The sequence below is a fragment of the Tetrao urogallus genome, assembly GCF_951394365.1.
Source record: "Tetrao urogallus genome assembly, chromosome: 10".
NCBI classification, from domain to species: domain Eukaryota; kingdom Metazoa; phylum Chordata; class Aves; order Galliformes; family Phasianidae; genus Tetrao; species Tetrao urogallus.
Window position 1 is genome coordinate 3153366 of NC_136823.1, and position 116946 is coordinate 3270311.

The following is a 116946-nucleotide window of genomic DNA, read 5'->3' on the forward strand; positions in this document are numbered from 1 at the left end:
CTGACTGCTGAGGATAAGGAAAAGGTTGAGGTTCTCAGTGTCTTCTTTACACCTGTCTTTAAAAGTCAGAGCGATTCTCCACCCCCTGACTTGGAAGTCTGGGACGGAGAGCAGAATAAGGCCCCACGATTCAGGTGGAAACACATGGAGGCCAACTTCTTCATCTAGATGGTCACAAGCCCATGGGGACAGGTGGGATCCACCCGAGGCCCCACAAACCATTGGCACCCCCCCCCTCTTTCTTTTCGGGCTGGTGGGCCTGCTGCTCCCCTGTCACGGACAGATCTAGAGATATTCTGTGACAGCAGTAGAAACTTCTAATACCAGGGTATAGGCCTTTACTGAACTTATAACCTTCTTACAAAGCAGCTGCTGCAAGAAGGATGCTGAGCAGCAGGTCAGAGCAGAGGCTAGGGCATGGACCGGGGTAAGAAATCAACACAGAGGGCTTGAGCAACACCAACCATGTTCAAACACAAGCAATGTGAGCATTTGCAAAGGAATATGCGAGGGAAAAACTGCTAAGTAAGTGTAGATACAGAATTAAATTTATGCTTGCTAGCACAACATAATAGGGCTCATAAATCAGGAATTGGGGTTAGTAACCTTTAGATATTTTATTGTAGGTTTGCTCTTATATATGCCCTTTCTAAGTAGTAAGGGAAGGAAAAATACAGAGCAGAGTGAGGAAAGCTTGGCATAGGATGAAGCAGGCATAACAGCTTCAAGAAATATTGCTCTCCTGTGTGCATGGAGATGTACAAAATGATCCTGAAAACGTGAGGTTGGTGGTACCTCCCATATGGAAAGACGAGTTATTAACTGTGTTGCATGGATTGTACGCCTGGAGTACTTGGCCAGTAGGAAACAGGAAAGCGAAAACCTGCGCTGGGAGAAAGAGGTTTATAATGAGAAGTGTTCAACTGACCGTGCGCCCAATGTCTCCCTGCCATAACGGGGACGCCTGCCCACTGTTGCCATAATGAATAAAAACTTTGCTGCTTCACTGAGATCTTTGCCTGATCAGAAATCATTGGAGTCGAGCGTCTCTCACATTCCCCAGGGGTCGGGATTGGGGCCCATCGTGTTTAATATCTATATTGATGATCTAGCTGAGGTGCTTAAAGCCTTATTTGCCTCGTTGCTCCCTGGGCACACAGCCCCTTGCCCTGGTAGATAGGGATGAGGAACAGAATAGGCCCTGCATAATCCATGATGAGATGGTTCTGGACCTGCTCTGAAAGCTGCGCACTCACAAGTCCATGGGGGGGTGGTCTGCACCCTAGAGCGCTGAGGGAGTTGGCGGATGTGGCTGCCATCGTCCTTTGACAGTCTCTGTGTACTGGAGACTGGCAGATGTGACACCCGTCTTCAAAAAGGGCCAGAAAGATGATCCTGTAGCTACAGACCTATCAGTCTTGCATCAGTGCCAGGGAAGAACATGGAACGGACAATCCTGGGAGCCATCATGGATCAATTAAAGGTAAACTGGGGGATCAGGCCCAGTCAGCATGGGTTTGTGTACCGTAGATCCTGTGTGACAAACCTGATTTCACTCTATGACAAGGTGACCCGCTGAGTGGGTGAAGGTGAGGCTGTTGATGTGGTCTGCCCGGACTTCAGTAAAGCCTTTGCCACTCCCCCACAGCATCCTCATGGAGAAGCTGGCTGCCCACGGTTTGGATGGGCGTACGCTCTGCTGGGTGAAACGCTGGCTAGGCAGCCAGGCCCAAAGAGTTGCGGTCAATGGAGTTAAATCCAATTGGCGGCCTGTCGTGAGTGGTGTCCCCCAGGGCTCAGTACTGGGGCCGCTTCTATTTAACACCTTTACTAACGATCTTGCGGAGGGGATTGAGTGCACCCTCCATAAGTTTGCAGACGACACCAAGTTGGTGTCGTCCCTCCCAAGGAGGGAGTGTTGATCTGCCTGAGGTGCTACAGAGAGACCTGGATAGACTGGATCGATGGGCCAAAGTTAACTGTACGAGTTTCCGTAGGGCCAAGTCCTGCATTTTGCCCACAGCAACCCCAGCCAACCCTACAGGCTTGGGGAAGAATGGCTGGAGAGCTGCCTGACGGAAAGGGACCTTGGTGTGCAGATGGACGGTGGGCTGAATATGAGCCAGCAGTGTGCCCAGGTGGCCAGGAAGGCCAATGGCAACCTGGCTGGGAGCAGGAATGCTGTGGTGAGCAGGACTGGGGAAGTCATCGTGCCCCTGGACTCAGCGCTGGTGAGGCCTCAGCTCAAGTACTGTGTTCAGTTTTGGGCAGCTCAGTACAGGAAGGACATGGAGGTGCTGGAGCAGGTCCAAAGAAGGGCAGCAAGGCTGGGGAAGGGCTTGGAGAATATGGCCTGTGAGGAGAGACTGGAGGAACTGGGGCTGCTTAGTCAGGGGAAAAGGACTCGGGGGGGGGCCCTTATTGCTCTCTTCCAATGCCTGACAGGTGCTTACAGCGAGAGTGGGTTGGTCTCTTCTCACTGGTGACAGGACAAGGGGAAATAATCTTAAGTTGCACCAGGGTAAGTTTAGGTTGGATATTTTGGATCAGGAAAACTTCTTTGCAGAAAGGGCGGTTAAGCACTGGAATGAGCTGCACAGGAAGGTGGTTGAGTCACCATCACCACCACGTGTTTAAAAACCATTTGGATGTGGTGCTCCCCAGCACCCAACCCATTCCTTCCTCCCCCCAGCCCGGTTCAGGCTGAGCTGGGTTCTGGCCCCGACTCCAGCAGGCGCAACGTTTCCAACGCACAACGTGGCGGAGGCCAGGCTGGCAGCTGCAGCCCCGTTCTGGGGGTGTTTCTGTCATCGTGGGGATGCCGCTGTGTTTGGGACACGCGGGCAGCCCCATGGCTGCTGCCGGCTGTGGGTGGGCCGGGGCCCAGGCTTTCCTCCTGCATTCCAGCAGTGCCTCAGGTCTGCTGCCACTGCTCGTAAACTGTTTGGCATTTTGGGTTCCAGTCCAAAATTTCTCCTCCTCCTTTCACAGCTTCCTATTCCTCGATCCTCCATCAGTCCACAGTTTGGTATCCATAATCTACAGCATCCTGCCGTCCCTAAGGAAGCTTGCATTTCCCATTTTGACTTTGGCTCTGCTATTTGACATACGGCCTCCTTGCCCTCAACCCCAGGTTTTCGGAGGAGGCTCAGGGGAGGCCTCACCACTCCCTATAACTCCCTGAAGTGAGGCTGTAGTGAGGTGGGGATCAGCCTCTGCTCCCAGGTAAAAACGATGGGACGAGAGGGAACGGCCTCCAGTTGCGCCAGGGGAGGTCCCCGTTTTATCTTAGGAAGAACGTCTTTGCTGAAAGAGCGGTCTGGCACTGGCACAGCTGCCCGGGGAGCTGGGGGAGTCAGCGTCCATGAAGGTGTCCCAGAACCTTCCAACCAGCTCTAAGAGAAACCCCTGCTCTTGCAGACCAGCCTGTTCAGCAGGCAGCTCTGCAGAGTGCCAGCCAGCCCTGCCCCCATCCCGTGCCCTGCACAGAGCTGCGGGGCCCGCTGCGTAGGCCCTGAGCCTGCAGCTGATGGGAAATGCTCTGCTCTTTACAGCTCAGCTGGCAGAGCTGCCCGCGGAGCGCGGCGCTTCCGCTTCCCCCAGCAGGCGGAAAGCACCGCCCATCCCCTCTGAAGCCCCGCCCCCTGCCGGAAGCCCCGCCCGTGCCGGAAGCCCCGCCTGATCGCGCGCTCCCGAGCCGGTCCGTGCAGGCGATGGGCGGGGGCAGAGGCGCGTGGGGCGGGCCGGGGCGGGGCCGGGGTGCGGAGCGGCGGCGGCGGGGTCTTCGCCCGGCCCAGGTGGGTGCCTGGAGCCCGCCGGGGCTGTCCGTGGTGTAGCGGGGCTCCTAGCTGTCTGTTGTCGCTGCGGCGTTCTCCGGTGCGGGGCGGGGCGGGGCTGTCCCTTGGGACGCCGGGCCCGGCTTGGACGCGCCGGGCCGAGCTGACAGCGCGAGGGTGGCCCCGCTCCGGCCCCTCCGAGACGGCGGGCGGCGGCTCGGGGCTGCCCACGGGCGGCGGAGACCCGGCGGGGAGGACGGTGTCGCCGCCCGGGTCCCGCTACGGCCCGGAGCCTCTCCGGGCCCACAGGGGTCAGAGCCCGGCAGGGCACGGCCGGGGAGACGCGGCAAAACCCACGCGTGCGCGGAGCAGGGCGGCCCCGGGCCGCGGAAGTCACGCGTGGATTCGGTGCTCCGCGCTCCCCCGATGTGGCCGCTGGGGAGCCGCACCCACAGCCCCTCCGCGTCCGTGCCTGCTGCGCGGCCTCGCTGTCGTGCGTGGATCCCCGCGCGGGACCGCAGGAAGAGGGGCTCGGAGGGCGCTCCTCCCGCTCGCACATGGGGCAACGCTGCGCCTCGGGCGCGGTTGGATGCGGTTCTGCGTCTCTATGAGTTTTGCATTTGCTCCGTTGCGCTGGGGAGGAAGCAGTGACATGTATTTTTTCCTGTTGCAGAGGTGTGGGGCCTGCGGCTGTGTGGGAGAAAGATCATGTGCAGCTCCTAGCCAAACGTGGCTGGCTTGCAGGTGAGTGGGGCTGGTGAGTGCCGTGCTGAGCCCCTCTACCAGGATGTGGTTCCTCCTCAGCTGAGCAAACAGTGGCGGAGGTGGAAAGCGCCTCTTGGACAAAGTGTGTTTGTCACACCAAGCTTGAGGCAGATTGTTTATTTGCAGTGTGGGTTTCAAGCACTGCTGCAGCAAAGAATCCCGAAGGGCTGTGGCAAACAACACTTGTCATCAGTGCTGTCCTTTGAGGGAGGGCATGGCACAAACAGCTCTGTTGTGCTGGGTTTAACTGTTCTCCCCAGGGCATGCTGGGGAGAGGTTGAGCCGTGGCCCACTGGGAGGAGCACTGTGGGGCAGAACAGGAAGGCTTGGGTTGTAGAAACTTGGAGATGAAAAAAAGCCATTTGTACTGAAAAGTAGCAATGTATTGCAGCGTGGTGTGGTGGGGATGCTCTTCCACCTGGGCCTCTTGCTCTGATCCTGATGCATGGGGCTCAGCCCCAAACCAGCTCCATCCTTTCTTAGTTCTTCAAATCCTCTGTTGCAGCCCAAGGCCTTTAGGCAAAGTGTCATGGCCCAAATGCAGAGTCTGCACTGTGGAAACAAGAAATTATTTGGTTATGGAGCCATAATCTCCAGCCCAGCACTGTGCAGATGATCTCTGTGCAGTGATGCAGCCTCACTGCATGTCAATCCCCCTCAGGCACAGGCTGTAGGCAGGCTGTTTTGTATGTTCCTGGTACTGGAGATGGTTCCTGGTGCTGGGGATGATTCCTGGTAGTGAGGACAGTGTCTTTCTGTCCCCACCCCCACAGCCACTTAATTGCTGGGAAGCACCACAGCAACATAATTGGTGTCTGGTGACCCAGCTGGAACAGGGGAGCTTGGCAGAGGGTTTATATACTGAGCACTTTGTACAAGCACTGCCTTAACTCCCTTTCTCTTTTCTTTCTGCTCTCGCTGTCAGCACACAGGACGGATGAGGCACCACCCATCCATCATGTCCGACTGGATGCTCCTCGGGCTGATCGCAGTGCTGGTCGTGCTGCTGCTGCTCACCATCTTTGCCTTCGCCGTCTACTCAGGGCTCTTCACAGAGGTGGTGGTGAGCGCCGGCTCGCCGCCCGTCGGCAGCATCACACTGGCCTACAAGTTCCGGGTGGGCCCCTATGGAGAGTCGGGGCAGCTCTTCACTGATGGCTGCAGCATCTCCTCGAAGCTGTGCTCCATTGGTGTTTACTACGACAACCCGCACACGGTAAGGCTGGGGCAAGGCAGCCCCTTGATGGTGCCAGAGGCACCCGTGGCTTGTCCTGCTTTGGAGAGCACTGGGGGCTCGTCAGGTCTCCAGAGCTGCAAAGGGTGATCTGTGTGCCAAGGCACCTGAAAGCTGAGGGTTTCTTGGGTAATCCTCGTCAGGTGACGAAAGTTGCTGTCACTGACATCTTCTGCTGGCCAAGCCTTACCTCTGCTCTGGATATAGAGCAGAACCTGGTGCCTCATGTCATCTCACGGCAAGGCATTCCCCAGCTCTGTGCCTCATAGAGTCATAGATTCATAGAGTCATTATGGTTGGAAAAGACCTCTAAAGATCACGAAGTCCAACCATGAACTCATTACCACCATACCCAATAAACCATGTCCCTACATGTGGCACACCGCTGCATTTCTTGAACATCTGCACAGATGATCTCAAAGCAGGTGGTCTCTTTGGCTTGCTGGATCCATACCCACATTCCTCCTCTTGTTTCTGCTGCTGTCCCTGAGCTTCCTTGTAGTCATTTCATCCCCTGAGTGTTCTCACTGAAGCCTCAACAGGTGCATGCTGAAGTCTCTTGGCTGATGAAACAGCACTGTAACTGCAAAGCAAAGCACACTGGAACCTGCTGAAGGATGAAAGGCCTCTGGGTGGGCTTGTGCTGGAAGGGTGTGGGGCAGTGCTGGGTGCCACCCTGCAGGCTGTGCCTGCCTGTGCATCAGAAGTGTCAGCAGCGACTTCAGAAGAATGAGTGTTAGAAAAGAATCAGGCAGGGATGGCAGGAGGTGCAGGAGGTGCCAGGGCTCTGCATGGTGGCAGGAATTCCCTTTCTATGTTGTATGGACCTGAGCTTTGATGGTTCTGCATGCATCTGCCAGTGCAGCTCAGGGGGTGCACTGCAGGCTCAGGGAGAGCCTCCTATATTCCAGGCTGTGCCCACTGCCTCCCACTGCCCCTGGGCACCACTGACAGAGCCTGGCACTGTGCTCTCTGCCCCTTCCTTGCAGGACTTTTGGACACAGACAAGAGCCCCTGGGCCTCCCCTTCTCCATGCTGAGCAGTCCCAGCTCTCTCAGCCTCTCCTCCCAGGAGAGATGCTCCAATGCCATCATCCGCTTGGCGGCCCTTCCCTGGGCTCCTCCGCTCTGTCCATGCCTCCCCAACATTGGGGAGCACAGAACTGGGTCCAGGGCTCACGCTGTGGCTGTCTGCTGGTCCTGGTGCTGTGGCAGGAAGAGTAAGGTGACTGCTGGGCTGCTGCTGGGTGTCTGCAGCTCTGGCCACCCTGCTCATGGGCTGGCTTGTGACCCTGGAGGAGGGAAGGCAGGACCGCCAGAGCAGGGGAACAGCAGGAAAAGCACAGCTGGTGGCTTTGAGTGCTGCAGAACCCCTGCCAGCAGTGCTTTAAGCGTCTTAATGGACAAGATTAATATTAATACTCTCTTTTTCTTTTTTTTTTTCTTTTTTATTCAATATTTAGCAACCTAAAAGGCTTCTCCCACCTCTGGCAGGGACAAAAATAGCTGCTCAGCAGGGGCTGGATGTGGCAGGCAGGCTGCTGCTCAGCTCCAGCCCAGCACTTCTGCCCAAGTTCAGCCTGGGGCATGCACTGGGGCCCCTTGCCTGCTGGTGCTCTGCACTCAGCCCTGCCCCACTGCTTGGTGGATGAGGCCAAAATGCTCCCCAGTGCACTCCCACACTTGAGAGTGCCTGTAAGGCTGGGGGACATGGTCATAAAGTGCAAAGGAGTTCCTTCCACTTCTTCCTGGGTGTGCCTCTAACAAGGTGCCCTGTTGTCTTGACTCTGCATTGGATGGGGATGTGGCCCAGGAGGAGATTCACTTCCTGACTTTGTGTGCACTGAAGATGCTGTACGTGGCACTTGGCTAGCTATAGCACTTCCAGTGAGCAGAGACAGTCACCTTCCTGGTTCCTTGGGTCTTTGCTCAGTGTCTGGTCTGTTTTTCATTGCTCTGATCCCATAGCTGGGGCAGGTGGGTGTCTGCTGAACCTTTCTTCTTGCCATTTATCTGTTCTTGTGTGAGGATTTGGGGATGCTGGGGCTTTCCTGCACCCACAACGGGGACCTTGTGATGCACTGGAGACCAAGAGCAGCTTCACTTTCTATTATGGATGCCATTCATCCCTTGTTTGATGCAGCAAAACAGGAGTTGTTGCTCTGTGGAGGAGAATCTCCTTGTTCCAGCCTTTCCCCGGGTGCTGCACAGAGCCCATCTGCAGCTCCTTCTTGCAGCACACGAGGGCAAGAGTGAGCCATCTTGCCTGCGGATGGATGCTGCTGCTCCTGATGCTCTGCTCTTGTTTTTTCTCTTATCCTCTGTGCTCATTTCCTCTCTGGAATGTCCCATCTTTCATGCAGCGCTGGAGGATGCTTGAGGGGCAGGGGAGACATGAGAGTCCTGTGATGCTGGTTGCTGGAGAGTGTCCGTCTGTCCATTTCACTGCTGCTATCAGACATCCTGGCGGTGTCTGGGGAGTTGTGCAGCCTTGTTCAGGGTGAGTTTGGAGGCTGTGGCCCTCCAGCTCTGAAGGCAGCAGAAGGCAGCTCTCCTGGTTTCTGACCTTCTGTCTTCTGTCTGTCCAGCAGCCTGGAGAGCTTCAGGGGCAGCTGGCAGGCCCCCCTGTGCCCAGTGTGTCCCTGCAGTGTGTCACGCGGTGAGCTGAGAGCTGGGACTTTGAAGAAACATAAAAGGACACCTCCACCTGGGTGTGCTTCGCCATGTGGAGGTGACAGCAGCTCTCTGCCTCAGTTTCCCCACCCCTAAAGCGGGGCGCTGTGGTGGAGGCCACGCGATGTGCTTTCTGCATGGCTGCCAAGTGTCAAGCAGCCAGCGTGTGCCTGTGCTGCACTCTTGTCCTGGAGAGCATGGCTGGTTTGAGGCTGGGTCAGGCTCTGTGGGGAGCAGGTACCAGCTTGATGTGTATTGATCTCCTGGGTCTTGGATGGTGTTCAGCTGCTCTCCTGATGCTGCTCCTCTGTCCCTTCCACCAGGTGTCTCCTGAGAAGTGCCGCTTTGCCATCGGCCGAATTCTGAGCGAGGGGGATGCGAAGCCATCAGAAGAGCAGATCAGACGGTTCCAGAAGTACGGCTTCAAAATCTTCACCTTCCCCACGCCCAGCCACGTGGTCATGGCAAGCTTCCCGTTCACCACACCTCTGTCCATCCATCTCGCAGTCAACCGTGTGCACCCAGCCCTGGACACCTACATCAAGGTAAGCATTGGTGGCGCAAGGAGTGTCATGCAGTGAGCAGTGACTGCACTCCCTGCTCCCTGTCCTTTGGGAGCCATCTGCTAGCTTGCTCCTGCTGCCAGTGCAGCCGTGGCAAGCGTGTTTTTGAGCAGCTCATGGGACGTGATACCTGCAGATTGGGGCTTTGCAGAGGATTCTGGTTGCTGGGTAGAGGAAGGAAGGGGAACATCTTTCCTCCACAGGGAGGATGCCGGGGCGGGGACGGTGCTCAGCCTGCAGCTTATCTGGCTGTCGAGTTCCGTCGCTTTCGTTTGTTCGTGTTGAAGCTCACTATTTATAAACTTGCTTTTCCTGGCGAAACTCCCAGCCCTGCGGGAGAACCATGCGGATCTTCCAGCCCGCGCCGCACTACGGGATCGCTGCCTGGGTGCCAGCCCTTGGCCGTGCTCCTGGGGATGGTGTCTGCCCAGGGATGCCCAAACCCCGGCTGCCACCACTGCTGCTGTGCCCTGTGATGCGTGTCCCCCTCCTCGTGCCCTGTCCTCTCTGTCCCCTCCCAGGAACACGCTGGCTGCTTCAGTGTGGAGGCGTAGAGAGTGCTGCCAGCCCTGTGAAGGACACATGGCTGTGGTGGAGACACACGGGGAGGGGGCAGCAGGCTTGTGACGTGGGGAGGGCACCCCGTTGCTTGGGGACAGGTGCTGGTGAGCACATCTGTGCCTGAAATTGAGGCTGGAAAGGGACCCATAGGTTGTGCTGGGAGCATCCTGTGGCTTCTAAGGAGAGCAGCCATTTATGAAACAAAATAATCATCTGAAATCCCACACAGCATGCTGAGCAGTGTTCGGAAAGGATGGGACACATCTCGATCCCTGCCATCTAGACCAGACCAAGTGCTCTGGCCTCAGGCACACCTCTGACACGAGCACCGCCACCCCTGCACTGGGTTCACAGGGAAGAAAGCATCTCTCAGCCCCAGCGAGTCTCAGGGTGCAATGGGAGGAGCCCCAAGCCTGACTTGGGATACTGGCACCGGTCTGTGCTGCCTGGCCAGGACCTGTGAGTAGTGCTGCTCCCAGCTCAAGTGGTGTTGACTCTGGCTGGGGAAGGGGAAGGAGAGAGGGGGAAACTTTCATGGAAACAGGCGACCTGTGCCTGGTTTGTGGTGGGAATGGGGGTTGCCATGGAGACAGCTTCTCCAAATAGCATCCTTCATCCCACCCCCAGTGCCCAGCTCCCTTGAGCAACCCCAGACGGCAGCGAGACAGCTCTGCTTTATTTATTTATTTCACGCTGCACCCGCTTTAAGCAGCGTGGTTGCTGTTAATGTAATCTGGGGTCAGGTGTGAGGTGCAGGATCTCTGCTCCTGGCAGCATTTGGGGAGTGCAGATGGGCAGTGACAGAGCAGAGTGGGCAAGGGAACTGGTTCAAGTGTAGTCATGAGAATTGGGAGTGGAGAGAGAGAAGAGGTGTGGGAGGGAGGGTGGGGAAAGGGCATTGGGGTTGTTGAGAAATAGAGAAGGCATTTGGGGAGGTGCACTGGGGGAAGGTGCCAGGGCTGGGGGCTGGCTGAGAGCGGGATGGTGGGAGCAGCCCTTGAGCATCAGGTCGGAGTGCCCTTCCCAGACTGGGGGACAGGAAGCTGTGCTGCAGTGCACAGCCTGCCTTGGCTTCAGCCCTGACCCCTCTGCCTAAGAAACAGTAAAATCTGAAGGAGATATTTCCCTTCATGAGAGACTGAAGGCAGATGGGCTGGCACAGTGCAGGACACGGCGTGGCCAAGATGTCCCAGGGCCAGGGTTTGTGCATAGGCAGGTGACAGCTGGGGTCTGTCCAGCTGGAGTCTGAGCCCACTCCTGGCTCTGTGCTTGGCCCTGAGCATGGCAGCGGCTGCTCCTTGGTGCCCCCAGCCACTCTGGGATGGTGATGGAGAGCTCCCACAAAGCCCATCCCTGGAGTGACCATCCCTAGCAGCTCAGGGAGCCAGTTATTAAACGGCGACCTCCTGCCATTTCAAGCAGTGTTTATTCTGGCTCAGGTTTAATTAGCTCTCTGCAGAGGGCTGCATGCACTGCTTTGGCGAGCCCTGCGCAGTGGGCAGCCTGGCATTGCCTGTCCCTGGGGCTCCGTGGGCAGCCAGAGAGGCACTAATTGCAGCCCCAGGTGACTGCTGAAGCCAGCACCTCTCTTTCCCTGGTATTTTGGGTAGGAGGCTTGGGCTGGTGGAGGTGTGTGCTCTAACCAAGGCTGGTATGCAGGTGGAGCAGGGAAGGAGAGGTGCTCTGCAGTACTACAGAGCTCCTGCTCCATCTGCAGGGCACCCCAGTGTGCTCCCAAGTCCCTGTGCCAGGTGTTGCTCTTGCTGCTGGGAAGGCTGCACTCATGCCTTGTTTCTGCTGCTAGCCAGGGAATCTCATTATTCCTTTACCCACTGGCTTGAAGCGCCTGTTGGCTGAGCTCTGTTCCTCCTGTCGGCTGAGGTAGTTTAGGATGCAGTCATCTCTTTTACTCTTCTCTTTTCTCATCAAATGTACAGGGCTTGTAAAGCCTCACTGACATATTTTCCAATCTCTTCTGGGTTCCTGTTTTTATCCCATTTTGAGCTCAGGAGCCTCTCTGAAGTGCCACCTGCAGGAGAGGACACTTGATTTCAGCCATGGCCTTGTGGGGTGCTGATGGCTCTCAGGGCACATCCTCCCTTGCTCTGTCCACAAAGGACTGGGAACCCACAGCAGGGTCTCAGTGCCAGGAGCTTACATGGCACTGTAGCATCTCCTACTTCTCCTTTTGTTTCCCTTACCCCTGTTCCTACAGCTTCTGGCTTTATTCAGCTTTGCCAAGGTCACACTTCTCCTGCTTGTTATTATAAATGATTGTCTTCAGAGCTGTGTTCCCATCCCAGCCCGTCTGCATTCTAAAGGCAGAACTGCACAGCATCCTTTCTGCAGGACTGTGCGAGAGGAGCTGGGGTCAGAGGGCTGGCAGCTGCACAGAGCGCTCAATTATTGTGACATTTTCCTGCTTAAATTCCTTCTCCCAGCTGATTTTGTTTGTTTATTTCAGGTTCTGCAAATGAAGCCCTGTAAAATACCAGCTTGTTTTGTGCAAGCGCCGGGGGCTGCAGGCTGTTGCTGGGTTGGTTGCTGCTGGTCATACTGCAGCTGGGAACCAGTACGTGTCCCATTGTCCCCTCCTGCTTGTCCTGAGGGGATGAGCAATGCCTGGGGTGGCAGAAGTGACCCTGGCCCTGAGCTTTGGCAGTTTTCTTCCCAGTGCTTCCCAACACGTGTGCTGGGAGGCAGCCCCAGGGAGGCAGGGGATGGTTGGACGCTTCTGGTAAAGTGGTCCCTGTGCATCAAATCGGAATGGGAAGAAAGTCTTGGAGAGTCACAGAGGGTTCAGCATGTCCTGTACATCTTGATGGTAGAGACGAGACCAGTGCTGACATTGTGACAGGCTGTGGGCTTGGGGCTTGGCAGGGACACAGGGCAGGGGTCTGTATTCTGGGGGAGGTGTTTTGGAGGTGTGCTTGGCCCTATGAGAGTGTAGGATGGCAGTTTTTCCCTTTGTCTTTTGTTGGTTTTTTTTTTCTTTTCCTTGACCTCAGCACCACGATCTGGCCCAGGGCAGGGAGTCAGAAAAAAGCCACATCCCTATGTTCCAGGCCATGTCTCCACATCCCAGCTTTGCCCCACTAGTGGCAGCCAGCAGCAGAGCTAGGAAAGGCAAGGGAGAGCCAGGACCCCCTTCTCACACTTTGTCACTATATTCCCCTTTTGGAAAACCAGCTCGTATGCTTCCATTTTATGTTTCCTCTCATTTTAGGGGAAGATGATTTCAGGATCAGGACAAGCTGCAAGGTTTTCCCACCCATCTTCACCATCTCCCCTCCAGCACTGACACTGTGACTGCATGCCGGTGCTGTGTGCCCAGCACTGCTGGATCCTAGCTGAGTGCAGGTGGCACAGCACAGTCCCAGCCCCTCTGTGCCCCCTGTCCTGCCCGGGGGTCTCGATGTCTGTGTGGGTGTATTCATCCCCTGCTGATGGCTGGTTGTTGGCGGCCGCTCTGCAGTAAGGCTCGGCGATAGCTGGCACCCCCCAGCTGCGTGTCAGATCGCATCACTTCATGCATTCACAGCAATTTCTATTTAATGTATGTTTTCAGCAATTGTCCTGTGAGTACGAGTGCCCCAAGCCTTCAGAAGGAGGCTCAAGATGCAGCATGTGTGAGGGCAGGGCAAAAGGGCTTTTTTGGGGGGCTTGTTCACCGTGCCACATCCCTAAGCCTCTGTATCCTCCCCAAGGGCTCTGTGCTGCCATGTGAGCAGCCCCCCCACACTGCACTGCCCACTCCATGGGAGCTAGGGGCCCTGCTCCTCCTGCAGGTGGAGAGCTTGGAGGGCTTGTGTGGTACCGGCACCTCCTGACCCGTGTTGGGGTCAGCACTGTGCAGCCAGGTTCTGCCTCTAACCTGATTCTGCAGAGCAGCGCGCTCCTCCTGTGCGGCTAATGGAACATATGGGGAGCTGGGGCTCTGCGTCACGTCTCCTGCCATTCACAGCAGGCTTCCCAACTTTCCCACTTCTCTGGGGGAAATTTGGCAGCCCCGGGCTGCTGCTCATCTGCTGTCACTTTGCTGAGTGTCCTGGCGGGCGGATAGCTGACCTGTGGCCGAGCGCTGAGCGCCCTTCACGTCGGAGGTTTGTTCAGGCACCTCCACCTCACTCACCCTTCCCCTGCTTTGCTTCTGCTGCATGGGGGCAGGTGTAAAACTGCAGCTCTGAGGCATCGCTGCTTTGAGCAGGAAAGAGGTTTTCTGGCCAGCTTTGCGCTCCAGTAATCGCAGAGGCTCCCTGCCTCCACGCTTTGTCTGTCTCATGTGTGAAATCACCGTTTTATCCCCACTTCTTGTTGACTCAGTGTGAACATCGGCCATGGAGCTCCCAAGATGCAGCTGCAGCCACATCTCAGCTGGGGCAGCGGCTTGTGTGGGATGTGGGCTGCCATACCCTTGTCCTGTGCTCTGGCACTGCCATCGCCTCTTCTTGAGGCTGGGGGCAGCTGGACCCTTGCTGGGGTGAGGATGGGTGCTCTCATGAGGCCTTTGTGGTCTGAGATGCCCTGTCCCAGGCTGGGAGGTGTCTGGCTGCTCCTTGCTGTGACTGTGGGACATCCTGGCAGTGTGAGGGACGTGGGATGTACGCAGTTGGTCTGCTGGGGCTGGCTGCGCAAGCTGTGGGGTTGGGGCAGCACCCAGGAGCATCTGAGCCAGCTCATCCCCAGCTCCAGCCCTGGAGAGACCGCAACCTGGAAGACAGAGCTTTGTGGCTGCTCTGTCCTGTGCTGTTGCACAATGCTCCTCAGGTGGGCATTGTTACACCCCCAGAAGGGAGCAGAGCAGAAGCTGCCATGCTTTCCTAGATGCAGCTTTGCAAACTTCAACTTTGCAGCCTTGTGAAGACTTAGCCATGCAAAACTGTCACAGAGACAGATCCACTCAGGCACAAAGATCCGTTCCTCCATCGCCTTTGCAGTGAGGATTAATGATCATGAACAAAGGCAGGGATATTTCACGTGGCTGTCCAAGAGAGAGAGAGCACTGAAATGCTTGCTTTGGGCAAGGAGGGAGAGTAAAATACTACAGCGCTTTTCTGTCAGATCTCTTCATGGACTCAATCTGTACGTGTGCTTTCCCCCGAATGTATTTATAGAGCATCCCGGAGGATGCAGTCAGCTCCTCATCAGGCATTTGAGGTGGCTTCAGCTCTCTCGGGCAGTGACACCGTCCCGAGCCTTTGGGCCTTCCCTCCTCGCCAGCTTGTCAATTAATCCTTGAGTCTGTCTCTCCACAATTATTTTAGCAGAGGCCTAATGAGTTTCTCCTGGGCTGCTCTTCCCCATACCCCTCTGAGCCTTTGCCAGCTGTGCCGGCCTCGTGAAACAGCAAAACAAGCCCGAACAAATGGGAAACTGCAGCTTAGATATCCTCCTTCTTCCCAGCCGACGCTGGCTGCCCCACTTTCCATCGCTGTGAAGCTCCTGCTTTGAAACCCGCAGAGCAGCGAGATAATAGACTTGAAAGTAATGGCATTTTTATGTCCAGAAAAAGTACAGTTGTGCTGTGACTAACTTACGATTTTTCAGTCCTGGTTAGATATAAAATGTTGGGGGAGAGAAGACATAGCATCGTGCTTTCCTGTTGGGTCAAGATGCGGGTCTGGTGGCTGCTGGGATGGCCAGGGGTGTCTGCATGGGGCCAAATCCAGTCCTGCTGTCACGACTGCTGCAGGCTTTGGGGCACACCGGGCAGCCCCGGTACCAAGACTCCTTTGGTTCTGTTGCTGTCCAAGCACACGGCAGCTCATTGCAGCCTCTGCTCCAGCCAGACCAGGGCAGCTTAGAACACAACAGAAACAGGCAGCTGGCACCTCTCCTCTTTGCCCCGCTGCATGGAGCAAGATGTTCTGTCCTGCTGCCATACCACAGTGGGCTGAAGAGATGGCTGCACCGTGGGCTTCAGCTCAAAGATGAGCCACATTCAATTGCCCCGAGCTGGCTTCTCTCATCACCTCTTCTGCCACATTTGGCTTGATCAGAGGAGCCTGTTAGCCCCAGTGGGCAAGCCATCATAGTGACGAGCCAGAAACAGACAAACAGTTCTGCAGTTACATGGAGCAGACTGTAGGTACAGCTTTTGGGATAGGAAAAACATGGCCAGTTTCTCCATATCTCATCTCTAAAAGTCAGCAGTGAGAAGGGTAGTGAAGACTGTCATTTTCTGGTACATGTTATGATTGCTGCCAGGTGCTTGCTGTGGGGCTGCTATGGGCCCACTCCCATGGTGGGCACCAACGTTTTTTCCCTGGCCAGGCACTCTTGGCTAGGATTTATGTCTGCCAGGAGCTGATGACAGCTCCTTCACATGCTGAAAGGTAGATATCCATCATCTGCTGAGGCCAGCTGCTCTGCTGTTCATGCCGTGTGGACTCACAGTTTGGGGTGAGATCTGATAACCAGACTGTGAGTTGGCAAAAGCTCATCAAGAGGTTGGTGTGGGAGACAGGTTTGCTCTGGTATCTCTGTGCTGACCGGCTCAGGAGATGGACCCACATTGCTGCAGGACCTGCCCACTGTGTTCCCTTGTCCGTGGGAGTGCTGGGGAAGTGCAGGAGGGGAGCAGGCTCTTGGAAGGGCAAAATCTGGCTGGGCTCTGTGCTGTTTCCTAATCTCCCTGTTTTCATGTGATTGATCTGCACAGTCAAAGCTGTGATCCTGGACTGGCAGAAGAGAAGTTTCCAGACTGCAGGGGCCACCAAAGCAGCTGCCGCCCTCCTTTCCTGCTGCCTGCGGCTGCTGGAAAGCTGGGCTTTGGGGTTGCAGGGTGTGTGAGCCTCTTCCCTCCTGCCTGCCTGCCCATATGCCCTGGTACCACAGCGCTTGGCAGTGCTCACCCCTCCCAGATCATACAACAGCCCTAGTGAGACGTGGCTGCTGGGGAGGAGGAGGAAGAGCAGGAGTGTGATGGGGGGGCTGTCAGCACGCCCAGCTGCCAAAATAGTGCTGTATCTATGATTATTTATTTCATTATCATACCTGGGCATGGAAGAGGCAAGAGGCTGGGATCACTGTCACAGCACAGGTCTCAGTTTTCCTCCCTGGGCTCCACACCCACCTTGGGCTGTGCAAAGCCAGCCTGACTCACTGGCATGACTATCATTGCCCAGTGCTGCTTGTTGGCTGCCCTTGGCTCCTCTCCACCCTACCTCTGCCTGAGTTTCCAGCACCTGGCTCTGTCTCTGTGCCTTTTCCTGTTGGCCAGCAGCACTGCCTGCCTCAAGGATGCCCTGGGGCAGGTTGTGAATGTGGCCAGCGACTCTGGGGTTCTGCTAGCTGAGCTCATCTACTCACTGCACTGGAGCTTGCTGGGATCACCAACTCTCCTGTTGGCCTCCAGATCGTCAGCTTTTTGGGTAGAGGTATAAGCTCTTGGACAGGGCTCCTGGAGCCCTGCAGGGAAACGTCTCTCTTGTTTGCTTACGCAGGCTGATAAAAATCCAGAAAGGAGCTTGTCCTGGAGTTTTGGCTTGCTTTAAAACACCAGTTCTAAAACAGGAGACATCTGTCACCGGGGCGAGCATCCTGCCACCTCGAGCTGTGGGTGATCCCTGTCAGCTGTGTCCAGCTCAAGCACAGAGCAGGAGGTTGGGCAGCCTTCCTCTGCCTCTGGCTGCATCTGCCAGGCAGCAGGAAGAGCCTCCTGCCTCAGGGATGCACCTCACACCGATGGGTCTGAGAGAGATGTGCTGGGGACAGGCTGGTGGACATCAGGATCATCTTACCTTCTGCTCTGCAAGCCAGGCTAGAAACTGGCTGATCTTCCTCTGTGGTAGCATTTCTTGTCTTCTAAATTAGGCTGATGTGAATTTCTTGTCAGTGGGGAGGGAAAGACTTGTTTCGTTCACCAAGAACCTGTTTGGGAATTGGGCTCTGTGCTAGTGGCTGGGTCTGCACAAGTTCAGCAAGGTGAAGTCCTCAAACAGTCTCCTTTTCAGTGTTCTCATCTGTGAAGGAGTGGTGCGAGGCTGACTGACTTCAGCTTATCATGAAATGTCTTCTGTCAGAGCCAGGAGTGTTGCAAAAAGATGAGGTTGTTCCGAGGAAGGACAGGAGGGTCTTTATTGTGCCATTTTCTCTCCAGAGTTGTGAATGTGGTACATGTCCTGAATGTGTCCTGGTGACACCGAGGTGTGGAAGAGCAGCTGGGGATGCACACCCTCCAGAAAACCTGTGGAGCTCTGAGATTCAGAGAAGACAGCCCAGATCTGAGCTCTGGTGACTGAAATCTCCTGTGTCTGTGGGCAGCAGCAAGGCACGGTTGGGAGCTCGTGCTCCCAAAACATCACTGGGGCTCTAGTTTTAAACTGAAAGAGTTTCATCAGAGATGTGAGAGGACTGAAAATGGCAGCATTATTTGTGATGTGGAAGGGCAAACACTCAAATGTCAAATCTGAAATCCGTGTGGGTTGGTACCAGTATCCACCTTGGCTCTCCAGGCTCTCAGCTGTGAGAGGTCTTTCCCCACAAGAAACTAGGATCTGCTGGGCATCCCATGGCTGATGTGTTGCTGTGCTGTAGGTTTATCTCAGCCTAGTCAAGAATGCATGGTTCAGAGTGGCTCCTTTTCACCACGTAATGCCCCATGTAAGGTAGGAGACTCCAGCAATGAATCCCTTCCCAGCCAGGTGCTTTAAGGCTCTGCCTTGACGCAAGGCAGAGAAATTGCCACAGCTGCTGCTCCTGGCAGCCTTGCCAAGGCAACAGAGCAAAGCAATTTAGCACTGCTCCAGTCATCCGTGATGGCAGAGATCATCGCGTCGACCTCTTCTTCGGCTTTGTGATTAATGCTGAAAAAGCAGCCTCTGAGGGCTGAAAGGCGAGCGCTGGTCCCTGGAGAGCCGTGCTGCAGAGTGGAGGCAGCACCTCCAGCTGTGGTCCTGGCCTCCTGTGGGCTCCTCTGCACCTTGGGGCTGTGTGCTCCTGCAGCAATGACGGTAATGGGAATGCGAGCAGGAATCCAAAGCTCATTTGTCGAGTGAGAAGAAGTTATGTGGCTTTATGCAGATTCCTTGTCATATAATGAAAACCTGGTGTTTGAGCTTTCCAGTGGTTAAACCCAAAGTCCCCTTCGGAAAGCTGCTATGTGGAAGTGATGGGGAGAAGGACAGGTAGGAAGGGTTGTGGTCCGGACAGCTGAGCTGGAGTGAGAGGAATGTGAAGCACAAAGCAGAGCACCAGCAAGCTGTGGAGAAATGGCTCCCATCGCTGGGACAAGGCAGAATGGGTTGGCAGTGAGTGTTAGGGAGCTGGGGAAGAAAACTTATTTCAAATGCAACGCTTGCTTTGTTTCTGAAACTCTCTGCTCCAGGACTAGTTGCTACCAATACCCACGATGCCGGGAGGACCCCATTGCTGTGAATTATGTGCTCTGTCTGCTGTTCCTTCTGTTGGTGAAGGTCCTATGGTGGGGAGCATGAGATATGTCCCTGACAGCACAGGGATGCACACACCAGCTCTCTCTTGGACTCTTCTCTGCAGGTGGAGTTACTACTGACCACGCTGCAGGGTTTTTCCTGCAGGTGCTGTGTGAGCAGGGGAGAAGAGGTCCTGAGCATGCCTGTGTGGCAAGGCTGGAGGAAGGCAGAATTGAAATTTCCATGTCCATCCTGCAGAAGAGCATCCATGCTGCTCCCAGCAGCTCCCAGCAGCTCCCAGCAGCTCCCAGCCCCCCTGGGAAGCTGTTACCTGCATCTCAAGGGCTGTGAACCCCAGCCCGCTTGGGATCGGTCCCACGGCTCAGCCACACCAACACCAGCCTCTTCCCAGCTCCTCAGCCCCCAGAGGCACCAGGAGGGCGAGGTGTAAATTGCATGACAGGCTGCCTCTGCAGAGGTGAAAATGAAAAACTCTCCCTTTGCTCAAGCCGGGCGTTTCGCAGCTCCCACAGCCCACGTTTTTCTTGGTCACAGTATCATCTTCTGTTTGTGCAGTGCCTTGCAGCTCAAAGAGCTTTGAAGGGAAGAAGCAAGCAGAGCTGTCCCAGTATTGTGGGCAGGTGGCTGTGTCCCATTGAGGAGCTATGTCCCAGAACTGTGTAGCTGAGGCTGGTGGAGACTTCTGGGGTCACCTGGTGTCACCTCTGCTCCACGGGGCCACCCAGAGCAGCTGGGTGTGCTGGTACTCACCAGCAGTGGGTGAGCAGCCCTGCCCCCTGTCCACATCTCCACGTTATGCCCACCATCTCTCAGCCTGTCTGTGGGTACCACTGGTGGAGCCTTGTCCTCTCTGCCCCTCCTCGCAGGTCTATGTGGACACTGACAGAGCCCAGTCTTGTCCCACTGAGGAGTGCTGCCCTGCAGTGCCAGGAGCAGTGCAGGCCTGGTGGCAGAGTTCTCCTGGTGTGAGCTAAGGCGGGATGACACACTGAGCGTGGGGCGTGCAAGGAGAGGAGGAGGATGTGGCACACAGCACCGTCCCTGCAGGGCTGGCTGGTGGCTCACTTTCAGCTCGCTGAGCTCCAGCTCTAATTTTAGTGCCTGATTTTCAGTTCCACGCAATTGGGGCTCTTTGTGTCTGGGTTTGTATTGTATGTACCCCCAAGGTGGGACAGTGGGTTGGCTCTGTGTGAAGCAGAAGATTGGTGTATCTGGAACGGATGTATGTGTCAACATCAAACCCATGGACTCTGGAAGCATTGGTCTGTGTGGTATGTGTGGCTTGTATGGATCATATGCAGTAATCACAGGTTACTTGGGTTGGAAGGGACCTCACAGCCCCCACCCCTGCCGTGGGCTGCCTGCCCCCCAGCTCAGGCTGCCCAGGGCCCCTCCATGGCCTGGGGCACCTCCAGAGATGGGAGGAGCTGGGAGGAGCTATGAGCAGCTATGTCAGCACTTCATCATCCTCCGAGCAAAGAACTTCTTCCTAAATCTGATGCATTCCTCCCCCAAAGGTGATACGTCAGATCCCCAAGAAGGGCAGAAAGGAGCTGTGAGTAGTGCAGGAAGGGTGAGCTCGCCGTCGGTGCCACACGACCTTGGGAAGAGGCGAGTCCCCGCTCTGCCCCACTTACTGTGCTCCTGCTGCCCTGCCAGAAGCCTGCCTGCTGCCTCCCGCTGGTGGCACCTTGCTGAGCTCCTCCACCCATGCGAGCCTGCATTTCATCTGCCTTGAGGACTCTGTGTCCACCTTGCTGCTCCATCTGTTGGCCTCACACCAGCCGGGGGGCTTCCTTCTCAGCCGCAAAGCCCTCTATTGCCTGTTGAGCTCCTCTGTTGTTTTGCCACGTTGTTGAGTTTTCACCAGTTCACTTCCCACTCATGCCTTTGGACTCAGGGTGCCCCCTGTTTTTTTGGGACCCTTGTTTTCAGGATGGCCACACAGCCTGGTTGGCTGGTTGTTCTGGGCTGCAGCAGCAGCAGCAGGGGCTGGCACCACTGTTCTGGATTGCAACTTGATTTGCAAAAGCATAAATTAGGCAGCTGGGAAAGGAGTAAGCTCATCCTGCCTGTTTATAGTGGTGAGGGCAGAGTGCTGCCAGTGTCCCCTGCCCCAGACCCCTGGAACTCAGCCCTTGGAGCTGGCTGGGCATCCCAGTGTCCATCCCACGTGCCAGCTCTGCCATCCCTCTGAGGCACAGCACCGGTGTTCCCAGTGTCTGTTTGACTGCCACCCAGCATGGGCAGAGATTTCCCTCCAGCTGCTTTATGAGAAATTGGGTGAATTGGGAAGAAATCAAGTATTGGGCATCCTTGGTGTCCTGAGGCCTGCCCTCAGCCCTGAGGCTTTAGGCTGCTCGGAAAATGGACTCAGTAGGGTTCTCTTTGCTCTGAGATCCTTTGTGTCGTCCCCGTTTTGTGTTAAGTGGTGGGGGGGCAGCTGGATGCATCCAAGAAACCTGTGAATCTTGGAAATATCCGTCTCGGGTATGTGTTGGAGTTACTGAAAATAGCAAAACGAGCTGAAGTTGGGCTTGTGGTTGGTGGAGCAAGGGGCAGAGTGGTGGGGAGGATGCTTGCCTGGCTTGTTGCTTAAAAAGCAAGAGTGAGATGAGCCGCCCCTGCTCTGTTGCTAAAAACAGCCCAGCTTGCTTTTATTTAACACAGTGCTGATCTGCGTGTGTTTGCATTTCACCTGCCTGCAAGTGGGAGCTCCGGGCTGTGAGCACTGGGATGCCGGCCCGTGCTGCTAGTGCTGGAGCTCCTGAAATAAGAAAAGGTCCTCAGGGACCTGAGAAGGGGAAAAATAGAAAAAGAGCAAGCACGGCAGGGGGTTTGGGTTACTCACCCGGCAGGAAGCAGCCTGTGCTGTGCAGGGGCAGGCGTGGGGAGGAATGAGGGAAGAGGCGGAGGGGAGGCTGTCTGAAATGCCATGGCTTCATCTCCAACCCCCTGCCCTTGTGCTTCTGAAAGGAGCTGCTGGAGCTGTTGCTTCTGGATTATATTAATTAGCAGAGAAGCACTACGCCTGCCGTGGGTCCTTGCTGAGAGGCGGGCGTGGGGACGTGGCAGGCAGCTGCAGGTGCCCCAAAAATCCCCAAAACGGCCCCCTCTGGGGACTGCACCCCACTATGGTGGGGGGCTGCCCATAGGAGCACCTCAGGGGGGACAGTGGGCACTGGGACTCCTGCCCAAGGTGCCAGATGGGTCCTAATCAGTTGGGGTGAGGCGGAGTGCGCAGAGGTTGACAGTCTGATGCTCTCTTCCAGGAGAGGAAGCTGTGTGCCCACCCCAGGATTGAGATCTACAAGGAGGACCGCATCTATTTTGTGTGCCCCCTCGCCCGCCAAGGGGACTTCTATGTTCCTGAGATGAAGGAGCTGGAGAGGAAGAGCAGGGCAGCAGCCGAGGTCGAAGACACCCAGACTGATATCACAGGTAGCACATCTGGCACTTGGGCTCTGTTCTTCCGTGTGTCACCAGCCCTCCCCAGGTGGCGTCCCGGTGTCCTGGCTGTTGTGAGCAGGAGGGCTTGCGCTGTGTTCGGATTCCTGCCCAGGGCTCAGTTCACCTCGTGCCATCACTGTGAGCAGTGTGGCACAGCTTGACCCCGTGCCATGCCCTGGGCAGCAGACGGTCCTGTTGATGGCAGAGGATAAAGCCACTCTTGGTGCAACTGCAGCACCGCCGGCCCGTGGCTGTGAAAGCAGAGCTGGGTGCCGACGCGTTTGCTTGCAGCTGGGCTTGTTTTTCTCCTTGTCACATACATCTTTCTTGATCTCATCTTCATCTGTTACATGTTGGGATTGTGAAGAACTTAAATACCAGGTTTCTGTAGCTGGTGGTGGAGTTGCCCGAGAGCATCTGCTCGCAGAGATCTGTTGGAGCCTGGGTGTATTTATACAGGAAGGGACCACAATCGCTGTAGGCGCGGAACAGCAGTGCTATAGTAACCCAAAGTGCTGGCTGCCGTGCTGGCCCACGTGCTCACATGGCTGTAGGACGCAGCGTGATGGAGGCTGTGGGCTGTGGGCTGCAGGCAGGGCTCCGGCCACGGCCCCACCAGGCACCCACGTGTGCCTAACGGGCATGAAAGAAACATGAGCGCGTGCAGCGGCTGGAGCACGCCTCGCCGCCTCGCCCCTGGTCTGGTAATCTTTTTACACATCTTTGGTTTTGGATCACTTTAATTCTTAATTGCGTTGGTCGTAAAAGCAAGCCTGGGAATTGCTTTCTGAGAGCCCTGTCCATTTAGCATTGGAATCAAGAGCCTAATTGGAGTGGCTTCCCAGCGCTTGCAGTCGCGGCGTTTTCAGGGCGCTCTGTCTGCGCTGTGTCTCTGCCACGGCCCCAAATGTGTCCCCAGCACCTGCCTGTGCCAGTGCCAGCCCGGTAGCATGGCGGGGTCACACTGCACGTGTGATGATACATGCCATGACACAGCACGGACAGGCTTCGGGATGTTGGCCTGGAGGGACTCTGCTCACTGATAGGAGACACTGGGGAAATCCCAAGGGTTTGGGGCTCATCCTGCAAGGTGCTGAGTGCCTCTGGCTTTGAGCGAGGCAGCTGCTGGCTGTGCTGCTGAGCCTGAGCTGGAGCTTTCCACCCCTGCACACATGGAGCTGATGCTGGCTGCTGCTCTGAGCACGGCTCAGCACGTGTGCAATGAGCGGGCTGGTGCAGCTGCCCCTGCCCCAGCTCTGTCCCTCCTGGGCCATCACTGAGGTCTTTGCAAAGGCAATGACTGATGGCTCTCCAGGGTTCGGTGTCAATCATGATTAGTTATTTACTACTTAATTGTTTTTGAAGGGTTTGGTGCCAGGGTTGTGCTCTTCAATATGGCCCCACCGCAGTGCATGGAGGAGAAAGCAAACAGGAGCGGCCTTCTCGACATGGACACTGATGGTTTTGGTGCACATGGCCCTTCCCAGAGACTCGGGGCTGCTTCCCAAAGGGCTGAGCCAGCTCTGGAGGCTCCCTCCAGCTGTGGAAGGGGAAGCTGGAGGAGGGAAGCGCCAGCTGTGAGATGTGGATGCTCCTGGAAGTGAGGGCTGCCAGCAGCAATAGTGCCCATGGGAGGAGAGCCAGGGCTGTGCTCACCCCAGGGCTCTACCCAAGGAAGCTCCCCACCCCCAGGAGCGACGGCTCCTTCCCTCACCCCGCACACTGAAGCCAGCCCTGTCCTGCACAGAGGAGGACATGGCTGCCGCATCGGGCAGATGTACCAGCTGGGGCTGCTCAAGCATGATCCGAAGTGACAGAGCAGGGAAAAAGCGCCTGGCTGAAGGGATGCGTGGCTATTTATTGTCGCCCTCGGAGCGGGGCAGGGACAAGGCAGCTGGGGGCGAGGACAGCCGTCTTCTCAGAGCAGAGTGCCAGCAGTCGTAGGTTGCCTTCACCCATCTTCAGCATCCCAAGCCGGTGCTTGTCTTCTCTTGTATGTTGCAGTGCGTGGGTACACGACAGCTTGGAGCCAGAACAGCCCCCTTGGCGCAGAGCAGATGCTGTGCAGGCAGGGGAGGGCCTGGCAGGATCGGTGCCCTCAGCTCTCCGAGGAACCTGTGGTGGGTGCAACTGATGCAGCTTCAGCCCTGACACCACGCTCTGTGCCTTGCTGTGGACTGTGTCTGAGCTGCCTTAGAGCACTGGCACCACACTGGGTTTTTGACCAAATTTGACTTTTTTTTGAGGTAGAGACCTGGAGAAGCCTTGCCTGGGACCAGGAGCTCTCAGGCTTCACACAGGGAGAGAGAGGAGTCATTGCTGTGCCATGTCCTGGAGGATGGGTGCCCAGCCACAGTCTCAGTGAAGATGCATCGGGCTGCACATCCCAACCATTCTCTTCACATCCCATCCCCAACCCCAAAAGCCCACAGTGGTCCTCACATGCTCTCCCCTTGGCTGACCCCAGTGTGCTCCAGCTGTGGTGACGTCCCCTTCTGCTCAGCCCTGCCCAGTGTGCAGTGGGACCTACTGCTACTGAGCCTGCCTTTGCCATGGATGGGACTCATCCCACTGGCTCCAGGGCCCCGCTGCCTTCCAGCCCCTTCCTGGAGGCTCTCCTCTGACTTGTCTGGCCAGGGGCATCCCTGTGAGCACCTCCCCAGGAGCCTGCTGAACACCTCTTGAAGCTTAGAGGAAATGCATTCTCCACGTTGAGGTGCTCCCTATGTGTCGGCACAGGCTGTGCTCCTTCTGCCTTCCAGGTGGTGTCACCATGCTGGGCTGGGGCACAAACAACAGGGATGCTGCAGGGTGGCTGGGCAGCACCCACACCGTCCTCACTGCTCCCCACCCTGGTCCAGGTACCTCCAGCCATTTAGGGAGGCTGGAGATGTGTCTTGCATTGATTCCGTGAGCAGGACCAGGCAGCCAAGGTGCTGAGCACCCAGATCCCCTACACCTTTGGTTGGGCTATTCCTGCTCTCTTCCCAACTGGAGAGGTGGGAGGATGAAGATGGAGAGGGGAGGAAGGAGGTGGCGAAGGCAGCACCAGCCAGCAGGGGGATGGAAGGTTGGCCGACGTTTGCTGCTGTTGTCATAATTAACAATGTGAATCTGTGATGTCATAATTAAAAATGATTAATGTTTTATAGGAGGGCTTTGTCTCCCAGCTGGTTGCTCCGGCAACAGCACTCAGCTGCCGGTCTCAATTTGACACTCTTGTCTCATTGTCGACTCCCTAATTGCGTTGTCGACCGAGCTAATGAGATTGTGACACAGGGAGGGGTGGTGGGCTTGGCCTGGGGGGGCTCCCAGTCCCTGGGCACCCTCCTCCTGCTCATAGACACCCTGTGCTATTCCATGCCAGCACCTTTGCCAATGACCGCAGGTAAATCAGGGATCGCCTTTATTCCTCCATCCCCACGGGCAGTTTGGCTCACCACAGGGAGTCAGAGGACATGGAGTTGGGGCAAGAAGGAAGGGCACACACTGCAGCACCCATGGCAGGAAGCAGGGAGGGATGTGGTCACCTCCACCCAGCCCCGTCCCCCTGCACAACGCTGTCCGCCTCTGGGAAGCCAGGGGGCCAGCCCTGGCACGTGGCACAAGCGAGGCCACCAGCATCCCATTGCTTGCCTGGTCAGGTCACGAGGGTTACAGGTGGTCCCAAATGGTGCTTTGCTGCACTCTCCGGGCTTTGGTGGCTTCAGAGACACGCTGACGTGGCACCCAGCCTCCTCTTGCAGCACTCACACCCTGCCCTTCTCTCTCCATCCCAGGGGCTGACACCATGAGCGAGGCCAGCTCCATCAGCATCGAGGCCACGACCGACAGCAGGGACACCTCGGTGGCCACCTCTGTCCTGCTGCCCTTCCCCACCAGTCGTGGCCGGGAGGAGGCTGACAACCGCAGCGAGCACAGCTACAGCGAGTCTGGAGCCAGCGGCTCCTCCTTCGAGGAGCTGGACCTGGAAGCTGCTGCGGATGGGGAGGGCACCGCGGGGCTGCTGCTCACCTCGGGCTACGGGGAATCCCAGGAGCTCACAGACAAGTGGACCAAGGAGCCCATCGCTGCTGAGCGAGGAGAAGAGTAGAGCCGGACCTGGGCCCCGGTTTCGTGCGCCTCTCCTGTCTCCTTCTTTGGCACCACGACATTCCAGGCACTGATCCCTCCTGGGGCTGCTGCCCTTGCAGGAAGGGGAATGCAGACGGGGCTGCTGGGTGCAGGCTGTGACATACCTGCACCCCCTGGGTGCATTTCCAGGGGGAAGTGTGGGTCTCCCCTTCTCTGCTGGTGCCCCTTTCACCCACAGCATCTCTCTGCCAACACGGACGTGTGTTCTCTAGCACCAAAGAGCCATGAGTAGGGTTGGTTTGTTTTGTTCCCCTCTTCTCTTTCCCTTTGCTGCAAATGAAAACATCCAGCGTCAAGCTGTCCTGGACCTGCCGCAGGCGTTTCCAGGGTCTGTAATAAAGTGGATGCTTTTCCTCCATGCTGCCTACTGCCTTTCCTGACCGCCAGCCTGCTGTCCTTGCTGAGCAGGGGACTGCCCCTAGCTATCCTACACCTTAGCAGCCCTACTCATCACCCACAGTCCCCACCACAGCAGCTGTGGGGACCGTCCCCTGCCACTGCCAGCTTCACCCCAAGCATTCACTGTGGGGAGGAAGGACTGGGGCACTGCCTCTCCTCCTGACCCCACTGCCACCTCACCCTGTAATGTTCAGTGCTGGAGCACGAGGGACAGCCAGACCCCCTGCCCCGGTGTCTCCGGTGCCCCTGGCAGCCCAAGGCTTGTTCCCAGTGTGCAGCCCAGCAGCGGGGCCAGCAGCAAGGGGCAGGGGGTCTGGCTGTCCCTCGTGGGGAGATTTACCCTCTCTGGCTTGGAAAGGTCTCGGTTAGTCTTCATCCAGTGATTGACAGGAGATTATTTATAAATATTTTGTGCTCTAAGTGATAAAATATTAAACTCCTCCAGCCCACATGGTAAAATATTGCTCTTCCCGGTGTTTATCTTTATTGCTGGTTATTACAAAACAGCCAAGCCCCCTGAAATATTCATGCCCAGCTGAGTCTGTGAGTACTGGAGGCAGACAGCAGCTCCTAACCCAGCTTGTCCCCTAACCCCATGGAAAATGGAAGGTGGGGGATCTTTGCTGTTGTTCCTCTGCTGCCAGAAATGCTGGAGCAGCAGCAGCCAGGATGCTTCCTGGTGGGATGTAGTTGCTACTGGGTGCCTCGTGCCGGGCTGGGAAGTGGGGTTTTGGCTGTGCTGGTCCCACTCTGCTCTCCCCCCAGCAAAGGCATCTACTGCTGCCAGAGCCCCGCTCCATCATCCAGTGCTGGTGCTCCAACCTGGTGCTGCATGAGAGCCGAGGTGGGGGCTTTGTTGTGGATGTCCTGGGTTGTATCTCCACATCTGGCTTGTGCCCCAAAACCCGTGTTATGCCCACAGGACTGCTGGGAGTTGGGGCCAGTCAAGCTGCCGGCACAACATTAGAGAGGGTTGGAGGGGGGGGCGGGAATGCATGCAGCAAAGTGGGATGCTGGGCGGCCGAAGGGCTACCAGAAAAATTTGGGCAAACGGTGGAGTCCGTCGAGGTCTCGAAACCGTAACTGCAGCCCGAGCTGCTCCCCTGGAAGCTCTGCACTGCGAATTGGAGGGGGGCATTCGGGGAGCATCACCCAGGGTTTGGCGCTTGGGTGCCGGGCGTGGGCAGCGGGGCTGCAGTCGGGGCTGGGACCCCCGTGCTCGGCGGGGGCGGCTGGGGGCGCGGGGGCCGAGCCGCTCTCCGGAAGGTCGCTCGCTGCGTCCGCGGTGCCGCCCGCCCTGCCCGTGTCCCGACCGCTGCCCCGCGGGGTGCCGCTGCCCGGGGCCGGGCCGGGGCGGGGGCCGGGGGCGGAGCGGCTCCGCCGGGCTGGAGCTGGCGGAGTGTCAGAGGCGGCGGCGGGAGGCGGGCGGCAGCAGCAGCTCCGAAGAAGCAGCGGCATCGGCACCGGCTCCCGGCGCAGCCCCGCCGGGCCCAGGTAAGGGCTGCGGATCCCGCGTCTCCGCCGTACTCGTTGCCGTGGTCTCGGGCCGCCCGAGAGGCTGTGCCCGGAGAACGGGGCTCGGCCGCTCCGGGAGCCGTCGGGTCCGCGGCACCGCTGTCAGTGCCGGGAGTCGCGGGCTGGAGGGAGAACAGCGTCGGCGGGGGGCCGGCACCGTGCCGGGGGCCGCGGGTTCACCGGGAGCTTCGCCGCGAGCCCCAGAGAAGGCGCCGAGGCCACCGGGCCGTCCGGCTGCGGCTCCAGGTGCGCGGCGCCGGGGCGCGGAGGTGACAGCGCAGCAGATGCGGGGACAGCCCCCGCCTGCCCTTCGCTCGCTGCTCCGGGGACTGCCGGTCCCTGGGGTGCTTCGGGCCGGCTGGGTGCACGGCTGACCCCGCATCCTCCCCGAGCGCACGGGTGATGCGGCGGGGCAGGGGCACCCTGACGTTCTGCCGGCCGCTCTTCTTTGCGTCCTCCCCTTCTGCTCCCGCCGGCTGGACGAGTGGCTGCAATGTACGGATCGACCTAAAGAGAGGAGGTTTTGGAGGCGCTTCCAGGTGTCACCCTGCTCCCGGCGTTGTGCACACGTGTGTGTGGCCACACGGCATGCGTGCGCTGCAACGTGCCGCTTTGTACACACGTGTGGACCTGTGCAGGGCATGGCCCGTTACCCGCATGCTGCAGGCATGAGCACACAAGGTACCCCTGCATGGGTGTGCCTGCAGAGTGCATGGCGTTGGTGTGCAAGCCCCCGCGCCGTGCATCCCCTCCTGAAAGCTGGGCAGCAACCTGGGTCCTCCCTGCATCTGCAGGTGTCAGGGTGCTCTGGGGAGCACGGGACCAACTGTGTGATGTAAACATCCCTGATTGCTGATGCTTTCAGGTAGAGGGAGGCTACAAGCAGATGGGAGCTGGCAGAGCCTTCCCAATGCACCGTGGCCACTGGGACAGCTGTGGCTCTGCCCGGTCGGGTGCTTCGCACCCCAGATATTCTCCAGTTATTCCCAGGGCCAGTTTCCCCCGAGCACCGTGTCAGCCCAGTGAGCGGCTCCAGGGATGGCTGCAGCCATCTTTGCCTCCTTAATGGAGCTGATGATTCCGGGAGCGCCCTTTGGGAGAGCTGAAGATGCCCTTCCTCTGATGGGTCCCACCTGGAGCCCCCCGTGAGCTGCGGCCACCTGGGGCTGTGGCTGTCAGGCTGAGGGGGTCCCCTCCTTTCACAGCCCCTGAAGCCCTGGCCCTGTGGGATTCCAGCAGCTGACTTTAAATGGGAAACAAATCCCTCTCATGGTGTGGGAAAAGACAACTCATTTCTGAGGGGACCTCATTTACTGCCAAAAAAAGGCCTGTCTGTTGCAAAAGCCTTTGATTCCCCAGCTCCTCCGTGGTTTGTGCAGAGGAAGCCAGCAAACCTGGCTCTTACTTCTACTGAAATCTCTGAATTTAGTGTACGAGGAAGGAAGGGGCGGTGGTGAGAGAACAGCCTCTAGAGCACTGCAGGATGGAGCTGGCACCCACTGGGGAAGGGGCTCGGGGGCTGGACAGGGTGGGAGCATGGCTGTGCCCCTTGCGTTGGGATGGAGCAGCTGGCTCTGGCCGAGCAGGTGGCACTGGGGTCAGGGGGCTCTGATCTGGTATCGAGTCTGCCTCTGTCCCTGCTCTGGGTGATGTCCCAGCCCCTGGGTGACATCCCTGGCTCTTTTCCCAATGCTTTACCAACCAGAAAAGCTATCCCCCACTAGGCTGCATTGCCTGGAACTGCTGCAGCACTGACTGCCTGCCTCTCCACACGTGCCAGCTCATCCCGGGGAGCTGGGCAGCCAGGGTGGCCCTGCGTGTCTGTCCACATCTGTGTCACTTGCTACATCCTGCAGATCCTGGGTTGCTGCTGGAGCTGTCACATCTGCTCAGCTCTTGCTTAGGGTATCCTTCCTGGGGGGCACACGGGCTGGTGGGGCACAAAACACCTGCATGCTGCCCTGGCTCAGCCACCTTGAGCATCTCCTCACAGCTCCCAGATGGACAGCCCCAGCTCATCCCATGACCTGCCGACCCAGTGCCTCTTCCCTTTGCTTTTCCAGGCGCTGAAGGCTCCAATAGGGCAGCAGACCCCCTGCCACCACCACGCTGCTCCGTCGTCGATGCCGGGGCCCTGGCTGCCCTCACCTTAACGGGCAGTGCTGGGTGACATGGGGCGTGCGGATCCCCAGCCAGCACCAGCACACCCCATGGCGGTCCCCATTGCCGCCTGGCTCTGGCTGATGCACCTGGCCTCCTGCCTGGCTGCTGGGCACGGCTCCACCCACAGCAAGAAGGAGATCAGCACTGAAGGGGACCTGGTCATCGGGGGGCTCTTCCCCATCCATGAGAAAGGAGTGGGGAGCGAAGACTGTGGCAAAATCAATGAGCACCGGGGCATCCAGCGCCTCGAGGCCATGCTCTTTGCACTGGATGAGATCAACAAGGACCCAAGCATCCTGCCGGGGGTGAGACTGGGTGCCCACATCCTGGACACCTGCTCCAAGGACACCTATGCTCTCGAGCAGTCGCTCGACTTCGTCCGCGCATCCCTGACCAGAGTGGACGGCTCCGAGCACATCTGCCCCGATGGCTCCTATGCTGTCCATGATGACGTGCCCACAGCCATCACTGGTGTCATCGGGGGTTCCTACAGCGATGTTTCCATCCAGGTACCCCTTGCAAGATAAGAGCCTGGGCTGCGGGCAGAAGTGGCAGAGGGCATTTACTGGCTGTAGGGCGGCCAAACCTCAGCCCTCACCGGGGGGGAACCTCCTGGAGGTGGGGAGCACAGAGTCCATCCTCTTCCTCGGCCCTACTTCTTTGCTGGGCTGTGTGTCAGGGAGCTCAGCATCTGCTAAGGAAAGTAACCAGTCGAGGCTGCTTGGGGCTAGCTGGGTGCATGCCAGCCCTGTGCCGTGGGATACTGTCCCACCCCCAGCATCAGCGGGGGGGCATTAGCCCCTCGGATGGAGCCATTTGTTTGCTGCTGTGGCCCCACTGGCCACAAACAGAGGGGTCAGCACCCACGCAAGGTGGCCATCCCTCCGTGGGGATGGTGCTTTATTCACTCTGGGTTCCACAGTCACCCGGAATACCCAGGACAATGTCAATGTGCAGATCCACATCCTTGGTGCAGTTTCCAGCCCTGCGCTGCACGTACTCCCGCCAGCAGGTCTGGATGGTGCGGGCGGCCTCCTGGCAGCGTTTGTACTCCGTCCGCATCACCCACGCCCGGACCTGAGCCTGCAGCAGGACAATGGCTCGCTCCAGCTTGATGTACTCTGCCAGCACCCACAGGCGCTGCTGCTCTCTCCGCTGGCTGCCCACCCGTCGCCACCAGCCCTGGATGCGCCGTGCGCTGCTGGCCGCCACCAGCAGTGCCCTCCGCACCAGCTGTCCTCTCCACCACGCCTGGATGGCCATGGCCGCGGCCGTGTCGGGCTCCATCTGTGGGGACAGAGCACGGGTGGCCTCAGTGGGTTGGGATAGGATTTAGGGATTGGCTATTTCCAGGGAGCTCACCTGCGTTTCCATGGGTCCCAGGTGCGTGGTTGGGTACAGAATGTCCACGGGGGGCAGCGACACCTCCTGATGTCAGAATGGCCTTGAAAACCCCACATGGGACAGGAGGAACGTGGTCCCAGGCCGCCCAGTGCGACAGAGTCACCAGACGGTGACAGCCCCACATCCCCCAGTGTCCCCACAGCATGACTGCCCTCTGGGACTTCTGTGCCATTAGGGTGATTTGCAGCTAAAAACATTTGTCCACGTTAATTAAGCTGCATCTCCTGCATAGGAAGCAGAGCTGCGTGCGGCCTGCGAGAGCCGTGTTTTCTAACAGCCTCATTAGCAGGGCTCTCTCCTTTTTGAAGATAACGAGGGGAAAGAGCAGCCACAGCAGTCAATTGCAGTGCCTGGCCCACGGGGCTCAGTGGGACAGTGCTCACTGTGTCCCCCCAGCCCTGCGGGCACCAGTTTTGTCCTCGCGGATGAGCATCGCTCCGTTCGCCTGCGGTGGAGTTTCGGTGTTTGCCATGAATCTATTTACTCCCAACCTTAATCTCAGAGGGGGGAGTATAAAATATTAATAAAAATAATAATGAAAAAAAAAAAAACAAAAAGAAAGGAGTGGAGGCTGCAAGAAGTAGGAACACACTGGGATTGCGGAGTGAGAAACCTCTGTGAATACATGACCCCAAGGCCCTGTGCCATGCATCAAGGGCTGGATGTGGCCAGGCTTTCCAGTGCTACAGCCCTTGGTGGTCATGGACATACAGGGACCTCCCCATCACCTCTTCCATCCTGCCCTCAGAAGGATGCCCAGGGAACATCATTACACCCCGGCTCTGGGACAACCACAGTTCCCCGTGCTCCAACACAGGACTGAGGGCTTGGACGACCTGTGTCCATCAGATTGCAGGGCACTGGGTTCCCCCAGCCTCCAGATGGGGGTTGCCCGTTAGTCAGCCACCCACCGTGTCTAGGAGTGGATGCTCTCAGGGGATGCCTCTCATGGGGTCATGTCTGGCTGTGCTCACCTCTCCCCCCCATGCAGGTCGCCAACCTGCTGCGGCTCTTCCAGATCCCGCAGATCAGCTACGCCTCCACCAGTGCCAAACTCAGCGACAAGTCTCGCTATGACTACTTCGCCCGCACCGTCCCGCCTGACTTCTACCAAGCCAAAGCCATGTCGGAGATCCTCCGCTTTTTCAACTGGACCTACGTCTCCACGGTGGCCTCAGAGGGCGACTACGGCGAGACGGGCATTGAAGCTTTTGAGCAAGAAGCCCGCATGCGCAACATCTGCATCGCCACCTCGGAGAAGGTGGGACGCTCCATGAACAAGAAGACCTACGACGGCGTGGTGCGGGCGCTGCTGCAGAAACCCAACGCCAAGGTGGTCGTGCTCTTCACCCGCAGTGAGGACGCCCGGGAGCTGCTGGCAGCCGCCCACAGAGCCAATGTCTCCTTCGTATGGGTGGCCAGCGATGGGTGGGGAGCCCTGGAGAGCGTGGTGGCGGGGAGCGAGGCGGTGGCGGAGGGAGCCATCACCATCGAGCTGGCAGCGTACCCCATCCAGGAGTTCGCCGCATACTTCCTCAACCTCCATCCCTACAATAACAGCCGAAATCCCTGGTTTCGGGAGTTTTGGGAGCAAAAGTTCAAGTGCAGCCTTCACATGCAGGACTGCAGCCGGCACTCCCTAAAGACGGGAAAGTTTGAGCCAGAGTCCAAGATCACCTTTGTGGTCAATGCGGTCTACGCCATGGCTCACTCGCTTCACAACATGCACCGGGCGCTGTGCCCCAACACCACCAAGCTCTGCGACTCCATGAAGCCTGTCAATGGCAAGAGGTTCTACAAGGACTTCATGCTCAATGTTAATTTTGATGGTGAGTCCAGAGGTGGAGACGGGGCTTGGCTGCACAGCCGAATGGGTGGAGGGGCAGGGAGGATCAAGGAGGTCACACTCTCACTCTAATGTTCCACCTCCTCCTGGAGGTTTCGGTCTCTCCTTGGAGACTTCAGCCACTTGCTCTGTGATTGATTTAGTCACCTCTCAGGGACTAAGCTGGAGGGAGAGCCTCAATCAGGAGCCCACAGCTCTGGGGTCAGTCAGAACCATCATCCCCTCTGGGCTGAGCCCTATGTACCACTCAGAGCCATGGAGGTTTGGGGGGCAGTGATACTGCATGGCTATGCAGACCCCCCTGCTTTGCCCTGCAGCATGGCTAGAGGCTGCCAACCATGTTGAGAGCATTATGCACCACTACTCTCACAATCCCAAACAATAATGCTGCATTCTAGGCATGAGGGGCAAGGGGACAGGTTGGAAATAGCCTCTTGGCCATGGTGGGCTGTGTCTCCTCGGTGCATCCCTATGGGAGCAAGTGTGATCCCACACCATGGGCCAGCTGTCCAGGCAGTGACCATCTCCATTTCTCATCTCTCCAGCTCCATTCAGGCCAGCAGACACTGAGAGCGTTGTTCGATTTGACCGCTACGGTGACGGGATTGGGCGCTACAATATCTTCAACTATCACCGCATGGATGGGCGGTACCGGTACCAGAAGGTGGGCTACTGGGCCGAGGGGCTCATCCTCAACACCAGCCTCATCCCCTGGGCAGAGGTGTCCATCCCAGTGTCCCAGTGCAGTGATCCATGCAAGAAGAACGAGATCAAAAGCATGCAGCCGGGAGACATCTGCTGCTGGATCTGCATCCCCTGCCAGCCCTACGAGTACCTGCTGGATGAGTTCACCTGCATGGACTGTGGTTTGGGTTACTGGCCCAATGAGACCTTGAATGGCTGCTACGAGTTGCCCCAGGAGTACATCCGTTGGAAAGATGTCTGGGCCATCGGTCCCGTCACCATCTCTTGCTTGGGATTTATCTCCACTCTCTTTGTTTTTGGTGTCTTCATGAAGAACAATGACACTCCCATTGTGAAGGCCTCTGGACGGGAGCTCTGTTACATTCTCTTGACCGGGGTCCTCATGTGCTACAGCATGACCTTCATCTTCATTGCAAAGCCTTCCACCGAGGTGTGCACGCTCCGGCGCCTGGGGCTGGGCACATCTTTTGCTGTCTGCTATTCGGCCCTCTTGACCAAGACAAATCGCATCGCCAGGATCTTCAGCGGGGTGAAGGAGGGGGTCCAGCGCCCTCGCTTCATCAGCCCCACATCACAGGTGGTCATCTGCATGGCCCTCATCTCCTGCCAGCTGATCATCGTCATCATCTGGCTGCTGGTGGAAACCCCTGGTACAGGCAAGGAGACCGAGCCTGACAAGAGGTACATTGTCACCCTCAAGTGCAACAACCGTGACTCCAACATGCTCATTTCGCTCACCTACAACGTCCTTTTGATTGTCCTGTGCACGGTCTACGCCTTCAAGACACGGAAATGCCCTGAAAACTTCAATGAGGCCAAGTTCATTGGCTTTACCATGTACACGACCTGCATCATCTGGCTGGCCTTCCTGCCCATCTTTTACGTGACCTCCAGCGACTACCGAGTAAGAGCCTGAGTTCTGGGGATACCCATGGGGCCCAACCAGAGCAGCCCGCATGACCGGGGCAGCACAGGTCTGGGAGGGTCTGGGGAAGGGCTGAGGAGGGCTCCATCCACGCTCTTGCCTGGGTGCGTGATGCTACCACACCCGTGACGCTCACCCCTCTGCCTCCAGGTGCAGACCACCACCATGTGCATCTCAGTGAGCCTCAGCGGCACGGTGGTCCTCGGCTGCCTCTTCACTCCCAAGCTCCACATCATCCTCTTCCAGCCACAGAAGAATGTGGCCAGCCACCGCGTGGGCACGGCGCGCTTCAGCATGGCGGCCGCTGGCTCCAGCCAGTCCCACGGTGAGTGCAGCTGGGCTGGGGAGGGACAGGGGGACAGCTGGGAGGGGGACCTGCGGAGCAGGAGGTAGGGGTGCTGCAGCACCCAAGGGATCGGCTGCTGTATCCCAAGTCCTCCACCCCAGAGCTGCTCCTGGGGGTCCGTCACTGCACTGGGATACCCCAGGTGGGGGCTGCTGCTGGATCCCCCCTCTCATAATTGGTGCCTTTCCCCACCAGGCTCGGCCTCACAGTACGTGCCCACAGTGTGCAATGGCCGCGAGGCGGTGGACTCCACGACGTCGTCCTTGTGAAGGCTGGGGGGAGGCCATGCCCCAGCCCATCCCTTCACAGGGAGCAGCAGCCCCAGCGTAGGGGCTGGAGGAGCAGGAAGGTGGCCCCCAGCCCAGCCTCAGCATCACAGCACTCATCCCTCGTGCCCATCAGTGGTGCGCAGCCCCATTCCCAGCTCCCTTGCACTGAGCTGCACTTTCCATCACGCTTCGCTAGCCCTGAGCCATGGCCCACCATACCCCTCCTCCACGCAGAGCACGCTGCCCTCACTCACCCCACTTTCTCTCCAATGTCACAACCCCCTCGGATGAGCCAGACACCACACCAGCCTCCCCAGCACACCCGGACCCCCACACCTGTACCGGTGGCACTTTCTCTTTTCCTCTTCATTTTTACTCCTGGGTTTGCAGGCTCCCAGCCACGGCCCTGTCCCTGAGGAGCTCTGCATGCTCCCATCCCATGGCGGCAGAGGGACAGGAGCCTCCCCAGACACCTGCTCCATGCCTTGGGGCACTGCAGACCCCAGCAGCACCTGGAGAGGGCCTCAGAGGACTGTTGAGTGATGGGGCCCCAGGGGGCTGAGCCCTTTTTAAGAGTAGGTTTTTTCTGTGCCCAAGATTCCTCTTTTTTTTTTTTTTTTTTTTTTTTTTGTAATTTATGTAAATAAAGTGTTCTTTTGTTGGTTGTGTTTTTTTTTTTTTTCTTTTTTCCTTTTCCTTTTCTTTTTTTAAATGCGTTCTGCCTTTCCCCAGGGCTGGCTGAGCCTCAGAAGGACCCCATGTGTGCCCAGAACAGAGGTGGGGGCCTGGCTGCACTTCTGTGTGCTTTCCTAGCCTCATGATGCCACTGTGCCTGATGCTGTGCGCTGCTCCTTGGTGAGCTGGATGCAGCCAGTAGAGGCCCTGCAAGAACTGACAGTGAGCAGTAGCTGTGAGCACACTGCAGGGTCCTGTGCAGGATGCAAAACCCCAGGCACAACAGGCACACAGGTGGCCCCCAGGTACTTACAACCTCCTGGGATGGGATTTGCCTCCCACCTTCCTTCCTGCATCAAAGGTTTGTGACAACATGGGAATATGGCCAAGCACCACTGGTGACAGCGTGTGGCTCTGCGTGGCACCAGTCCTGTCACCATAGCAAGTATCTGTGGCCTGAGGAGGTGGTGATGCAGAGAACGTAACCCCGGGGAGCCTCTCCTGCCTCAAAAAGTGCAAATGAGCCATGCATAAAGCCCAGAGCGATGCACCCTGCCCAGCTCCTGGCTAATCAATCACAGCATGGTTGTGTCCTAAGGGACCTCCCAGCCCCCAGCCCCACTCCTGCCATGGTCTGACTGTCCCCCAGCTCGGGCTGCCCAGGGCCCCTCCATGGCCTGGGCCACTTCCAAGGTTGGCACCCACAGCTCTGCGCAGCAGTGCCAGCACCTCACAGCCCTCTGAGCGAAGAATTAAGCCCTAGCATCTCACCTAAATCTCCCCTCTTTCAGTTTAAAATCGTTACCCTTTGTCCTATCAGACCGTGTAAAAAGTCGCTCACCCCGACGTTCCAGGTGCAGAACCCTCCTCCTCCTCTCTGGGCACGAGCCGCAGGGTCCCCCAGCCCCGCCGGAGCGCAGCGGTGCGCGGTGCGTCGCGGAGCCGCCGGAGGGCGCCGGGTTCCGTCCCGCGGGGTCAGCGCCGCCCGAACCGCCACCACCGGGTCCGCGCCGTCGTGCTCTCGTGCCTCCCAACGAGCTCTGCGGTCATATGTTCAGCGACCCCGGCTGCTCCCTGGGTGCAGCATGGAGGGCCGGGCACAGGGGAAGCTCAGACTCGTGGCTCACCGATGAACCTCACGGCCTCCCGCCGCAGGGGCTCCTGCGGGCTCTGTAGGTAGAGCAGGCTCTGGCCCAGGTAGTCCTGCGCTGCACTCTTCCTCCTCTCCACCAGCTGGAGAGAAAAGGGCACGGAGTCAGCGCGGAGCAGAACTGAGCCTGTCCTGGGCTGTGGGAATGCGCGCACCAGGCACTCGCCGATCTGCCAGAACTGCGCCACCTCTGCCAGGCGCTGCAGCCGCCTCCAGCGCAGGAACCGTGTGGCACCAAGGAAGGCTTTCTGGGAGGCCTGCCAAACGGCTGAGATGCCACTGCAGTCCGAGCAGAGGCAGAGCCTGCGATCCTCGCAGCCCCTCCGCAGGGAGGATGCAGCTGCAGGGGCTGACGCTGCCGTGGGCTGCAGCACCCCTGTGTCTGGGGGGCACCGCAGGGGCAGCGCCGCCCTCCCCCAAATGAACGCAGTTCCCACCTTGGCCACGCTCTCTTCCTCGTCGTGCAGGTGCAGATACAGCGGGACCAGGCTCCTGTACACCTCCTTCCGCATCTTCCTCTTCTCTCTGCCCTCCACAAAGCTCAGCGTGTCAAGGAAGAGGTGCATGGAGAGCTGGCGCACCGTGCCGGACTCCTGCGAGGAGGAAGGAAGGATGTAAATGTCAGCTCCAAGTCTACTGTGAGCAGGGCCAGCACCGCCAGCGTGGGGACGCGGGGGTCACGGCCACATCCCTAGCAAGCTGGGCTCCCTGCTCCCCTTACGTCCTCAAAAAGCGCTGGGAGATTGCCGGCCAGCTCCAGAGCCACGAGGCTGAGCTTCCCCCTCTCCAGGAGCCGCAGCAGGGTGCTGAGCACTGGCAGGGCCACGGCGCGGGCGCCGCTGTCTGCATCCTGCAGCTGCTCCATGATGCACGGCAGCAGGCCGAGCATTTTCCTCGCCTGCGGGAAAAACAGCCCAACAGAGACCATTGCTGGGGCAGAACGGCTCCAGCTGCAGCCTCCCTACTGGCTTGTCATCATGGCACGGTGCCGGCAGGCAGGGCGGTCCCACACAGCCCCGGGGCAGCAGGCAGCTGATGGGCAGAGAGCTGCTCCTGCTCACCGCGTCCGGCCTCTGGCTGAGCTCCAGGATGCTCCTGAGCACCAGCTGCTGTGTGCCCACGCTCTGGCTCTGCAGACAGGTGTTGAAGAGGCTCACGACGCAGTGCAGCTCTTCACTGGGGTCCATGCCCTCCAGCATCTGCAATACACGTGGCTCTTAGTGCTGAGTCCTACCACCAGCTCGGGGCAAGGACAGCAGGGCACGGCCAGGCTTGGCCCCGAGGGAGGCAGCAGGGTTGCTGTGGAGGTCCCGCAGCTCCACGTTCATTGCTTCTGCAGCTGTTGCTCACCTCAACGAGGAAGACCATGGCCACCATCTCCCAGGAGCAGAGCTTGGTGCTAAGCAGCTCAACCAGCTGATGGAAGATGGGGTCACGCAGAGCACCAGGCAGTTCCCTCATCACCCTGGCAGGGATAAGAAGGCACCATCAGCCCTGAGCCGGGCGGGCACAGCTCTCCTGGCCGTGCTCTGCTGCCACAGTGCCCCAGGGGCCACAGGCTGTGTGCTGTGGCAGCACTTTGTCTGAGAGCTGGGGGCTCCCCATCACCACAAGGAAGGGCTCTCACCTGGCCACCACCTGCACGCCCTGGAGGTGGGTGACGGTGCTGAGAAGCGCGTCCCAGCCCCCCTGCTCCTGGATGGCCTCCATCTGCCTCTGGAGGCCCACGCTGCAGAGCAGCACCTTCAAGGCCTGCACCGCGGACCTGCAGGCGGAGAAGGGTGCGAGTCGCATCGGGAGCCCCAGCACCGGGTCCTGGGTGCAGCGGGAGGACGGGGATGTGGCACCTGATGGGAGTGAGCTGGTGCTGCCGGTGCTCCTCCCAGAAGATTTCCACCTCCTGCAGTGTCAGCTCCGTGGTGAAGGACACTTGCAGGAGGAGGGCCAGGAAGAGCTGGGGGAAAATGGCCTCGGCCTCCTTCATGACAAGAGGCAGCTGGAGTATCTCAGGGATGGTCCTCGCTGCCTGCTGAAAGCACCCGGATGCTGTCTTTGTCCCATCCCCCAGGTTTCCAGCCCACCTCAAGAGGTGTGGGAATGGAGGAACAGACGGAGAGGGACACCCCCAGAGCACCAGGGGTGTGTCCAGTGCCCCAGGGCAGAAACCAGGCTTGGGAGTGGACAGGGAAGGGGAGAAGGGGCTCAGCTGAGCTGGGTGAGTGAGGAACTCACGGCCAGGGCGAGGACACGTGGCCTGTCCCCAGTGGATGCAGACATGTGTCGCAGAGAATGGTTTGTGAGCACTTGGAGCAGCTCCTGCAGCACCTTCTCCACAGCTGAGGGCTCCGAGAGCATTTCCCTCCACATGGTGACGGTGACACTGCGGGTCCCCAGGGCTGTCAGCGTGGCTGCCCCCGCCTGGCTGACAGCCGTGGGGCGGGGAGGGGAGAGGAGCCCCGAGGGCCGTGGGCCCCGGACCTGGTGCAGGTGGGGGAGCAGCCCAGCAGGCTGCTAACCATCTCCCTCGGGTGTTTGCTGGCCAGCACAAGCAGGGCCCTGCCCAGGCTTTCGAGAGCCGGCTCAGCTTCGATGGAAGGCAGGCTGCCGTAGATCGTCTTCACAATCTTTCGCACCTGGAGGGGGACACACGTGAGAATGGAAAGGCACTGGAGCAGGGCTCTGCCGCCGTCCCCTCTGCTGCCTGCTGGCCAAACGCGGTGCCAGGGATGGGGCAGAGCCCCGAGGGCGGGAGCTGTGGCAGCCGCAGGTTCCCACCTGCCCTGGAGGGAAGCGAGCCTCTGCTGCCAGCACATCCACCATGTGGGCAGCCAGCTCGGTGCTGTGGAGGCTCGGTGCTGTCATGCTCTCAATGGCTGTGAGGAAGATGCTCACCCTTTCAGGGTACTGAAGGTATTTCAGGAACATCTGTGGGAGAAAGGAGAGGAGGGACGACTCATCCCCTGCAGGGCTGCTTGGCTGTGCGGGCGCCTCAGGAGAGCTGGGAGCAGGGGCTGGGCTGGGTGATGCCTGGGGTACAGTGTGAGGGCCCCGCAGGCACCAGGGCTGCTCGGGGACAGTGCCTGCGCTCTTCCTGTCACTGCAGGCCTGGGTTCTCCTGTGGGCTCAGGGTTTCCTCTTCTTACCCTGAAGATTTTGCTGGCATTGTTCTCTTGGGAAACGTGTTCATAGAACAGTGTTTGCCAGCGTTCCCGGAGCTGTGGTTTCTTGGGATCCTTCTTCCACAGCCACATTCCTGGAGAGAAGCGGACACAATGTCAGTGAGGGGCCTGGGCACCTGAGGGCTGGGCCAGGGCCAACTTGGGCACCTGGCCCAACACAACTCCTCTCACTTTGGGAGGCGATGAAAATGAAAAGCTGATGGACAGCCTTCATTGCCTCATCTCTGGTCCCCTCATCAGTGGAGGTGCAGCACAGGATCAGCTGCCCGGCCAGCTTCCCCAGCACAGGGAAGCGTTGGTTCTCTGTGCAGTGATGCCGGAGCACCACAGCTCCCATGAAGCAGGAGCACACCTGGGGAGAGAGGCAGCAGAGATGCACAGCTGAGCAGAGCAGCAGGGCCCAGCCCAGCTCTGTGCAAGCCTGGAGACAGGTGGGCTCCAGCTGGCTAGACAGGATGGGGTGCTGGAGCTGTGTGCTCCCTACCTTGGGCAAGGAGCAGGTGTTGCTGAAGGCGAGCAGCCTGCCAATGCACGCCACGGCCCTCTCCTCCACGGCCGCCAGCTGGCACGTGGTGAAGGGCAGCAGGAGCTGTGGAGAGAAAAGCTGCCGGTGTGCCCACAGCACGGGGCGCTCGTCCTTCTTCTCGCTCCCCAGCTGCCGTGGGGGTGGGTGTTCCATCCCTGTCCTGCTGCGGCCCCGCCGCCTTCCCGCCGATCCCCACCCACCCCTCTGGCCCCACAAGGGCCGGTCTTGGGCCGGCACCCCCTGCCCGCAGCTGGCCCTGGGGAGATCTCGCGTGGATCCCCCTTTACGGCTTGAACCGTCGCCGCAAATCCCAGCCTTGCCGCAGCCAGACCTCCAAGATGTTCTGCAGCTCCACGAGGACGGAGGTGCCTGCGCTGCCCACCAGCCCCTGCAGCAGGCGGTGCAGGGCTTCCATGGTCTGCAAGGAGGACGGCGGTCAGGGCGGCCGTCCCTGCTGCGTCCTGCTGGCAGCAGAGCGGCATCCCGGCGGTGGTGCCCAGCCCGCGTCCCCAGGGCCCAGCCCGTGCGCACCTCCGTGTAGAGCGCAGCGTCCAGGTCCTTCGCGTCCTCGTGGCGAGGGAGGCGGAGGACGCTGCTGAGGCAGGCACGCAGGAGGCCGCTCTTCCGCTCCTCCGGAAGCGGCCACGCGCTGCTGTAAGGGGAGAGAGGGCGGAGGCGCGATGCTCCGCTCGGCACCCTGCGCCCCGCTGCCTGCCCCGCTCAGGGCCCCCGGCCGGGACCGGTGCCACCACGTTGGCCGGCGCTGGGCTGGGCGATACCTCATGGCGGCGACGGCGCTCACGGCCTGCTGCCGCAGCTCCGTGTCCAGGCGCTCGGCGGGCTCCTCCTGCAGCAGCGCCTGAGGGCACGGTGGGACGGGAAGGGACGGGACGGCGCGGCGCGCCCTGCTTGGCAGACGGAGCCCCGGCACCCCATCCCAGCACCCCTCCCAGCTCCTGGGGCTCCCCAGCGACCCCGCGGTGGGCAGGGCTGTGCCCACCGCCCGATCCTGCGGTGCTCCCCTTACCTCAATGCACTGCGCCACCTCCAGAGGGCAGACGCACAGCCGGTAATGGGCACCGCAGTCCTCCGCTTCGCAGACAGCACGGACGGAAGCCAGAAAGCTCAGCTTCTGTGACTCTGTCTGAGACACGGAGAGGAGTTACGGGTGCTGGCATCAGGGCATCAGCTGGGCACGGCCGGGCAGGGGCAGCCAGGGAAGCACAGAGTGCTCGCTACCTGGGGTCTGTGTGTGCAGCAGGCACAGATACAGCTCAGGGGATCCTCCTCCTGCGGTGACATGTCCGAGGCAGAAGGACGCTCACCTGGGCCAAAGGACACCTGCACCTCACACACCTCATCAGAACCCCACTGGAGCCTGGAGACCTGCGATACCATAAGCTTCTCTGGCCAGGCCTCTTGGGGGCAGCTGGGGCGTCTCCGTTCCATCCTGCCGAGAGGAGATGGGCAGATGTGGCTCCTGCCCTGTGGCAGGGCAGAGATGTCACCGAGTACCACCACCACCTCTCTGACCCCCTCCCCCTCCGCTCAGCACCTCTCCTTTTACCATTGGATGGCCCCACAGTCCAGTGGGGTCCTGGTTTGGGCCTGAACACATTTCTGCCTGCACTGGCAGTGCTCCCTATCCTGACTGCTCCCATCCCCACCACCAGCCCCTGACCGGAGGCAGCTGCAGCAGCAGCACCCCTGGATGTTGCCTGGCCCTTCCTTCTCACACAGCAACACCCAGAATGGCACAGTCAGAGCTGCTCCTGGCATTGCAATACAAACCAGCTCCGTTCCGTCTGCTGTGTCTGTTGGGCCAAAGCCCCAGTTCCAAGCCCCATCAGCGCTGACCCAGCTGCTCCCAGCATTGTGACTGGTGTTATGTGGCAAGTTGCCTGGACTTTGTGCTTTAAGTTCTCACTGTGCTGTTCTCAGATAGCAATAAACTCAATTAATCTTCCCCAAGCTGAGTATATTTTGCCCATGGTGGTGACTGTCGAGTGACCTTTCCATCCTTATCTCAGCCCTTCTTCCATCAGAAGAATGAGTTGGCAATTTTCCTACCCTTTCAACCAGAAATAAGGAGTCTACCAGGAAACAGCACCCAAGAAGGACACAGGAGGGAAACACAGAATTCTTCTGTTCAAGGTGGTGATCCCTCTGCTCTGTGTATCCCAAGCCATGATCACTGTGCTTAGCCAATTCCCCCAGCCTGGAGAGTCCTGCTCTGCTTTTCTGAGAGCAACACTGCACAGACTGGGCTGTGTGCCTGTTGGTGGCAACAATACACTATGGGGCTCTCCTGTACACCAGAAAAAGCTGTGTTTTGTATGTCAGGGCAGCCCCAAATGGGGGGCTACTATGGGGAGTACTATGAGCTGGTGAATGAGCTCTTGCCAGGCTTAAAAATCACCCCATGCAGACACCAGCCCAGGGCCTCCAGCCTCACCTGACTAGAGACTTCTTCACCTTCTCCATTACCTCCAGTGCTTGGGACCGCAGGACTTTCATCTCAGAAATATTTGAGCAGCTGGAGGAAGGGGCAATTCAGAGGACCCTTTCCACAGGGGAGACGACAGGGTCTTGGATCCCAGTCATCCTGCAATACTCAAGGATGGTCTCCTTGGACACATCTCACCCTTGAGGACACAGCTTTGGTGAAGCCAACTGGCACTCTAAGGGGGAACCGGGTTCTACGGGGATACCGGAGAGACAGGGATCCCGAAACGGCACCTGGTGGAAGTGGCGGATGGAGGCCGCTTCCTGGGAGAACCGGGATCCAGAAGCAGCGACTCGGCGGACTTGGGTTTACCGAGAGCCAGCGCAGCGGGAGCAGCATTACTGCCCACAAGCCGGGCTGCAGCCAGAGCCGCGGGGCTCCCGCGCAGGATCCGAGCGCGTCCGTTTGGAGCGGACCTGATTGAGAACCGCGGCCGCGCAGCCCTCCGCAGCGCCGTGCAGACGAGCGGCGCGGGTCGGACCTGATTGAAGCCCGCGATTGACTCGGCCGCGCCCGGTTCCGCCCCATCGAAAGGGAGGCGGCGGCGGCGGGGCCGTCAGGGCGAGAGCGGCTGCGGGAGGGATGAGGTGAGGCTGGGGCGGCTCTGGTGAGCGAAGGGCTCCTCTTGGTGTCCGAGTCTCAAGCCTCCGTTTGAAGTCCAAAGCCTTCTTTCTGAGGCTGCTGGCGCCTTGTCTTTACTGCCCGAAGCTTTGTTTGAGGGTTCGTACCCACAGCTGTACAGCCCAAATCTTATTCACTAGAGTTCGCATCTTTAATTTAATGTCACAAGCCTGATTCCGGCGGGTTTAAAGCTTTATTTCAAAAATCACAACTTTTTTTTTTCTTCTGTTTGTTGAAAAACACTTTTTTTTTTTTTTTTTTTTTTTTTCCTTTTGAGGTGAGACTTCTTTAAGCTGAATTTCTCCTTTTTACAGCCCCAAACTACCTTTTAAGCACCCGTTTGGAGTGTTCTAAGCCTTATTCCTGGAGCCCAAAACCTGAATGCTATTCTCTACTCACATGATGAATGCCAAAATAGTAATTTTTATGGTTGAGATCTACAGCTCTAGACACAGATCTGTGTTTGTTATTAGTATTCAAAATCTGAAGGACCAAAGAATCATTTTTGAATGTCTGCCACCCTAATTTTGGAGACTAAACCGGAATCCAGAAGCAGCGGATAATTGGAATTGGGTTTACCGAGAACCGGGGAACCAGAACCGGCATTAGAAGCCGGGCGGCAGCCAGAGCCGCGGGGCTCCCAGAACCGGAGCGCGTCCGTTTGGAGCGGACCTGATTGAGAACCGCGGCCGCGCATCCCTCCGCAGCGCCGTGCAGACGAGCGGCGCGGGTCGGACCTGATTGAAGCCCGCGATTGACTCGGCCGCGCCCGGTTCCGCCATCTACAAAAGGCTCTGGCAGGGGCGGGGCCGTCAGTTGCGACAGCGGCTGCAGGTTGAGGAGCGTTGCGTTAAGGCCCGTCCTTAGGTGCCAAAGCAGCGCTTTTATGGGCCCGAACCTCATTTTGTGATCAAGGCCTCTGTATTTTTTTGGTGGCTACCTCTATATTTGCTTGCTGTGGTTCCAAACCTTCCTCTGAATCCCAAAGTCTGTCTGAACCGTCATTTCTGTACACCCCCAAGTGTGATAATAGTGCTCCCAGTTCACTTTCGTTGTCCACACTGTCATTTTTATAGCTGTTTCTGGGTTCTGTAAATAGGATTTGGAACCCTAAGGGTGATAATAAGAACATAAAATGGGGAGTTGCTGTCCTTAAACTGAGGGTTTGGGCACCAAAGAGGAGTGTTTGCATCCTATAAAGAGAATTCAGGCCTTGGACCTTAGTCTGTGGCTTTGGGCTCTAAACAGAATGGTTTGTACTGTGCATTAGAAAGAAGGGTTTTGCTCAGGCCCTTAAAATTAAGCTTTGGGGCTAAAAATGTGGGTTTAAGCAATAAAAAGATGGGTTTGTAACTCAAATTGAGTCTCAAAGCCTGAATAATGGGTCCTTGAGCCCTAAAAACTGAAAGCCCTTCTAGAGCTTACTAATATGCTTTAGTCTTGTAAAAAGAGGTCTTAGACCCTGAAGTAGGGTTTGTGCCCTAAAAAGTGATGGTTTGGTCCTCAAATAATGCTTTGGACTTTAAAAATGGGTCTTTGCACCCTTAAACAGGTGGAGTGGGATTGATGGTGGTGACTTGAGCCCTAAAACAGGTTGTTGGGAACCTAAAAAGGAGGCTTTGCACCCTTAATCTCAGATGCCCTGAATGAGGCTAAAAAGATCTTGTGCTCTCAAATGAGTGTGGACCCTGACAATAAGGTTTGGCTCTAAATATGAGTATTTAAAATTGAGACTATAGACTATAAAAACTAGACCTTAGACTATAAAAAGATGACTTTGGATCTCGAATGGATCCTCTGAACTCTGAAAATTAGCGTTTGGACCCCCCAAAAGGGATGCTTACACTTACAAAGTGAGACTGTGAGCCCCAAAAATGAGGGGTTGGGGCCCTATGACCTACAGTTTGAAGCCAAAACTGAGGATTTGTGTCCTGAAAAGAAGGGTTTGGCTCTAAAGTCCAGGCCTTGACCCTTAGAATGAGGCTGTGGGCTGTAGAGTCAAATAAGGCTTTGGACTCTAAAAATGAGGCTTTGCAAACACACGCATAAAAAGATTGCTGGGGACGCTTTGTGTCCCAAAAATGAGACCCTCGGATGGAAAAAAAAATGAGCGTTTATGCCACAAAAAGGTATCGCGCTCTAAAAATGAAGGTCCGGACCCTCAGATCTGGCAGTTTGGAGCCTAAAAGGAAGCTTTGGACGGGCCAGCAAGGCGTTGTCCCGTTCCGTGGAAGTGACCGAGCAGTCACAAGGTGGCGACTCCGATCCGCGTCTTCATGCTCCGCTCTCCCAATGCTTCCCACGAGCACGCAGCCCTGCCTCCCCTTCTGTTTTCCCCTCCTGGTCGGGTTGTTCTTGCATGAAATTCCAGCTAACCTTTGATTTCAGGCCCAGTTCAAAAAGCACCGAACTTCTCGCTAGAGTGGGTCTGATTTTAGCAACTAAATGGAAAATTTACCTTCAGTGTCGCAGGGCCCGCTTCTCAAATGTCCTATTAATATTTAAAACGCTGAACACATTGGTCTGTGCAGGGCTGTGCCAAGTGGGGGACAGGGTAGAGTTTACACCACCACAGGGAGACCATATTTTCCTGTGAAGGCTGAGGCTCTCGGAGACAAGGGGTGAGGGGAAGCATTTGTGCCCATAGAGGAGGCACCAAGAGAAGCGGGGTTGGATGGGGACACAATCTAACGTGGACCCAGCAACTGCAGCCAGGTGTCCAGGGTGCTAACAGCACTCTCAGAGCAAGATCATCCCATCTCCCCAGTCGTAGCATGGGTTTTCTGCAGCTGTTTGATGTCCCATCCCAATGCGGGCAAGAGGGAGGGTTTGAGCAACCAACCCTGCAATGCTTTGGAGCGTAAGAACTCAACCAGCTGGATGGGATGGCTGTTCTGTCCCTGCCCCTTCCCATCCAGAGAGCACAGCCAAAGCAGACAGCTACAAGCAGACAGAAATCACAGATACAGATCAGTATGGCTGAGATTGCTGTCTGTGCTTCCCTCGTTGCTGCTGCAGAAGGAGAAAGCTCAAGCCAGCTTTCACACCATGGAGAAGACCAAGGTGGGAAGCTCAGCCGATGAGAACAGTGGGCCCAATTTCTTCCATGGGAAGATATTGCTTTTACATCAGCAGAAGACATAAAGCTGCCACATCAGTGATTTTCTCTGCTCCTAATGACTTCATCCTCACAGCTGTGCCAAACCCATTCTGTCATGTCATGGTTTATTTTTTCCCCACCTGCCTTTGTGATTGCTTTGCTTCCTTAGGGAGTTAAGAAATATGGCAGAGGGACAAAACCTTTTCCGCAAGCAAATCTCTCACTGCCCCACCTGGAAATTTGTTCAAGCAAACTAGGAGAGATTTGACCTGTGTAGGGAAGAGGGGGAAGGGAGCAGCCCCTGTTGTTATCAGAACCAATCTTTACTGCTGGGTAACAACTAAGCAACGAAGCAAAAGCCACTGGAGTTTAAAGAGGAAGCGGAGTCAAAGGTCACCAGGCTGTCCTAGAAGTTTGTTGTCAGAACCTTGAGAACAGGGAGGAAGGTTGTACGAGCTGACTGTACAATAACCTGAAGGGGCTGGTGGAGCTGAGGGAGGCTGTCATGTAGCTGCGGTGGATGATGAGGGATCAGAGACCTACTGGTGATGAGACATAGCCCACCTTGGAGTGCGCTGTCACTCCTTATGTGAAGATATACAGCACTTCAGTCATCTGAGGGAGCTGGAGGGAAAGGGAAGTCAGAATGTCTGTTTCCAGAACTGGCCTAAAGGAGCAGGAAGGTCCAGGAGTGAGAAATCCTGAAGAGCTGGTCCTGGACTGAACCCCACCAGCAGCTTTCTGGCATCTGTGAAGATGTCCTTAAGCCACTGGAAGGCACCCAAAGCTGCTCCATGAATGCAGTGCAAAACCACCTTTAAAATATCTCCCAGTACAGCTATGGATCTGCACCTCTGGGCACATGGACTTCTTTGGCCCTGAGGTTTCCCCTCTTGCAGCATGAAGATCTCCATTCCCCACACTACAGGCTAGCCCCAAAGTCCTTGGTTCCAGGGGCGTCATTTTGTTTAAATACAGGTTCTTTCTAAGCAAGCAGAGACTGCTGATCTCCCTGACTGAGTGTGTGCAGCTGCCTCCAGTCCTGAACTTTCTCTGCTGTTTCCCACTGGACTGAGCAGAGTTCACACTCGATTGAACTCATGACTGTGTCAACCCAGAGGGCATGAAGATCAGGACCGGGCAAAGGTGAGCAGAGTGCACAAGAATGAGGCAGAGACCTTTGGGACGAAGAGTTCCCCACCCCTGGGGCCATCACTGCATGGACCCTGATGCCAGGGCTGGATGGAATATGCTGCACCATCTCCCTGTTGGAGAGCAGACACATTCTTTTGCTTCTGCCTCTCTGCTCAGTGCCAGCTCTGCAACGTGCCTGCTAAATAAAGTTAGCCCTATCAAGGCCGAGCGCGTTCCTGCCTGTCAACTCGATCCACCATACGTGGCACCAGACCTGTTTTATCAACCCCTGGAGCTGTGGGAGGCAGCTGAAACCCATGAGCTGTGGCTGGAAGGGATGGCACGTTGGGCAGCTCAGAAATAGGAAGAGCTGGATGGTCAGACTCCAACCCTAGTGAGGCAGACAAAGCCCAGAACCCCTGCTGGGAGGATGAACAATGCAAACAGTGGATGCTTACATCTAAAGAAGAGATTTTTTCCGAGTCACGGCAGAGGAATGTGTTTTAGGCAGCTGGCTTTTAGCCTTCTGTTTTGTTTGTTTCTCCAAAGACAAAAACAAAAGTGATGCCATATCAAAGTGCAGCAGGAAGCAGCCAGGAAGGGGACAACAGCACAGTGATGAAGTTCAGGCAGCCGAGCCTAGCCTGCTAAAGCAGTAGACAACTACCTATGCAGCCGCTTAGTACAGCCTGGGGAGTTTTCCACATGGAAATTACCTGCTGGGCTTCGGGATGCCCCACACAGCCCATGGAGTGCTCAGGATTTGCTGGTTTCTTTGATAACCCCAGCACAGGAACGGACCCCCAGTGACGTGAGCCTGTACCATGGCTGTGCTCACACTGACGCAGCCCGAGAGCCACGAGGCTGCTGCCTGATTTTCACTTTGCCTACAAGGGAAATGAGGAAGTGAGGGGTTTCCATGTGAGGGACTTCCTTTGCCAACCAGTGCGAGGACGGCGCTGCCCACCCAGGGAAGGGCCGCTTCAGGCTGGGTGCTCTGCTCACAGAATGTCTCTGCTGAGTCTGGGCAGAGGCTGAGTGCTGTTATAATTAGAGCTGAGGTGCCAGGCCGCTTGTTTGCAGCCCCTGTTATTTTTATTACACGACTTTTTGTGTGTTGCATTCACCCAAAGTGCATCAGTGTCTGCTTTCAGGGTGTAGGAGAACTTCACGCCAGGAGCACCCACAAAGGATCAAAACCAGAAGGCAGAGGGAAAGGACCTCATATGCACCCCAATCCAGAGAGATTAAGTCAACTTCTTGAACAGTTACGGGTCAGAGGCACTTAGTTCTGTCAAACCACTCCAAGGGCATCTTCCTAATGAGTAACCAGTTATTAGAAATTGCAGATGTACAGTAAGGGGCTGGCGCAGGGAGGGTTACACAATTGTATCGTCAGCTGTCCTGACCTTCAAGGAAAGAACCTAGAGCACTGTGCAGTTGCCATAAATACTTACTCCATGACAAAGGGCGTCAGAAATGCGAGCTATTGACTGCGGGCTTCACCAGAAGGAAACCTTACACCTTTCAGCCAGGGAGCTGTAAAGACCAGTGAGTTTTATTGTGGTGTGATAGGCTATCTGAGATGTTAGAGGGCAGGCAGTGCAGCTCATACGGGGCACACTAACACCAGCTTATATGAAAGAAGTGTTTTCTTTCTGAATGATACAGAACTGCCTGTCTCACTGCTGGGTTCTGGAGGCAACCCAAGGGCTGGGCAGTCCATGGGGAGTGGGCCAACACGTGCTGGGCTGTGTCAGGGGCTGCGTGGGCACATTGCCTACCCACAGACACCCCTTAGCTGCACGGACTTTTGGTCTGAGCCATGAGCAGCACACAACGAGCTGAGAATCGAGGTGTAACACTGCACTTCTTACCGAGCACGTGAGTTTTGTTGGTGCAAAGTGAGACCTCCTCACCTGGTGCGGGTGGGATTTTACATCCTTGCGTCCCAAAGCTTTTTCTTCTGTTCCCCTGCTGAGAGCAGACAATCTGCTCTGGGCTGCCCTGCTCCTTGTTTGTGCAGCATTACAACACCCTGTGCAAACAAACAGTCCAATCTCGGGTGAAACAGACATCTCAGATAAATCCTATGCGTGGGATGAATCACGCTGGTGTCGCAATCAGTGATATCATGGGTAAAAATGACCCGAAGAAGGGGAGTTTGAGAACCTTCCATCTCTGCTTGTTTGCTGAGTTACAAACAAAGCCTCCTGATGGCCTTGAGCTGGCTTAGCAAGCTGTGCCCACCTGCTCTGATGATGCCCGTAGCCTTAGATCAGAGTTGCGCTGAGCATCTGCCCCTCTGCCCACCTCTGGGGCAGATCTTGTCTTGTAAAGATAGCTCCTCACCTTCAGATGACATCATTATAAGGCAAAAATCCTGGTGCTGGGCACTCTGTAAGCTCAAACACAGGTGGATGCGGTTGCTCAAGGTGGCATGGCATCAGGCATGGACATCGGTGGATGCACTGAGATATCCCACTGGTTTCCTTAGGAGGAGGTAATCAGTTCCAGGGACTGTGCAACTGCTCTGCCTCTGCTCTGCAAACACCAGTGCCTGCATTCCTATGGTTTGCGTGCATGTTGTAAATAAACACGTGGTGACTGCCAGCTGATAAGCTTGGAGAAACACAGGGCAGAGTTATGTAAAGCTGGCACAGCCATCACCTGTGCACCAGTACAGCCACAGCACAGCCATGTGTCATTCTGAAGCACAGCTTGAAGCTGCTGGAACAGGAAGCCGATAGGCAACCATGTCACAGTCCAGCAAAAATCCTTGCACAGGCAATAGAATTGCAATGCCAGACCTGGAAAGACTTCAAATCAAAAAATTCTCGCTTGTAGCTCATCTCAATTCCTAGAGATGCAGACAAGTCTTCACACCCACAGCGTGAGCACCTCAGAGCTGGCTACCAGACCTTCAGCTCTGAACGCCTAGGCAGGAGTGAAGCTCTTCCATCCAGATCTGGAGTCTGATTCCTCCCATGATTGTGTTAGCCACAAATGCCCAGCACAACACACCCTGTCACAGGCAGAGCCAGCCCTTCATCCCTGCAGCCCATCTCCCTGCAGGACTGCCTGGCACCACTGGTGAAGCAAGCTGTGTGTGACTGGATGGCTGATTCATGCTGGGACACTGGGCTATTTTCTTGTCCCCACACACGGTGTCATCCAGCACAAGAGGGCTGTGAAAGCTTCTTTGCATTCTCAAGACTCTCCTACCCTGGTCTGTTACTCTACAAGGGAGGTGAGCTGGTAGACTGTATGATGCTCTTAATTAAGGTTGGAAAATAAGACTATCTAATCCAACCATCCACCTACCAACAGTACTGACCACTAAGCTGTGTCCCTAAATACCACTTCTACATGTTTCCTGAGCACCTCCAGGGATGGTGGGCCACCCTAAAGGAGCATTTCAGACATAGACACGTTATCCCCCAACTTGATCCTTGGGTTCCTGGGACATGCTCAGCACTGCATATGGGGTTCTAGCATTGCCACCTCATGCAGACAGCACCAGAAGCTTCTCACCAGCCAACGGCACACCACATCCTGACATACATCTCAGAGGACAGGGTTGGGATGTTGGAGAAAAAAGAGCCACAGAAACCAGCATGGAGCAGCCACTCAGGGAGCAACACAGCAGCAGACCAAACACTTGGATGCCTGGCACACAAGAGCCACTGAACAATGTGAGCCTGGGAGCCACCTGAGGGCATGTCTGAGCACCTGGGTGCTATAAAGCAAGGATTCTAGTCCCTGTTGAACTGTCTTCCTCTAGCACAGGCCAGTGATAACAAGTGATCGGTGATTTTCAGGTTGTAACAGAGGAGGTGTTGGCTTGCTTTATTGCAGCTCCTACAGAATGGTGCTGCAGGCTAAAAACCACCTGGCAGTCCTCTTGTGCAGATTTGTCCTCAGATTTTCTCCTTACATCCACCTCATTCTTGGAGTTAATTATTCCCCTAGCTGTGCTAGGCAGATTAGTGAGCATTTATTTCTATCCATCCCTGAAGAAAGCGGCACCGCCAAGCACCAAGCCTGCAAACACAGCCTGCAGCAGGCCTCCTGTGCAGGCACGGTTCCACTCGGAGCTGCTGTGGCCACACTGGGCTGAGCTCACTGAGAAGGCAGTGGCTAAGGAGAGATGTGATCCTGGAGGCTTTGTCTGGTTCTCATTAAGCCACAATGAAGGCTTGGTGGGGCAGGCAGCCTGCTTGCTTTACTTGGAGGTGTGTGAGCAGCACAAACCCACAGTGGTTCAGCAACGTCCGGGGCCACAGCAACCATTCAACTGCTGTCCCATGGTTTGAGTGAAAACTTGGGTTAAACAACATCACGACTTATCTCGAGATGAGCTAACCAAAGGTGAGGAAATAAGCAGTGTTCTCATGCAACAGAGCTGTGCAGAGCCCCACATTGTGCCAAGTGCTGTCACCTAGAAGCCCAAGGGCCACTCAGCCCTGTCTCTCATTCAGACCAACACCAGATGCTTCCCAAGTAGATTGGGCAAGAGCCCCAGCCTGCCTGCCAGGGTTTAAGAACCAGGATTAAGGCACCCTCATCTCATGAAATTTATGGCCTCGCCAAATTCTGGTGGCAGTGAGACAGGCATAAGTAAGCTCAGCTTTGTGGTGGTTAAACTGATTTGCTCCACAGCCAGCCATCCTTTTGTTAAGATCTCTCATACTGTGGAAACAAGTCCCAGAGAGGCTGAGGATGCTGGGAACAGGAGGTTCTCCCCAGCTGCCATACAGTGCATTCCTGGGTAGCTCTTTGTGGCCACCGATTGCGCTAGAAGCATCGCCGTGCCCTGTGACATATGGCATTTGAAGCCTTCTTTGAAATAAAACCAAAGAAGAGTTAAAAATAGGCCAGCCTTGATAAAGTTGATTCACCCCTGCTGTTGCACTGAATGTTGTTGGAGAATTGCTCCACGCAGGGAACAATTCAGAAGAGTCTCGATGAAGAAAGCCTTGTGACGAGGAAGGCTCATCTGCTTCCCTTCAGAGCAGCTGCACCCTGCCAAGGACAGATGCACTCGGCACATTTGTGGGGATGGCTCATACATAGTAAACGAGCAACTCATTCAATAACCACACATTTGTGAGACAGTTTCTAATTGAACCCTTCCTGCAAGCAAAGATAACAGCGGCCCTCCGTGTTCTCACCGTGGCTACGTGACAGCAGCGGCCCTTCGCCATCCGCATGGTGCACGGATGTGCCGAGCCGACGTGACAGCCCCAGGGTGCCCTGCTCTTCCCCTGCCTGACTGCAAAGATCTTGCACGAATGAGACTTCTCAGCTGTGTGGGAAGCAGACTGCATGGCTGTGCCCATGCTTCCCCAGGCAAGAAGCAGCCAGGGCACAGGGCGTCTCCAGGCCAGCTGATATTTAGGGGATTTGGGAAAGAAGAGAGGATAGTGAGGGGTATTAGGGGTTGTTGCAATAGAGGCAAGTATGAGGGAAGCTGGACTTCACTCCTCCAAGCCTCACAGCAATATGTCCTGGCTGGTGACAGCTTGCACTGAGGGCCTCCTTTCTTCTCCATGGGTATCACATAGTAGTCAGCTCTGCTGTGTGCAATGTGGAGCAGTCCCAGACTATCTACAGCAGCACCGTGCTGAGAGAAGCTTTGGTTTGGGTCCCATTGGCACTCAGAGGCTTTTCCTTGTTCCATGCCCCCTTTTCACCCTGGTGAGACCATCCCACCTCCCAGCACAGACTGCTCCCCAGCTCAGGACTCTGCCATGCAGGCACATGGCTGGCAGGACAGACCTAATTACTGAAACCAAGCTCATGAAAGGACGAAAAGCCCAGACCACTAGTAGACTTGAGACATGCTGCCTGCCTCCATGCACCGTTACAGGGTACACCAGACCCTGGGCAATCTGCCCACTCTCAGGGCAGCACACATCCCTCCTCCATCATCTTGGGCAGAGCAGTGGAGAGGGGAAAGGCCAGACTGATTGCCACAGCTTTCCATGCTTTTCCAGAAAGATCAGTCAGCAGAGGAGCCCTGCTAGAGTTCTCCTACTCCTGAAACTGTTTTCTTTCGTCCAGCTGGTGATGACCTACATAATAAGCAGGTCACTGGAACATGAGAGGCTTTTTTTCTGAGGCAGAGAAGAAAAGCCAAGCAATTCCCCCACTGTGCTTGCTTCCGAGGACAAAGCAAAATGGTGCTTCCCAGGGGTCTCATTCAGCCTGACAGCTAACTCTTCCTATCTGAAAGCACTGGGAACTGCTGGGGTCCCACCGGGGAGACCATTGGACCCTGCATGGAACATCACGCTGGTTGAGGACTGGCTCCATAGGGGGGGATGAAAAGAGCCTCAGGGAGCACAAGCCCTCACATGAGCAGCAAATGTGCCATGAGCAGCCCTATGCACATGGCTGGGAGCCCACACTGCATGAGATTCAATCTGCTGCACACAATGAGCTCTCATCAATTTGAAGGAAAGGAAGGAAAGAGCAGGAAGGAATGTAGAGGAGACAAGGTGCCAGCATGGAGCAATCCATGCCCAGCTGAAGGAAGGCATTTGCTTTAGCAAACCGCTGAGTTATTCCCATCTGGAACAGTGCTCTGCCTGAAGATCTGGCAGGTAACAAGAGGGTTAGCAGAGCTTGACTTTCTCATTCTCTAGACAGTTCTGCTCCTTTACTGCTAAAGGCTTGCTGCAATGATGCACAAGCTAGAAATGAGGAGGAGCTGAGTACCTCTGAGAGATGGAAAACCTTGGGAGACCCGTTCAGCAACAGCGTGGTTTAGGATCTGGTAGCACAGGACTGGATGGTCCCAAGCCATTTTTCTCACCTCTTTCCCCCACCTTGCAGCTGATCTCTGCCCACCCTCAGCCCCCTGCTCCTAAATGAAAACAATACCATGAAAGATGTAGGCCAGCAGCTCTAATCCCCAGACCTGGTGCACCATGGGCAAGAAGCTTGCAGTTACCTTCCCAAAGGTAATGTGTGTGTCTGTTAGGGAAATGGATGTAACGGGAGCCCAGCTGGAGCTCAGCACATTGCTGTCAGGGTGCACAGAGCCAGTAACCAGAGCAAAGCAGGAGAAGAAACTTCATCAAGCAAGCTGGCAGCTCCGGGAGCTCCAGGAACAATAGCACCAGCTCAGTAAGTAGGTCATAGCTGTGATCCTTAATTAATCCTGAAGAGACCCCCATCTGCCATGGGGAAGATGACAGATAAGGCAGCTCATTAAGCCAACAGGCAGAGGGAATGACACAGCCCAGCCTAACCCCCAGAGATAGCAGGACCAAACCTATATGGTGGCAGTAGCTGCTCTGCCCAGCCTGTTCCCGGCCAGTGGGTGCTCCAGGCTGTCCCTGTCCCCTACGAGGAAGCTACCACCCAAACCACAGCAGTGTAAGCCTGTCACAGGGGAGAGTCTGGAGCAAAACCAGCCCAGGGGCAGGCAGAGCTGGGCTCCAACTGCAGAGAATACTGAGTGATTCCCAGCCACCATGCAGTGCTTACCCTGACCCCAGCCCTCCCCACACCTGGTGCTGCAGGCAGCCAACATCAGCAGGGAGAGCAAAACCGAGCAGGGCTTCACGCAGGGCAGGTACATCAAAAATAGTTCTCTCAAAGGAGGGATGTGTGACTAATAAGCCCCAAGCTGGCAATAGTGGTAGATGGGGGCAGCTTAGTGCCAAGGCCACATCTGCAGAAGCCCTTATTAAGGTGTCACTTATGCTTGCTGCCACCCCCAAAGGCATTGTGCTCAGCACTGTGAACAACTGACAGCGTGCCAGAGCTCAGATGTAGCTGCATATGATTCAACCTGAACAAGAAGCAAGCAGAAAAGCTGCCAAATAGACATAAAACAATATTTCTACCCAAAGAAATTTTGACTAACGGAGGAGCTGAGCTCCAGCCATATGCATCACCACTCTGCTGTGCACTGTTCCCCTGATCCAAGTGCAGCTGGGTGAGGGACTGCAGTGCCACAAGGTTGGTCCATGAAAACCAGGTCACTGGCTAACAAGCACAGGAGATAGTGCAAGGACTTTGGGAAGTATGTACTGAAATCACTTCGTCCAATTAAGACACAAGCTTAGAAAACAGTTCTGGTTTATTTCCTCTTGTAATTGGAGCTTTAAATCTCAATTACTTGCTCAAAGTCTCATCATCCTTCGTGGTAAATACATCTTCACAGAGAGATTGCTGTGAAGGAGATATGGCTTTGGGAACCAAGCTGAAGGAAACGTGAAAGGTCATCACTTTTTGGAGGCAGCAGTGCAGCCAGCACAGGCAGTACGGGGTGAGCTGCAACCCCAAGGGCTCACAGGGGAACCCAGAGCTCATCCCCTCCTTCCTGCTGCAGTTCAGCAGCACACTCCTTTGCTGTGCCTTCTCCCTGTCCACCAGCCAAAGTGCAACTCCAGGTGCTGTGCAAGACCTTCTGGACACCAACACAACATATCAGAGGGATCCAGAGTGCTGGCTCCATTTTGCACGTTAGAGCCAGTGGCTTCTGTTTCATGGCTGACACCAGGGCTGCTTGGGAAATCACCTCTCCACTTGTTAAAGAATGGAATGGAATGGAATGGAATGGAATGGAACAGAATGGCTTTCTGCTGGAATAAGCCTATAATGATCATCGATTCCAACTATCAGACTCCTGCCCAAAAGCTGACACATATCATTAAGAGCACTATCCAAATTATTCTCTTAAGCATGGACAGGCATGAAGCACCAACCACTTCTCTAGGAAGCCTTTTTCAGTGACCAATTACCTTCTCAATAAAGAAGTTTTTCCTAATATCCACTAATTATGATCCTAATATCCACTGATAGGCACCACTTCAGCCCTAGCATCCCAGCAAAAGCAATGTGCATTTTGTTAGTGCTGCTGTAGTCTGTAGAGAGCCGGTTACCTGTCACCCAAATTTCCTCCCCATGTACAGGCAGCACCCCTCCTGACCAGATTCTCTCACGGCTCGGTCCCTTCTCTCTGTTTGAGCCAGGAGAGAGCTTAAACTGATGGGTCAGCCTTTATCAGTGCTGAGTGGGGTGTCTCAGGAGGGATCTGCACTGTTATTGATTTAAATATACAGACATATAAGCAGCACGTCGCAAAATTTCACACTAGGAGCAGGATGCAACATTTTAAGAACATGAACTGCAATCTATGGGGTTTTTTAAGTTCAACTTTGAAGCACAGACTTGCCAAGATCAGAGGTCTTCAAAAGTCACACCGCATCACAGCCATACTCATGTTCTACTAGGAGCTTGTGGGATGGCAGCAGGAATCCTTGGGCAAAGTGCTGCAAGTCCAAAGAGAATAGATTTTCTGATGTACATAACAGCTCCCTGGGATAAAACAAGGTTCTATGTAAAACCACAGCACAAATGTTGATTAAATGATCCATCGCTAAGCCAGCAGCACACACAGCTCCCCAGCCTCCCGTAGTTTTCCCCTACAATCATTTCAACGTGGGAAATTGGACGCGAAAGTAAAGAGAATGACTTAACTGTGTTTTGATTTTTGCCATTCCGTAGCTGGTGCCTTTCAACTTCTTCGTTGCACAACATTTGCACTTCCATCTCTTTCGAGGATGTTTCCTAGAATCAGTTTTTATCTTCCCTCACCCAGGACTGGAGCAATGGATAGTTACAAGAGAAACCACATGCATCTCATCCCAAGAAGTGGAGCAGTTCCTGAAAGAAGACATTCAAGACCCCAACCATCACCACCACCAAGCCAACACCCAACAAGGTTTGGTTTGCTTGGAACACCAAGTCAGAGACTTCAAAAGCTTGCTCCACCAAGCCTTCTAACACCACAGATTCCAGCTGGAATGGACTTCAAACCTCCCGAAAATCATCAGGTCAAATAACCTACACAGAGAAAAGGTTGGCTGGGTCACAGCACACCATGAAACCTCCCATCCCCAGCTCTCCTGGCTCAGTGGTACTTCTCCCATTCTGGGCACTGCCACCTGGCAGGCAGACTGGCCTGGGAGCCTTGGAAGCAGAGCCCAGAGCTTTGCGTGACTAATCTTGTTTGTAAGATAATGCAAACAGAGCATTGGCCAGCTTTTTGGTCGGCTCGGTACAAAGGCAAAGGAGGAGTGCAAGCCTTTGCACTGTGATAACCTGAATATATCGCAGAGTTTCTCTGGATCGCAGCTCACAATTTAGAGATATGATAATTTCCTTCCTTCTTACTTCAGTGCTGGCTCCTTCTCCTCTATTGCTGACATTCTTCTCATTTTAATACCCTATCAGTGTCTTCTAGCCTATCCTCAATCTTCAGAGGAAAAATAAGTATTGCACCCCAAAGGTTAAGCAACCAGAGCTATTGCAAAGGAGCAGAGCAAGCCCCGTGAGCAGGAGGAACCTCCACTTACACTGGGAGATGGACAAATTTGGATAATAAGCCATCAATAAGCAGTGTGGCAGGAAGGTATGCTTCACCATTTTGAGGTGACAGCCTTTTTAAGCCGCATCATTTCTGTCTGCCCAAAAGATGCCCGGGATGTCACAGATGTCAAAGAGTGATGAGGAGGACAGAACACACAGCATCCTCAATTTCCAGCAACCTTCTAGAAGCCTTGACATTGACATTGCTTTAGAAGAAACAGCCCCAAAGCCCCATCGAGGCATTTCCATTACTCTGTACCGATTTCATGTATTCAAGGACCTTTCCAGTCCCATCTGTGCTCTGACCCTTCATGCCAATGCCCACAGGTGCAGGCAGTGGCTGTAGCTCACTAGTGCTGCACGGTGTAGCAAAGATGCTCTATGCAAGTGTGAGCTGAGTGTCTCTCATCAGATACAGAAGTCACACACACCTTTCTCTCTACCAACTATCCTTCCAATGGAAACCCAGGTTAAAGAGAGCTGGAGAAGGCTGTGACTTCAGAGCAAAGTCTTTTCCCTGCCCTCTCGCCTCTGTCCTTCCATCCCAGCCCCTAACACAAAGATTGCTCAGGCACTTGGTCTTGGAGAGAAGTGAGATTTCCTCTTCTGCCATGTGAGAAACACATGGACTGCACTGGATCCAAACGGGGAAAATCTGCTAAAGAAATTCAGCACGGGAGGAATTTTTGCTATGCAGCTACTCTCACAACCCTCGAATTTTGCCTTAAAAGGTAAAGTAAGTTCTCTAAGAATTGCTGTTCTCAGTGCTGGAGGTGGAATTCCCAATCTGAGCCTGGAATTTGAGCCTGGATTTAATCCAGATGTCAAGATCACATCGACTCCCTTAGAAAATTCAGATCTCAATATAGAGTGTGGCTTGTGCGTGGGGAGGGGGGGTTGTTTTTCTGGCTTACCCTCTCATGATACTGACTGGGTGGGAAAAAAGAAGGAATGTGCACAGCTCTGGGTGGGGAAGTGGGAAAAGGGGATTAAATGCTGCTAGCAGTACAGTTATGCACTTCAGATAGCACAGACTGAGTACAGAGAGGCGTTGGCTCTTGTTTTTCTCACAGAGTATCTAAATGATCCCTAAAAAGCACAAAACCCATTAAAATTCTAAGAAAGGAGCTATCTGTTGACAAATGTGGGACTGAGTGGAGCAAATGTATTCTGCATCAAATGTTGCTTTTGGGAATTCTGGGAAAACTTGCTCAACAAATGAGAGATAGGAGGGAAGTGCCAAAGCTAACTTGCACCTGAGCCTGGTTGGCAAACCAGCAGCGTGAAAGGGAGCATCTTCCACAGCAGCTCTTCATGGATAGCTGCAGAAATCAGTCTCCCATCCCCACCCAGCCCCAGGGCAGGCTATGGAAGCCAGGGATCAGCTCTCTGTTCTCCATTCAGCCCCCAGGTGCTGTCCCAAACTCCTCTTTCTGGAGTGTGGCAAAGGGAAGTTGCGTGGCAATCCAAGCCAGCTTCTCCTTAGCCCTGTAGGGTGATAGTAATACGTTGCCACACTTAAATACCATGTAATAATCCATTGAAACCCTAAGAAGTTTTAGTTAATGGCAGCTTTGTTAGTATTCGCTTCACTTCTGACAGGTAGGGTCTGGCAATAAGGTCAGTATTGAACAGACACCCTTTCCCTTTTCCACTGCATTTACCCCCTTTTTGTTGGTCCTGGAGCTCAAAATAATCTCTGTGCCTCTGAAGGACACATTCCTTCAGCAACTCTCCAAGACAGGGGTCAAGTTAATGTCATTCCATGGCCGTTTAGCTCTGCGCAACTCCTGTCTCGTACAAGGTTAAAGAAATACGCCAAAACCAAGCTCTAAAGAAGGGTTATAATCACATCTGATTAATAGCACAGATTGCAAGGGAGCCTGACAGCAAAGCTGAGAGCTCTGCTTCACTGGGAGACCTCTGTGCCATAGCCAAGGCTGCCGCCTCAGCTTCCAACCTTGAATCAAGTTCGAGTAGAACACAGATGCTCTCCAAGCTTCAAACTTGACTCTCACTCTTGAATACAAAACATACAATACAAAGAGCTTCTGAATCCCAGCGGCAGAGCAGACTAACACACTTCATCCCTCCACCTTGCAACACGCTGAGGTTCTGCTATTAAGATAAGAAGGATAAAGCAGCATTATCAGATTGTTGTGGGACTGAACCTGCTGCAGCAGGTGATGAGCACAGGGATGAGCTCTGTGTAACACAAACCCCTGGGGGCTGGGGAAGGCACAGACAGCAGACAGCCCAAGGTTTTGCAAGATGGGGAAGAAATGCATCATTGCCCTTCTCCTCCCACACCTCAGCAGTCGGTGTATCCCTTACAGCAGCAGCACTGGGATGGCCACATCTACACAGAGCTCCTTCTCTCATTACCCCCTGTAAGTATTCTTTGATAAAAAACACTAAAGCAAATGCTCACTGCAAACCAAGGGACACAAGCCACAATATTACATGCAGCTGTGCCACCTTCACAAGAGACCTCCTCATAGAATCACACAATGGCCTGGGTTGAAAAGGACCTCAAAGATCATTGAGTTCCAGCCCCCTGCTGTGTGCAGGTCGCCAACCAGCAGCCCAGGCTGTCCAGAGCCACATCCAGCCTGGCCTTGAATGCCTGCAGGGATGGGGCATCCACAGCCTCCTTGGGCAGCCTGTTCCAGTGCCTCACCGCCCTCTGGGTGAAAAATCATCTCCAAAACCAGCGGCACCGCAGCAGGGGAATGATGGGAGAAGCTGTGAGATCTGTGCTGGCTGAAGGCAAAGCGTGAGGGCCGGGATCCTTCAGCCGCCAGGCAGAACTGTGTTAGCACACCCCTAGGGGCCCCTCATGGTCCCCCCACGGCCGCCTCAGAGCCTCCGGGGCCCCTCACGACCACGGGGACCAATCACGGCTCGGAGCGCAGCACAAGCCCCGCCCACTCCCATCACGCTCCACCTCTTGGGGGCGGGGCATAAATGACCCGCATTGCGCCTGCGCAGTTCCGGTAAGGCTATATAAGGGCGGCGGTGGAGCGACGGGGCGCTGTTCGCTTTCCGCCCGCCGTGAGCTGACAGCTCCGTGACGTCACTTCCGGCCGGCGGTAGCTGCAGCAGAAGGAAGGATGGAGGCGGTCGTGCGGCGCTGCCCGTTCCTGGCCCGCGTCTCGCAGGCCTTCCTGCAGAAGGCCGGGCCTTCCCTGCTCCTCTATGCCCAGCACTGTCCCAAAATGATGGAGGCGGTGGCGCCCGCCGCTGCTCGAGGCCTCGCCACCTCCGCCGTTCGCGGACAGCAAGTGGAGGAGACCCCTGCGGCCCGGCCGGGTGAGTACGGCCCGCTGTGCTGAGGGGCCCGGCGCTGTGTGAGCAGGGGGAGGCTCCCGGAACTGCCGGCTTCTGAATGAGTGTTGCTTAATGCTTTAAAGCTCAGCGGTCATTGAGCGTGAGTGCTGTCAGATGGGCGGCTCTGCTGCGGGTGCAGTTGGGCTTAAACCAAAACCGGAGGCTGCTGTGGGCAGCCCTATATCCCACCCTGAGGAAGCAGAGATGTTTAGCGCTGAGGGCTGAAAACAGCAGGTGTTCAGAGTAAGAATCTTCCTCTTAGGAGTAAATGAGGGGTTTTAACCTCAGAAGGGAACAGTGCTGTGTCTAGCATCTGAAATCAGGTGCTCCTTGGGTATTATTGGAATTTCTTATGTAAATAGTATGTGAGTGCCTGGTTAAGTAACTCTCAATGACTTGTGCTATGTGAGTTGCTAGAGAAGTGCATAGAAAAGCTGAAGTAGCTATTAAAGCGATAAAGCTGAAGTGCTTTCCTTTTTCTCTGCCCTCCTCAGAGGCCAAAAATGCCAAAGAAGTGGCCCAGCAGAACACAGATGGGTCACAGCCTCCTGCTGACCACCCACCTGCTGCTGCTGGCCAGAGCTCTGCCACAAAATGCCCGTTCCTGGCAGCTCAGATGAACCACAAGAGCAGCAATGTTTTCTGCAAAGCCAGCTTGGAACTGCAGGAGGATGTGAAGGAAATGCAGGTGGACAGAAAAGGTATGTACTGTGTGTGCTGTTTCATTGGTTCCTTCTGAGAGCTTTTGGTACTTGATATTCTTCTACTCCATGCCAAGTGTAGCAGTCATTGGATACTTTATGTGGGTAAGGTTATGGCAACCTGCAACAAAAAGTTGTTGGAGAATGCAGGTATTAATGGTGAGCCTGCAGTATTGTGCAATCATTGCTTTGGGTAATCATCATTCAGAAATCCTGTATGCCATAGTTTGATACCCTGGTTCTAAGTGTGTGAATTGGTCACTTTTTCACCCAAAGCAGGCTGCTGGGACAAGAAAGCTTTACCAGAGTGCTGTTATAGACAAGGGTGGTGTATACATAGAGAGAAGAAACAGGAGCAGGACACTGTGCAAACAGCAGCACAAATCTAAGCTGGAAAGCAAGTGACCAACAGGTCTTTCTTTTGTAGAACTAAAGGGTGTTGGCTGACTTGCAGTCCTGATGCAGAAATGCTGTCCTTCATGGAAGAAACTTTTCACCAGTATCAACAAAACCTTGCCATGCTCTTCAAAAAGGAAGCCTGTTTCCTCCTTTTTAGTGGCATTCTTTAAAATAAGAAACAAAACCAACCCATTCTGCTAGCTGAACAAAGTTCTGGAGGTGGAAAGGAAGCTGCCAGCTAGAACTCTGCCTTCAGTTAGCTATGCACCAGTTTGTTCAGATGAGTGCTGTAGCTGTGTAGGATGGGGCTCTCAGTCCCAATGAACCGAATTTGTTGTAAGGAAATTAATGTAGTGGTGTGATTGTGTTGTATGGGACAAAAAGGAAAACCTTTCTAGTCCAAATTACAGTGGCTGAATTTGGCAGGAGCGTGTAGATCCAGCCATGTGCTTTCTGGAGAATGAGGGGTTGGTTAAAAGTTTATCTCTCTGAATTCAAATTCAAACACCTCTATCTCAAACTGATTAGCTCACTGTAATTCATTATGATATCTGCAGGTAAAGACTTTGCCAAAATACCAACTAATTCCGTGGTGAGGAACACTGAGTCTGAGGGAGAAGAGCAGAGTGGCTTGCTCAAGAAGTTTAAGGACATCATGCTGAAGCAAAGACCTGAAAGTGTGTCTCATCTGCTTCAGGATAACTTGCCAAAATGTAAGACTGTCTGGCAATACCTTCTCAGGCCCCATCCCTTGTGATTACCTTTTTTTCCTGTGTGCGAAAGTCTTTGTTTCATTTCAGCTGTATCCACCTTCCAGTACGATCAGTTCTTTGAGAAAAAGATAGATGAAAAGAAGAAAGATCACACCTACAGAGTGTTCAAAACGGTGAACCGAAAGGCACAGATCTTCCCCATGGCAGATGACTACTCTGATTCCCTGATCACCAAGAAGGAGGTGTCTGTGTGGTGCAGCAATGATTACCTGGGCATGAGTCGTCACCCTCGTGTGTGTGGAGCAGTTATGTGAGTAGGGCTGCATTCCTAAGAGCTGGATACAGTTTTAGGGTGCTCTCAGGAGCATCTGTAGGCAGACTGCTGAAGAATTGGCTCATTATACATGAGCTGCTTCTGATGTCATTCTTGGTATAATTAAGCATATTCTCCACTCTTCGGCTAGTGCTGGTAATTAATACTTGGCTCTATGGCTGCAAAATTGACCTGTCAGCCCCTGACCCCTTCCTTGACTTTTCTTTTTTCCTCTGAAACGCCAGCTGCTCCCAGTTAGAATGGATGGTTTGTTGCAGCTCTTCCTAGTGACTGATTCCTTAGTTCAGTGAACTAAGAGTTGTGCAGGTTGTTCAAAGACCTTTAAAGCCAAGAGCAGCTTTTTGCAGCCATTTCTTTTGTAAGATGATTAAAGGATCACAGGTGAAGATATCTTAGTACATACTCGTCTATGTAACAGAGGAATGTTAGTGTCACTAACGTGTCTTTTTGGACCCTTTGTAGGGATACACTGAAACAACATGGTGCTGGAGCAGGAGGCACAAGAAATATTTCAGGAACAAGCAAATTTCATGTTGACTTGGAAAAAGAACTGGCTGATCTTCATGGAAAAGATGCAGCCTTGTTGTTCTCCTCTTGCTTTGTAGCTAATGATTCCACCCTCTTCACTCTTGCTAAAATGCTGCCAGGTGAGAATAAGCTGTATGTTGTATTTACTGCAAAGCACAGCCTTGTCCTAAGCAGCAGAGAGAATGCTTTCTGGGTGTCTGCTGATAGTGGCGGTTCATCGTGCCCAGCCAGCAGAATATGCTCTGTCAAGTGCTGCATTCAAATTATGTTCAGCTCCTGCAAATCATGGTACTGAGCCTGAGGCCCAGGAGCTTTTTACTGCAGAAAGGATTGGAGAAAAAGGGCAGGATCCTTCCTTCCCTTAAATGCAACTTGAGGATTAGGCAGGAGGAATTCGGTATCCTCCCACCTGTGGGTGTGAAGTTCTCTATCCCTTCTCTGTGGTCCAGGAGGGGTTTCCTTTAACTTCAGAAGTCCTTGCATAAGGTATTAAGGACTTAGGAGACACAGGAGGTTGTTCTTTAGTCTCAGGTTCATATCAGTTTAAACACCTGATTGGAACCTTACTTATTTTTGCTTCATGATCCACTCTTCTGATGGCTTCGAGAACATGCAACCCTTACTGCTTGAGTGCTTATGGTATATAAAATGCTGCTCAGCATTAGCTGATGCTTTCTGTACTCGATGTGTAACTGGGTTATTCCCTCAGGCTGTGAGATCTACTCTGATTCTGGAAACCATGCCTCCATGATCCAGGGGATTCGAAACAGCAGGGTGCCAAAGCACATCTTTCGCCATAATGATGTCAACCATCTTCGAGAACTGTTGAAGAAGTCTGACCCAGCTACCCCTAAAATTGTTGCATTTGAAACCGTGCACTCCATGGATGGTAAGGTGATGTAGGCTGCTCTTTCTTTAAGTGCAGCCAGTCCTGAGATCTGCATTTTGGGTCTGAAAGTACAAATTGCTGTATGTGTTGGAAGTGTAATGTTTTGAGTGCAGAGGATCCTGAACTGCATTTTGCTGTTTCGGTCTGTAGGTGCTGTCTGCCCTCTGGAAGAGCTGTGTGACGTGGCCCACGAGCATGGGGCAATCACTTTTGTGGATGAAGTGCATGCTGTGGGGCTGTATGGAGCTCGAGGTGGTGGGATAGGGGACCGAGATGGAGTCATGCACAAGATGGACATCATCTCTGGAACTCTCGGTATGCACAGCCTGGCAGTTTCACAGAAGCTTATATATTTAAGGCAGCAAAGCTTCTGAGCAGCCAAATTAAGTGGGTTAACTCAAAATCTGTCTATTGGAATGAACTTGCTAAGGATTTACTGGGGGGGGGAGGGGAGGGCGTTTAGTATTTTTCAAAAAGCCCGAAGGATTTAAGTATGTCCCAGTTTGGAAAGCATTTGTTAAGCTACTTACTTTGTCTTAAATCTTTTAGGTTAGCATTCTTGCTTTAAACAAGCTAGTAGGGGAAAAAAAGGAGTCCTGAGTCAATTCAGGTGAGAAAGCTAGCAGGGTAGCACTCTGTACATGGTTCTTTTATGTGAAATGGAGTGTTCCTAATCCAGAAACCTGAGATGGGGGGGTTACGTAAAAAGACTTGGCAAGAGCTGAAGCAACTGCTATTATCTGAGGAGAATGCAAGCTTGGCAGTGAGTTTACTGCTGCAAATGGGATCGTTGTTTAAACAGCACCTGAAACATAAATAAAACTTAGTAGGGGAGTTAGTGGCTTGAACTCTTACAGCTTTGTTCCATTTTCATTAGGATGTGACCCTGAACACCCAGATTTTGTGTGGCCCTGCTTGGGTACCAGAGCATCTCCCTATTTGGGAAGTAAGCATTGATCACACAGTAACCACCAGTGCTCTTCAGGAGTGTAGGCTATTTCCAGCATCTCTGGAACAGATTTAAAGTAATCTGCTGAGAGACTTAGTGTTGATCTCCTCGGGTCACTACCAAAGACTGTGCTTCTGAGGTCTTCCCCAAATCAGAATCTGAGTGTTTGATGTGGTTTGGAACTTGTCCTTGCTGTGTAGGAGCTAAATAGGTGTTATCAGGGTTTAGAAACAAAGCTTCAACATCTCTTGACTACAGGCAAGATGACAGGGAGGGCTTGAAATGGTCGCCTGCTGTGCACTTCCAACCATTCTGATGGGTGGAAGGAAGAAGCTTGGATTACTGAAACTCTTAATTTCTGACTTGTTTTTTAGGCAAGGCCTTTGGCTGTGTGGGAGGATACATCTCCAGTACAAGCGCTCTGATAGACACTGTCCGTTCGTATGCTGCTGGCTTTATTTTCACAACATCCCTGCCACCCATGCTCCTGGCTGGTGCCCTCGAGTCTGTCCGAACTCTGAAGAGTGCTGAGGGACAAGTATTGAGGCGCCAGCACCAACGCAACGTGAAGCTCATGAGACAGATGCTGATGGATGCAGGGCTTCCTGTAGTGCACTGCCCAAGCCACATCATTCCAATAAGGGTGAGTACTTCAGATCTCTAATGGAGGGCCCTGGTGTCTGTGCTTATGATCAGATTATTTCCCAGTATTCATGAATACTCATGAGGTTCAAACTCCGTCCAACTCTTATGCTGTGAGTCTGGCTTACCTCTCATGCCTGAAGAATAAAGGCTGTGATTAAATTGACTTCAGCCCACTATGAATGTTGTGAAGTAAACTGAGTGTGTGAAACTCAGTCTGAAAGTACAGGTGAGACACATGGTAGGAACGAGCCAGTAAAAAGAATTCAGGTATGAACAGTTATCTGTTTAGGCTGCAGAAGGCTCCAGAGTGGAAACTTTGAGTTCCTGTGTCTGATGGATATTCTATCTAGTGGGTGGAAGGGAGGCTTGGCATGTCAGCCTAACTTCATCAGCCAAACAACTTTTGCTACCTTGCGTGTTCTGGTTGCTGCCGAAACTTAAAGTTTGGAATTTCAGGTTGCAGATGCTGCTAAAAATACAGAGATCTGTGACAAGCTGATGAGCCAGCACAGTATTTATGTCCAAGCAATCAACTACCCCACGGTCCCTCGTGGAGAAGAGCTGCTACGTATTGCTCCTACACCTCACCACAGCCCTCAGATGATGAGTTATTTTCTTGGTGAGTGGATTCATGCTTTAGTGTGACGAGAAGACTGGGCTGCTTATGCAGCCTTAAAGATAAGACTAGGAAACGATTACATTTGAAGTGATATTGGCTGGGTAATGCTTGCTGCAGCTGTCATGTCCTACGCTTGTGCACCTAGCGTGAGCATGAGCAGTGAAAGCCAACAGACTGACCTAGAGTACTGTGCTCTCCCAGTGCATTCCTGCATCCAGTTCTGTCCCAGTCACTCCTGCTGGGGCTGCTTGTACTTTGTCCAAACAGCCTTTTAACAAGATAAGATTTAACTGCAGCCCTATTGCGTGGTTCCAGAGGTGAATTATGTCCTAAACAATTCTTGTATCTCTTCCTTTCCTGGGATAAGTGTTCTGTCAGTTCTCTTTTGCTGAAGTATCTGATGTTCTGAGATGTGATCTTGGTGCATTTCCTTGTTTGTGACAGAAAAGCTGCTGGCTACGTGGAAGGATGTTGGGCTGGAGCTGAAACCACACTCATCAGCTGAATGCAACTTCTGCAGAAGACCTCTACACTTTGAAGTGATGAGTGAGAGGGAAAGATCCTACTTCAGTGGCATGAGCAAACTAGTATCTGTCAGTGCATGAAAGTGACATTGTTAATCCTGTTCTTATCTAGTTCTCATACCCAATCAGTAGCATTTTTAAATTACTTAATAAGCATTTTAATCATAGTTATAGCACTAAGCTCTGAAAATAAATTTCTAGAGCCCCTGTCCGCTTGTATTTTTTTATTTCTTTTCTATTTGGCCTCCATAAGAAGAAATGTCAATGGTTAGAAGGGCATCCCATTGAATAAAAAGTGCTCTACACTACCTATCAGCTGGAGGACAGTCTTCTCAGTGAGTGTCAGCCAAAACAGCATCAGTAATTTCCTACTGCTTTAGAAGGCGTGGGTTTATTAGGGAAAGAGAAGATTTAGTGATACTGAGAGTTCCTCAGCAGTCTGGCTCTGTTCCCCTCTGCTTTATCTTTGTGCACTGTGGGCATCTCGCCCTGCTTACCCCTGGCTGGGTAGGAGATGGAAAGTTGCTCATGGTTGGTGAAGTCCTGCCAAGTCTGCATTCCTGAGTCTTAGAGCTCACCTTCAGTGGAAAAACTGCTTGTCAGTGACTGGTCCTTAATCATTCAGCTCTTGGACAGGTCTGACATTGCTGCTTTTGCAACCTTTGAAAAATTTGCATGGCAAATGGGGTAACAGGCCTGTTCAAAGCTGTCATGCATAGAGGAGTGGGGGAAGTAATTCTGTGGGTGTATGTATGCATTGAGAAGGCAATGCTGGCAGGAAGGCCTGGGCAAAGCAGTGCACTGCTTCCTTCATGCACAGGCATGTCCTGTAACTGCTGCAGGCTTGTTTCCACAAGTCCCTGCACAGCTTTTCTCTGGGTACTCCTCTCAGTGCACCTCTGCTGTTACGGTTGCAGGCATGCTGTGAAGTTGCCATGAGCATTCATTCTAATATTGCAAATAGCCACAAACTGCAGCAAAATCATCATCTCTGTCCACTGGCTGTGGGGAACGCAAGTTGTTTTGCTGCTCCAAAAGGCTTAGCTTTCCTTTATCTTAGGAATTTCCCAGTGTTTCTGGGAGAAAAATAGGGTGCCTCATCCCTGTGCCCTTGCCTTGCAACAAACAGCTCATGGCTAAGGCTGTGTGAACATGCAGCTCCATTGCAGCTCTTTTCTCATCAGCACTGAGGTTGTAACTGGAGCCAAACTTACAGGCCAGCCATCAGCCACTCCTAGAAGAGCATCCCAAGCACCACAAAGGTATTTGCAACACCAAGAGCATGGTGAGTATGTGATGATCAGTTCCTCTGCACACTTGTTCACATCTGATGTGGTGCATTCCCTTAGCTTGCACAGGTAAGCAAGGGGTGAAGGCAGGGCCAGAGTGCAGTGAGAGGCAGGCAGGGCCAACCATCACGGCTGCAGAGAGTGACAAAGCCAATGACACATGGAAAGAAGGCGTTTTTCCCCAGTGAAAAAGGACAAAGGATGAGAAAACACACACAGATTGTTTCCCAGCAAACAAAGCTCGAATGGCGGGTTGTGTAACTGCCGGTGGTTGCACAAGCACGAGCTTGGTTTCTGGAAAATGATAAGGGGAAGTAATTGGTAAAAGATGTTTAAAGCTGGGGACAAAAGGGCTGTAAGCACTGATGGAGTGAGCAGGTGTGAGGTGTGAAGGCACTGCTAAGATTTCCCCGTTGACCCACCCAGGCAACAGTACCCATCCATTTAGCTGAGTGTTGCATAGCCCTAATTGCACATCCCCCGTTTCTCAACCTATTACTTACACAACCCCTGGAAGTGCAAGTGTAGTAAAACACCCTGAATGCAAGGAAAAGCACACCTTGGCAACGTGTGCAGATGCACAGCCTTGAGCACGACCCATGGATACTCCCAGTAAATACCCAAACCCCGGCACCACAGAAGACCCCAGAGAGCAGCAGACTGCTTTAAAAATACTTTATTCTTTAGAAAATACAGCATTCAGTACAGTGTGCTCCGCTCCCCCCAGGCTTCACACCCCCCTCACTGGGGCACCCCAACACGGTCAAGGCAACATCGGCACATTCACCGGTGAGCGGGGAAGGGCACGGGAGCAGCCCTGGTGTTACCACTGCCCAGGGGTGTGGGGGAAGCAGGCCTCGCTGGTAGCCAGCAGCAAGGTGCTCTCCTCCCCAAATCCTCTAAGAAAAGCCAAATCCACAATGCCCAACTCAAGCCCTGGGGACAGCCCTTGGTGACCAGCGATGTCCTCGATGCTGTGAGCACAGTGGAGCCCAGGCTGGCCCTCCCTGGGGGGCAGCCTCCCTTGTGCCAGGATTTGGGGCAGCCCACGTGGGTGGGAGCTGGGTGGCCTTACGCAGGGGCTCGGGGCTTTATCCCATTTCCCACACCCTTTTCCTTGCAAAGGGCAATAATGTCCAGCCACCCCCTTCCTCACCTGGGTGCCAGCCTGGACCAGAGGTTCGTCCCACAGATGACAACACCCAGAATTAATGGAGCAGTCAGGCCAGCCCCCGCCTTGCAATCACACTACAAACACTGAGGCACCCCTATGCTGATAAAAGCACAGGGATGGGGATGAAGGAAATGGGGAAGGATGAAGTACGACGACAGACAGCACAGGGGACAGGGGTGGCATGGAATGGGTTCTGGCTCCTGTCCCAAACCCAGCCGCAGGGCTGTAAAGCCTCCCTCCGAGGGAAAAGGCTGTCCTTGGTGGATCAGAAAGAGGATCCAAACATTGCCAACAGGCACAGTAACCTTTCTCCAAAGCCAGGTGGAGCTCAGACCTTGCCCTGTGCCAAGACTGGACAAAAACAGAGCTGGGTGCTGCCCTTCCTCTACTCATACCCATAACAAACTGGCTTCAAAGTCCATTGAGCCACATCCCTGTGCCCCAGCTCAGACCCAAGGGGCTTCACAGCCAGACCAGCCCAGGAGGCACAGGGACCTAGAGCTGGGTGAGAGCAGCACGGAGTGGCTGTATGGGAAGCCACCAGCAGTGTCAGGTACTGGGCAGCTGTTGCTTGCATGTCCAGGGCCCTGGCCATGAGGATGCTCTTTATGACAGCTGGGAGTGAGAAGGGAAAGGAGAAGCATCTGTACTCCCCAAAAGGCAAATCCAGATAGAACAAGGGGTTGTCTCTCACCAGGGACAAATGCTCCTGCCAGGTGCTGGGGCTGCAACAGCAAAGTCCCCCCTGCAGGGATGGGTCTGGGCTGCAGCCTGGAAAGGCTCGGGCAGCCATAGGACTTACACAGCGGGGCTCTGCTGAGTAAAGGCTGTAGGAAGAGGGAGGAGGGAAAGAAGCATTTAATGTTATCTGCTATTAAACCAACACCAGGTATCATCTCCTTCCTTTGCATAGAGCAGCTCGTAGGTGAGCGAATCCTTCCCTCAGCACAGGTAAACCAAGGGAAAGCTCTGGTCCCAGCTGGGACCAGAGTAGGCTGGAGACATGGTCCTGCTGCTCCCGTGCTTCCCCAGTTGTCCCCAGGCTTGCACAAGGACATGGAGAATGAAACACAAACACCTAGAGCCTGTCCCCATCCCACTGCTCTGCGTCGGGAGAAACAACCCGTCCTGATGCTCAAAAAGGAATGAAAAAGGGAAAAGAAGGGAAGTGGAAGGCTGAGATGGAGGGAAAGATCCCCAGGTCAGCAGAAAGGCCTGGAACGGAGGGGTGGAAGCTGGGAAAAGTCAGGGGGATGCTGTCCATTCACCACCCGTCCCTGCCTCATCCAGATCTAACTGTCCTCGCCGTTCTCTCCTGGCCCTTTGATCAGCCTCTTCTGTCCCCGTTTCCCCACGGGCCCTTTGGGCTTGGCAAAGGCCTGCTTGAAGGCGTGCTGTTTCGGGTGCACCTCATCATACAGGAACTCTGCCGTCAGCTCAGCGCCGTCATCGATCTCAATCTGCACAGGGAAACGGGGTTTGTTACCATCAGAAAGGTCAACACCATGGAATGGACATACAGGAGGTGTAAGGACAAAGGGACTACACAAATGGAAATGGTGTTACAATGAGAAAGAAAAGGTGCTCACCTGTCTCCAAAGATCTGGGCTTGCAGGGAAAACTCCATAAGAGAAGGATCTCCAACCAAAGATCCTTCCCCTGTGGCAGTCAGCCCTTCAATGAGCTCTAATGAGCTCATATGAGCTACAGAGTGCCATCACCAAGCCACGTCCCTTACTGTCACATCCACACATCTCGTAAATTCCTCCAGAGCTGGGGCAGCCCATCTCAATGCCTGACTGTCTTCACACCCCAAAATGCTGCTCTCTCAGGGTAACCCCACACTCCTCCCCAAGGACATTGATGGGTTTGGACCAAGGACCCACAGGGTAGAAGCAAAGGGGCCTCCATACGCCCACCGTGTGAAGTACTGTTGTCAAATGACTCAAAGATTTAGGTCATTTCAATCCCAAAGCCTCAACCAGGGAAATCCATCCTCTCCTACCGGATAGAAGTCTTCACCAAAACCACAGATGCTGGGGATACCCATTAGGGCTGGGGCAGAGATGTCAGTGCAAGACCATTCCCCTTTTCTCCAGGCCGCTGTTAAACAACCTCAGTGATTCCTGAGGCTTCCCTGAATTCTGAGACCTCACCACAGTCAAAACCACGTCGCATCCAGGAGGTAGGGACTCACCTTCTTTGCTATCTCTAGACAGAACTCCTGCTCCACGGTGTCGAGCAACCGGCTCTTGCAGCTGGAGTAGAGCATGCGCTCCTTGATGCTGCATTTGTACCCAGGCATGGAGTAGATGAACACTGCGAGAGAGGAACGAGGCTCAGTGCTGCCCATGTGCAACGATGGGGAGCAGCCAGATCCTGGCTTTCTGGGGCTTTTCCAGGCTGAAGAGCCCTGACAAGTTCAGGTGCAGAGGCCAGGCTCTTCCACTGCCATACTCTGCAACTCAGCAGCCCCTTGCATAAATCCTCCCCAGTTCTCAATACTCAAGACCCGAATTGTGCATTCCCCACATTCTCTGGGCCCCAAAGGCTTGCTGCCATTCCCTTGGGGGGAGCACAGCAAGGGAGAATCCGCTCAGATCCCCCACACCACCCGCACCATTGCTAAGGGCAGAGCCAGGGGCTCTGAGCAATCACTGCTCACCAACAGACTCCAGGTAGTCTCCCTCATGTGAGTGCTTGTACAGGAAGAAGTGGTAGCGAGCAGAGTCCTGTGGGATCCTCTTGGGCAGGTCAGTGATCTCTGTGGGGCTCGTGTGCACCAGGTCGATGGTCTCCCGCTCCAGATCCAGCTTCTGGTTGAAGAAAGGGACAAAAGAGACCAAAGTGCCACAGCAAGGGGTGCTTGGAGGTGCAGGGGGAGCCGTGCCAGGGACTCACCAGCTGGATGTAATTGATTTTCTTCTGCTTCAGTGCCTGGATAGCCTGTTGTGCATCCAGCTGCAGGGGAAAGGCCAGGCCCTGCAGGGTCTGGTGCTTGCTCTCCACACTGATCTCTGTCTTCACCTGCAAACAGGAATAGCACTGAGTGTCAGGGTGGTCATGGACCAGGTACCATCTCCAGCTGCCCCAGGGTGAATGTGCATCCTCATGCTTGCATTTGCCAAGGCACAGAGCAGCAGCTGGGGGCATCCATGCCCTCCTGGAGTCAGGAGGCCTGTCCAGCCCTAACCCAGGAACTTGTGGGTTTGATGGGTGAGTGCAGGAGTGCTGGCAAAGCTCTCAGGCAGAGGCAATGCTTGAGACACAGCTCACTGGAAACACAGCATTAACATTTAGATGTCACCAGCCTCGGGACTGTGGTGCTTCCCAGCAAACAGGAATCACCCAGCAGAATCTGTCCCTGCTCGTGCATCCCCCAGACCTGCTCTCCTCCTTTGCACAACTGCTCCCAGAAAACAACCTCGGCACCACTGACGCTTCTCATGGGGCTGCATTGGCACAGGCTGCCCAGAGCTGTAGGTGCCATCCCTGGAGGCGCCCCAGGCCATGGAGAGGCCCTGGGTAGCCTGAGCTGAGGTGCAGCCAGCCCATGGCAGGGATGGGGCTGGGGTCTGTGAGGCCTCTTCCAACCCAATCATGCTGTGATTCTACGATTCTCAGCATAAGGCTGTTTGCAGAGAACTCCTAGCTGAGGACAGGGCAGGGTGCCGCAACCAACACTGCTGCCTCTTCATCTCATCCTCCCACACTGCAATGTGCAGGGAGCCTTGAAATCTCAGCATCCAGCTGCGGGGGTCTCAGGTCACTTACAGGTGCCCGCTGCCCACACTGGAGCGAGGATTCAGAGACCCACAGCTCAGACAAGCCCCCATTTTCACACCAAACCCTCAAAAGCAGAGGCTTTTGCACGGCGGAGCAAACAAATCCCCTCTCCACGAGACCAAAGCCACTGCAAAGAGGAAGAAAGATGGACAGGCCGCGTCACATCAGGCACCTCCACCCCGAACAGGGCTGTGCTGTGACCCTGCAGGAGGGAAAGGAGAGCGGGACGCGCAGCGGCACAGCATACCTCCTCGGGGCTGGGGTACTCTACCAGCGATGGGCAGCAGCAACAGCCCCCCACCATCTGCCATAGAATACAGGGAGACGGAGTCACGCCGATGGCGGAGGAGCTGCCCCTGAGCCCACCCCACCTGCCCCAGGCACACAGCAGCGCCAACCCGCACACTGCACACCAAGTGCTGCTTTCGTTTGGGATCAGTTTAGGAGGTTTGGTGCAAAGATGAGAAAAGCCCCTCCTCCCCACCCCACCCCTTTTTTTTTTTTTCCCCCTATAGCGATAATGGAGGAAAATCACACACACAAGCAGCCCATCCATCGCCAACTTGAAGTAGAAAAAACCCCAGGAGTGACCTAATCCCCGTCTCAAGTCCAACACAGACTTCAGACACCAGCTCCCTGGGGGTTTGTTTAGGGAGCCCAGTGTGGGGTGAGCTCAGCTCCCCTGGGCAGAGCAGGGGGCAAAGGGAGCAGAGCATGCAGCACACGGCCTGTGGAGCAGCCTACCATCTCCGTGCTTGAGTCTTGTGAGCAGGAATCCTGCGGGTGTGGGAAAGGAGACACTGTCAACGGCACCCACACAGGGATGGATGGGTCTAGGAACAAGGAGGGGGTGGCACCAACATGCTGGGAGGGTGCAGGCCTACCATGTCTCTGCTGGAGGCCAGGGAAAGCAGGTCCTGCGTGCAGGCATGGAGAGTGACAAAATGACATGGGAAATGTCAGTGCTGGGGAGGGACAGCCCTGAGCTGTGGGACTGGTTGTTGGGACAGCCCAGGAGCTCCAGGGGCATTACCAGCCCTGCTCTGCCTCCTGCTGACTGCCCAACCCGTGTTGGGATGGAGGAGTTACAGCAACAGGGGTTGGGGTAATTCCTCCACAAAGGGGAAGCCCCTAAAAGAGGGATCCCCCTACAGGTTTAGGGAAAAAGTGCCCAAGCTACTTTCCAAGCTCAGAGTATAGGTAGATGAAGAGCTCTGCATTCCCACAGCCAAAGACAGGGCAAGCACACACAGATGCTGAGGGCACTCAGGTTTGCCTTCTCCTCCCTTGCAGAGGTGTGGCACATGGGATTTACCACTGCCAACACCAGACCCCCATGTTTCTCCCCTGCAAATGCCCTGAGAACTAAAGGATGCTGGGGCGATGAGCGAAGAGCTTTCAATGCTGGACGAAGCAGGATGGAGTCGGAAAGCTCCCCAGATCAGAGGTCATCCCAGCACTGCTACCCTCTGCAACACACCTCCCCATGGCATTTCCTACTCCTTCTCTTTTTAAACCCACAAGCACTGGGCTCATTTCCAGGCTCTGCACAGGGATGGCCAAGCTGCATCCCACAGCTCTTGGCTTGGGCCTGCCCACTGGCAGCACTTGGGCTGCAGGGCTGCAGGGTGTTTTACCTCCTTTTCTTTACTTTTTTCTGCTTTCCCCTCCCTACTGAGAGCTGGGTGCTGACCAGAGCTCCTAATTTGCCTTTATTTCCCACTCCACCCCACAGATAAACCTGGTTTCCCTCTGCATTTCTGAGCCTGCAATGCCTCCAAGCGCTTCCAGAAAGACTCTCCATCTGGGGAGGGACTTATTATGACAGCTCAATCTCCATTTAAAAACCACTGTTTGAGCCCATAGTTCACCCCCAGCCTCCAGCACAGCAGTGATGCATTTTCTGCCTTCAGCTTTGGAGAACTCCCTCACACTTCCCCCAGCCTCCAGGAGGATGGCTCAGCACATCCCCTCTTTCCATGCCAGGTGCAGCCTGGCTCCCTGTCCCAGTGCAGAAGGCAGGGCTGCACAGCTGCCACATCCACCCTCCTGCTTTGCTGCTGCCTTTTGCTTTCCACTGGTGCCTGCTGCCAACCCAGGAATACCAGCACTTCCACAGTGAGAAATGCCAAACTCACAAAGGTTAGAGACCGTGCTAAGAGATGCACCACCAGCAGCAATCCCAGGCAAGTGGCAACGACATGCACTGCAAGGCACTTGGTAGCTTTTAAAGAAACATTGTCCCTTGTGTCACTTCCAAAATCCTGGTGGATTCACAGAGCTCAGGGTCCCAACAAAGAGACAGCCAAAGAGCAGAGCTGCTGAGGTCTGAGCTCGCTGCAGGGCTGCCCAGCAGATCACAGCCACTCCTCAGTGTCTGTTTTGTCAGCCCACGTGAAGACACTGCCAATGCTTCAGCTACAAAGGACACGGAGCTCTCTGACCCCAGCTGTGGTGATGGGGACAGAGGGGGAAGCGCCAGCATTTTGCACAGCCAACACAAGGCAGCAGCACGGCGCCAGCACTGCAAACACAACTGTTGCAGCCTCCTTCCCTTGTGCTGCAGCACACCTGGTGTTCTGCAAGGAGACAGGTTACTGTCACTCTGCTTCTGCAGCAATGTGCATGTCCAGGCAAGGATGGAGGCACTGCTGTGCAGGGTGCTGAAAGCTGCTCCCGTAGCCCCTCTCTGCTTTGCACTGCTCCAGAAACTTGCTATAAAGTCAGCACCAACAGAGACCCTGCAGCAGCCCAAGCATCCAGGTGCTTCACACTAAATTCAGAGGCAAAATAGTGATTTTTCTCTGTTTCTAGATGAGAAGGTCCACTTGCTGTGGTTCAGGCTTACACAGGGGACAGCGTACCTTTAAAATGAAACCCAACCACACCAAACCTGGGCAGCTCACTCGCTCGGGAGCCACCTCTTGCAGTCAGGAGGGTGGGGAGCAGCGGATCATTGGGAACACAAGCAAAACGAGCAACACTTACCTGGGCCACTTCACCCTGCAAGACACAGCCAAGAAAAAGCACTTAATCCTACAACACCAACCATCCAGGGCGATGGCCTGGGTGGGACCATAAAAGCCCAAAGTTACTGCAAGATAAGCAGCACAGCCCAGAGCCTTGTCTCAAAGCACTATTAGCTCTCTCTTCTCCAAGGTGTCATCTTGCATTCTCCAGCCTAAATCCTGCCCATACCCTCTGGGTGGGAGCTGGGATGACTATACCATGCCCTACTAGAAGATCACATTTGGTGGCATGCCCCAGATCCATTCATCATATCTGTCCAGCACCACCCAGTGGTTGTCACCACATGCTCCAATGATGAGCAGGACAAGCAATGAACTCCATAGTTCTCCAGGTCTACAGGGAAAGGAAGGTCCAGGCGGTGCTGAGAAATGTGGTTCTAGCCCCTTGTTGTGAAAAAAGGCCAGGTGCTGGTTGGTCTCTTCCCAGTTTGCAAGAAAAAGCAGAGGAAGAGAGGACCAACAACATTAATGCACTGGGTTGGCACTGCCCCCAGACCTGCTCCTGCACTGTCTTTGCCACTAACTGGACCAGACTGCTTGGCTTAATATCTCCCAGGCTCCACATCCATCTCTAAGCCCCACAGACCCCATCACAGGAGGAAGAGAGAGGGATGCTGTTTCTGTGACGTCCCAGTGAAATCCCCCTCCTCCCAAACACAGCTTCCAGGCAGTCCTCTCACCCCACAGGATCCTCTTCACAGCCTCAAGGTTTCCACAGCATTACAGAGGTTGGCACGAGTGTCTCATGCTGCTGCAGGACCTGTGTTGTTCTGCAGCCTTGCCTGGCCTCATCCAGCCATTTCCATACTTCCTTCCAGCACTAAGCCCCAGACATTCAGGCTAAGACCTCTCCCCTTTAGCACAGCATCCCTCACAGCCACAGATGAACCTGAGAAAGTACACTGCTACAGCCAAAACGTGAGCTGGAATCCTTCCTGTTTTCCCCTCAAATTCAACTCCAGCTCTGAGTTCCATCCTGATATCTAAAGATTTGACACCGCTGCCTGCCTTTAGGCTCCACCTGCCTGCTAATTGCTAATTACAGCATGCAAAGTAAGATATCCAAGCTCATGTCCTAGCGAAGAAAAGAGTCTGTAAAATTCATCATCAGTTTGACCATGAGGTCATGCAAATGCTTGATCCACCTCAGCAGGTTCAGGAGCGGGTTAAAAAGCACACGTACAAAGGAGCTTTGTAAGAGTGAGCCACCTCTGCACCAAAGGCTGAGCCCCAAACCTCCCTGGGGCTGGGTGCCATGGGATGCCCACCTCATTGATGCGGATCTGCTGGAGCTCCTGCTCAGCTGCAGTCAGCGGGGCGGGCGCAGAGCAGGACGATACGTGCTTCTGGTACCCACTGAGGGACACATCCTCCTGCAGACAGAGGGACAAGAAGGGAAACGTTAGGGAGTTATTATCACCACAGAGCAGCCAGGACAGGGCTATGACCCCAGCCTGGATCTGAGATCCCAAGCTCTGGCTCTCTCCCTGCCGACACGAATGACCAGTGTGGGCTGTGCTCTCGGACACCTCCATGCAAACACCACACTTGATTTGAGCCCTGCCCATCCAGGCCATCCCACCAGCCATGCAGCAGTGCGGCCCCTGGTTGAGGAGCAAAGCCTGGGACCACAACAGCCAGAAGAAAAGGAGACCACAGCCCGATTGCAGCCATGAAGCAGGATGCCAGCAGCTGGAGTCTTGGGTAGGCTCCCAGTGCTCAGGTTTTAACTCAAAAGATTGAACAGAACCCTATGTGAGCCACGACCGTACCTTAACTGTTCCAAACATCTCATCCTTTATATGCCCCCCTCCAAATTCTTTCTTCACCGTTGCTCTGGTTGCAGCATACAGCATCTTCAGCCTGACCTGTGTGAGGAGGGATACAGTAGACATGGTCAGGGAAGGAAGCAGGGGACCTGTCACCTCCATCCCACTGGCACCTGATGGTTACTGCCACCTCCTGACCCAAAGCTCTGCCTTCCCAAAGCTCAGCCTCCCACCCCTTCCACGTGCAGCTACAACCACAGCTGGTGCTGTCATTTGAGACTCATCCCTGGGAGCCAGCTTGCAGCCCAGGACCCTGCAGCACAACAAGGAATAATGTCACCTCCATGTGCTTGCTTAACCACGGGATGCTCTGATTACACAAACACAAAGAAACACAAAAACAAATACACACAAAAACAAATAAATCAAACCCGATACAGAGACTCCAGATTCTCATAGGGAGCAGAAAGATCTCTGTAGCTATTGGCACTACAAGCTAGAAAGTAAGTACCTGGAAACAACCACCTGGTTTTTACCTCAGTCCTGTGTCTCACCCCAGCAGCTCTAGCTCCAGGGGACTGCTCTGAGCACAGTGTGGGCACTTGTCAGCTCTATTTCCACAGCTATGCATGGAGGCACGTGCATGCTGCAGCCTTAAGGAGCTCTGGCCTCAAACCACAGTTCACTGGTTTATTGTACAGACAGACAGCAGCTTCACAGGGAATCATGAAAACAATCATGTTGCAAAAGAACAGTCCTGGTGGTTTGATGTTGTTGAGTTGCCATAAGGGACCACATCCTTCCAATGAAAATTCCTCACCAACAAAGCAAAACGTTGCTTCCATTCACCTTTTAGACTTCTCTTGCACTGTTCTCCTGCAAAACTCTGCTCAGGAAAGAACTTTTGCAAGCACTCCCCAGCCCGCCTTGACTGACACAGAGGACCAAGCCAACCCTCTGCCATCAAGGCTCACAGTCCCTGGGTTATGCTAAGGCCAAGGTCACAAGCCACAGGAACATCAACACCAGCCTACGAGCCAGCAGGTGTCGTTGCTGGCCTACAGTTACACATCCTGGAGCCACCGAAGGCAGATTTTTGGACACCTGCCCATCTCGCTCCCGCCCAAATGCCACAAGTTCCAGGACAGCAGAGCTCACCGGGGAGTTATCAGGGGACCAGGAGATGAAGAGCCACTCGTAGCCCTGGGCGTTCTGGCTGTCCAGGCGGTACAGCACATAGCATGGCTGCTGCTCATCCAGCAAGGGTAGCACAAAGGCATCATAGTCCATGTCCCAGCGCCGGGCCAGCTCCTTGTGCGCTCCCAAAACAAGCTGTTCTGGAAGGAGAAGAGAGAAAAGTGAAGGTTATGCAAAGGCAAGGCTCAGCTGCTCTTATCAGACTCCACATAACCTCAGAGATGCAAAAACACTTGCTTGAGGGATAAGCAGGCAGGGGTCTGTGCTGTGTCCCCCTGCAGCAGGCCGTGCTGCCAGAGAGCCCTGGCTTCTGCAAAGGATTTATGCAGTTCACACATGTGGTGGCATCTCAAGTGTCCAGAGGGTATTTTTTCCCCTGCTACGCAAGCATCAATGGGGCTGGAAGCAGCAAGCAGCAAGCTGGGCAGTGTGGGGCTGGGATTTAAGTGCCAGTGTAGGCATGGTACGAACACAAAGAAAAACATCAGAGAGAGAAATGAAAGGTTTGCCATTCTCCAAAGCCTCTTCAAAGAGTTCTCAGGAAGCAAGGACAGAAGTTTTCTGTGTTGCTGAAGTGCAGCAATGAGGTTTTGCACTCGCTGTGGCTCTGCTCCTGGAGTGTGGGACACCCTACATCCCAAAGCTGCTTTTAGATCATGTTTCTCCACACGAGTTGCAGGGAAGAAAAGAGGCTTCAAAAAGCTGAAGGACTACTAGCAGCTCGCCTAGAGCTGCTCTGTCAGCCCTGCTCCAGACGGACACCATCCCCATCCTGTGCTTTCAGAAAAGCAGAGCTGAAAATACTTTCTCTCCAACAAAACCATCTGCTTGGAGAAAGAAAGGAAGAAGCAGCATAAAAACCTCAATGTAGACTTAAACAATACAAAGCAGGCAGGCAGAAGGATTCGGCTTTTTGGAAAGCTCCAAAATCTAAGAGAGCCCAACAGATTTCACCTGGCCAAACACCCAGGCAGCCCCAAGGCCTTCCCACCTGCTACATGTCCCAGCACCCCATGCACAGGGCAACCAATGCCAGGTAATTCATTGCAGGTGAAGCAGCACAAGCCAGCCCACAGCAGTGCCCTCAGCAGCCTGCAGCATCCAGGTGTTCCCAAGGCTGAAGAACTGCCTGTTCCAGAAATGCAACACCAGCATCAGCACTCCATAGGACCACCTCCAGCATCACCCTTTTCAGCCTTTGTTTGCTCTTCAGCTTGCTCTGCTTCCTCCCACAGAGTCTCTGCAGTTCAATTCAATTTCTTTAGGGCAAATTTTCCTCCCTAGCTCCGGCAGCAAAGCCAGAAACTGCACCATGGCTGGGGTTCCCACAGCCCAGACCATGGAGGTGACAGCATGGTGGCAGGGCAGGATCCAAAGCACAAAGCACTGCCAAGCAAGGGGATGTGATTTCTACTGACAGTAACACGTCTCCATTGCTGCTATGGAGCAGCATCTAGAGCCAGCAGCCCTCACAGCCACACTGCAGCCTGGGCTTATCTGACTCATCCCTAACAGAAGGACAAGCTTTTTAAAGGCTAAAGATGACCAGGGAACAAAAATGGTTGTTGGCTGCTGAGCTCCAGGGTGGCTGAAGTCACTGCAGTCCCAGCTGTAGGACGGTGCCACACTGCTCCGTGAAAAACAAGTCATTCATATGCAATTGTACCAAGCCAAGCAGATGGAAAACCTACACCTCAGAGGTTCCTGCTGGGATGCTCAATCACTGCTTTGCTCCACTTGCTTATTAGATAAAAACTGAGGCCCAAAGGCACCTTTTGGTGGCCAAATGCAGCAGGGAAACACGCAGCCCCCTGTGCCATAGCAGCAGGAAGGAGCAGGACCTGGGACTGGGGGCACTGGAGAGCTGGTCTGAAGTCAGCAGGATGCAAAGTCATTGCGTATCCCAGAGCGGCCCCAGCAGAGGCTGTGAGGCTGTTGTTGCCAAGAGTTGCTCAGCAGCTCACCTGAACTTTGGGCTTGGTTTTCACATGGACCCACAGCACTCTGCTCTTGGCTCCACATGTCAAGAAGCCCCGCTTGGAATTTGTACAACATTTCCAGAAATGCAGGCCCTATTTTTCAGCATATTTGGCCAGCAAAGAGGAAAGAAAGGAAAAGAGGAGAACTGGGCTGACACAGCATAAATCAAAGCACTTAAAAATGGAGCTTACCTTCCTCGATGATCACCTTGATGAGCCGAACTGAACCATTTCGGGCTTTGGCAAAAAAGTCCCTTAATTCCGTGGTGGCTGAAAGAACCAGAAACATTGTGATCAGATCGAAGGGCCAAAGCAGGTGCTGCTCACTGACGGGCCGCGGGGATAAGTGATTTGGCAGGATATTAATTAAAAACAGTCCAGAAAAAAAAGAGAAAGAATAACCGGTGCCAAAATGTTACAATAAAAATAATATGAAATCCAAACAGCTGGCCTCCTCGGGTAGTAAAGTGCTGCGTCTCCCAGAGGCTTCAGAGTTAAATAGCAGCTGGGAGCACATGTGATCCAGATAACCTGATACTTGGCCTGGGTGAACATAATCACCCAAATTTAGCTGATGGCTTGGCTGGTTGCAGGCAGAGCTCAAGTGACAAGTTTATTAACTTTGCAGCGCAGTCAGGTTTGCGTGCAGGGTGGCTGGGAGATGTTAGGAAAGGTGGGGATGCTGCTGAGCCCCAGTGCTGCAGGTCACTGAGCCCAAAGTGGAGACACAGGCGTGACACTGAGCCCTCTGGATGGGAAAGAACAGCAGGCCATCAGCTATGGCTGCAGGCAGATACCCACATGACAGCTCAACAGCGAGCCCAATGGATGCTGCCATGCAGCCAATGGGGATCTGCAGGGTCAGAGCAGGTAAGAGTCATCCAGCACATAAGTGCACACCCTATGACAGACCCTTCCATGCTGCTGCATGTGTTCTGCTCTAGCCTTGCTCTGCAAGAAAGAAGAACCAAGGCAGGGTGCTTAGTGCAGGGCATCCCGCCTGGAAGATCCCATCCCGAGACTTTAAAGCTGCAGAGCATTCCAGCACTTATTAGAAATACAGAAACAAGTGCTGCAAAGATAAGCAACCCACTGCTCCCTGCAGCAGCCCCAAAGTGCAAGCACAACAGGGAACTGCTGCTTGAGGGGTCACCAGTAGAGCAGCTAGGCAGACTGGTTCCTTCCTCCCATGTGATAAATCTGAGCTGCATGTGTTTCACCATCTCAAGAGCTGTCCTGAGCAAAGGTCTAGAAGCTCTCCCTTTCCCTGATGCCTTCTCAATCAGAGCATAGCTCAGGGCTGGAAGGGACCGTGAAGCCCCTCAGCCTCAAGCCCTGCCATGGGCTGCTTGCCCCCCACCAGATCAAGCCGCTCAGGGCCCACCAGCCTGGGGCATCTTCTGCAGAGAGAAAAGGCACAGATGAGAAGCAGCCCTCAGGCTCAGAGCCAAACCCGAGCACGACATGGGAGTAGGACCATCCTCCCAAACCCATCCCATGGCCCCCGGCAGCATGGAGGCACACAGCTTTCCAGCAGCACTCAGCCTGCTGCCGGGTATTTTTAGCCCTTCCCCTGCTGACAGGCTGCTTCCTCCAAGCAGCTGCTGTGGTTGCTGAAGATACGAGAGGTTTCTCCCAGGGCGGAAGAGGAGGAGAAAAAGAGATGTTTCTACACCTAGGAAACCTAAACACGAGAGCCAAAGGGTCCTGAGGAGCGTTACGCTTTGCCATCGTGCTGCCCAAACAGGAGGGAGGGGGATAGCAGCTTGGATATTCCTAGCTTCAAGCTAAAATATTTTGGAAAAAAACACCAAAAATTAAAAATAATAAGAATCACTGATGTGTCTGTGCCATTCCTTTCTGCTTCCTCCAGCACAGAGCCAAGGGAGAGGAACATGCTAGCCGTGAAGGCTTTCAGCATGAGCTCAGCAACTGCTTCATTACAGCATGATTACTGCTTAATTGGCATAGCAGACCTGACGAGACAGTCTGCGTGCCTGAAATATTAACAGAGAGCCCCCAGCCTGTTCCAAAGGAAAAGCAGAGGGATGGAGGAGGGAGCAGCACCGAGGCATGGGGTGACACAGGGGTGTCCCCAGGATGTGATCCCGAGGCTGAGGGCCCTGCATGGAACAAAAAGCCAGAGCAGCTGCACGGCAGTGGGAGCTGCAGAGGGAGGGCCCAGAGCTCAAGGAAAGTCCTCAGTGCTGGCAGGTCCTGGAGGCAGCAGGGCACCATGCTACACTGTGGTTGCTGGAGGTAAGTGGCAGCTGAGGCAAAGTGGCAGAGCCAGGGGAAGGCAGCTCAGGTGCATTTTGGTGGGTCGGTGCCCACAGCAGGAGGTTCCCAGACCCGATGTGGGTCCAGCTTTAAGTCCACATCTCCACGGTCAGATCTGGCCACCGCACCAACGCGTCCTGCAGTCAGGAATAGAGGAGAGGCAAAGTGCGTGCTGGAGGACAAGGAGAGCTCCCTGTTCTCTCAGCAGGTTGGAGGAACAGGCTGGAAAAAGAAGAAGAAAAAAAAAAGAAATAGGATGAAATTCACTAGGAAGCAAAACACCACAGAGGGAGAGAGCAGCGTGCATTGCCAGCAACTCTGCAGAGAAAGAGGGTCACATTGGGGGCAAGCCTATGCTGGTTAGTGGCTTCACGGCATTGCAAAGTCAGTTGTGAAGGCAGGAGCAGGAGCACAGCTTGCAGCAAGGTTACATGGTGCTGACACAGCCTCAGGATTGGTGTCGTGCAAGGAGAATGGCACAGGCCATGCGAGACTGAGGGAGCTGGGGCTGCGTCCAGAGAGGGAGAGCAGCCCTCACCTGCTGGGCCTTCCCACTCATCCCCAGCCTGCTGACAGCTCCCGGATCAATAATACATGTCCCCTGAAACAGATGCCTCTCTCGGCGTGCCGCGTCCCCTCGGCCTCCCGGCACGAAACCTGAACCCTCAGCCATCAATCTTTCATCCTCTGGCCACTATCCTCAAGCTGAGGCAACTGCACACTGCCAGTCCCTCCTGCAGCTTGGCTGGCTGCTTTGGGCACTGAGAAGATTGCATTTCTCACCACGGCCTTGCAGGCAGCCTTTTCTCTGGTGAAAAAGCTACAGACTGCATGAGAAAATAGAATGGAAGGGAAGAAGGAACAACTGAGCAAGAGGGGACACAGCCAAAGCATCTTCCAGTTCTCCACGATCACAGAATGGCCTGTGTTGAAAAGGAGCACAGTGCTCATCCAGTTCCAACCCCCTGCTGTGTGCAGGTCGCCAACCAGCAGCCCAGGCTGCCCAGAGCCACATCCAGCCTGGCCTCGAATGCCTGCAGGGATGGGGCATCCACAGCCTCCTTGGCAACCTGTTCCAGTGCCTCACCACCCTCTGGGTGAAAAGCTTCCTCCTCATATCCAACCTAAACCTCCCCTGTCTCAGTTTAAAACTGAGTCCTATTTAGTGATAGCTCCTTGTCCTATCACCATCCACCCTCGTAAACAGCCGTTTCCCCTCCTGTTTATACGCTCCCTCCAAATATTGGAAGGCCACAATGAGGTCTCCCCAGAGCCTTCTCTTTCTCCAAGCTAAATAAACCCAGTTCCCTCAACCTTTTGATGCTGGGTTCTATTCTGCAGAAGGATTTCACTGAATCTTGGCCACACTGCATATCCTGCCTGGGTATCTCCAGCCATTCATCCCATGAGCCATTCGCCTCCATATGCCTACCTGGAAGCCACCTTCCCCCCATCCTGGCACCTCCCAGTTCCCCATCAGAATCGCTCTCACTCTGGGTATCAGACCAGCAGTGGTCTCATTGCATTTAGAGGCTCTCGACATGCACTTTCCAAGGGACTTCCTCTTCCCCACTACTTTAAGAGGCTTTTATTATTTGCACATCCTCAAAATTACAGCTCAAGCGCAACTTCTGCAGGGGTTAGAGCCTGCCTCTGTGCATTCTGAGTCATGGGGGTGTTCGCTTTGTGTTTTGCATAAGCCCAGGGCATTTCTGCTCTTTGCTGCAAAGCAAAACCAGGAACCAGAGCACTGGTGCCCAGCCCGGAAGAAGCAGTCGTTACCCACAGATGGGGATCAGCTCCTCAAAGGCAGCCCTGCAGCAGCTCACTGCACAGGCCCCATGAGCAGGGAGGTTTTCGTTTCCCTTCTCTTATCTCAGCAGAAACCCCAATCACCGCCATTCCTCTCTGTTGGCAGAGCGCACCTACAGCCAAGGAATCACAGAATCATTATGGTTGGCAAAGACCTCTAAGATCCCCAGGTCCCACCGTCCACCCCCCACCTGCCCACGGCCCTCAGTGCCACATCCCCACCGTTTTGGGATTCCTCCATGGACGCTGACTCCCCCAGCTCCCCATGCAGCTGTGCCAGTGCCCGACTGCTCTTTGGGACAAGTGCTGGATAGGGACAGTTTCCTTCTGGAGCTTCCTTCTCATCGAAGAGTCAGCCTGGGAGCAGAGCCAGCTGCTCCCACGGGGATGGGCAAGGAGCAGCTCAGCAGCCACAACACTGCTATCCCCCCACTTTCTGCTCCTTCTTCACCTCCCACTTCATTCTTGCTCATACAAGCCACTTTCTAGATGGAAAAAAAACCCTTCAAGACACGTTTTCACCCCAACATTTCTGCCATCCACACGAGCACCACCATCACCTCCCTCTCCCTGGGACCCTTCATCTTCTCTCCCAAAGTCAGCTCACACAGAATGATGCTCCTCCCCCCCTGCCCAGCACACGCCTGCTTCCTGCTGTGCAGGGAAAGGAGGTCACCCGACTTTCTGAGGCACTCACACCCAGCCTTCCCTTCACTGCTTATATCAAATTCTCCCTTCCAAGCTATCACCGCGAGCCAGGCTCACAGATGAGGCTGGGTGGCTTACCCACAACACATGAAGATGGAAGACATGGAAAATCCCTCCTGCTTGGCAAACAGCTCAGGCACTCCCAGAGGGGGAGGAAGCAGCAGCAGCATTGCTGTGCTCATCTGAGAGAGAGTGAATCAGCTCGCTGACGGGGGAAGGAATGATGGTGACCACTGTGCCAGGGCGGGGGAGAATGAAGGACCCCCGATGCACCCACCCAGCAGTTTCCAAGTAGTTTGGGAAGGGAATGAGATCGCTTTGCTGGGGCTGGCACAGGTCAGTGAACTGCAAGAGCAGCGGTGCAATGCCAGTGCCTCTCTTCCACCTCTGTTTCAAGCACCAGGACACTGCAAACCCTACCAGGGCAGTGCATCCTGCCTGCACCGAGAGCTCAGAGTGCTGTGCCCACTGCTTTGGTTCTGGTTTTGTTGTTGTTGCAACCAGAGGAAACCACAAAGAGGTCTTGAGCTTTAATGTAGCAGCCTAGGGCTTAGAGGCAATGAATGAGAACGCAAGGGCCGACGGCCACCAGCACCGCCAGGCCAAGCAGGAGCAGCATCTGAGCATCAAACCGCATCCCAAGAGCACCCAACAGGAATGATGCTCCTGGCTGTCCTCGAGCAAAGGGAACGTCACCAGAGTGTGCTGCGAAGGAACAGTGGCCATAAATTCACCCTAAATTCGCCATGCTCCCCCAGAGGCATTGGCCACGAGGAAGGAACAGTGAGCTGGCACAGCCCGCCCAGCATAGCCCAGGGCCGGCATCTTTGCCACCTCTGCTCGCATATCAATTCGGTTCCATCAATTATGCAGTGCCTCCGGTCCTGCTTAACGCTGCCCAGGGAGGTGTCAGGTGGGAGCGGGGGGAAACGCCACGGAGACGCACGCTGTCACCCCCCGAAACCTCGGGGCCGCCTCCGGGGATCCCCCCACATATCCTTCCCCCTAAACCGGCCTTCTTCCAACACGGAAATTCCAGAGACAGCACTGCTGGCGTTCTTTCTGCTTAAAACGCAGCCCTGCGGCGGGAGGCGGCCGGCAGCACGCACAGCGGTGGGCTCGCACCGCGCCTCTCGCACCCTTCTCCCCGCTGGGATTTTGGGCTCACGGCGGGGCTGTGCCGCTCCGCCCGCTGCTGGATCGCAGGGCAAGGGCCTCCGGCTGCGCAGACCCCACTCCATAACGGAGCAGCCGTGGTAGAAGACACCTTAGCGGTGCCGAGCCGCGTTCGGGCATCGCGCGGAGACAAAGGATGCGCGAAGCCCCGCAGCACCGCGCTCGGATCGGCCGCGCTGCCCCCGACCGCCACCCGCGGTGCCCACCCTGCGCATCCGGGAGCCGCGGCGGGGAACGTGCGGCGTGACCCGGCGGTTCGGCCCGGCCCGCGCTTACCGTGGATGCCGGTCTGGTGCGTCATGGCTCCTCTCCGCTCCGCTCCGCCGCGTCCCGGGCAGGAAACGGCTCCGCCGCCCGCACCGACGCTTCCGGAGCCGGCACCGGGCGGAGCCGCAGCCCGCACCGCCCCCGGGAGGAGCCGGACCTCGAGCCGCGCCCGGTCCGTGCGGGGGGAGCCCGCGGGATTCCATGTCCGTCGAGTGGTTGCGGCGGCTGCGTCGGGGCGGCCCCACGGAACGGCCCGGAGGTGCTCAGGAATCGGCACCGCGCTCCCCCCAGCCCGCCCCGCCGCAGTACCGCCGGCCCAAGTTCCTCCGAGACGAAGAGGAGAATCCGAGGGACGTCAGGACCGTGCGGGGCACCGGGCCGGAGCGGCCGCTGCCTTGGGGTTCGGGCTATGCCGAGTGAGTGCGGCCGTTGGGGGTTACGGGGCTGGGGGCTGCGTGGGGTTACGGGGCACGAAGCGGGTGTTGGGGGGCTGCGGGCGCGGCGAGGAGCCCCCGGAGCGTCGGGCAGGGCTGAACGCGGTGATCCCCTGCCCCGGTGCGTTCGTTGCGCTGTGCGAGGCAGCGGTGGGCAGCAAACCCTCTCTGTTCTTCGGTGAAGGGAGCCCGCGTGTCCCCAGGAGATGAGCTGCAGGGAGCGGGCAGAGGGGCTTCTCGGGGTGAGCGGCACCGGAGCGCTGAGCCCTGGCAGAGCACCGTCATAGCAAAGGGAAAAACACAACCCCATAAATCTCTGCGTTTGCCTCGGTTATGGGAAGAGGGGCGTTGTGGTGGGACCGCTTTGTGAGCTGGAGGTCGTGGGATTGCAACGTTCAGGAGGTGAGCTGTGCAGGGAGACAAGGGCCCAGCGTTAAGGCCAGAAGGAGCCCTGTCACCAGCCTGGCACAGCTGCCTTGGCTGCCAGCAGGGACTGATGGAGACAGGGGTGCCCCATGACAGCTCTTTCCCCATAACTCACTGTATCCCAGGTGAAACTTTTTCCTGCTCGATTTGATGTTTAGATTCCCAGCCAAGAGATCCTTGACTTTGAGAAGGGAGCAAGCGAGCACGGGGCTGGAAGGAAGGCTGGGGGCTCACTCCCATGTTGGCTGGGCAGTGCTTCGCCCCTCAGCTGGAGTGTTTGCACCTGCAGGGTTATCAATGCTGAGAAGTCAGAGTTCAACGAGGACCAGGCGACGTGCTGCCAGATCTCCGTGCGCAGGAAGGAGCCAGGCCTGGAGGAGGACCAGGAGTGGCTGATCCTGTGCTCCACGCAGGTACGGCCCCGTTCTGAGTTCCCCCAGGTGCCCCCAAGGTGTTGCTCCATCGGCTTGGCTGGAAAAGCCAGGCAGAACACGTTCAGCACATCCTGAGTGTGAGCTGCTGTCTGCATGGCCCCTCTCCGCCTCTTTTCACTGCTTGATCTTTTTTCTCCCTTGCAGTTTTTGACTGGTTACTACTGGGCACTCTTCGATGGCCACGGTGGCCCAGAAGCTGCCATCATTGCCTCCAACTACCTGCACTACTGCATCAAGCAGAAGCTGGAGGAGGTTGCGGGGGCCATCGTGGAGCCCCTTCCCCCCATGCACTTGAGCGGGCGCTGTGTTTGTGACAGTGACCCCCAGTTCGTGGAGGAGAAGCACATCCACATAGAAGATGTGGTGGTGGGAGCCCTAGAGAATGCCTTCCAGGAATGCGTGAGTTCTTTGTCCCTGCAGCAAGGGTTCCCTTGCTCTGAGCTCTCTCATCAGGAACTGGTCAGGCACTGATTGCCCAGCTGCTTGGGTTTGCCACATGGGTAAGGGATGCTGTGCATTGGGCTAGGCTGTGGCTGCCAAATGCCACAGCCTACAGCTCCTCGAGCAGCCAGAGTGCACCCTTAAGGCGAGCTGACATCATGCTGGGTCAGTCAGCTGCCTGAGGTCTGCCTCATGGCCATTGCACTGCATTGTAATGCTGACACTGAGCAAAGCTGCAGCATCTCTGCTCCCAGGGAGTACATTCCTTCAGGGCTAGACCACGGCTATTGTTAGACTCATAGACCATATGCAAGTTTGAGATCTCTGCTATCAGTCTGTCCTTAGCACTCAGTCCAGCAGTGATAACTCTGTTGGCTGCACTGAAGCAATGCTGACCTTCACCTTGCTGATTTTCTGCTGACTGCCTCAAAGCAGTTTTAGCTCCAGATTTCTGCTAGGAGCCAGGGGGCAGCTGCAGAAAGCAGCACCCTGGTTAACATCGCTCTTCAAACTTGTTTAAACCCACAGGATGAAGTGATTGGCCAGGAGATGGAAGCCACCAACCAGACAGGAGGCTGCACTGCTCTGGCTGCCCTTTATTTCCAGGGAAAGCTGTATGTGGCAAACGCTGGGGACAGCAGGTGAGTGCAAGGAAAGGAAGAGGTTGCTTGGGAACAAGAGCTGGAATTAGCAGAGGTTTCATAGAATCATTAAGACTGGAGAAGACCATGAGAATCATCAGGTCCAACTGTCCACCCATCACCACTGTGCCAGCTGAGCCATGTCCACGTATCTACGGTTCTTGAACACCTCCAGGGATGGTGGCTGCACCACTTCCTTGTGCAGCTTGTTCCAATGCCTTACCATAAGGTTTCCAGCACCTTATGTAATTCTAGAAAAGTTAAGCATGCAGCACACTGTGGAGCTGGGACCTATTGAATGGGTGGGTGCTCTCGTGCTTTCTAGAAGGGCTTTCAGATTTCCAAGCACTAAAGCTGCCCAGCCACAGGGCAGTGCAGCAGTAAGCTGATCCTGGCAGGGGTTCAAAAGTGGGATTTGATTTCAAAGCATGTTAAACAGCTTCCTCATGTGTCTTTGGCCACCACTCCTCCAGCAGGGAGTTCTGCCATTGTTAAACCAGGCAGGCTCAGTTCTCTGCTGCAATAACACAACTGCAGTGTTAAAACACGCCAGCATTTTTAAACCCTCCTGGATGTGTGGCTCTTCTCTGGCACTGCTCTGCCACAGAGCTCTCTCAGCTGGCTGACCCTGAGGTAGCCCCAGTAACAGATCAGCAGAGGCGGGGCAGCCTTGATGGGGATGGGGCAGGATGCAGCTCAGCTCTTTGCCTCTTTTTCTCATAGGGCCATTCTTGTTCTGAAGGACACCATTGTGCCCATGAGCTCTGAGTTCACACCCGAGACAGAGAGGCAGCGACTCCAGCACTTGGTGAGTGACTCCTCTCACCCTCAGATCATCAACATGGGTCAGGGAGGGCTTGTGGCAGGAGCCAAACTGTCAGCAGCCACGGGGGCTGTGAGCAGGATTCAACTAACAGCACTTAAGTGTTGGAGATGCTCACACCCAGCTTGGCCCTTGGGATGTGTTTTCCCACTGTTGTTCCCACTTTGCAGCTGGGAGTGCAAGTCCCAGCATGCGAGCAGAGCACAGCCTTGCTGCTCACCCCTGCAGAAGCAAAGCCTGTCCATCCTATGCCTTTGTTCCCTCCTTCAGGCTTTTCTCTTCCCCAAACTCCTGGATGGAGAGTTCACGCGCTTCGAGTTTCCGCGGAGACTGAAGGGAGATGAAGTGGGCCAGAAAGTCCTGTACAGGGATTACTTCATGGAGGGCTGGTGGGTTCTCTGTGTGGGGGCAGGGACATGGCACGGGGCAGCTTTACCTGCTAGGGGCAATGGAATGCTCGAGGGGCTGTCTGAATGCAGAGCTGTTATCGTGGTAAAGGATGCTGTGAGCAGCAGGCCAGCAGTAGTTCTGCTCTGCCTGAAGAACAGGACCTTTGTAGGGAACAGCAGTGGGAGATGGTGCTGGGCTCTGCAGGCTGGGGTGGGGAGCCTCAGTACAACTGGAAGGAAATGGGGAAGGAGAAACACCCTGGCATTCAACAAGGGGTCATTCTTAATGCTACTGCTTCAGCAAGTCACCTTGAGCCTTCCTCAGTCACTCCCTGTGCATGGGGACACCACGAGTCTTGAATCACAGTTGAAATGCTCAGACTGAGTTGTACCATCAAGTCAGACACCAGATCAACACTGAATGCTCTGTTCTAGGGGATACAAGCTGGTGGAGAAAGCTGACCTCAAGTATCCTCTTGTCCACGGTCACGGGAAGCAGGTAGCTTGATGCTTTATGCCCTGGGAGGGCAGAGCAGGCTGATGGGGAGGCCGAGAGCATCCCAGCCACTCACTGGGTCACTGACTGCACACATCCAGTGTATACACACAGGGGTGGAGCAGGAAGAGCCCTGCCACTACCAGTGCCACAGCCCACGTGGCACCCCTTCGCAAAGACAAAGCACCATTTTTTTCAAGTCAGTTCAATTTTCTTCCTTGTCATCTCACACCATGAGATGACAACAGCCCTCTTGGGCTTCCTGAGGTCTGCAGGACATGCTGCTCACTACAGAACCCACCTTTGGCCTTCAGCATGAGCCTCTACCATGTCCCATATTCTCCTACCTCACCCTTGTGCTGGCTTTCCATATCCGTGCTCCTGTCAGGCCATCGCTTGTAATCACTTCTCCCCCTCTCATGCCTCCTGGGGTGGCTGTGGGTGATGTGTGGATGATGCTCCTAAAGGGCAAGTCATGCAGCTGCCTTTAAGGGAACTGTGTTCTTACATTTGTTTTGTTTGGGGCCAGGCTCGTTTGCTGGGGACTCTGTCTGTCTCTCGAGGTTTAGGGGATCATCAGCTCAAAGTCATCGACACCAACATTGAAGTCAAACCTTTCCTCTCCTGCATTCCAAAGGTTAGTCGGAACACGTGGAACTGCAGGGGGGTGGTGGAATTCAGCTGCTCCTATTTTGTAGCGACTAAGCAGGTCTCAGCCGTGCCCTTTTTCCATCCCGTTCTCTCTGCATGCTGCCCAGGTGGCAACGAGGGAACATAAAGGTTCAAAGCCCCCAGATCCCACAGTCAGCCATCCCTCAGGGAAGCAGTTACCCCCCTGCCCCCTCCTATGCACTGCAGCAAGTGGAGTTTCTGCTGGCATTCTGACCACAACGGAGCGCGCTCACCACTGGTTGCACTCACCACTGGTTGCCACCTACTTTGTTTGGAGTCTGTGATTACCCTCACATGGGGAAGCAAAGAATCACAGGGTTGCTTAATGCATCCCAAAGCCAGGTGCAATACAGGAAACATGGCAGCCCTTGGTAAATAGCTGGAGCTTTCACATGTGGAAAACCCTGTGATTCAATCCTGTGTTTTCCAGGTGAATGTATTTGACTTTGCTCTGCATGACATTAAGGAAGATGATGTCCTCATCATGGCAACTGATGGCCTTTGGGATGTTTTGAGCAACGAAGATGTGGCCCACATGGCCAGGAGCTTCCTTGCAGAAAACAGGACAAATCCCCACAGGTAACATCAGCCTCGCCCTTGCTTCCCTTCCCAAAAAACCTGTCTGGACCAAACACACACTGAGACACTTGGCTTCCAGGTCAGCTCTAGCATGGCCAAGAACTCTTTCTGGGGACTCTGGAAGGACTGACTCTTAGTATTTCTGTATCCTAAAGAAGCAGTGATAATGCTAATGTCTTCAGAAATGTATTCTGGCTCTGTAGAGCCCTGTCTCAGTGTTGTTCTTGGGGGGCAGCATTGAGTTAAACCAAAACTCTCATTTTTCCCCACTCCCAGATTTTCAGAACTGGCCAAGAGCTTGGTGTGCAGAGCAAGGGGAAAGAAGAGGGGCCACCAGTGGATGCTGGATGATAACCAGGAGGCATCCTATGATGACATCTCCGTGTTTGTCATCCCACTACACAGCAGGGTTGAAGACTGTTAGCATGACAGGCAGCATCTCAGTGCCCCCTACTGTGGTGCTTTTGGGCATCAGCACAGGACTGAGGGATTTCTGCCAGTCATGCACCCTCCTCCAGCAACACCACCTAATGCAGAACCTGAGAACGCAGAGCCAGCACTTGTGCAAGAAGATCAACAACGTGCAAGTGGGCAACAAATCGTCCCTCTTACTGCATTTACATTGCCGTGCCAATGGGAAACTGCAGAAGCAGCCACAGGAGCCAAAGACCACTGTTGATTAAGATTTAAGGACAGTGAACCTCAAAGCCACATCTCTAGCAAGCCTTCTTCCTTTTTAATATTAAAGAATGAAGATCAAGTGAGGTCCATCCAATCTTGAGGACTGGATTTTAATCAGACTCAAACTGAACATATAAGCTACAGGTGTCCCTCGTATCCATTTGCTCCATCAGCTGGAGAACTGGGAACTGCTGCAATTACCAACAGTGGTGGCCCACACCTCTTCCAGCTGAGATGGAGTCTCCACTGGAGTGGTGGATACCTGAAGAGCATTTCTGCTACACGTGATGTAGTTACTGTACAGATCTCTAACAAAGTTTAGATCAGAGCGCTCACTAACGCTTTGGGGGTCACTCTGACTACTGGCAGCGAGGCTGGTTTTGTAGCAGTGCTGATGAGAGCTGAAGTGTGTAAGGAAATGCATCAGCTGATTTCCTAGAAGAGCTCCAAGTAGAATAGAACCGGTTGTTCCATGTAGCTGGGCGCCGGTGCACGAGCGGTACACTCACTGCAACAGAAGATGCCAGGATCATCTGAGCCTTTAAAGCAGATCTCCGAGGTTTTGGGCTGTTCATTAGACAGGTAAGTTCAGGTCTGGACAAGCTTCCCATTTCACAGAATCACACAGAATCACAGAACTTCCTTTTGTGTTCGTTGTTCCTTACACAAGTTTGCCACATGACTCAGTGAAGCAGACAAACCCCATTGTCTTTTAACTGCTCGAGTTTTGTAAGGATGAGTCCTAATAAAAAATAATTTCTGTGTACCTTCTAGTTTTGTTCCCATCAGGCTTCATACAGACCTGAGATTGAAAAACAGATGGCCTTAGTAAATCACAGGGAAGTTATTGCTTCAGAATGTATTTACTGCTGCCCAGACGCTGTTTGTTGCTGGCAGCGTTCCCCAAGCAGCAATCGCCCGAGAGCTGCGTGCCAGGTTATTTCTTCAGTGCGAGGCTGGAGGCAGGAAGGAGGCAGCTTTCTCAGATATCTGCTCACGCTTTAAGCAAGCAGCATAGCAAAAATGCTTCTCTCCAGCTCCACACTCATCCTCAACTTTAAGCTGAAAGTAACACACAGGGGATGTTACCCACGTTGTCAGCCCCCATCCCCTATGGCAGCTAGACTGTAATGACACAAGTCTCCTATTACACCAGCTCAACAATCTGGTTCCCTGCTGAGAAAGAGCTCTGCTTACATCTGGATCAGCTGCCTGGGAACACTCCTCTTCCTAGGACACTGCCTAATAGGAGTGCTTCCCTATCCCCACAACCAAAGTACATTTTCCCACTCCCCTATAGGAAACCAGCAAGCCGTATCACAGCAGACAAACGTAGAGTTTACAGCACTCGGCAATCTGTCTACAAAATATTTATTGTTAACAGCCACAATATTGAGTTCTCCACATTCATGTATTTACACCCATCTGCAGATATACCACCTAGGAGTTAAAATTCACCAAACCAGCTCATAACCCAAGAGACCAGCTTTTTCTCAACAGGATCCTAGCCTGGACCCAAAAACAAGGTGGAGACTCTTAAAGTGCAAATACAGGCAGAAGCAACACTGGAGGAAGATACACTGCTGCTTCCACGTTTGTTCACTTAAGTGCTTCCATGTTCCCCAGACCAGGAGCCTCAAAAACTCCACGCCAAGTCTCCTACAGTCCAAGCAGATGAGCTCAGCCAACAGTATTATTTAGGAGCGGGCCGTCGAGTCTTGCTTTCCCTTCAGCTTTATTTTGTCCTAAAGAACAAAGGGTTGATCTAAAAGATCTCCAGTGTGGGTGGTGGGGTGTAGAATGCTGTTTCCTACTTGGCTTTACGTAAGTTTGGACACTGTTAGATCTGAGTGCTGTTTTTTAATGAGGTATGTTTCTCATTGGGGCACTCAGCTAAAGAGCACAAGAACTGTAGTCTTCTAACTTTTAGAGACACATGTAGAAGCTGGTAGCTAAGACCTTTCTTCTCCTGATCTTCCAGAAACACGGGATACCAAAGTTTCTTAATGCTACTGAGCACCTTTCCTTCTTTTAAAGGCAAATAGAAAGCATTCACTGCTATACCAACCCATAAATTTGGCTTTGCCACTGTGCAGGTGGGAGTTGGCCCTGGGAAAGCATTCCAGTTTGAACTGAGCCTTAGTGCTGCGTTGGGCACAAACTTGTGAATTCGTCTCACCCCAGAATTCCACTGATAGCCTTCAGGGATGCGTCCCTCTAGACTGGTACTTTGGTCCTCTTCTTCTGTTTTAAAAAAGCTTTTCATGCTGCAATGCACAAAGTTCTACAACACTGCAAGCAGAAGAGAACTGAATAACTGTTTTTAAACAAGCACTCAAGCCACGTCAACAAAGAACATTTTCAGAATAAAAGACTTCCAAATGCCTTCCCCTATAAAAAATAGCAGGAAAGAAACATCTGGGTGGGTATCCATTCTCTAAGGCAACAGAGTTTAAAACCATTTGCTATCGAATGTAAAAGCAGACTGTTAAAAGGTGCTACAGACCCCAAGGGGCTGTATGTTACAAACCACTGCAAAAGATAGCTGCCTACAGAAACACTGAGAAGGGTGAAATAGCACCGAGCAGCCTGAAATGCAACAACACCGAGCTTAGGAGATGGTGGTGAAAACCCAGTGGGAGCATAAGGTCAGAGATATCCACCTCCCTTTGCCCTGGGTGTTATAGGTGCTGGTGGGACAGTACTCACTGGGAAGAGGGATGCTGGTGTAGTGCTATGAATCTCTCAACTGCAGCTCTAACTGCAGAAAGGTCTGGTGAAATCAGCAGCACTGGTCTGCTGCCCCCTTCGCTCCATGCTCCACGCTTGCCAGCATTTTACATTCAGAAGGGAAGAATAGACTTTCAAGGCCATGGCCCAGCATGTAACACCAAGCACATTTAAAAAGGTAAGAATACAATAAATGCCACATTTACTCTGAGCTGGTCACTGGATGTATCTAATCAGTCAGCATCACAGGAGAAAGAACCTGGAACCAGACTTAAGACTAGAATTTGCCAGCAAGCCCCACTGGAGTGGGAGAGCACCTCTGTGGGGGTGGTCCTTGGAACAGGGCCACAGCACAACAAAGCCAGCAAAAGCACATTAAGCTTTACTTTCAATGCAATTCCATCTGGCAAATGAAGCATCACTTTTTTTGGGGGGTTGCCACAGCTGAAAACCTGCACCCCCAGTAACAAGTACACAGTGTGTGAAATAACAAACCAACTGTGCATGTTGTTGCATCAGCCAAGAGATACAGGTCTAACCCCAGTCTGGGGAGCACTTAACAGAGCTTATTTACAAACCAGGAGGGGAAAACTGCATTGGTGAAAGTGAACAGCTTTGACATCCCACAACACTGGCCCACATCACATTCTTTAATATCTAGAAGTAAAAAAATATGGCCCATTCCCACTGCCCCCCGAAAGTATTTACAAAATCAGCCAAGATGATACACAAGGAAGATACAGAGGCATACTGTGCTTTCAGTCCCAGTTTGGTTTCCCCATCTTCCTGCTGACAGACTCCTTTATTGCTTGGGACACAGACCAGACTTCAGCACTGTGTGCCCCCTTTGGGATGCTGGCAGAGCAAACAGCAGGGAGGCTTCTTAAAGCTCTGGCAGTGTCAAAGATGTGTATGGTTTGTTGCACACTAAATTGCCAAAAAAGGATGACAGGATGCATGATGTAAATGTACAGTCACCCACTCTTTCAGCATGTGTTCAATTGCAAGAGTCTCCAGCATGTGTTCTTCGAGTTGAAATCTGTCAGTGTTCACATTTGGCACAGAATTAATTTCCATCCGTAGACTGCAGTGAAACAGAGATCCCAGATGTGAAAAACATGCACTTGTAGGAAGGAACTGCATGTTCCACCTTGGAACATCAATTGTATTATGCACTTAAAGGAGGAGAATACAAAATTACAGCTTAAAAACTGCCACAAGCATTCTGTAAATAAAGCAGACTCCCCTGCTTTCATAATACTGTGCCAGTTTCAACTTCAGCTGAAGCCTGCTGGGCATGGTCTGCAAGGTAAGGAAGTGTTGTATGTCACTTCTGAACATGCTAGGAGGTCAATTGAAGGAGTCCTTGGAGAGGAATGCAGCCAATAAGGTAAGACATATGGAAACATATACAGGAATGGGATCAGAGTCTAGAAGATGTAGGCAATTCCAATACTATCCTTGCAAGAATACACTGCTGTTAGCAGCATGGAAAATCATCTGACAGTAGCTGCAGTGTAGGAATTAGTCATCAATAGTCGGCAACCAGAAGGCCTACAAGAGAGGAAAGAAAGAACATTTGTCACTGAGCAGAATGCAAACATCCTACAGCACAAGTCAGGAGCTGCTCGTGCCTCCCTTCTATAAGCAGGCAGGCAGAGACACAGGAGAGGCAGCAACACCCTCCCAAGGGTTTAAACCCTTTCTGAACCTGCTGTGGTTTGCACTGCATGTTCTGCAGAGCAAAGCCAGCCTTAAGCAGAATGAAAATGCTGTGTGCAGCAACCAAAGAAATTCACACTTCTGCATTCATTCACCGCTCCGCCTTCACGCATGCGTCCAAACATTTTCCTGCCAGTATCACAGCATCACAGAATTGTAGGGGTTGGAAGGGACCTCCAGAGATCATTGAGTCCAACCCCCTGCCAAGCAGCTCCCTACACCAGGTAGCAAGGTAGCAGTACTTGCTGTGCTGCCCCATGTACCTACCTGAGGTGAGGTGCAATAAAAGTTTGCTAGAGGCCCACCTCTCAGAAAGCCCAAGGAAAAGCCCATTGGTGCCACAGAACCTTCTCAGATTCCTTTCCAAAAAGGTAAGGGCATCATAGGACTAGGAGGAAGTTCAGTGGTTTTCTTACCATATTTGAACACGCGCTAGCGAAAGTCATGAATTTGGGGTTGAACTGCAGACACGTTATGGGACCTGTGTGTTTCCCATCCAGTACTGCCACTTTCATCCCACTTTCCCCGTTCCAAACGTGAATCTTCCCATCCTCTGATCCTGCAGGCAGGAGTGGAAAACAAAACACAAAACATACATCGGGGAGGCCAACAGGAAAATTCAAGTTCAACCTGTCTGTGAACTGAAGGAACAAGCACACCTCCTCTTCTCAGCTTAACTTTTACTTTTCCGAAAGTATCACTACAGCATTTACAAAACGTGGCTACTGCCACACATTTGCATCCAACAGATGGTTTGTGTCTTTGCTCTGTGGAGACCCAACGCAGTGCAGCACTGTTCTGCCAAAGAGATTAATGACCACCATCGCTGATCTGAAGAGGAGAGCTCAAGTGACCAAATGAGGAGCAAAGACCACTGGCAGCTTGCACTCGTATATGCGAGGCCAAAAGCTGAGTGCAGGAACCACTGTCCACAGAAGTGCTCATTTCAGGCACAGGATAAGCGTGTCATTACGTGTGCAAACTAATGAAAGCAAAGGTCTCAGTGACCTATGCCAAATACCAGAAGCTTCACTGGAAATGTCGGCTCCCCACATTGCTGCAAACAAGAGGCTGTTCACTTTAAAATGCATTTTGCAAGCATTGTTATTTGTGAGGTGAACTCTGAAGCTGGAGGCTGAACCTTTTTGTAACTCAGCTCTGGTTTAGTCTCCTTTTAAACCAGGTTCCCAATAAAAAAAATGCAAGGAATTTCTTCTGTTCCTGTATTTACACCCAGCCTTCCAGGAAGAAAAAAAATTAAGGAGCACAAGTTATAACTTCACCATATTTAAAATCTGAGCAGAAATCTGCATTTGGGAACTTTTCTCACTAAAAATTTCATTTAGAAGGCCACAGTAGGAACATGAGTTTGTTCAGTAAAGTGCTTTCCAAAGAGAAGGATGAAGAAAGCAAGAACAATCCCTTCTCTGCAAGAAGAAAATTCTCAGGCAAAACTTTCTGCAGTTATGTCACTCACTTGCAGGCTCACTTCAGATTTGTTCTCAAAGATGCTGAGCCAATTACCAACAAAACAGAAAATCCCTGTCAATGTGAAGAAAGAAAATCCCTGTCAATGTGAAGAAAGCTAACAAATGCACTGTATTATTTAAATATTTTCTGCTTCCCAACACTGATGTAATTGGTGTCCTAAACAACATACAGCACTGAAATTTCTTCTGAGGAGAGTATCTTACCTATCATGATGAACTGAGAGTCTGGTGTGAAGGACGCCTCCAGCGTGACAGCCTTACTGTTGTTATACCCCTATGGCACAAAGCAGAAGATGTAGTAGTGCACTCAGTAATCTCCCAACCAAAGGGCAGAGCCCCTCTATGACACCACACAGCTCTGTGTGCAGAGGGGCAAGAAGGACACTGGGTTTTGTGATACCCCAAACCAGCTTATCTCTAAGGTCCCTTCCAAACCAAGCCATTCTATTGACTTCAATGTCAAGTTCCAAGCAGGTAACACAGGCACCGTGCTCACCCCAAAAGTATGCAGGACTGCTCCTTTAAAGGCATCAATCAGTCGAATGAATCCTCCATTAGTTGATATCAGGATGAGTTTGCCATCGTTACTGAACTTCAGGCCCGTCCACTCACACGTGCGGTCGTACTGCATCTTAAACGTCGCAAACGGCCCCTGCAAAGGGAAGAAGTTCCAGAGTTATAAGAGAAAATCTTTAGGCCTGAAATATCAGACAAGGGAAAATGTCGCACTTAAAACACGCTGCTGGATGTTTAAGTTTCAATGAAATATGAATCCGCGGTTTTCAAAGCTGAAAGAGCCACAAGTAGGGGGTTTCAGTATCTGATTTCCCTTACTCTACTACATTTAACAGTAGAAATACATTTAAGGGAATGCTGGAGCTTGAGTTTTCAAAGAAAGCCAACTGAAGTTAGAAAGAGCCTGAGGCAGTGTTGCTGGCATCTGAATTTCATTATTCTCTTTGGTATTTCCATCCTCTGAAGGTCTCAGCTCCACCTTTCCAGTGATCTTCCAGATTAAGCAGCAAGGAAAACAACAACAGAAACCCTGAATGTGAGATTGGAACAGGTGAAAGAGTTGCAGAAATCAACTCCCACAAGTGTTTGGGAATGGATTTCAGGACCTGTTGACAGCACATACTGTCCATCAGACACACCAAGCAAAACCCCCACAGGTGCCAAGCACAGACACCCCAGAGAGCAAGCTGGAGCAAACAAAGCCTCTGAGCACTGAGCTTGTGTCACTTCTTGCAAGCTAAAAAGTGTAAGAAACAACATAAGGGTAGCTCACCTTGTCAAAAGAACGGAGATCATAAAGCTTCACCATTTCAGAATTGACTCCAGCAGCAAAAATCAACCCTTCTGGGTCAAAAGAGCAAACTGGTTTCCCCTGGAGATGCATTAAACCCTAAAACAGAGGAAGCCCACATTATTTTCATGAAGTGGTGCTCATATTTCCTCCACCACCCCCAGAGCCCACTGCAAGCAGGTCAGAAGCATACAGGCTGAGTTTCTGTTATGAATATTGACATCTCCCTACATTGCTAAGTCAGCCTATCAAATGCAACTCGACTACTTCAAAACATCACACCGAGCTTCCAGTTTGGTGCAATGACAAAGTTTACACTGGAACAAACTGAGATCTCCTTGCAGCTGTCACTTACTCAAAGTAATGAGAGGAGAGAGCATGCTGTAACTGTATTAGCACCCACAAGAGGCAGTTGCACAAAAAAGTGCTGCTGAAATTGACAGCAATGTGCAACCAATTTTGGCAAGAGGGGGAAAAAAGCTATTTTTGAAGCAGATAGAAACAGCTCTGGTAAACACCACTGCAGAACTTTCCATCCCAACTTCATGAAACCTCAAACCTTCCAGATGTCAGCAGAGCATTTTTATGGCTTAATGTGAATTTTTCCTCAGCTCACACTAGGAAAGACTCAAGAGAATCTGACGAAAGCCAACAAGATGGGATTTCTGTGTACTGACTGGCAAGGCTGCGTGTCAGCCAAACATTTCTATGTAACTGCTCATCAACAAGAACACATCTTTGATTAAATCAGCAATACAGTTAAGCTTCTACATTCAGCATAATACTGTCCCTCAGTAGCCTTTGCTATTCTTTTTCTAGTTTAGGTCAGCTTTTCCCTGAAACTAAGCAGTAAGTTAGCCAATACAAAGAATGCCCACAATCAGGACATCTTTAGTTTCATGATAATGTTTCAGCAGCTACAGCTGCCATCTCATGGGCAAACCAAAAATTACAAGCAACAGCTCCTCAACCTGTTTCTTAGCATTTGCTGCCTGCAGCTTCCAGTTGCAGCTCCTGGTACAGTTATTCTTACCACTTCAAACTTTGGTGTCACAGCCCTGTCACTGCAATTACAACCTTAGTATTCGTTGCAACTCCAAGACCGAAACTCATCCCATGGCAAATTCAGACACTGGCATAAAACACACAGTCCCAGAAAAAAGCAAAAACATTAGCAAAAATAAAAAGCTTACTTCTAGGGCAGCTCTTTTTAGTGAAAGATGTAACCTTTCATCTCCTTTTTCATTGACAGTTATATCATCTGAAATCAGAAAGCAGCCCTCTTATATGCAGCCCCACTGAGATGAGGGCACACTGCCACGTTACCTACAGGGATGAAATAGCTCATCACCACTGAAAGCTGGAGATTTACTCCCAGTCCTGCTGTCAGTTTGGGCACTTTTTATTTTTTTTCCACTCTATGTAAGCTTGTTTCCACTAAAAGCAAAACAAAATAAACCCCAAACACAGAAAACCACTCTTTCAAAATAAGTAAATAAAAATGATAGGGCTTTTCTTTCCTTTTAGAAAGCTGCATCTGCTCACAGCCAGGTCTGATGAGCAATAAAGGCAATGGAAGTAAACAGACCATACAGTTGCTGTGTTACTTTACATCATCCATTTCTTCATCCAACTTCACTGCATCAGGGCATCAGATTTAAACACAAATGCACAATGAACACTCAAAAGGCATCTCCCAGCACCCCTTCTGTGCAGTGATGCTGGCTAAGAGAACACTTTCTGCATGGGGGAGCAGCCTGATGTTTTATCAGTTGTGGTGTTATGTCTTGCTCTTCACAGTGCTTCTCCAGTGCAGAGACATAAGTGGAAGCAAGTGGAGTTACACAGTGTGACATGCTTAATTGAAATAATTAAGAATCTTTTTGAGACCTCTTGATCAAGACTCCTTCAGAACGCCAAGAAGGTGTTAATGCTGAACGAGCAACAGTATTTCTCTTTCACACATCCATTTGCACCTTTCCAACTGAGAACAGAACACACAAATACACGCATTGATCTGATATCTCACCTGACAATTCGGAGAGCGAAGATCCCAGAGTCGAATAGTTTTATCCAAGGATCCAGAAATAAAAGTATCATCCACTGGAGACATTGAAAGGGCAACCACTCTGCAACACAGAAGGTAAGATGCATCAAAGACACACAAAAGGAGTCGATGAAGCAACTCCTACCTCACCAGCTGTGTGCAAGCTGGCATTGTATGGTGTTGCTATTCAACAGTTCTACAGAGCAAAAAAGAAAAGGAGGACTGACTGGAGTGTAACACAGCTCAAGTTCAGCACAAGCACCATTTCACCCTGTCAGTTTCTCCTGAAATGCACCAATCCACATCTTACCTCTTGGTGTGCCCAGGAAAATAGCGAATGTATTTGTTGTCATGCAGCGACAGGTACCGGATTGTATCTGAAACCATAAACAAACCATCAGCTTTATTACACCACAAACTCAACATTATCTTACAGCTGCCACACAGTTAACTTGTTCCCCACAGCAATAGTGAGTAAGCCTGGTCAGCTGAGCTCAAGTCAGACCTGAAACCCAATCAAGTCAAAAACAGACATAAAGCAACTTGGCTTCCACTGCAGAAGGGGAAGTCAAGCAACAGAAAGGATACTTTGTGCACTCTGAAGTAATATCACATCTTTGAAAGGGAAAAATGTCCTGCAGTTTATGCACATTAATTGCAAAGCTGCTCAAATTAAAGCAGCAGCAGGTTTTACTCCAGCACTCTCACAAAACCAGAGCTTTGCAAAGTTGATGCTACTGCTTTTATTCTTGCTTGACAGAAGGAAGATTTCTGTCTTACCTACATACCCATCCTTCAAGTCAGTCTCCACCTGAACAGTAAAGCTCAGGAAATGTGTGAATTTATCCAGAGAGAAGAAAAAATATGAACTTCAAGGCCAGGACAAGACCATTAAAAAGATTAATTGAGAGCAGCACTAAAGCATTTATCAATTAATAATTTTATTGAGCAAAGGCCAGAAGTACCCAGAATTTTGGAAGGCACTGTTGAGACTTTCACCCAAGATTAAAATAAATCTTTGTAAGAGGAAGCAATTTGCTGATTTATTAGAGCACAGAAGTGAATTTTTTTTAACCTTTATATGCAGACACATTTGAACAAAGAAACACGAAAAGCAGAAGTCAAACATCTGACATCTAAAAGCAGCTTTCAGACAGAAGGACTAACAAGACAGCATCATCCAAATTACTTTTAACACCAGCTGAAGGGAACTAGTTTGAGCTCCTGCTAACTGGAAAAGATTGGCCTGATGCATCTGCTCCACAGTGCTGTGTGACTGCATACTGCTGTAGTGATGAGGAGTGCTGAAGCTCCAAGAAACCAAGGGAAAACTCACAAGAACAAGGTCAAAGGGATGCAATACACATGGAGCATTTTAACACTTGAGAGTTGCAGCATCTGGGGCTTTTTGAAATGATTATTCTGCAAAATTTGGGATCTGTGGGAAAAACGACTGAGTTACCATTTCTGTTTGAGATCAGAGTTCTGAACCAGCCTCTGGTATTTGGCAGTAAAATTAAGGCTGACTTGATCAAGCAGGAAACACAACGCTGGCGACACGCTGCTCTGAATGGCTTTAAGTGACCTCAGGTGACTGTTAAAATGAAAATCCCTAAAACCAGCACCACATCCCATACTGACTGGGACTGGAGCTCCAATCATGCTGATAAGGCACACCTCTGGATTTTCCTGTGAGAATATCATTACCTGATATCCCAAGTGTCCTTGCAGAATTCATCCTTCCTTGCAAATAACCCTCTGATCCTTCTTGTTGGCAGCGCTCTGTCCCAGGCAAGGCAGTGGCCTGTACAGTTATCTCCTGTACCGGGTGGTATCATAGACCCTCAAACTGTACAAACTACTACCTCAGCCTGGAATCAGGCAAGAGGAACTGCATTCCAAGGTCTCGAGATCTTCAGAAATGAACAGATTGGTGCAAGTCCAACGCTGGGGAGTGAGGGATAGCACTCCAGAACGTTCCAGGGTCGCCGCACGGAGGGTTACCACACACCTTGCCCAAGAGCATTAGCTGCTACTGAGGATGTGGAGCCCTACAGCACTGTTGGTCTAAATCTCACAAGCATTTTCACATTCTACTTTTTTCTTTCATTCTAATAACTGTTTCTTTTATTCTAATCAATTCTAATTCTATGTTTATCCTAATGCTTTCCTTCAGCATCAGCACTTGTTAAACTCTCGCTCCTTAAAAACATACCAGTGCTTGTAAACAAGGGCTCTCAACTGAAAACAGCATTAAAAATGTTAAATTAAGTATAAACTGAAATAACAGCCAAGCCAGAGCTTCTACAGAACAAAGTAATTCTATAAACAAAACAAGTATGCTGGCCGTGAAACAGACTGAAGGGCCAGTGCTTCAGCCCCACTCATCATTCTTCTACATCACCAAAACCTGTTCCATCACAAACTTGCTTATTTCCAGAGAAAGCTAGGCCTGAAGGTGTAGTCTAACTTGACTTCCAAACTCTCAACGTCCACCTGCTCCAGATTCATATTCACTTAATTCCACTGACATCCTAGCACCTGTCAAACACCAGCATCTCCACCTTTAAGCTCTACATCTGCAATAGAAAAAGCAAAACTACTAACTCAGAAATCAATGAGTTTATAAACGCAATGTCAGAGCCAATTTAAGCAGTGCTGTGCTAAGAGACACAGTCAATGAAGAACTCCTGGCAGACACTACCAACAAAACTGACACAAACTGCTCCAAACCAACGGACTGCAGTTTTTCTCGCCTTGAGAAGAAGCAGTGCCCTATGGAAGGATTGGCCTTCTCTTTATGCAAGTCCTAAACTGGACTTCTAGATTAAATTCAAATCCTATCGTTGATAGTCATGAAGGTCTAAAAAGCCCTTCAGTGTCATTGATCTGAAGAATGTGGCTGCTGCAGATAGAGACTGTGGGAAAAACAGCACGGAAACCAATTTTCTGTGTGTGCCTATTACAAGGACAAAAGCAGTGGGGCTCATGAACTGAAACAGCTTATCTCAAAAGAGCTCTGCGACCTCCTGGGTGTGGTTGGTGGGTTGCCAAGTTACCTGAGCTCTCTGTCATCTCTGCTGCAGAACATTCCCTTTCTTCGCAGCTGACCTGTGCATCAGGCATTTAGCCCGCCCTCTGCTGCATCCTCTTCCTTCCTCACTTCACAAGAGCAACATAAGGCACAGAGGCTGATTACAGTGGTATCAACCAACAAAATGAACTGCGAGTTTTTATTTTTTCTTGAACTCCCCAGGGTCAAGAAGTGAAAGTTCATCTCGCTCACAGCACCTCCACAACTCACAACAGTACGCTTGAGAGAATTTCACTGAGCTGTGCATTAGACTTGAACATCAAATCCCCCGTGGCAGCATGCTCACCGCCTAAAAGCTGCTGCAAATTTTTGCCAGCCCTGCTATTTACACCCATGCACATCACTTCAAGCACACGTGGATTAAAAACGCTCAACTATGGCAGATCACTCACCATCTATCTTGTTGGAGCTGTACACAACTGTGTTGGCTGCGTGTGTGTATCTGATGAGGTCCACTCCGTACTTCTTACTGTACAGCGTTCTCTTCGGCCTGTTAAAGGAAGCAGAAATAACTGCCCTCACACAGAGCTCAAACCGAAACTGAGCCCATTAGCAGTGCCTGTTTTCATTACAAGATTGCTTCAGTCAGATGTTTTTATGCAATGAAAGAAAAGCATTTATATTTCATTTTCAAACAAGTACCTTAGTACCATCTCCCAGAGCATCCCTTGGCTTGAGCTCCCTGGGATGCCAACAAAACCCACTTATGAGTCTCCTCCCAACATTCTTTTTCCCCACGTATACAAATGAAGAGCTGGGGCTGCTAGAATAAGAAGCCTTTAATGTCAAGCAGCACTGCCTCATCAGCACCTGGCCAAAATCCATCTGCTGCGTGTTTTAGATTCTGATTTTGTCTTTTTGTCTTCAAAACCTCAGAGATCTCATTCAGAATGACTTCCTGGTATTAAGACAAATGCATATCAGTGCTATAAGAAAGCAGTGGTAACATAGGGACTCTCAAACTGCTGGAGAACTGAATTATACCCAAATCCTGTATCAGTTACAGCATGAAACTCGAGTGTAACATCGTGTGACAAAACTGGAGACATTCAAGAGAGCAGACACACAGAGCTGGTTGTTGAGGGTCTGGTAAGCAAGGAATATACTGCAGTAGTAGAAAGAACTGCAAAGGAAGTGTAGAAGCAGCAGTTTAAGTGTATCTCTCTGCAGCAGCAGAACTGAAAAGCGGTGCAGGCTCTCCAGCACCTTCCTTCCTCTTTCTTCCCCAGCTGAGGCAGCACAGTGGTTTCTGAGCTGGGCAATGGACCAGGATGGGTTCTGATATCAACGTAAGCAATAAAGCAATCTCTTCAGTGAGTTGCTTCTAAGCCACTCCCATAAAATATCTTACTACTGCAAACTAAAGGTAACAGCATGCAAATGGAAACAAAACAAGAGCAGTTTAAACCAATACTGCTGCCAAAGAGCAGTTCACCAGATCACACCCTCAGACAAGGTATTTCTAAAACACTCAACTGCTTCCTTGTGTTCTTTAGCTCCAAAGCAACACACCCAAACAATAACAGGAGCTGGAGATGTTTCCTATCAGAACAAAAATAGACATTAATCTTAAAGATCAGCTCTCAAACAGCAGAAGCCACAAGACTTCAAGTGAACTTGCTGAAGAGAAGCTTCCATTAACTGAAAGTCAATACAGCACAAATCATGCAAAGCCCTCCCTCACTTCTACCCCTTGCACCAAATCCCAACAGATTCTTCCTCACTTCCTTCCAGTTGATTTTTACATCAATTTCAAAAGCTTCGCAGATGCAAAGATGCTACAAAATGAAAACAGAACACACATAACAAGCTTTAAAGTACAGAATTTAAATCTGGATAACTGAACTCTGTAATCTTGTGCCTGATGTGCTCCCACCTCAGCTATGCTGCTGAGCACCTACAAACAGCTTAGGTGAGAAGAGACCTTCCACGCTGTAGTAAAGAATATCTACGTGCTCTGAACATGAATAATGCCATGATTATGTGTAGATGTGTTTTAAGGAAGGTGAATATGTAAGCTGATACAAGCAGCAGCCAGTCCCTTCATGCATTAGATTGCCAATCTAGCCAGCCTAACTGCAAATCAAGCAATACTGCCAAAGCAAAGCGCCCCAGAATAGCAGTCTAGTCTGCTACAATGAAGAAACAGAGCAGGCAAGGCTGGTATCTGCAGCTGTATAGTATGCTATGGCTCCTTCTGGTAAAAACAGCACCCAGAACCGGAGCCACCAAACGTTTGGTGAACACCACGGCTAAGCAAGAATCCAGCTCCATCACCTCTTGATTTGTATGAATAAAACACAACTGCTACACACTAAGATACAAGCTGAACCCCTGCTAAGCCATCTTTGTATCACAGCAGGGTTGCAGACCCACAGCCATGAGCCTCCAGCTGAAGTCCCACAGGCTGCCAAAGCTCCCCATACATACAGCCTGAGGCTCGCTTCCATGGCTTTGGTTACACAGCTCTTACATTGACGTGGCTTATTTGTAGTGGCAAGGCAAACAAGATGAGTGCATGCCTAGAGTATAACTACACACAGATGCACTTCCTATGCAGTCAACAGAACACCTAGCGGGGTGGAGGGGGATTGTCACTTCTATTTACATGTTCCAAACGCCATATAAACGCATCCTGAAACATGGGTTGCCCTGATGAAACCGTCGGGCTGCAGCAGAAAGTCATCAGGCTTCTACACTTACCATAGTTAAAGCAAACCTAAAGCACACATCAGTAACAGGCAGAAATGGCGATGGAAGGACCAAATGCCTCCCAACACATCAAACGATTCTTTACAACACTGAAAGGGTAAGAGCAGTCAATAAAGCCTGCATGAGCATCACCACCCCCCTGCTGCTGTATGTAACTAGGATCGAGAACGCAATCCGGAGCAGGCACCATGCACATAGCCTTACCTACTCTTATAAAAGTGAACACAAATTCACTTCAAGCAGAAGTTTGCAGTGTCAGATTGAGAAGAGCAACAGTTCTCACTTGAAATATCAGCTAACTGAACAGAAGCCTAAAAAAATAAGTAGTCTACAAAATCAAGAGAATATGCAGGATGCAGTCTTTCAAATACACCACCTATGATGCCTTAGTCTGCTTGAAAAAACAACAGGGCTAGAAGTGCCAGGCTGCACTGACACATTAGCCAGCGGAACAATTTTTTGCTCTGCTGCATTATCACCCCGTCATTTTCATACTCTGTCCTACAATAGACACACAAGTTTCCCTTTCACTTTTTGTATGTATGTTATGCTTAAAAACATTCCAAATCAATATCAAAGCCACGCCAATTACTCTTTCAGAGCTTTCAGTTATCTCAACATCGTAACTGTTCCATTTTAATGGACTAATGACATCACTGTGAAGCACCCGTTTGCCCCAGAGTACAAATTTGCTCACTTGTCAAAACATACACCATCAAAGTTATCCAAGTCTTATTCGTGTGTTTTTAATCTTCTGAACAACAGCACTGTTAGCCAATGGCTGCAGAGGTTTCTGGGGTTTTGTTCTTAAGACAGAAAGAGTGCTGCATGATCAATGAAATGATTCTGTTCAACAGGAAACCAACACGCCTTAGTTTTAGTCTATTAGCACAAAGTAGCATCATAAATAAGCATCTTGATTGATTAAATACACATCACATAACCACAGAATCACCAACGTTGGAAAAGACCTACAAGATCATCCAGCCCAACCCTCCACCTGTCACCAACAGATCTCACTAAACCATGTCCCTCAACACAACTCCTAAACGTTTCTTGAACACCTCCAGGGTCGCTGACTCCACCACCTTCCTGGGCAGCCCATTCCAGTGCCTGACCATTCTTCTGGAAATTAGTATTTCCTAACATCCAGCCTGAATCTCCCCTGCACTTGAGTCCTTTCCCTCTGGTTCTATCACTAGTTACACAAGAGAAGAGGCCGACCCCCAGCTCACTGCAACCTCCCTTCAGGTAGTTATAGAGTGATAAGGTCCCCCTGAGCCTCCTCTTCTGCAGACTCAACAATCTCAGTTCCCTCAGCTACTCCTCATGAGACTTGTGCTCCAGACCCCTCACCAGCTTAGCTGCCCTTCTCTGAACCCACTCCAGGGCCTCAATGTCTTTCTTGCAGTGAGAGGCCAGAACTGAACATTGAACTCGAGATGCGGCCTCACCAGAGCCAAGTACAGGGGGACAATTACTTCCCTACTTCTGCTAGCAACACTATTTCTGATACAAGCCAGGATGCCATTGGCTTTCTTGGCCACCTGGGCACACTGCTGGCTCGTAAAGACACGCAAGTCATGTATATTCCAACCAACATTTACAGATAAAAGTAGGAACGCAGAATCATTATGGTTTTAACCTCTTGAGATCATTGAGTCCCATTCCCACCTGCCCACATCCCTCAGTGCCACATCCCGCAGTTCTGTAACACCTTCATGGACTCTGATTCCCCCAGGTCACCGGGCAGCTGTGCCAGAGCACATTCTCCCAGTACCCAACTAGAAAAAAACACAGAGCACTGCACTCCACCCTCACTCACAACACACCTCAATGACACAACAGTCCCATTCAGGAACAGGGTTTTATTGAACGCATCCCCAGGCTACTATAAGTTACAGTAATCAGACAGCCAGCCTTGTTCACCTTTATTTACACAACAGCCGAATGCAGATACTTAACACAGCGCTGCTCGCAGCAATTATCCGTGTTTTAGCGAGGCGAAGAAGCCAGTTTACACGCTCGTACCGACCCGCAAGGCTGGGATTCGATCCCTAAGCAGCGTGCGCCTCGCTGCAGCGAGATCTCCCCTCGCGCAGCCACCGGGGCCAAACAAGGCGCAACGCCCCGCCGCCCCGCGCTGCTCCCACCCCGCGGCCCGCAGCCCCGGGCCCGAGACACTCACTTGCCCTCCTGGCAGTCGTACAGCACGATGGAATCGTCGTCGCTGCTAGAAATGACGGTCTCGCCATTGGGACTGAAGTCGAAGCAGTTGATCTTGTCCGAGTTCTCGCGGAACACCTTGGCCACGCGGAAGCTCCGCAGGACGTTGTCCGTCAGCTTCATGCCGCCGGGCCGAGCTGCGCTAAGGGGCGGCCGCGCTGAGGGCGGGCGGGCGGGGCCGCCGAGCGGGCCGGGAAAGGCAAGGCGGGCCCGGGGCACGGGAAAGCGAGGCGAGGCAAAGCAAAGAGGGGCCTGGCGACTCAGTGAGGCTCAGCGGAGGACGGGGAGAGGCGGCTGGCTAAGCGCGGGCGGGGCAATGCGGGGAGCGGCGGGGCCGGGCCCGCTCAGGCGGCGGCGCGGCGGCTCCTCCTCATTGTGTCCGCCATCTTGGGGCGCCGCTATAGGCGGGGCGGGGCGGCGCGCGGGGTATGCTGGGACGCCGCGCGCACAAAGCCTCATGGGAGTGGGGAGGGCGCGGGGCGGTCCGGTCCGGTCGCCATTTTGAAGGTGGCGGTGGGCGGGACTGAGGCGGCTGCGCTGCAGTGCGTAGTGGCTCGTGCTGAGCTTGTATTTCTTCTTTGGGGCTGTTATTGCTGCGCCCCCAGCCCTCCAAAAAAACGTGAAGCGAAGGTCATAGCGCGGGGCTGGTGGGAAAAGCGGGGCTAAGTCAGTGAGGAAACGGGTTGGGGTTGTGGCCTGCTGGTGGGGCTGGAGTGTGTCCCTCAGGGGTGGGTGCTGGAGGGGTTGGCACAGAGTTTATCGATGCTGCCCTTGTTCTTGTCCCTGCTACAGGCCCACCTCGTTTGAAAGACACGCTGACAGAATTCCGGCTTTTAAATGCCGTTTTATGTCATATTGTTACGTTTTTTTCTTCTATCTCAGTGCTTTTAATTCTGCATGCAGCCTTCAAACGGTACCACACCGATACAAGGGCTATGGCACTGTGGTCTTACAGCACTGACAACACGTAAAGAACCTTCAACAAAGACATCCTGGCTCTTCAGGTAGGTGCTGTGGTACAGACACCTCTGGACTGTCTTTTTACCTGTCACAAATATTGCTACCAAGTTCTGTGTTCGTGTGTCTGTGCGTCTCAAACCTTGAAGTGAGAATCTCCCACTACTGTGATGATTTCCAGCACCCTCGTGTGTTAATTTTAGAAGTGTAATGGAAATATTTTGTTGTTTTGGTCTCCAGAAAACTTAAAAGCAACAAAGAAAACAATAAATAGCAAAAGCCGAAGTTGCCTGTGTGAATGTTAATTGCATTTTCCCTGCATCGGCTCCAGAAGTTTGCTTCAGATTAATATTGCCCTCTTGTGGTCAAACAGCGGTAAGGCTAGGAACTTGGCAGGGATGTTTGCACGTCATTCAAACGCGTAATTATTTTATCTGCAGATAGCACTTAGTCAGTTAAACAAAAGTCTTTTTTGAGATGTCTTTTACTGCTTGTTTACTACTGCTCACCCTTGCAGGTTTTGGCACCTAGCCTGATTCACCTCTTCCTATTGCAATGTCAGAATGATTCACCAAGTTTTGTTCTGAAATGGATTCAGGATTTTAATGCCTGCGCCCCAGGGGCCTCCACAGAAGGCACTTTCATTGCTTCGAAGGGTCTCAGGTTCAGCTGCTCCACTGCAGGTCAGTTCAGAACCTACCATCGATTTTCACATAATAAAACACTTTAGAGGAGGTCAGAACAGCGTGCCTCTTGCACACTGTAAATTGCATCAAAGCCTGGATCTGGGCCTGGAAGATGACTCACCAATACCACCATAAGACAATTTACTTCAAAACACCTACAATACTTAGCCAGGTTTGAGAGTTGTATAACACCGTGGGTTGTTGATTTGATATTTTGTCACTCCCCTTTTTATTCTTTCTTTTGCCTTTCTTCTCAATCGTTGGAACTTAGTTTGTCAGTTTATACCAGGCTGAAATTTATCTGGCAGGATAATTGGATCTCCCTGGAAAGTGTCACATTAGGTAGGAATTGTAGATGACGTCCCTGCAAAACTAGTTAATAGAAAAAAGGTTTAATTGCTGCTTGAGTAATATTGATCAAATGCAGTCATTCTACCTATGTGTTTCTATATTAGGCACCACTGTGACTTGCACAATACAAACAGACCCATGCTTGCATTAGCTTGGATGGATGGATGTGAATTTCCAAGAAATGTTTCTGGAAAGAGCATTACTCAGGTGAATAAATATTCCCTGGACTCTGTTTGGAGGGATGATTCTGTGTGAGTGACAGCTGTGTCTGAAGGCTTGTGTGGGGCACCTAAATCCTACAGTTTAGCATCTCTTTGTGGGCTCTTGAAGCTAAATGTGATGCTCTGGAATCCCTGCTTTTACAACATTTGACCTTAGAAGCGTAAGTAGGAAGGGACCTCTGGTGTCCTCTCCTCCTAGCATGGAGCCCATAGCTTCTCTGGCTGGCCTGATCCACTGCTGTGCTATCCTCCCTATAGGAACTTTTTGCTCATGTCTGATGTGAGCGTCTCAGGTTGCAAATTTTATACCAAGATCTCCTATCTGTTGTCTTCATAACCTCCCTTCAATTAGATGGAGCTGTGATCAGGTTGCTTCTAAGTTGGTTGTACTAGTTGGTTCTCAGCCTGCCATGGTGCACGTGAATCTTGTCCCAGCAGCAAAACCTCACGCTTCTTGCTGAGTTTATTGCAGTGCCTCTGGAAGGTGGCTCTACCGTTCAGTGCTTTGGCACTTCCCCCAGGTTAGTGTTAGTGAAATATAGAGTTAATTAAAATTACTAAATAATCAGTGTCCCCAGATCAGTAGGGAAGCTGTGGGGTGAAATAAAACCCGATTGAAACCAGGACTTCCTTGTTCATTCCCAGCTGTCATCCGGACACAGAGCCACTGATGTCTACACTCTGAGCCCAATGGTTGCGCCGTTTTGCAGCCAGCACAACAGCACATTTAGCCAGCCAGAACTTCTTCAGCTTGCTAATGAGAGCAGTGTCACTGAAGTCAAGGTAGATCACGTCTGCTGCTTTCTCCATAGCCTATCATCTCAGCCTAGAGGGCAGGTGTAATTGTCATCCTGTGGCTGATTAATATTCCTTGCTTTTTCTCTTCGTGTTATTTTCAACTAAGGAGCTCAAATTGTTTTTTGCTCTCAATTCCAAAGAGCATGCCTTTGTATTTTGCAGTACTGAATTTCGAGTCCTTTCTGTTATTTGAGTCCTCAAGGCTGGCGGCTTTTCATCTCCTCTAGAATACTATGATCGTTCCCCATATTCTAAATGACTCTCCACTTTGATTGTGAGTTGACTCAGAATAGGGAATTTGAGAAATTACAGCATGAAAGGAAGTAGACTTGGCATGGACTTGGCTTCAGGGTAGTACTGTTCTGCATTTAGCTACAGAAGGATTCTTAGTGAAAAATTTTTCTGCCCTACAATCCCCAATGCAAGGGAAAATCATTTCCAAAAGGTATATAAGGAGTGAAGGGAGTGTGACCTAGAAAAACTAGTAAGATGCATATGTCAAATACAGTTAATTTTTTTTACTAATGATACTGATCTATATATATAAAATGCTGAACAGAACACTTATCTTCTCTGTGTTCGGCCTCAGGCTACATTCCTCATCAAAGGCAGAGAGACCCTGTTGACATTTTCCTAGTGAGTAAATCAGTCATGAGAGCAACATATTTCTTTTCTAAGAACCATTTGGAAAGCCTTCTATTAGAAATCAGGACTCCTGGGTTTCCCAGAGCTCAGCGTGTTCTTGAAACAAAGGTGCTCAGACTCATTCCTACTTTCCTCCTCCCTGCCCAGCAAACCTTGTGTGCAGCTCTCTGTCTCCTCACGCTACTTCTGTGCACCACCATCCTCTCTCCCAGCAGGTGCAGCAGGAGCACTGTGGTGAGCAGGGGCAGAAGGAGCCCTCACCTTGTTTCCTGCACATCCGTTTGTGTGCTGGGCTCCTTGTAGCAGGGCAGTGACCAGCTGGTCCATCCTAGCTGCAGATATTTTCTCTTCTACAAAATATGACTGAGGCGGCGCGGTAATTGTATGCAAATCCATGCGCAGATTAAAAAATTAATCAAATTCTGAAATTTTCATTTAAAGAGATT

At 53.1% G+C, this 116946-nt stretch overlaps 6 protein-coding genes across 8 annotated transcripts; 4 read left to right on the forward strand and 2 right to left on the reverse strand.

Annotated features, from left to right (window-relative positions):
• Window positions 1-5478: 5478 nt before the first annotated feature.
• Window positions 5479-26509, forward strand: TEX264 (testis expressed 264, ER-phagy receptor; the record flags this gene model as incomplete). Its single annotated transcript, XM_079540457.1, has 4 exons — window positions 5479-5757; window positions 8771-8992; window positions 22239-22407; window positions 26196-26509. 4 exons carry the CDS (start codon window positions 5479-5481, stop codon window positions 26507-26509), a joined length of 984 nt encoding a protein of 327 aa, XP_079396583.1.
• A 4165-nt stretch (window positions 26510-30674) lies between these two features.
• Window positions 30675-36122, forward strand: GRM2 (glutamate metabotropic receptor 2; the record flags this gene model as incomplete). The annotated part of the gene is made up of 5 exons (XM_079540386.1): window positions 30675-31136; window positions 33023-33860; window positions 34423-35486; window positions 35658-35832; window positions 36049-36122. The coding sequence occupies 5 exons, from the start codon at window positions 30675-30677 to the stop codon at window positions 36120-36122; spliced, it is 2613 nt and encodes an 870-aa protein (XP_079396512.1).
• A 26393-nt stretch (window positions 36123-62515) lies between these two features.
• ALAS1 (5'-aminolevulinate synthase 1) lies at window positions 62516-69114 on the forward strand (the record flags this gene model as incomplete). 3 transcript variants are annotated; one of them, XM_079540388.1, is made up of 10 exons in its annotated part: window positions 62516-62714; window positions 63227-63442; window positions 64390-64545; window positions 64633-64855; window positions 65342-65526; window positions 66117-66296; window positions 66447-66611; window positions 67620-67888; window positions 68347-68509; window positions 68954-69114. In XM_079540388.1, the coding sequence occupies 10 exons, from the start codon at window positions 62516-62518 to the stop codon at window positions 69112-69114; spliced, it is 1917 nt and encodes a 638-aa protein (XP_079396514.1). The 3 variants fall into 3 exon arrangements, with proteins under 3 accessions (XP_079396514.1, XP_079396515.1, XP_079396516.1); XM_079540389.1 differs by having other exon boundaries at window positions 63227-63433; XM_079540390.1 differs by having other exon boundaries at window positions 63227-63433; window positions 64396-64545.
• A 3674-nt stretch (window positions 69115-72788) lies between these two features.
• On the reverse strand, window positions 72789-89533 carry TWF2 (twinfilin actin binding protein 2; the record flags this gene model as incomplete). Its single annotated transcript, XM_079540367.1, has 9 exons — window positions 72789-72956; window positions 73694-73815; window positions 74162-74312; window positions 74398-74523; window positions 79580-79684; window positions 80084-80179; window positions 81239-81417; window positions 83449-83526; window positions 89509-89533. The coding sequence occupies 9 exons, from the start codon at window positions 89531-89533 to the stop codon at window positions 72789-72791; spliced, it is 1050 nt and encodes a 349-aa protein (XP_079396493.1).
• A 167-nt stretch (window positions 89534-89700) lies between these two features.
• On the forward strand, window positions 89701-95258 carry PPM1M (protein phosphatase, Mg2+/Mn2+ dependent 1M; the record flags this gene model as incomplete). The annotated part of the gene is made up of 10 exons (XM_079540602.1): window positions 89701-89915; window positions 90649-90772; window positions 90938-91192; window positions 91763-91875; window positions 92599-92683; window positions 92969-93087; window positions 93523-93586; window positions 94113-94220; window positions 94686-94834; window positions 95111-95258. The coding sequence occupies 10 exons, from the start codon at window positions 89701-89703 to the stop codon at window positions 95256-95258; spliced, it is 1380 nt and encodes a 459-aa protein (XP_079396728.1).
• Window positions 95259-99769: 4511 nt separating this feature from the next.
• Window positions 99770-112965, reverse strand: WDR82 (WD repeat domain 82; the record flags this gene model as incomplete). Its single annotated transcript, XM_079540397.1, has 9 exons — window positions 99770-99799; window positions 100384-100526; window positions 101662-101731; window positions 101954-102109; window positions 102746-102862; window positions 104793-104892; window positions 105121-105187; window positions 108297-108394; window positions 112805-112965. The coding sequence occupies 9 exons, from the start codon at window positions 112963-112965 to the stop codon at window positions 99770-99772; spliced, it is 942 nt and encodes a 313-aa protein (XP_079396523.1).
• Window positions 112966-116946: the final 3981 nt, after the last annotated feature.